The sequence below is a fragment of the Balearica regulorum genome, chromosome W, assembly GCF_011004875.1.
Source record: "Balearica regulorum gibbericeps isolate bBalReg1 chromosome W, bBalReg1.pri, whole genome shotgun sequence".
Taxonomy (NCBI): domain Eukaryota; kingdom Metazoa; phylum Chordata; class Aves; order Gruiformes; family Gruidae; genus Balearica; species Balearica regulorum.
In genome coordinates this window covers 4,605,926-4,750,104 of record NC_046219.1, presented here as the reverse complement: position 1 = coordinate 4,750,104, position 144,179 = coordinate 4,605,926, and the positions used below count along the sequence as shown (strand labels likewise).

General features: G+C 45.5%; 1 protein-coding gene across 1 annotated transcript; it reads right to left on the bottom strand.

Moving 5' to 3' along the window:
• Nucleotides 1–45,948: 45,948 nt before the first annotated feature.
• On the bottom strand, nt 45,949–123,280 carry LOC142599210 (CDC42 small effector protein 2-like). Its single transcript, XM_075739144.1, has 7 exons — nt 122,552–123,280; nt 108,387–108,489; nt 107,986–108,061; nt 84,547–84,864; nt 67,943–68,044; nt 47,699–47,816; nt 45,949–47,258 (listed from the first exon to the last, which is right to left on the bottom strand). The coding sequence occupies exons 4-6, from the start codon at nt 84,598–84,600 to the stop codon at nt 47,718–47,720; spliced, it is 255 nt and encodes an 84-aa protein (XP_075595259.1). The 5' UTR covers nt 84,601–84,864; nt 107,986–108,061; nt 108,387–108,489; nt 122,552–123,280; the 3' UTR covers nt 45,949–47,258; nt 47,699–47,717.
• Nucleotides 123,281–144,179: the final 20,899 nt, after the last annotated feature.

Below are 144,179 nucleotides of genomic sequence, written 5' to 3'. Positions count from 1 at the left end.
CTTGTAAAAAGTCCCTCTCCAGCTTTATTATAGGTCCCCTTCAGGTACCAGAAGGCTGCTATAAGGTCTCCCAAGAGCCTTCTCTTCTCCAGGCTGAACAACCCCAACTCTCTCAGCCTGTCTTCATAGGAGAGGTGCTCCAGCCCTCTGATCATCTTTGTGGACCTCCTTGGCCAGATTTAATTCTATCAGGGCTTTCGCTTTCCTATCCTGATCCCTGGCTGCTCGGACAATTTCTCTGTATTTCTCCCAGGCTACCTGCCCTTGCCTCCACCCTCTGTAGGCTTCCTTTTTTTGTTTGACTTTGCCCAGGAGCTCCTTGTTCATCCATGGGGGCCTCTTGGTGTTTTTGCTTGTCTTCCTCTTTGTTGGGATGCATCGCTGCTGAGCTTGGAGGAGGTGACCCTTGAATATTAGCCAGCTGTCTTGGGCCCCTCTTCCCTCCAGGGCTTTGTCCCATGGTATTCTACCAAGCAGATCCCTGAAGAGGCCAAAGTCTGCTCTCCTGAAGTCCAGGGTAGTGAGCTTGCTGTGCGCCTGCCTCGCTGCCCTGAGGATCTTGAACTCCGTCATTTCGTGGTCACTGCAGCCAAGGCTGCCCTTGAGCTTCACATTCCCCACCAGCCCCTCCTTGTTGGTGAGAACAAGGTCCAGCATGGCACCTCTCCTCGTGGGCTCCTCTATCACTTGGAGAAAGAAGTTATCATCAACGCATTCCAGGAGGAACCTCCTGGATTGCTTGTGCCCTGCTGTGTTGTACCTACAACAGATATTGGGGAGTTTGAGGTCCCCCATGAGGACCAGGGCAGCACCCCCTCCCCATCTCCCCTGCCTGTCCTTCCTAAAGAGCCTGTATCCTTCCATTCTAACACTCCAGTCATAGGAGCCATCCCACCACGGCTCCGTGATGCCAATAAGATCATAGCCCTGCAGGCATGCGCACGTCTCCAACTCCTCTTGTTTATTCCCCATGCTATGTGTGTTTGCATAGAGGCATTTAAGTTGTGCCCCTGATGAAGCTGACTGACTGGCTGGAGTGGCTGGAATTCCTTTGTGCTGCACTTCAGGTGCTCTCCTGCTGACCTGTGATCCCTGTCCAGGCTCTGGGCTTCTATTGCCGGCACTGGCATCAAACTGGTAGGAGTAGGATGGACTGAGGTTCCCCTTTCCTGGCAACTTCAGTTTAAAGCCCTCTTCACCAGTTTGGCAAGCATATGACCAAAGATGCTTTACCCCTTCTCTGACAGGTAGACCCCATCAGCCTCCAGTAGACCAGATTTCTCAAAGCGAGTCCCATGGTCTAAGTAGTAAAACCCCTGGCTGTGAAACCAGTCCTGTAACCATTTTTTTTATTTTTTTCTACCTACTCCCCCCAGCAGCACGGGGGGATGGGGAATGGGGGTTGTGGTCAGTTTATCACACATTGTTTCTGCCACTCCTTCCTCCTCAGGGGGAGGACTCCTCACACTCTTCCCCTGCTCCAGCGTGGGGTCCCTCCCACGGGAGACAGTCCTCTATGAACTTCTCCAATGTGACTCCTTCCCACTGGCTGCAGTTCTTCACGAACTGCTCCAACATAAGTCCCTTCCATGGAGTGCAGCCCTTCAGGAAAAGACTGCTCCACCGTGGATCCCCTATGGGGTCACAGGTCCTGCCAACAAAGCTGCTCCAATGCAGGCTTCCCACCAGGTCACAGCCTCCTTCAGGCACATCCACCTGCTCCAGTGTGGGGTCCTCCATAGGCTACAGGGTGGATATCTGCTCCACCATTAACCTCCATGGGCTGCAGAGGGACAGCCTGCCTCACCATGGTCTTCTCCATGGGCTGCAGGGGAATCTCTGCTCCGGCTCCTGGAACACCTCCTCCCCCTCCTTATTCACTGACCTTGGTGTCTGCAGAGTTGTTCCTCTCACATATTCTCATTCCTCTCTCTGGCTGCAATTGCTCTTGGTGGTTTTTTTCCCCCTTCTTAAATATGTTATCACAGAGGCACTACCATTGTCGCTGATTGGCTCGGCCTTGGCCATTGGTGGGTTCGCCTTGGAGCTGGCTGGCATTGGCTCTGTCAGACATAGGGGAAGCTTCTAGCAGCTTCTCACAGAAGCCACCCCTGTAGCTCCCCTGCTACCAGAACCTTGCCACGCAAACTTAGTACAGACTATATCACTGGTGCCCACGTGAAACAACAGCAGCAGATAATAGTCAGTGGACTGTATGAGGCTTGGTAGTCTCTCAGTGACATCCCTGATACGAGTCCCTGGTAAGCAGCACACTTCTCTAGAGAGTGCGCCAGGTCAGCAGATGGGTGCCTCTGTACCTCTCGGAAGAGAGTGGCCTACTACTACTCTCACCGGTTGCCTTTTCTTAGTTGCACTGGTTGTTATATGGGGAGCAGATTGGGCTGCCTTACTCAGCTCCAGTGTCTCTCATGATGTGGCGGGTCTTTCCTCTTCAGTCTGCAGAGCGGTGAAGTGGTTCTGCAAGGGCACCTCAGGCTTCGGGGGAAGCAGCTCAGCCACCTGCTGCAGGAGGTCCTCCACCTGGGCACACTTTTTGCAGGCAGGTCTGCCACCTATCCCTGCCCTGGGGAGAAAGGTCTAGGCACTTCCTGCAGTCTGAGTTCTGCACTGCAGCCTTTCCCTTCGGCAGCTCTGTCTGGGTAAAGGAATTTGCCACCACTGGGGTAGATGGTGCAGATCCCCCAGCTGGAGCTGCAGCCTTTTCTCTCAGACAATTACCCACCATTCTGCCTTGAGGGTCAGGTAGGATGGGTGCCCTTGACCTTTGCAGATGATCACAGAACAGTGCCCGGTTGCTGGGTTATGTGTACTTCAAGTCTCCCACTCGGCCAGTGTAACGCCCCTCCTTCGAAGAGGCACTGTGCTTGCACTCCCTCCCATACAAACTGTCACACAAACTGATGCTCCTTGTTCTGTTCGCAGCACTCCTGGTTGCTAGTGCTCTTTGGGCTGCCTTTTGTAGGTGTGAGGTTGGCCGCCGTTGCTCTGGCAATGCCGCCTCACCGTCTCCCACAAAGGCTGCTGGCTCCTGACCGGTGTCTCTGCTCCCCTGGCATTTCCCTGCCTCAGGAAAAATCCCCTGTGCACTAAGATGTGCCGCTCTGCTGTGGATCGGGCCAGCTCTGGAGCAGCTCCCCTCAGCTAATGACTGACTGAAGTCTGTCAGGAACAGGTTGTTCCTGTGTGAGTCCCCCATGGGGCCACAGGTCCTGCCAGAAAACCTGCTCTGACATAGGATCCTCTCCACAGGGCCGTAGTTCCTGCCAGGAGCCTGCTCCAGCGCGGGCTCTCCACAGGTCACAGCTTCGTTCAGAGCACATCCACCTGCTCTGGCATAGGGTCCTCCATGGGCTGCAGGGGGACAGCTTGCCTCACCATGGTCTTCTCCACCGGCTGCAGGGGAATCTCTGCTCTGGCACCTGGAGCACCTCTTCCCCCTCCTTCTTCACTGACCTTGGTGTCTGCATAGTGGTTTCTCTCACATCTTCTCACTCCTCTCTCTCACAGCTGCTGTTGCGCAGCGGTTTTTACCCTTTCTTAAATATGCTATCATAGACTCACTACCAACACTGCTGATTGGCCAGTGGTGAGTCCATCTTGGAGCTAGCTGGAACTTGCTATAAAGTACACAGAAGCACCTTCTAGCATCTTCTCACAGAAGCCACCCCTGCAGCCCTTCCTACTATAAAAACCTTGCCACGTAAACCAAATACAGGGAGAAAATACGACGAAAAGCTCGTGGGTCGAGATAAGGACAGGGAGATTACTTACCAGTTACTGTCATGGGTGAAACAGACTCGACATGGAGAAATTAATTTATTGCCAATTAATTGTAACAGAGCAGGATAGTTAGAAAAAAAACACCAAAACCAAAACCACCTTCCCCCAACCTCCACTTCTTCACAGGCTCAATTTCACTGTTCTACATCCTCTCCCTGAGCAGCACAGAGTGATGGGGAATTGGGGGTTGCGGTCAGTTCATCACACTTTGTCTCTGTCGCTACTTCCTCCTCACACTCTTGCCCTGTTCCAGCATGGGGTCCCTCCCACGGAATACAGTCCTTCACAAACTTCTCCATCATGGGTCCCTCCCACGGGCTGCAGTTCCTCAAGAACTGCTCCAGCATAGGTCCTTTCCACAAGGTACAGTCCAGAAACAGACTACTCCAGCATGGGTCCTCCATGGGACCTAGTTCCCACCAAAAAACCTTCTGCATGGGGTCTCCATGGGCTGCAGCTTCCTTCAGGGCACATCCACCTGCTCTGGTGTGGGGTCCTCTATGGCCTGCAGGGTGGATATCTGCTCCACTGTGGTCCTCCATGGGCTGCAGAGGGACAACCTGCCTTACCATGGTCTTCTCCACAGGCTGCTGGGGAAACTGCTCCAGCTCCTGGAGCACCTTCTCCCCCTCCTTCTTCACTGACCTTGGTGTCTGCAGGGCTGTTTCTCTCACATATTTTCACTCCTCTCTCCCACAGTTGCTGCACAGCTATTTTTACCCTTTCTTAGATATGTTATCACAGAGGCACCACCAGCTTCACTGATTGTCTCAGCTTTGGCCAGCAGCGGTTCTGTCTTGGAGCTGGCTAGGACTGGCTCTGTCCGATATGAGGGCAGCTTCTGGTGTCTTCTCACAGAGGCCAACCCTGCAGCTCCTCCTGCTACCAAAACCTTGCCATGTAAACCCAGTACACCATCAAAAAAAGAAATGGAATTTGTGTATGTATGTGCGTGCGATTGTTGGTTTCACTTGGAAACCAAGTGTGGTGAAAGTGTTAGGTCAGTTTTAGTCCTTTAAAGACTGAGTTCCCATGCTGAAAAGATTGAGGCTGAATTCTTACATATTGTTTCCTTCTTTTACATATTTATATTCTAATTGAATGAGCTGAAAAGCTCATTCTTTTCATTCATTCATAGAGGGATAACATTTACTTCGTGAAGCACCTGGGGGTAAGGTTTTGAGGTGGTTTAGCCCCAGCCGCTCGCTCACCCCTCCCCCGGCGGGATGGGGAGGAGAACGGAAAAACAACGGCAAAGCCTGGAGGGTTGGGATAAGGGCAGTTTACTGGGACAGCAAGGGAGAGGGAGAACAATCAACAACAGTGCTGATAACAGATAGTAACAATGGTGATAACAGAGAACGATTTTACCGATCCGATGACCGACCGACCGGACGCTCGACCCGTCCCGGAGCCACGCCGACACGCCGAACCCGCCCCTCCCCGCCTGGCCCCCTTTTATGGGGAGCATGATGTCACATGGTATGGAATAGCCCCCGGCCAGCTTGGCTCACCTGTCCTGGCTCCTTGGGAAATTAACTCTATCCTTGCCAGAACCAGGACATTATCCACCCCTTATTCCATACCATCTACGTCATGCCCAGATTATTTTACAGAACTCATTGCCTTACTCTATGGGCTATTGCTCTAAAATGTCTGTCGAGTTCATTTAGTCCAGGGTTCTGGGTTCCATCTGCCATTACAGTCTCTCAGAGCAGGAGCAATGGTGCGTGCAGCTGGATTGTTGCACGCTGCATCCGGAGTCTTCACAGCCGGTGTATCTGGTATGGTCCATGCTCACAGTCTGGATGCCAAAGATGTGATTTTTCGATGAAGTTTCTGGGCACCAGTTGAAGGCAGTTCTAGTTCCATCATCGTGGCACTTTGCTCAGTTTCAAAGTCCATCCTTCATTAGTTTTGGGTGATTCTTATGGTCATACCATTGATACAGTATATCGCTATTAATATCATGCAATTTAATTTATTGGCTATTCTCACCCAAAAACAAATCCCCTTGGGGTACACACCGGACTTCCCCATCTTTTCTCATCACCCACCAAGTGCACCCTGGTCCCTGAGCAAAAGCAATCCCGCAGATGGGCTTGCCTTTGCTTGAAGCAGGGATAACCCAAACTGTTTTACCCAACATATTTTTCATGTGCACTACAGGAACTTTATCTCCTTCTACTGGGCGTGGGAATTTTGACTGTGCAGGGCCAGCTCGATTGGCAGATCCCCTAGTGTTAACTAACCAGGTGGCCTTTGCTAAATGCGTATCCCAGTGTTTGAGAGTCCCACCACCCATTGCCCTCAGGGTGGTTTTTAGCAGCCCATTACACCTTTCAACTTTCCCAGAGGCTGGCGCATGATAGGGGATGTGATACACCCACTCAATACCATGCTCTTTGGCCCAGGTATCTATGAGGTTGTTCCGAAAATGAGTCCCGTTGTCTGACTCAATTCTCTCTGGGGTGCCATGTCGCCACAGGACTTGCTTTTCAAGACCCAGAATAGTGTTCCGGGCAGTGGCATGGGGCACAGGATATGTTTCTAGCCACCCAGTGGTTGCTTCCACCATTGTGAGGACATAACGCTTGCCTTGGCGGGTTTGTGGGAGCGTGATGTAGTCGATTTGCCATGCTTCCCCATATTTATATTTCAGCCATCGGCCTCCATACCACAGAGGCTTTACCCGCTTGGCTTGCTTGATTGCAGCGCATGTTTCACATTGATGGATGACCTGTGAGATGGCGTCCATGCTCAAGTCCACCCCTCGATCACGGGCCCATCTATATGTCGCATCTCTTCCTTGATGACCTGAAGTGTCATGGGCCCACCGAGCTAGAAATAATTCACCCTTACGCTGCCAGTCCAAATCCACCTGAGCCACTTCAATCTTGGCAGCCTGATCTACCTGCTGGTTGTTCTGATGTTCCTCAGTGGCCCGACTCTTGGGTACATGGGCATCTACATGACGTACCTTTACAATCAGCTTCTCTAGCCGGGCAGCAATATCTTGCCACAGTGGGGCAGCCCAGATGGGTTTGCCTCTGAGCTGCCAGTTGCTCCGCTTCCACTGCTGTAACCACCCCCACAGGGCATTGGCCACCATCCATGAGTCAGTGTAGAGGTACAGCGTTGGCCACTTTTCTCTTTCAGCAATGTCTAGAGCCAGCTGGATGGCTTTCACCTCTGCAAACTGGCTCGATTCACCTTCTCCTTCAGCAGCTTCTGCAACTCGCCGTGTAGGACTCCATACAGCGGCCTTCCACCTTCGATGCTTTCCCACAATGCGACAGGACCCATCAGTGAAGAGGGCATATGGTTTCTCATCTTCTGGTAGTTTATTATACGGTGGGGCTTCTTCAGCACGTGTCACCTCCTCCTCTGGCGACATTCCGAAATCTTTCCCTTCTGGCCAGTCTGTGATCACTTCCAGAATCCCTGGACGATTGGGGCTTCCTATTCTAGCCCGTTGTGTGATCAGCGCAACCCACTTACTCCACGTAGCATCGGTTGCATGATGTGTAGAAGGAGCCCTCTCTTTGAACATCCAACCCAGCACTGGGAGTCGGGGTGCCAAGAGGAGCTGTGCTTCAGTGCCAATCACCTCTGAAGCAGCTCGAACCCCTTCGTAGGCTGCCAATATCTCCTTTTCTGTTGGAGTGTAGCGGGCCTCGGATCCTCTATATCCCCGGCTCCAAAACCCCAGAGGTCGACCTCGAGTCTCCCCTGGTGCTTTCTGCCAGAGACTCCAGGTAGGGCCATTCTCCCCGGCTGCGGTGTACAGCACATTTTTTACATCTGGTCCTGCCCGGACTGGCCCAAGAGCTACAGCATGAACTATTTCTTGTTTAATCTGTTCGAAAGCTTGTCGTTGCTCAGGGCCCCATTTGAAATCATTCTTCTTCCGGGTTACATGGTAGAGAGGGCTTACTATCAAACTGTAATTCGGAATGTGCATTCGCCAGAAACCCACAACACCTAAGAAGGCCTGTGTCTCCTTTTTGTTGGTTGGTGGGGACATGGCTGCTATTTTGTTGATAATATCCATAGGGATTTGACGCCGCCCATCATGCCACCTTATGCCTAAAAATTGGATTTCCTGCGCAGGCCCCTTCACCTTACTTCGTTTTATGGCAAAGCCAGCCTGCAGCAGGATTTGGATTATTTTCTTCCCTTTCTCAGAAACTTCCTCTGCTGAGTTGCCCCATACAATGATGTCATCAATGTATTGCAGGTGCTCTGGGGCTTCACCCTTTTCCAGTGCAGTCTGGACCAGTCCATGGCAAATTGTGGGGCTGTGTTTCCACCCCTGGGGCAGTCGATTCCAGGTGTACTGGACGCCCCTCCAAGTGAAGGCAAACTGCGGCCTGCACTCTGCTGCCAAAGGGATCGAGAAAAATGCATTAGCTATATCAATTGTGGCATACCATTTGGCTGCCTTTGACTCCAGTTCATATTGAAGTTCCAGCATATCCGGCACGGCAGCACTCATGGGCGGTGTGACTTCATTCAGGCCACGATAGTCTACCGTCAGCCTCCACTCGCCATTGGACTTCCGCACTGGCCATATGGGACTGTTAAAGGGTGAGTGGGTTCTGCTGATCACTCCCTGACCCTCCAGTTGATGAATTAGTTTGTGGATGGGAACCAGGGAGTCTCTGTTGGTGCGGTCTTGCCGCCGGTGCACAGTTGTAGTAGCAATCGGCACCTGTTGCTCTTCAACCTTCAGCAACCCTACAACAGAAGGGTCCTCCGAGAGACCAGGCAAACTAGACAATGGTTCAATTTCCTCTGCTTCTAAGGCAGCTATTCCAAAAGCCCACCTGTAACCTTTTGGGTCTTTGAAATACCCTTTCCGGAGGTAGTCTATGCCCAGGATGCATGGAGCCTCTGGCCCAGTCACAATGGGGTGCTTTTGCCACTCATTCCCAGTTAGACTTACTTCAGCCTCCAACAGAGTCAACTGTTGGGATCCCCCCGTCACACCAGAAATAGATATCGGTTCCACCCCTTCATAGTTCGATGGCATTAGGGTACACTGTGCACCCGTGTCCACTAGGGCCTTGTACTCTTGTGGGTTCGATGTGCCAGGCCATCGGATCCACACAGTCCAATAAACCCTATTGTCCCTTTCCTCCACCTGGCTGGAGGCAGGGCCCCTCTAGTCCTGCTCGTCATAGTCACTACTCACGTCTTGCAAAAAGGACTTAGAGGTCCCTTCAAGAAGATCAGAAGTGCGATCTGGCCTTTCACTTGGTCTGGGGGGCTGCCCGGTGGAAACTGGAGCAGCATTCTTTCTGGAAGAGTCCCTTCTTACAGCTGTCTTGCCTTGTAGCTCATGTACGCGTGCCCGCAGGGTTGAGGTGGGCTTCCCATCCCATTTCCTCATGTCTTCTCCGTGGTCACGCAGGAAAAAACCACAGGATACCTCGTGGTGTGTATGCTCTATATCCCCTCTCTGGAGCAGAAAAACGCTTACTCCTAACAGCTGAAATGCAGGTCTGTACAGGTGGGGAGTAAGATATATCCTCTTTGAGTTGCCGGACATCCTGAGACAGTTTCTCCACAGCCGAGACTAGGGAGGAGGAAAGGCTCTCTTCATACTGCCGGAGCCGGCCAGCCACTTCGTCCACCATGGGTGCCTCTTCACTTTTCCAGTCGATTACTGCCAGTGAGTTGGCATACGAAGATGGTGCACTTCGCACAAATTTTCGCCACATGGGTCGGGTACAGTGGACTTCATCAGGGTCTGTGGGCAACTGTGCATTGTCCGGATCATAATAAACCATCTCCCGCACAGCTAATTCCCTCAGATATTGAATACCTCTCTCCATAGTGGTCCACTTGCCTGGCCGACATACGACATCTTCACTGAAAGGATACCTTTCCCTCACACTTGACAGGAGGCGCCTCCAGAGGCTAAGGGCCTGTGCCTTCTTCCCAATTGCTTTGTCAATGCCCCCTTCCCTAGACAAGGATCCTAGCTGCTTGGCCTCCCTGCCCTCCAGTTCCAGGCTACTGGCCCCATTATCCCAGCAGCAGAGCAGCCAGGTAATAATATGCTCCCCTGGAAGGCGGCTGAAATCTTTCCGCATATCTCGCAGCTCACTCAGGGACAGGGATCGAGTAATCACTTCTGGTTCTGGCTCTTCTTCTTGTTCTCGTGATGGCCCTGGTTCATCATCATCTTTCACTAAGCGAACTGATTTCCTTGTGTATTTCTTTTTGTGTATAGGGGCAACTGATACTGGTGTGGGTTGATCTTTTGGCTCGACTACAGTGCCTGTTGCGGGGGTTTGGGTAGCTGCAGTGCCTGTCGCAGGGGCCTGGGCAGCTGCAGTGCCTGTCGCAGGGGCCTGGGCAGCTGCAGTGCCTGTCGCAGGGGCCTGGGCAGCTGCAGTGCCTGTGGGTCCGCTCTCTCCCTCTGGATGGTGCTGTCTACTATCCAGCAGTGTTTGATAGATTGTGGCCAGGGCCCAGCACAGCGCAGTAAGTTGTGTCTCCTTAGAATCCCCACAGCATTTTCCTTTCAAATATTCTACCATTTTATCAGGGTCTTGCAATTGTTCAGGAGTGAAGCTCCAAACCATTGGGGGTGAAAAGGTCTCTAGATACCCACCCATACTCTCCCACATGCCATGCCAGCCCTGACCATTCAGCCTTGGGGAAGATCCCTGGGTGGTACTCTTGAAAAGATTTTTGCTAACCCTGAACAGGAGTGGGAAAGCATTCAGGAGACCTAGCAATAGGAATGTAATGGCCTGAACATTCCAAGGGTATTCAAAATACTCAAAAATTGTTGTAACCAACCAAAAGGGAAAAGAGGAGGTGAAAGAGTGGGAGAAGGTATCCCCCCCTGTCTTCCCCATAGATTGGGTCCAATTATTAATCAATTCTGAAAGATACTGACCGAGGTACGGGCCTGACCTAAATGCTACATACACATACCAGCTCAGACCCATGACTGTCAATGATATCTTATCATAAGTCATTATCACACAATATAACAACATGAGAACACGAACCCCTCTTCCAGAGGTGATAAACAGCACCGCAGGGATTGCATAGAGTAAACATGGGTTTACAAAACAAAGCCATGTGAGCAAACAGAACATCATTATGACCAGTGACTGTTTCAATAACATCATAAATGCTTTTAACAACTTTGTTTTAACACACTTGGGTCAGACTTGCCGTTATCACAACCCCTCGAGCCCCACGTTGGGCGCCAAAAAGGACTGAGGTGGTTTAGCCCCAGCCGCTCGCTCACCCCTCCCCCGGCGGGATGGGGAGGAGAACGGAAAAACAACGGCAAAGCCTGGAGGGTTGGGATAAGGGCAGTTTACTGGGACAGCAAGGGAGAGGGAGAACAATCAACAACAGTGCTGATAACAGATAGTAACAATGGTGATAACAGAGAACGATTTTACCGATCCGACGACCGACCGACCGGACGCTCGACCCGTCCCGGAGCCACGCCGACACCCCGAACCCGCCCCTCCCCGCCTGGCCCCCTTTTATGGGGAGCATGATGTCACATGGTATGGAATAGCCCCCGGCCAGCTTGGCTCACCTGTCCTGGCTCCTTGGGAAATTAACTCTATCCTTGCCAGAACCAGGACAGGTTTGTACTTAACATATTAGTAGAAGAGGATTATTGTGAATATACTGATCTTTTTTTTCCTCTGAAAGGGAAGTTACCTTTCTATTATTTTGCAACAAGGGTATCCTTTGAATGTTTAGTAGTAAATACATGCTGATACAGTCCATTTTCCTAACGAGTGTTTTACTTTTGTATATCGTTTGACTTAATATCCTTTTGTCTCTTTGTATAAAGTTCATATTAATTGGCTTACTGTTTAGGTAACATGACTAACTTTTGGTTTCCAGTTTGTAATTTGATTACTTAAGGCTTTCTTGAGTTCTGGTTTGAGAGAATGATTGCAGTTCTCTAAGTGCAACACAGTTGCCACTACTTTTTAATACTGTAGGATAAGATTGAATGTCAATCACATTCACAGAATCACAGAATGTTTGAGGTTGGAAGGGACCTCTAGAGGTCATCTGGTCCAAACCTCCTGCTCAGGCAGGGCCACCTAGAGCCAGTTGCCCAAGACTATGTTCAGATGGCTTTTGAATATCTCCAAGGATGGAAACTTCACAACCTCCCTGGGCAACTCTCACAGGTGAATTATTAAGAGAAGTCATAGTTATGGGATTAACTAAAAGGGTTTTATTAATGATCAAACTATGATCAAATGGTAATTAATTGATGATTGAATGAAAATAAAATGGCAATCAAATGGTGATTAAGCAATAATTGAATGTTAGTTAAATAGTGATTTAACAATGATTTGACAATGATTTGACAATGATTTAAATGATGATTTAAATGATAATTTAGACAGTGATTAAACAATGATTTAGACAGCGGTCAAACACTCTACTACTTACTACACTTCTAATAATTAAGCTATAGTTGGATATATAAAAATGTCGCTAGTATACAATATACTTTTAGGCCTAATGAAAAATGTTGCTTATCTCATTATAGATATATATAGCGTAAAGTGATTGACTCATAGTCAACCCCCACACTTTGGTGTATGTGCAGGTGTGCAGCTGTAGCAGTTTTAGTTTTGTCTAGTCCCAGCTCGGGCTGGTACTGTTAGCTCCTGATAAGACACGGCCTAGATTCCTTAATTCCTGAGAAGATGCGGCCTAGCACAGTTCTCACGGTTTGCACAGCAAGGCTGATTTCAGTCAGGCCTACTTGTCAGTGATGCCTGAACCGATGTACTGTTCACTCAGTCAGAGTGGGTGAATCCGTCACAGCAACCTGTTCCAGTGCTCAGTCACCCTCGCAGTAAACGTGTTTCCTGATGTTCAGATGGAACCTCCTGTGTTTCAGTTTGTGCCCATTGCCTCTTCTCCTGTCGCTGGGCACCACTGAAAGAGTTGTCCTCTCTGAACCCTCCCTTCAGGTATTTATATACGTTGATGAGATCCACCCTGAGCCTTCTCTTGAGGCTAAATAGTCCCAGCTCTCTCAGCCTTTCCTCATAGGAGAGATTTTTCCACTCCCCTAATCATCTTTATGGCCCTTTGTTGGCCTGTCTCCAGTATGTCCATCTCTCTCCTGTACTGGGGAGCCCAGAACTAGACATAGGCCTCACTGGTGCTGAGTAGAGGGGAATGATCACATCCCTCAACCTGATGGCAATACTTTGCCAAACGCAGCTCAGGATACCATTAGCTTTGTTTGCCACAAGGGCACATTGGTGGCTCATGTTCAACTTGGTGTCCACCAGGACCCCCAGGTCTTTTCCTGCAAAGCTACTTTCCAGTCGGTTATAGGCAACAGTGTAAAAGGCCTTACTGAAGTCCAGATAGACAATATCTGTTGCTCTCCTCTCATCTACCACGACATTCATTTTACTGTAGAAGTTTATCAATGTGGTCAAGTGTGACTTCCCCTTTGGGGAAGCCATGCTGACTACTTCTGATCAATTTCTCGTCCTTCATTTGCCTGGAAATGATTTCCAGGATTAGCTGCTCCAACACCTTCCCAGAGATCAAGGTGAGGCTGACTGGCAAGTACTTCCCTTCTTGCTCCTTGAAGATGGTGGTGACATTTCATTTCCTCCATTCTTCAGGCATTTCTCTCAGTCGTCATGATCGATAAAAGATTATCGAGAGTGGCCTCACAATGACAGTTGCCAGCTCCCTCAGAACTTGTGGGCGCACAAGGACTTATGTATGTCCAGTTTCCTTAAGTATTCTCTGGGAGAAGAGGCCAGCAGGGAGAGACCTTATCGCTGTCTACAACTACCTAAAAGGAGATTGTAGTGAGGTGGGTGTTGGTCTCTTCCCCCAAGTAACAAGTGATAGGATGACAGGAAATGGCCTCAGGTTGCACCAGGGGAGGTTTAGATTGGGTATTACGAAAAATTTCTTCACTAAAAGGGTTATCAAACAGTGGAACAGGCTGCCCAGGGAAGTGGTTGAGTCGCCGTCCCTGGAGGTATTTAAAAGACGCATAGATGTGGTGCTCAGGGACATAGTTTAGTGGTTGGACTTGGCAGTGCTAGGTTAACAGTTGGACTTGATGATCTTAAAGGTCTTTTCCAACCAAAACGATTCTATGATTCTAACACCCATCTTGCTACAATCTCCTTTCAGGTTGTTGTAGAGAGCGATAAGGTCTCCTCTCAGCCTCCTCTTCTCCAGGTTAAATAACCCCAGTTCCCTCAGCCGCTCCTCATAAGACTTGCTCTCCAGACCCTTCACCAGCTTTGTTGCCCTTCTTTGGACATGCTCCAGCACCTCAATGTCTGTCTTGTAGTGAGGAGCCCAAACCTGAACACAGTACTCGAGGTGTGGCCTCACCAATGCCGAGTACAAGGGGACAATCACTTGCCTAGTCCTGCTGGCCACGCTATTCCTGATACAAGCCAGGAAGCTAATTGGCCTTCTTGGCCACCTGGGCACACTGCTAGCCCATATTCAGCTGGCTATAGATCAACAACCCCAGATTCTTTTCCACTGGGCAGCTTTCCAGCCACTCTTCCCCAAGCCTGTAGCGTTGCATGGGGTTGTTATGACCCAAGTGCAGGACCCAGCACTTGGCCTTGTTGAATCTCATACAGTTGGCCTTGGCCCAGCCTGTCCAGATCCCTCTGTAGAGCCTTCCTACGCTCAAGTAGATCAACAGTCTCACCCAACTTGGTGTCATTTGCAAATTTACTGAGGGTGCACTCGATCCCCTCATCCAGATCATTGATAAAGATATTAAACAGATCTGGCCCCGATACTGAGCCCTGGTGTAGTGGTTTGGCCCCATCCGGCAGCTGAGCACCATGCAGCCGCTCGTTCAACCCTCTCCCAGCGGGATGGAGAGGAGAATGGGAAGACAAAGGTAAACCTTGTGGGTTGGTATAAGGACAGTTTACTAGGACAGCAAAGGGAGAGGGAAATAACAGCAGCAGTATTTATAACACAATATTCACAACGGGTGATAACACCAGGCAATTTACCGACCCGGATCTCAGCCCACACTCAGAACGTCCCGGAGCCACACCAAGCCACCCCTCCCCGACTAGCCCCCTTTTATGGTGATCATGAAGTCACATGGTATGGAATACCCCTTGGCCAGCTTGGCTCACCTGTCCTGGTTCCTTGTGAAAATGAACTCTATCGTAGCCGAAACCAGGACATTATCCACCCCTTATTCTACACCATCTACGTCATGCCCAGATCCCACACTTCCCAATTAATCAGTACCACTTTCCCTGTCTTTTTTTTTTATATATATATATATGCATACACTGATATCATTTCCGTAGTCTATGGGCCGTCCCTCTAAAATGTCCGTTGAGTTCATTTAGTACATGACTTGGGATCTATCTATCATAACAGTTTCTCAGGGCAGGAGCAATGGTGTGTGCTGTTGGATTGTTGCATGCTGCATCCAGAGCTTGTGGCTGGTGTATCTGGCGTGGTCCATGCTGGCAGTCTGTGGGTTGAAGATATCGGTTTTCAAGGAAGTTGCTGGGTGCCAGTTGCTGAAGTCAGTTCTAGTTCTGTCATCGCAGCACATTGCTCAGTTTTTGCAAAGTTCATACTTCATTAATTTGGGTGATTCTTACTGTAATACCGTTGGTACAGCATATAGCAATTGCGGCCAATGATAAGATACAATGACAGGGTTATTTAGCAATTAACATCATACAATTTAATTTAATGGCGATTCTCACCCAAAATCAAATCCCCTTGAGGTACCCATCGGACTTCCTCATCCTTCTGCATTACCCACCAAGTGCACCCAGGTGCCTAAGCAAAAGCTATCCCAGAGAAGGGTTTGCCTTTGCCTGAAGCAGGGATAACCCAAACTGTTTTTCCCAACATATATTTCATGCACACTACAGGAACTTTATCCCCTTCTACAGTGTGTGGAAGTTTTGATTCGGCAGGGCCAGCTCAATTCGTAGATGCCCTAGTTAACTAACCAGGTGGCCTTTGCTAAACGTGTAACCCAATGTTTGAGGGTCCCACCACCCATTGCTCTCAGGGTAGTCTTTAGCAGTCCATTGTACCTTTCGATTTTCCCAGAGGCTGGTGCATGACAGGGGATGTGATACACCCACTCAATGCCGTGCTCTTTGGCCCAGGTGCCTATGAGGTTGTTCCAAAAATGAGTCCCGTTGTCTGACTCAGTTCTTTCTGGGGTGCCATGTCACCGCAGGACTTGCTTTTCAAGGCCCAGGATAGTGTTCCGGGTGGAGGCATGGGGCACAGTATGTGTTTCCAGCCATCCGGTGGTTGCTTCCACCATTATAAGTACATAGCGCTTGCCTTGCAGGTTTGTGGGAATGTGATGTAATCAATCTGCCAGGCCTCCCCATATTTATATTTCAGTCATTGTCCTCCATACCAGAGAGACTTTAACTGCTTGGCTTGCTTGATTGCAGAATATATTTCACATTCATGGATGACCTGTGAGATAGCGTCCATGGTTAAGTCCACCCATCGATCACGAGCCCATCTATACGTTGCATCTCTTCCTTGATGGCCTGAGGTGTCATGGGCCCAGCGAGCTATAAATAATTCACCCTTATGTTGTCAATGCAAGTCCACCTGAACCATTTCAATCTTAGCAGCCTGATCCACCTGCTGCTTGTTTTGATGTTCCTCAGTGGCCCACCTCTTGGCTATGTGGGCATCTACGTGACGTACTTTCACAACCAGCTCCTCTAGCCGGGCAGCAATATCTTGCCACAATGGGGCAGCCCAGATGGGTTTCCCTCTGCGCTGCCAGTTGCTCTGCTTCCATTGCTGTAACCATCCCCACAGGGCATTGGCCACCATCCATGGAGTCAGTATAGAGGTACAGCGTTGGCCACTTTTCTCGTTCAGCAGTGTCTAAAGCCAGCTGGATGGCTTTCACCTCTGCAAACTGGCTCCATTCACCTTGTCCTTCAGCAGCTTCTGCGGCTCGTCATGTAGGACTCCATACAGCGGCCTTCCACCTCTGATGCTTTCCCACAATGCGACAGGACCCATCAGTGAACAGGGCATACTGCTTCTCATCTTCTGGCAGTTTATTATACAGTGGGGATTCTTCAGCGCACATCGCCTCCTACTCTAGCGACATTCCAAAATCTTTGCCTTCTGGCCAGTCCATAATCACTTCCAAGATTCCTGGGTGATTGGGGTTGCCTATTCAAGCCCACTGTGTGGTCGGTGCGACCCACTTACTCCACGCAGCATCAATTGCATGATGTGTAGAGGGGGCCCTCCCTTCTGAACACCCAACCCAGCACTGGCAGTCAGGGTGCCAGGAGGAGCTGTGCTTCAGTGCCAATCACCTCTGAAGCAGCTCGAACCCCTTCGTAGGCTGCCAATATCTCTTTTTCAGGTGGAGTGTAGCGGGCCTCGGATCCTCTGTATCCCCGACTCCAAAACCCCAGGGGTCGACCTCGAGTCTCCCCTGGTGCTTTCTGCCAGAGACTCCAGGTAGGGCCATTCTCCCCGGCTGCGGTGTACAGCACATTTTTCCCATCTGGTCCTGCCCGGACTGGCCCAAGGGCTACTGCATGAACGATTTCTTGTTTAATTTGTTGAAAGGCTCAGGGCTCCATTTGAAATCATTCTTCTTCCAGGTCACTTGATAGAGATGGCTTACAATCAGATTGTAATTTGAGATATGCATTCTCCAGAAACCCACAACGCTTAAGAAAGCTTATGTTTCCTTTTTGTTGGTCGGTGGAGACATAGCTGATATTTTGTTCATCACATCCATTGGGATCTGACGACGCCCATCTTGCCATTTTATTCCTAAAACTCAATCTCCTGTGCAGGTCCCTTGACCTTACTTTGGTTTACGGTGAAAGCAGCTTTCAGAAGGATTTGGATTATTTTCTTCCCTTTCTCAGAAACTTCCTCTGCTGAGTTGCCCCATACAATGATGTCATCAATGTATTGCAGGTGCTCTGGGGCTTCACCCTTTTCCAGTGCACTCTGGATCAGTCCATGGCAAATGGTGGGGCTGTGTTTCCACCCCTGGGGCAGTCGGTTCCAGGTGTACTGGACGCCCCTCCAAGTGAAAGCAAACTGTGGCCTGCACTCTGACGCCAAAGGGATCGAGAAAAATGCATTAGCTATATCAATTGTGGCATACCACTTGGCTGCCTTTGACTCCAGTTCATATTGAAGTTCCAGCATGTCCGGCATAGCAGCACTCATTGGCGACATGACTTCATTCAGGCCACGATAGTCTACTGTCAGCCTCCACTCTCCATTGGATGTCCGTGCTGGCCATATGGGACTGTTAAAGGGTGAGCGAGTTCTGCTGATTACTCTCTGACTCTCCAGTTGATGAATCGGCTAATGGATGGGAATCAGGGAGTCTCGGTTGGTGCGGTATTGCCGCCGGTGCACAGTTGTGGTAGCAATTGGCACCTGTTGTTCTTCGTCCCTCAGCAACCTCACAACAGACAGATCCTCCGAGAGTCCGGGCAAAGTAGACAATGGTTCAACTTCCTCCGTTTCCTCCTACCGTTAGAGCGGTGAGGTGCTGGAACAGGTTGCCCAGTTCCCTTACTAAGCAAACTAATTTTTTTGTGTATTTCTTCTTCTGTATAGAGGTGACTGATACCGGCATGGGTTTGTCTTTTGGTTCAGCTGCAGTGCCTGCCACCGGTATTGGAGTGGCCGTGGTGCCTGCTGCCAGGGATTGAGTAGCCACAGTGCCTGCTGCCGGGACTGGAGCGGCTGCAGTGCCTGCCATCAGCGTTGGAGTGACCGCGGTGCTTGTTGCAGGGGTTGGAATAGTTGCAGTGCCTGTCGTTTTGTCATTAGATCCAGAGACCTTTTCCTCCCTTTGTGGGTATTGAATAGTGTTGAACAGAGCTCAGTAGGCATGGGCCAGACCCCAGCACATTGCAGTGATTTGTATCTCTCTGAAATTGCCAGAGCGACAGCATACTTCTTCCAAACATTCTACTAGCTTTTCAGGATTCTGCATTTGCTCAGGGGTGAATTTCCAAAGTAGACAATGGTTCAATTTCCTCCGTCTCCAAGGCAGCTATGCCAGAAGCCCACTGGTACCCTTGTGGGTCCTTGAAATACCCTCTCCAGAGACAGTCTATGCCAAGGATGCACGGAGCCTCTGGCCCAGTCACAATGGGGTGCTTTTGCCACTCATTCCCAGTTAGGCTCACTTCAGCATCCAGTAGAGTCAACTGTTGGGATCCCCCTGTCACTCCAGAAATACAGATGGGTTCTGTCCCTTTATAGTTTGATGGCATTAGGATACGGTGTGCATCGATGTCCACTAGAGCCTTGTACTCTTGTGGATCTGATGTGCCAGGCCATCGAATCCACACAGTCCAGTAACAGTCCAAAACACCAGGGGTGTCCACCACTGTAGGCATTTGTCCATGCTACCCCACGCGCCCTGCCACTCATAATTATCCAGCCTCGGGGCAGATCTCTGGGTGATATTTTTAAATAGTTTAACCCTGAACAAGACCTGAAACATTCAAGAGACCTGATAATAGAAGCATGCTGGTCTGAACATCCCAAGGGTATTCAAAATTCTCAAGATCTGTTCTAACTAGCCTGAAGGAGAAAGGGAAGATGAAGGTGTTCCCCTTTGTGCCCCCCCTAGATTGCTTCTCCGCAGAAAAAAAGGTAGAGAGTGTGATTCCTAATAATTCCCTGGAGATAGCACCCGAGGTACAGAAGAGACAGCAATGCTGAATACACAAATCAAAATATTTTCACGGCCGATAATGTTATCTTATCATAAGCGAGTAGAACACCGTGCAGCAAAAGGAACATCCTCATCCCGCTCCCAGAAAAGATAAACAACAGCACCGTAGTACCATAATAAGGACTTACATAACACAACCATGTGAAAAAATAATACAACATTGTGTCCAGGAACTATTAAACTAATATAATGTACGCTTGCAACTAATTTAACATGCTCTGGTCAGATCTGTTGTTATCTCAACACTTTGAGCCCCACATTGGGTGACAAAAAGGACTGTCATGGTTTTAACCTAGCCGGCAGCTGAGCACCATGCAGCTGCTCGATCACTCCCCCCCATCCCTGGGATGGGGGAGAGAATCGGAAGAGTGAAAGGGAGAAAACTCATGGGTTGAGATAAAAACAGTTTAATAGGGCAAACACAAAAAGGAAAATAATAATAATAATAATACATATAAAACAAGTGATGAACAGCATCATTTCTCACCAACCGAAGTCGATGCCGCGCAAGACCTCCAGCTGCCATACAAGGCCTCCAGCTGCCGTGCAAGGCCCCCAGCTGACACGCCTCTCAGCCCACCCCCCAGTTATAAATGGAACATGACGTTGTATGGTATGGAATATCTCTTTGGTCAGTTTGGGTCAGCTGCCCTGACCGTGTCCCCTCCCAGTTTCTTGGGTGCCCCCCGCCTTCGCGTTGGCAGGGCAATATGAGAAGCTGAAAGGTCCTTGCCTACTTGGCAACAACTAAAAACATTAGTGTGTTATCAACATTATTCTCATCCTAAATCCAAAGCACAGCACTACACCAGCTGCCAGAAAGAAAATTAACTCTGTCCCTGCCGAAACCAGGACAGTACTATAGTCATATATGTTTAGCATGTACTCCTTTTAGCTCATTACCATATTTAGAGGTGTCAACTTTAATATTCATTTCACAGATAATGAAGCAAAAGATCTCACTCCAGGCACCGTGGCCTTCAAGATTCTGTGTAGAAATAGTCTATCTGTTTATTCCGCATTCTCTAGCCAAAACAGGGCCATCTTGCTGCTGTAAGATTCCCTCCTGCTGCTGCTCCTCATACCAACCTTGCGGATCTCCATCCACAATGTTTGTATAAGAGATAAGCAGACACCAGTGTTTTTAACCTCTTATGTGCAATTCTCACAGTGAGAATCAGAAAAGGCCTTGACTCTGTATAAGCACTGCTTAGCAGTAACTAAAACATCCCTGTGTTATCAACATTGTTTTCAGCACAAATCCAAAACATAGCCCCATACTAGCTACTGTGAAGAAAATAAACTCTACCCCAGCCAAAAGCAGCACAAATATCTTGGTGCTTGTTAGCAAACAAAGAGCAGTTGAAACTTGGTTGCTAAGAGACATTATTTCTCATTTTTGACAGTCATGATTTTCTTTGATTGCTGCTTCTATTGTTGTTCATTACATAAGCTAAATGTTTTCATATAACACTGTTAAAACATGCCTTGGAATCCAATTGTTCTGTGTGATACCACTGGGTCTGTTTAAAGAGCTTTCTGTAACAATCACACACTCTTGGAAGAGCAGTGGTGTGGAATTTTATATGAACATTGTTTGTAATGCCTTGTGAGACATGAGTTGAAGGTGCAATTGGAGCCCAAAGTTAGCAATTCTGATATTTTCCCATATGCCGCAGTAGGAAAATATTTGGGCAATTCTTTCTCTGATATCAAACCTTCTTAGCAGCATCAGATACCTTTTGAAAAAGTGAATACTGTCTTTTGAGGAACCAGTTTTAGTTATCTGAAAAGGGGCTTACTTTTAAGGTTGGGGTACTCAATAATCTTTGTAAACTAAGCCGCACAGAAAAGTCTTTATTTCACCCCAAACCATTAATCTAAGTGCATTAAAATGTAGCCACCTTCGCGAAGGGTATTCTTTGGCAACTAGAAAAAGTCAAAGCTTTTTGCTAATGCAAGAAGCCATATATATATTTTTTTTCTCACAATAATTCTATTTGATCAGATTATGTAGTTTGCAGGTTCTGTTCCAAATTATTTGTTGGTCAATTAAAGGGATGAGAAACTCCACCCGTACTGGTGGACTATTATTTGACCAGTTAAATAGGCAACTTCTGATTTAGGACAAAACTCTGGTCTGTGGAAACTACTTAAAAGATTGAAAGGGGGAAATATTAGTAAGACATTACAATTAAATAAAATGGGGGTGGGGGTGGGGGTGTGTGTATATTTCTGCTTCTTGCAGAAAAGATTAAGATGGAAGGGCATGAAATAAGGACTTTCACTGTGAACCAGAAGAATCATATTTTTGATTCTCCTAGAGATACATAATTTTCTTTGCAGCTATCTATGCCATACACCTTTTCTCTGGCTTGCTGTGAGACCTTCCAGGCATTAACTTCTTCATGGTGGCTGAGTACTGCTTACATCTCTAAGAGCAAAGAATTCACAAATGGAGGACAACAATTTACATAGCATCATAGAATCATAGAACGGTTTGGGTTGGAAGGGACCTCAAAGGTCATCTAGTTCCAACCCCCCTGCTGCGGGCAGGGACACCCTCCACTAGACCACGTTGCCCAAAGCCTCATCCAACCTGGCCTTGAACACTTCCAGGGATGGGGCCTCCACAACCTCTCCGGGCAACCTGTTCCAGTGCCTCACCACCCTCACAGTAAAGAATTTCTTCCTAACATCTCATCTAAATCGACCCTCCTTCAGCTTGAACCCATTACCCCTTGTCCTGTCACTACACTCCCTGATAAACAGTCCCTCTCCAGCTTTCCTGTAGGCCCCCTTCAGGTACTGGAAGGCCGCAATTAGATCTCCCCAGAGCCTTCTTTTCTCCGGGCTGAACAATCCCAACTCTCTCAGCCTGTCCTCATAGGAGAGGTGCTCCAGCCCTCTGATCAGCTTCGTGACCCTCCTCTGGACTCTCTCCAACAGCTCCATGTCTCTCCTGTACTGGGGCCCCCAGAGCTGGACGCAGGACTCCAGGTGGGGTCTCACCAGAGCGGAGTAGAGGGGCAGGATCACCTCCCCTCGACCAGCTGGTCACGCCTCTTTTGATGCAGCCCAGGACACGGTTGGCTTTCTGGGCTGCAAGCGCACACTGCTGGCTCATGTTGAGCTTCTCATCAATCAACACCCCCAAGGCCTTCTCCTCAGGGCTGCTTTCAAACCATTCCTCGCCCAGCCTATAGTCGTGCTTGGGATTGCCCCGACCCACGTGCAGGACCTTGCACTTGGCCTTGCTGAACTTCATGTGGTTCGCACGGGCCCACCTCTCCAGCCTGTCAAGGTCCCTCTGGATGGCATCCCTTCCCTCCAGCGTGTCGACCACACCACACAGCTTGGTGTCGTCGGCAAACTTGCTGAGGGTGCACTCGATCCCACTGTCCATGTTGCCGAGAAAGATGTTGAACAGTGCCGGTCCCAGTACCGACCCCTGAGGAAGGCCAATCGTCACTGGTCTCCGCTTGCACATTGAGCCGTTGACCACAACTCTTTGGCTGCGACCATCCAGCCAATTCCTTATCCACCGCGTGGTCCATCCATCGAATCCATGTCTCTCCAGTTTAGAGACAAGGATGTCGTGCGGGACAGTGTCAAATGCCTTGCACAAGTCCAGGCAGATGACGTCGGTTGCCCTTCCCTTATCCACCAACGCTGTAACCCCATCATAGAAGGCCACCAAGTTTGTCAGGCACGATTTGCCCTTAGGGAAGCTGTGTTGGCTGCCACCAATCTCCTCCTTGTTTTCCATGTGCCTGAGCTTAGTCTCCAGGAGGATCTGCTCCATAATCTTGCCAGGCACGGAGGTGAGACTGACCGGCCTGTAGTTCCCTGGGTCTTCCTTTTTTCCCTTCTTAAAAATGGGGGTTATGTTCCCCCTCTTCCAGTCAGCGGGAACTTCGCCGGACTGCCAGGACTTCTCAAATATGATGGAGAGTGGCCCGGCCACTTCGTCCGCCATTTCCCTCAGGACCCGCGGATGCATCTCATCAGGTCCCATGGACTTGTGCATCTTCAGGTTCCTTAGATATTCTCAAACCCAATCTTCTCCTACAGTGGGTGGTTCTGCATTCTCCCAGTCCCTGCCTTTGCCTTCTGTGACCTGGGCAGTGTGGCTCAAGGATTTGCCAGTGAAGACTGAGGCAAAGAAGTCATTGAGTACCTCAGCCTTCTCCATATGCTGGGTAACCAGGTCGCCCGTTTCATTCCGGAGGGGACCCACATTTTCCCTCGTCCTCCTCTTATCACTGACATACCTATAGAAGCTTTTCTTGTTGTCCTTGACGTCCCTGGCCAGACTAATTTCTATCAGGGCTTTGGCTTTCCTAACCTGATCCCTAACATGCAGAGACACAGACCAGACAAAACATGGAGACAATGAAAAGAATAAAATTAGTCTCACTAATTGATGGGCTATCAAGAAACTACAGGCACCACTTCCAGGAAGACCAACCTGGACTTTACAACTGATAAGATTGTAAACTAGGGAAGATCTGGAGTCAGACTGAGGGTGTAGGTGCCCCTTGGCTGTGGTGTCAGCAACTGGAGCAAGTGGGAGTCTCAGTGCCAGCTACTGGAGAGGATGAGGGTGTCAGCTGCCAGTCACTGGGGTTGGAACCTTGTGTCCTGAAAATCAGCTATTGGGAGGGACTGGCATGAGTGAGGTGAGTGAGGGCCCGAGCTGAGGCAGCTGGAGCAGGACTGCGGGTCACAGCCTGCATGCCTGGTGCTGGTTGCTGGAGGGGGGTGTGCACCAAGTGTCTGTATCTTCCCCAAAGCAGGTGTGCATGTGTATTCACTAGCAAACTTCAAGTTGGACTAGCCAGCAAGTAGGAGGCCTTGGATCAGGGCAGGGATATCAAACAGGTGGAGGGTCTGTGCTGGTATCTGGGGGACTTGCAAGTGTGGAGTTCCTATGGGACAAGTGTGTGAGTGCATTCATGTTTGCTAGTAAGCATCAAGCTGGACTAACCAGCAAGTAGGGGACCTGTGAAGGGTACCAGATGGACAGAGGTGGCCATGTTGATACTCAGGGGTTCCACAAATATGCGTGTGTTTGTTAATCTAGACAGTGTCATGTGTGTGCTTTCACTAGTGACCTTCTATCTCTACTAGGTGAAAAGGAGGAAGAGGACTTGGCTGTCTATACTTATGTTTTATGCAAGTCCTATATGTAGGTGCTGTTGAAGGCAGCACCTTGTCTGTGGCGGTCTGTGTAACTGGCCATGTCTGTGTCCTGTATGTGTCTGTGCATGTCCATGCATGTCTGTGTGTGTCTGGGATACATGCTCAGCTTTGCTACTGGTTGAACCTACAAACAGGAAAGTAGCAGCCGCATCCCTCAGTCTGGGCAGAGACCGTGGGTCGCTGAGTGCACCATCCTGGGTTCCAGCAGCCAGACAGGAGGAAGTCCTGGGCCTAAAGCTGCAGGAGGTGATGGCCGCTCTTAACATCCCTTAACAATACCTACTGAAATCATAGAAAAAGTAGTGTGTGGTCATATTAATAGATTGTATTGTAACACATAACCACAGGGAAACCTTTTTTATAGCATTTTTGTTCAGCATTTCAGTGGTTTACTTGCAATCTTAATGTTCTAGTAATATTACAAAACATGCAGCTATATAATGAAAGATGTACTTTTTGACACTGAAGAAACAATCACTTCCAGAAACTTTGCAAACTTCAGTAGCTAAACTGACCTTCAAGTTAGCTTCTTCTAAGCATTTAATGATCAGCTAGTGTAAGGGTCGCACTTTAGAATATATAGGTTTTAAACTTTATAAGCTTTGCTTTCAAAATACATCTCCAAATTCAACGTAGAATTTAGTGGAAGCTGTCAAGTTTTAGCATTTATCATGTTAGCTTGAAAGAAATATTAATACCCTTCCAACTCTGAGTATAGTACAAGTCCAAATTTAAGTCTTCCTGTTGAGCCCCTGACTAGTTTCAGCTCAATGCTATTGACTGAATCAAATGCTCTCTAAAGAAATTTCTCATGAACATAGGCATGGGAGAAATTTGTAAATGAAACTGAAAAACAAGACTATTAAAGCTGGTCTGGACTTCATCATGAAAATTTCTCAGCTTTTTCTAGAAATGATAGAAAAGGAAAAATGAACACCCCTATCAGAAGTCCTGGGGAGCAGGAAAGGAAGACATCAATGCCTCAGGCATGAAAAACACATGAGAAAATGGCATAGCAGAAAATGCAAAAATAATGTTTGCCATAATCTTCAAATGCCTGAGCACAATAGGGAGATAATGAATGAAATTCTATGGCCCGAGTTATATGAAAGGTCAGAATAGATGAGCTATGATCCCTTTGAGCATTAAAAGTCTACCATCATTAATTTTTTTTGCAGCAGTTGAGAATACTTTGAGGCATTAAGAATACACAGGCTAATCCTCGGTTCGGGTGGCAGAGTAATAAGGTTAGAGCTTGCACGGGGCCACTGAGGGCTATAGCCTTCAGTATCCAAGCCAGGTTGCAGAGCAAATCAATAGGAGCAAACCACAAGAGCCCTGGATTCCTCTGTGGAATTGACATCTTAATCTATGGATGCACTAATGCACTTCTGAAGGGTTTTTAGGCTGTGGATGACTGATGTGCAAGGACATAGAGGCAAGGGATGTGGAGGCAATGAGCCTTCTCTCTTCTTTCTCTGGCAAGAGATACAATAGAAGCATTGCTCCTCTTCAAAACCCGGCAGATTAAATCTACCTTGATGCAGTGAGTCTTCACATTGCCATTCAGAGCTAGTGTATACCTCACACACCCCAGGCTTGTGGTTTTCATTGGCTTGAAGCCTCTAATGAGACTCATGAGAACATGAGTCAAACTATTTGGCACACTACTGTTTTAAACTTTTTTTAAAACAAGTGTGACAATAAAATTAGCTGGTGGACATATTGTGAAGCTTTGATTATAGTTTCTATAAAGTATAATACTTTTCCATTTTAAGTTGTAGTTATCACTATTAGCAGTTTATACAACATGATAAAATAAATTAATGGGCAAAACATTTAGTACTGCTAAAGGAAAATATAATCTAATAGAAGAAATATACATTGTTCTCTTAATAATCTTTTAACAATTTTTAAATGGAATCATAGAATCATTTTGGTTGGAAAAGATCTTTAAGATCATCAGGTCCAACTGTTAACCTAGCACTGCCAAGTCCAACCACTAAACCATGTCCCTAAGCACCACATCTACGCATCTTTTAAATACCTCCAGGGATGGTGACTCAAACACTTCCCTGGGCAGCCTGTTCCAATGTTTGACCACCCTCTCAGTGAAGAATTTTTTCCTAATATCCATTCTAAAACTCCCCTGGCACAACTTGAGACCTTTTCCTCTTGTCCTATCGCTTGTTGCTTGGGAGAAGAGACCAACACCCACCTTGCTACAACCTCCTTTCAGGTAGTTGTAGAGAGCGATAAGGTCTCCCCTCAGCCTCCTCTTCTCCAGGCTAAACAACCCCAGTTCCCTCAGCCGCTCCTCATAAGACTTGTGCTCTAGACCCTTCACCAGCTTCGTTGCTCTTCTTTGGACATGCTCCAGCACCTCAATGTCCTTCTTGTACTGAGTGGCCCAAAACCGAACACAGTACTCAAGGTGCAGCCTCACCAGTGCTGAGTACAGGGGCACAATCCCTTCCCTAGTCCTGCTGGCCACACTATTCCTGATACAAGCCAGGGTGCTCTTGGCCTTCTTGGCCACCTGGGCACACTGCTGGCTCATGTTCAGCCAGCTGCTGACCAATACCCCCAGGTCCTTTTCTGCTGGGCAGCTTTCCAGCCACTCTTCCCCAAGCCTGCAGCGTTGCATGGGGTTGTTGTGACCCAAGTGCAGGACCTGGCACTTGGCCTTGTTGAACCTCATACAGATGGCCTCGGCCCATCGATCCAGCCTGTCCAGATCCCTTTGTAGAGGTTTTCTACCCTCAAGCAGATCAACATTCCCACCCAACTTGGAGTCATCTGCAAATTTACTGAGGGTGCACTCGAACCCCTCATCCAGATCATTGACAAAGATATTAAAGAGAACTGGCCCCAATACTGAGCCCTGGGGAACACCGCTTTTAACCGGTCACCAACTGGGTTTAACTCCATTCACCACAACTCTTTGGGCTCGGCTGTCCAGCCGGGTTTTTTACCCAGTGAAGAGTACGCTCATCCAAGCCATGAGCACCCAGTTTCTCCAGGAGAATGCTGCGTGAAACAGTGTCAAAGGCTTTACTAAAGTCCAGGTAGACAACATCCACAGCCAAAGCATGGAATCGCTTTTCAAACAGGACGCCTGATTTTAAATGATTTTTCCATAGTAACCAAATTCGGAATCATACCATAGTATTACAGGGAAAGAAATATTCACAGGCAGGGAAAAAGACAGAAGATGTTTTTCTCCTCCCTGGGAATCTACATTGTTGTGGTTTAGCCCCAGTCAGCAGCTGAGCACCATGCTGCCACTCGCTCACCCCTCCCCCGGCAGGATGGGGAGGAGAATGGGAAAAACAAAGGCAAAGCCTCCTGGGTTGGACAAGGACAGTTTACTGGGAACAGCAAGGGAGAGGGAAACAATCAACAACAGTACTGATAACAGATATTCACAGTGGGTGATAACAGAAAGCAATTTACCTATCCGAAGACCGACCGGATGCTCAGCCCACACTCAGACCGTCCTGGAGCCACGCCGAACTCGACCCTCCCTGACTAGCCCCCTTTTATGGTGAGCATGACATCACATGGTATGGAATAGCCCCCTGGCCAGCTTGGCTCACCTGTCCTGGCTCCTTATGAAAATTATCTTAGCCAGAACCAGGACATACGTGTACCAGACATTCTCTCATAAGTAGTCAAGGTCACTATTAGAAATCCTGCTATAAACCTCTCACTTAGAAAAGTACCCCATATAGCATCCATTTTTCTAAGTACATCAACGAATCTATTTTAGGAGACTCTTCCCCCAAACTTGTCCCTATACAAAATACATTTGTTACAGACTTAGTAAGCCAAGCTTAGTTTCTCACAAAATATTTCTCATTTCTTAGTCAACAAGTAATGATATTCTTAATTCTTGAGTATATGAATGTACCCTAACCCAAGTTCTTTTTATTGGAAGTGAGAAAATGAAAATATTTTAAAATGTCTTCTTTGAATTACTTTGGCCTGAATAACAGCTGCTAACACTTTGCCATTAAAATGATGGATTCAGGTATTATGATAATGAGTTTTATATATATATATATAAAAAAAAAAAAGCAAAAGAAAAAAATACCGCTAGCCTTTTCCTGAGAAAAGTGAAAGCACCTACCTCTCATATTAGGACATAAAGAGTTACCACCTGTGCAGTATGCACATCACATGACAAATATGAATATTCTAATAAGTGCTCCCAGTCAAAAATCTGCAGGAGATTCAGTGAATTAAATTTCTTCACATAAAACAGTATCAAACAATTCTAAATAGCAAACTAGGAAGAATCTAATTTGCAAACAAATTGTGAATAAAGTCAGAGTCTAAACACACCAAATAAACTATCTTGAAAATCATCTGCTTGGGTGCGTATTTTAAACCTTGACTACATTATCCATGGTTACATTTAGACATTCAACATTCAGTGTTTAATGGCAACTTTATATAAAGGGATCTTATTTAGAAAACATTTTTACTTACACGCTCACTAAAATGGAATAAGAAATTCAGGTTTCCTTCACCTTGATTGTAATCTCACCCTGTTTACTTCTTCCTTTTCCTGTTTACTAGTGCATTGAGAGATGGCTGAAGTGAGATGTTCCCACCCCATGTACACATTTTGCAAGCTTGAACTCTGAGCCCATTCTAAAAACATTTTTCTAACTACTGCAAAGAACTCTTAGCTATCTAGCTTCTTTAAAAAATCTTGAAGAAAAGAGAAAGCTTCAGGGCATTCTTTGGCAAAGTTTATAAACACCAGTAAAGCTGTGATTATGCTTAGGCAAGATTTTTGCCCTGTTTAGAATTACCATGGGCTCAATATTTTTGGTTTTACAATTACTATTGTTATTATTCAAGTACTTCAACAGTAGTTAACATATAGTTTTACTTCTTTTGCTAGGAATATTAGGGTTTATATTTTTGGAGACAAACTGCACCTGCATCTATCTCCATCTCTTGCTTGCACACAGATATTTTTCCAACAGTTATATTCTGAATTAAGATTATTAACTCTGTTGTTCACATTTTATTAGAGAAATTTGAGAAAGTTGAGATTTATCAGCTCTAGTCAATGTTTTGTTATGAGAGACAGCCTTCCAGGATATAGTTATAGCTCTGTCGTGGTTTTGCCCCAGCCAGCAGCTGAGCACCACGCAGCCACTTGTTCACTCCTCCCCTCACAAGGGGATGGGAAGGAGAATGGAAAAAACCAAACTCGTGGGTTGAGATAAAGGCAGTTTAATAGGATACCAAAGGAAGATAATAATAACAACAACAACACTAACTACAACAACAACAATAATAATCCAAGTGATGCACAAATGCAATTGATCACAACATGCAAAAGGAAAATAAAACAATCCAACACCCAATTTCTTTCCAAGCAGAGAATCTGCCTTCCAGCTAGCCTCTCCAGTTATATACAGAGCGTGATGTTATATAGTAGGGAATATCCCTTTGGCCAGCCTGGGTCAGCTGTCCTGGCTGTGCTCTCCCAGCTTCTTGTGCACCTGGAAGAGCATGAGAAGCTGAAAAGTCCTTGACTTAGTGTAGACACAGCAACTACATAGCAACAAATAAAAAACATCATTGTGTTATGAATATTATTCTCATACTAAATCCAAAACACAGCATTATATGGGCTACTAGAAAGAAAATTAACTCTATCTCAGCTGAAACCAGTACAAGATCCATAAAAGAACATAGCTGGCAAGAAGATTGTTGGCTATTTCAATCACCAATAAGCATTTCAAGTTCTTAAGAAACAAGGTAGAAATAAAGACAGGGAAATCACTCACCAATTACTATTGCAATCAAAACAGATTTGACTTGGGGAATTTAATTTAAAACATTTAATTACTGATTCAGGCATTGGGAAACAAAGATGACAAACATTTAAACACTTACAGAAAACACCTCTCTCCCTCCACTTTCCCAGCCTTAACTTCACTCCAGACACATCCTCCCTCTTTGTTATTGCCACAGGTTACACTTCAGTGTAACAGGTCCCTTCAGTGAGATAATGAGCAGTACTGGGGTTTGGGGTTAGTGCATAGTGGATTCTCTCTGCGGCTCCATTTCTCACTCTTCCCTGCTGCTTCTCCTTCCTTCTTACTCATTTCCTATACTCCAATGTGGGCTTATCTATGGGCCTCAGTCACTTCGGGGGTGTGCCTGCTCTGCCACGGAGCACCTCCCATTCCTCTGACCTTGTAGTACCCTTGTTCCCTCCATTGTTCCCTTGCTCCCTCTGTTGTTGTCTTATTCCCTTATCTCTGTTGTCCCTCCATTGTTCCCTCTGTTGTTGTCTTATTCATACCTTCTTGGCATTTTCTGCCCCTTCTTAAATAGGTTTTCACAGAGGCACCAGGCTCAGCTTTGGCCTGTGGTGGGGCCATTACGGAGCTGGCTGGAACCAGCTGTAACCAGGAAAATGCAGTCTCTGTTTCTGACCTGACCTCCTCCCACAGAGGCCACGCCTGCATCCTCCGACACCCCCCATAGAGGAAGAAGAAAAAGAGGAAGAACACCAATAGAAACAATGTATTTGTCAAAAAATATATTTTAGGTTTGAAATGTTTAGACTTTTTTCTTTACTGTGTGTATTGGGTCTGGCTGAGATAGATAGAGTTAATTTTCCCCATAGCAGCCCTCATAGTGCTTTGCTTTATATTGGTAGCTAGAAAGGTGTTGATAACACACCAATATTTTGGCTACTGCTGAGCAGTGCTCCCACAGCATCAAGGCTGTCTCTCCAACATTCACCCCATTGGGAGTGGGAAAGATCTAGAGAGGGGACATAGCCAGGACAGCTGACCCAAACTGACCAAAGGGATATTCCATACCATATGACAGCTGATCAGCAATAAAAGCTAAGATAAAGGAGGAGGAAGTGGGGGCCATTCGTTATTTATGACATTTCTCTTCTGGAGCAACTGCTACGCGTACTGAAGCCCTGCTTCCCAGGAAGTGGCCGGATATTGCTTGCTGATGGGAAGTAGACCATAAATCAGGTTTTCCTTTGCTTCTGCACAGCCTTTGCTTTATTAAACTGCCTTTATCTTGACCCACAAGTTTTTTTTTCCATCTTATTTTTCTCCTCTCCCTGTCCTGCTGAGGAGGGGAGTGATAGAGCGGCCTGGTGAGCACCTGGCATCCAGCCAAGGTCAACCCACCACAGCGTGATAATCATTTTTATACATCACAGCACTAGACCAGCTACTAGAAAGAAAATTAGCTCTGTTTCAGCCAAAACAAGGACACTTCACTAAGGACAAATCCTGCCTGAACAAATTTGGTGGCCTTCTATGATGGGGTGTGGTGGGTTGACCCTGGCTGAGGGCCAGGTGCCCACCAGAGCCGCTCTATCACTCCCCTCTTTCATTAGACAGGGGAGAAAAAGTACAATGGAAAAAAAAAACTTACGGGTCGAGATAAGGACAGGGAGAGATCATTCTCTAATTATCATCATGAGCAAAACAGACCGAACTTAGAGAGGGAATTCATCTTATTTATTACTAAGCAAAACAGAGTAGAGGAATGAGAAATAAAACCAAATCTTAAAAACACCTCCCCCCACCCCTCCCATCTTCCCGGGCTCAACTTCACTCCCGGCTTCAACCTCCGCCCCCCTCAGCGGCACAGGGGGACGGGGAGTGGGGGTTACGGTCAGTTCATCACGCGGTGTTTCTGCCGCTTCTTCATCCTCAGGGGGAGGACTCATTGTTCCCCCGCTCCAGCGTGGGGTCCCTCTCACGGGAGGCAGTCCTTCACGGCCTTCTCCAACGTGAGTCTCCTCCACGGGGTGCAGACCTTCAGGAGCAAACTGCTCCAGCGTGGGTCCCCCACGGGGTCACAAGTCCTGTCAGCAAACCTGCTCTGGCGTGGGCTCCTCTCTCCACGGATCCACAGGTCCTGCCAGGAGCTTGCTCCAGCGCGGGCTTCCCACGGGGCCACAGCCTCCTTCAGGTGCCTCCACCTGCTCCGGCGTGGGGTCCTCCACGGGCTGCAGGTGGAATCGCTACACCCCCTCATCCTCCCTCCATGGGCTGCAGGGGGACAGCCTGCTTCACCATGGTCTTCACCACGGGCTGCAGGGGAATCTTGCTCCGGCGCCTGGAGCACCTCCTCCCCCTCCTTCTTCACTGACCTTGGTGTCTGCAGATGTTCTTACATCTTCTCACTCCTCTCTCCGGCTGCAAAAGCACTCTCTAACTGTTTTTCTCTTTCTTAAATATGTTATCACAGAGGCGCTGATTGGCTTGGCCTTGGCCAGCGGCGGGTCCGTCTTGGAGCCGGCTGGCATTGGCTCTGTCAGACACAGGGGAAGCTTCTAGCAGCTTCTCACAGAAGCCACCCCTGTAGCCCCCCCGCTGCCAAAACCTTGCCACACAAAACCAACACATGGGGTTACAGCATTGGTGGATAAGGGAAGAGCAATGACATCATCTACCTGGACTTGTGCAAGGCATTTGACACTGTCTCACATGACATCCTTGTCTCTAAATTGGAGAGACATGAATTTGATGGATGGACCACTCATCAGATGATAAGGAATTGACTAGATGTGAGATTGAGTACATCCTCAGCAAGTTTGCCGACGACACCAAGCTGTGTGGTGTGGTCAACACGCTGGAGGGAAGGGATGCCATCCAGAAGGACCTTGACAGGCTGGACAGATGGGCCTGTGCAAACATGAAGTTCAACAAGGCCAAGTGCAAGGTCCTGAACGTGGGTCAAGGCAATCCCAAGCACAGCTACAGGTTCGGCGGAGAATGGATTGGGAGCAGCCCTGAGGAGAAGGACTTGGGGGTGTTGGTTGATGAAAAGCTCAACACGAGCCAGCAATGTCTGCTTGCAGCCCAGAAAGCCAACCCTATCCTGGGCTGCATTCAAAACACTGTGACCAGCATGTCAAGGGAGGAGATTCTGCCCCTCTACTCCACTCTCATGAGACCCCACCCAGAGTACTGCATCCAGCTCTGGGGTCCCCAGTACAAGAAAGACATGGACCTGTTGGAGGGATTCCAGAGGAGGGCCACGAAGCTGATCAGAGGACTGGAGCACCTCTCCTATGAGGACAGGCTGATAGAGTTGGGGTTGTTCAGCCTGGAGAAGAGGAGGCTCCAGAGAGACCTTATAGCAGCCTTCCAGTACCTGAAGGGGGCCTATAGGAAAGCTGGAGAGGGACTGTTTATCAGGGAGTGTAGTGATAGGACAAGGGGTAATGGTCTTAAGCTGAAGGAGGGTAGATTTATGTTAGATATAAGGAAAAAATTCTTCACTGTGAGGGTGATGAGGCACTGGAACAGGTTGCTGTATTGGGTTTGCATGGTAAGGTTTTGGTAGTGATATCTTGCATCAAATTTAAAAGTTAATCACAGTTCCATAGGTAAGAATGTTGCAGATCGTTTTTCATAGTTAAGGATGTTACAGATAGCTTTGTAGTTAGTTGCTAGGTACTATTAAGGATGGCTATTGTACAGTCTTACTCCTATGTTAGTTAATTAATACATTGTTTGGATAAATATTAAGATGTGATTGTCAAGAGGTAGATGCATAACTGATAAATCGTTAGTTTGATCAGCAGACCCTGAAGAACCATTTGGAAGTGCCAGAAATATTGAGAAACTAAGGGAAAGGTAATTTGGGCCAGGGTCTCCGTGACCACTGACCCAGGAGCCCCCTACCCAAATTATACCACCTACTCAAAAGATAGAGGCGGAGAAAGGAACCGAGCATGCGTTCTAGTTTGCGTACTAGGCGAAGAAATCTGAACCAATCACTGTAACTGGGAGTGTGCTAATTTGTAACTTTTGTGTATAAATATGACAAGAGAACCGGCATTAGGGGTGCTTGATTTGTGGAAATCCACTGAGCACCCAGGCCTGAATAAAAAGCAGTCTCTCTCCTGTGTGTGTGAGAATTGACTTATTGCACACCAGGCAATGAATCCGCTTTTCAGACAACTGTTTTTGGCGACTCAGTTGGGACTGCCGTGACGCCTTGCCTGGATTGACTTGCCAGCTGCCAGTGGGGAGACACTGCTCTCCGGACTCTAGCGCGCACCGACCTTTTGATCGGTAACTCCGCGAGTATTCTCCCCAGCTGGAGCGGGTAAGCGATACAATGGTGCAATGCTTGCTATAAGAGATATTGCTCGATGGGTTGTTATCTGCATGCATAAGGGGTCATATACGCTTGGACAGTGATGACTGGAGTATATGAAATCTTGGTTTAAGGGGTTTATGTATGTGTGCATACATAAGGGGTCATATACATCTGGTTTAAAACGTACTGGTTGTTGTAAGGGAAATAATCATATACGTTTGGACAGTGACGACTGGAGTGTATGGCATCATAGTTTAGAACGTTCTTTTTGGGAAAGAAAAATATGGGCGCCCAACAGTCTGGAATAACTCCTTGTTCCCCACTAGGCTGTATTTTAAAACATTGGGGCAAATTTGGAGGGGATCCCCTAACAAAAAAGAAACTTATAGAATATTGTACTCAATGGTGGCCAAAGTATAAATTGGATGAGGAAAAGTGGCCAGAAAAAGGATCCTTAAATTATAATACAATTTTGTAATTGATGTTATTTTGTAGAAGATTGGATAAATAGGATGTAATACTGTATGTTGATTTATTTTTCTCATTAAGAAATGATCATGAAACAAGAAAGCAATGTAATTTGTTAATTTCTGATTCAAATGTGATGATGATGATGAAACATGCGAAGTAACTACCAAGGTGTTGTTCTGCTTGTAGTATTGGGAAAAGGTGCCTGAAGCTGGGAGAGGAGGAGGAAGATATTCAGATGTTGGTAGCTCCGGATAGAGAGAGTGTTGATGATGGAGAGGGAGGCAGTGAAAGAGATAGTGAAGCTTTTAGCCCAATAGCAGGGAGAACTCAGGTGCAACAACATCCCGTAGTTCAGGACCACCTTCGCCAAGCAGTGGGTCCAGATGGGTTACCAATATATGTAAAAGTACCATTTACAACGTCGGATTTAATGAATTGGAAAGAATATGCAGGGTCATATCGAGATAACGCTGATAAGATGTATCAGTCTTTTCGAATGATTATTGAAAATCACAGTCCAGACTGGCAAGATGTTCAAGTGTTGTTGAATAACTTATTTACTCCAGAAGAAAAAAGAATGGTTATAGAAAAGGCAAGGGAGGAGAATGAAAGGCAGAATGCTAAGGAAGGCCCTGATCGGTTTATGCCAACCTGGGAGCCAGATTGGAACCCGAATTCAGGTACAGGAAGATTAATGATTAAGCAATACCAACAGCTAATTCTGTATGGAATAAAAAAAAAAAAAAAGCAGGTCGAAGGAGGTGATCCTGACCCTCTACTCCGCTCTGGTGAGACCCCACCTGGAGTACTGCATCCAGCTCTGGGGGCCCCAGTACAGGAGAGACATGGAGCTGTTGGAGCAAGTCCAGAGGAGGGCCACGAAGCTGATCAGAGGGCTGGAGCACCTCTCCTATGAGGTGCTGGGATTGTTCAGCCTGGAGAAAAGAAGGCTCCGGGGAGATCTAATTGCAGCAGTACCTGAAGGGGGCCTACAGGAAAGATGGGGAGGGACTGTTTATCAGGGAGTGTAGTGACAGGACAAGGGGTAATGGGTTCAAGCTGAAGGAGGGTCGATTTAGATGAGATGTTAGGAAGAAATTCTTTACTGTGAGGGTGGTGAGGCACTGGAACAGGTTGCCCAGAGAGGTTGTGGAGGCCCCATCCCTGGAAGTGTTCAAGGCCAGGTTGGATGAGGCTTTGGGCAACCTGGTCTAGTAGAGGGTGTCCCTGCCCATGGCAGGGGGGTTGGAACTAGATGACCTTTGAGGTCCCTTCCAACCCAAACCATTCTATGATTCTATGATTCTATGAAAAAATGGAATAGCTAAACCAAAGAATCTCGCTAAATTGTACCAGGTGGTACAAGGTAAAATGGAAGATCCATCCACTTTTTATGAATATCTGTGTGAGGTGACCCAAAAATGGACAGATTTAGACCCTGAGGATGATGTTGATCAAATGACTTTTGCCACTTTGTAGGACAATCGACACCTGATATAAGAAGGAAATTACAAAAGGTAGATGGAATGTCTGGGACGACAATATCCCAGTTGATTGAAATTGCATATAAGGTGTATAATAATAGGGAAGAAGTAGAAAAGAGGGGAAAAAAAAAGAAGGTGAAAGAAAGAAGGCAAAAGGCAGTGATATTGGCAGCTGCTTTTATGCAAGCTCAGGCCTCCTCTCGAGACAGAGGTTTCCAAAAGGGACGAGGATGAGGAAGAGGTCGAGGAATAGGAAGGGACTTGAGAACTAGACTCCCATTAGGAAGAGATCAACGTGCCCATTGTAGAGAGAGGGGACAGTGGAAAAATGAGTGTCCAAATGGGCAATTAAATTGGACTCCTGTCCCAGCCACAGCCCCAAGACCTGAGGAACTAGTTGGAGGTTGTCAAGGAGGACTTGGATTGATGGGGACCGGGGGTTGAGAAAGTGAAATCCCCAGATGAACCCCTGGTTGATGTTAAGCTGGGGAACAATATAGTTAAATTTTTAGTCGACATGGGGACAACCTGTTCTGTATTAAATAGCTGTAAGGGACCTATGAGTAAATATTCCATGGCTGTAGTTGGTGCAATGGGAAAATGAGAGGTTAGACCTTTCTTTCAACCGATTAAATGCAAAATTGGCAATAAAATGTTAGTACATGAATTCTTGTATATGCCAGAATGCCCTATGCCTCTAATGGGAAGGGATTTGTTAAACAAACTAGGGGCCCAAATAACCTTCAATAAAAACAAAATCAGACTTCATATTCCACAAAATAACGCTTGGGAAGCACAAATATATGTGTTACAGGAATTAATGAAGGCAAGGGAAACCAGACTAAAAGAAATACCAGACAACTCTATTTCTGAATTAGAGGATACTGTGATCCCTTTTGTATGGGCCACCGAGCAACCTGGAAAAGCTAAATCAACTGAACCCGTAAAAGTAGAGTTAAAGCCAGGAGCTAAACCGGTAAGACAAAAACAGTATCCTATGAAATTGGAAGCCCATGTTGGACTGGAACCTGTTATTAACAATTTCCTCAAATATGGACTATTACGGGAGTGCCAGTCAAAATATAATACCCCAATTCTACCTGTTAAGAAGCCACATTCACAGGAATACAGATTGGTACAAGATTTGAGAGCTATCAATCAAATAGTAGTGGATGTCCATCCGGTAGTGCCTAACCCCTATACTTTGTTAACTACCATAATTGACTCCAATGTTTATTTGACAGTATTAGACTTGAAGGATGCTTTCTTCTGCATTCCCTTAGAACAACAAAGCCAGAAGTTGTTTGCCTTTGAATGGGAAAGTCCCACGACCGGACAGAAAATGCAGTTATGCTGGACAGTGCTTCCCCAAGGATTCAAGAATAGCCCCACGATTTTTGGTAATGTACTTGTGAAGGAACTGGAACAGTGGCAAAATAAGGAAGCTAATGTTACCTTGTTACAGTATGTAGACAATATCCTACTGGGGGCAGACATGGCTGAAGAACGTAAAAAGCAACCATAAGTCTACTGAACTTTTTGGGGCTAGCAGGATATAGAGTGTCAAGGAAAAAGGCACAAATCATTCAAACAACTGTGACTTATCTGGGATTTGAGATATCCCAAGGGGAAAGGAAATTAGGAATCGAAAGAAAAGAAGCAATATGTCAAATTGTACCTCCCAAATCAAAGAGAGAACTTAGAGCATTTTTAGGAATGGCTGGATGGTGTCGCCTGTGGATGCCTAATTTTGGATTGATGGCCAAACCCCTGTATGAAGCTGTTAAGGGGCCAAGAGAGCTATTAGAATGGACTCCAGACTGCCAAAAAGGATTCAACGCAATAAAAATCACTCTCATGAGTGCCCTGGCTCTAGGCCTTCCAAATCTGACAAAGCCTTTTGAACTATATGTGCATGAAAGGGAACATCAGGCATTGCAGATACTTGTACAGAATCTGGGAAATTGGAAAAGATTGGTGGCTTACTTTTCAAAACAACTGGACGAAGTAAGTTCCAGGTGGCCAGGATGCCTGAGGGCAGTGGCCGCTGCTGTATTATTGATACGGGAGGCACAAAAATTGACTTTGGGACAGAAAATTACTGTTTATGTGCCACATGCTGTTGCAGCAGTGTTAGAACAGAAAGGACATCATTGGCTATCCCTGAGCAGAATGGTACAATACCAAGCAATACTGCTTGAACAGGAAGACATCATAATGAAGGTGTCTAGTGCCTTAAATCCAACCTCTCTGTTACCCCTACATGAAGGAGAAAAATTAGCACACGATTGTCTACAAACTATTGAACAGGTATATTCCAGCTGTGCAGACCTGAAAGATGTCCCCTTATGAGATCATGATTGCGAACTGTTCACTGACGGGAGCAGTTTTGTCATCAAGGGGGAGTGGAAAGCTGGATATGCTGCTGTTACTTTGGAAAAAAGAGATAGAGGCACAACCACTGCCAGTGAATACTTCTGCCCAGAAGACCAAATTAATTGCATTAACCCGAGCCTTAGAGATGTCAGAAGGAAAGCAAGTCATTATTTATACCGATTCAAAATATCCCTTTGGAGTAATGCATGCACATGGCGCAATCTGGAAGGAGAGAAGATTATTATCATCACAAGGAAATCCTATAAAATACAGCAAGGAGATCTTGAGATCTGAGAACAGTTCCCAGTCAGGGTCCTATAAGGGGATATCTTTCAGGATATTTTTTTTTTCCACATGACTAGTTTTATATTACAGACTTCTGCCAGTTAAACATTGCTCGGGCATAAGAAATTACTGTCACTGGCCAACATAGACAGGTCAGCAGAAGCTCCTCACGTAGACACCATTACATTGATCTGGCTTGTTTCTGCCAGAGATAAGGAATGGAGAAAAAAAAAGATTTTACATTTATCATTACCAAGTATAGTTTTGCCAGTGTAGCTATGTCCATGCTATTACCATTTTCTTGGCAATGTTTCACTTATTACTGTACAGGACTCCTAGTGTACACAGAACATTTTATTAAGCACCAGAAGAATTTTCATTAAGTATCATCTATCCCTTTCAGTAAAGCCTGATGCTTTTGATATTTTAAAGTATACCTTCCTTTGGTTTTTGTGAAGATCTGTTAACTCCTTTGGGCATACACAAAATATCTGAAGAAAAAAAAAAAATTCCAAGTAACATCTTGCTTCTAGCCAAAATTTGAAATAACTTGCCAAAACTAACCTAATTTTTAATAGAAAAAAAAGTGACAGCACTAATGTATTTAATGCCCCAGATTTTATTCTTCAGAGTACAGCTTAAACAAATATCTCTTAATGCATACTAAGCAATAACATCAGTTAATCATTGTCTGCAGTCATATAATTAAAAACAAACTAATTCTAGTACATTTATGACAACAAACTTGTTTTACTTCAGTAAAACAAAACCTGCTTTGACAATGTCTCCAGATTTCCCTCTGCTGGGATAACGGCAGCATTCTACGATTACTCACCAGAAATAAACCACCACAATCTGTTTGGAATAGTTTTGTAGTGAACACTGTTTTTAAGTTTATAAATGTAGGAAGATGGTACAACTTTCCTAGTGCATGTGCAGAGAACTGCAAATAATCAGACTGATATTATGCTTTTGTCTCTGATGATGACTTAGGTCATTTTAGACTTCCAAGATGTATCAGGCTGTTTAGGGCCTAAGAGAAGATGCAGCAGAGGAGGTGCAGAGAGATACATCTCCATGCTGCTATCTCTTTGGGAATTTTAGCTTTATGTTTTTAGACAGGTGTAACATTAGCTGCTGCACCAAAACCTCTCTGTTGTGATCACAGCAAACAGTCTTCTCTGTTTCCTTGGATAATTACTTGCTCTGAAGGCCCCTTATTCATTCATGGTCATGACATCAGAATTGGCATCTGCAACTCTGGCTTTCATTCCAGTAATTCACTACTGGTATAAGAAGGTAACATTATACATCAAAGAACTACTTGAACTAAAAAAAAAGTTTGACAGGCTAGGTCCTGTTCTGCTTATTGCAACTAAAGAGAGCAGGGTAAAAAAGCATGGCATATGCCTTTGTGATATACATATGCTTGCTCTGTTGGAAAACAGAGTAGTTATTGTCGAATTCAGCCCAGTGAGTTTTCCAGACTCTTTTTGCTCAACATGATCTTGAAGTTTGACATGTTTGTTAGAGGATATATCTCTATGTGGGGGAAGGAGTAGCTAAAAGTTTAATAAAACCAACTTGACAGCTCCTATTTAGAAAAACTGTACATATCCTTTGTGCCTCCACAATAGAATGAAATAGCTATGGCACTGGACATGAGTTGAAAAGTTGTTATGCTAAATATTAAATTAGATGCTATTGTGGAAATTGCACATAAGAGGTTAAAAACACTAGTGTCCACTTCTCTCTTATACAAACATTGTGGATGGAGCTCCACAAAGTTGGTATGAGAAGCAGCCAAAGGAGGGAGTCTTACAGCAGCAAGACGGCCCTGTTTTGGCTAGAGAATGTGGAATAAACAGATAGACGGTTTCTACGCAGAATCTTGAAGGCCATGGTGCCTGGAGTGAGACCTTTTGCTTCATTATCTGTGAAATTAATATTAAATTTGAAACCCCTAAATATGCTAATGAGCTAAAAGGAGTACATGCTAAACATATATGACCATAGTACTCGACTCTCCACCCGAATTATGTTAAATGTCACCCCTGGGAGGGGACAGCTAAGGTTGGGGTATAAAGGATATTGAGGAAGTTACCCCTGTGGGGGGAGAGAAGAAATTGAAGACCTTGAAGAGGCAGTCGACGGGCTGTGCGCCTTCTCCTCCACCCAAGATAGGGATGCCTTCTTGGTAAGCAATTGCAATTTCAACTTTTTGGTGAGACTACCTGGGATAGCATTTTGCTAGCATTATAATTATAATCATGTATTAGCGCTATTGCAGTAAGCGCATTTATCAACGGCAATTCCAAACTGTTTCAGTGAAAGTCCTTAGTGGGGCTCTGACAGGCAAACCTTGACTCTGATATGTGGCTATATATATAACCCTTTAGACATAACCCATTGACCAAGTCTGGGAGTAAGACTGGACCTAGCCGCACCTAGGCTCCTCTCTGAGAAGGAGTTCAGAAAGCAAAGGGGTCCTTTCTGAACCTCGTGACTCAATGGGAGGGCCTCCCTCAGCCACACATCAGACTCTTTACATGACAGCTATAAATACTTTTTACATGAACTAACATTTTGTGCCCTCTTTGTATTCTCTTTCAGATAATCTTTTTTTCCCTTGTCTTGCCTTTTCTATCGAAAAAACAGCCAGCCAGCCAACTATATTCTTATTTCAAATAAGTTGTCAATTTTGGCTCTATCTTGCACTGCTGCCGTGCAGAACATTCTTCTACAGATCTACATCCCCTTGCAAACTTTGGTCCTGCTCTGCTGAATGCAGACTGCATTTGCACTACTTGGAGATTATTTCCATATTCATGCATACGAATAGTACTATATTTGCACCACTAGATATCAATTTGATTGAGATATCACATTAGATAACACTTTGTCCTGGTGTGGTGGGTTGACCCTGACTGGGGGCCAGGTGCCCACCAGAGCCGCTCTATCACTCCCCCTCATTCACTAGACAGGGGAGAAAAGGTACAACGAAAAAAACTTATGGGTTGAGATAAGGACAGGGAGAGATCATTCACTAATTATCATCACGAGCAAAACAGACTGAACTTAGAGAGGGAATTCATCTAATTTATTACTAAGCAAAACAGAGTAGAGGAGTGAGAAATAAAACCAAATCTTAAAACACCTCCCCCCACCCCTCCCATCTTCCCGGGCTCAACTTCACTCCTGGCTTCAACCAGTACTTACAATACACAAAACAGATGATACACAATGCAATTTCTCACCTGACAACGGTACAGTCAGACCACACAGACTGTCCTGGAGCAACGCCGCCCCTCCCCGACTAGCCCCCTTTCATGCTGAGCATGGTCATATGGCATGGAATACTCCTTTGACTAGTTTGGGTCACCTGTCCTGGCTGTGTCCCCTCTCACCTTCTTGTGAAAATTAACTCTATCCTAGCCAAAACCAGGACATTATTCACCCCTTATTCTATACCATCTACGCCATGCCCAGATCCTACAATTCCCAATTAATCACCACCACCTTCCCTGTCTTTGACATATATATATACACACACATACATACACACATACACAGATATCATTCCCTCAGTCTATGGGCCATCCCTCTAAAATGTCTGTTGAGTTCATTTAATCCATGACTTTGGGTTCCATCTGTCAGAACAGTCTCTCAGGGCAGGAGAGATGGTGTGAGCTGTTGGATTGCTGCATGCTGCATCCGAAGCTCATGGCTGGTGTATCTGGCAAAGCCCATGCTTGCGGTCTGCAGGTTAAAGATGTCAATTTCAAGGAAGCTGCTGGGCACCGGTTGCTGAAGTCAGTTCTAGTTTCAAAATCACTGCACATTGCTCAGTTTCATGAGTATTCATCCTTCAGTAATTTTGGTGATTCTTACTGTAATACCGTTGGTACAGCATACAGCAATTGCAGCAATGATGACATACAATGGCAGGGTTATTTAGCAATTAACATCATACAATGTAATTTATTGGCTATTCTCACCCAAAATCAAATCCCCTTGAGGTACACATCAGACTTCCCCATCCTTCCACATCACCCACCAAGTGCACCCGGATCCCTGAGCAAAAGCAATCCCATGGATGGGTTTGCCTTTGCCTGAAGCAGGAGTAACCCAGACTGTCTTCCCCAACATATTCATGTGCACTACGGGGACTGTATTCCCTTCTACAGTATGTGGAAGTTTTGATTTAGCAGGGCCAGCTTGATTGGCAGATCCCCTAGTGTTGACTAACCAGGTGGCCTTTGCTAAACGTGTAACCCAATGTTTGAAGGTCCCATCACCCAGTGCTCTCAGTACGGTCTTTAGCAGTCCATTATATTGTTCAACTTTCCCAGAGGCTGGTGCATGATAGGGGATGATACACCCACTCAATGCCATGCTCTTTGGCCCAGGTGCTACGAGATTGTTTTGGAAATGAGTCCCATTGTCTGACTCAATTCTTTCTGGGGTGCCATGTTGCCACAGGACTTGCTTTTCAAGGCCCAGGATAGTGTTCTGGGCAGTGGCATGGGGCACAGGATATGTTTCCAGCCACCCAGTGGTTGCTTCCACCATTGTAAGTACATAGCGCTTGCCTTGGCGGGTTTGTAGGAGTGTGATGTAATCAATCTGCCAGGCCTCTCCATATTTATATTTCAGCCATTCTCCTCCCTACCAGAGAGGCTTTACCAGCTTGGCTTGCTTGATTGCAGCACATATTTCACATTCATGGATGATATCGTCCATGGTTAAGTCCACCCCCCTCGATCATCTATATGTTGCATCTCTTCCTTATTGACATAAGGTGTAATGGGCCCAGTAAGCTATAAATAATTCAGCCTTATTTTGCCAGTCCAAATCCACCTAAGCCAGAACAACAAACAAGAACAGCAGCAACAAATTAACTCTTCATCATAATAATAATGAATTAACCTTTGAGCCGCTCACTGCCCTGGTGCCGGAGGGGACCTGGAGGAGTCCCCAATCAAATTGATCGGTGCGTGCTAGAGTCCTGTCCAATCCTTTCTCCGCCACCGGGGTAGGTGAGATGATCCAGGCAAGGCCTTATGACTGTCCCATCTGGGTCGCCAAAATGGTGTCCCAGAATCTGTGTTCTTTAGCCACTGTGCAAAGAGCCAATTGACACACAGATTCGAGATATTTGTTTTCTAGTCTGCAGAGTAGGGTGCCGGGCATCTAACACCAGCTAGCACACCGAGTACATCAAGCATGCCTTTTTTATAATAAGATGTAGCTGACTGGTGTTCCTAAACTTTCTTATCCACCTTTCACCTGCCCTCATCATACATATGCATTTTACTTCATGTTTCAAACATTTGGGGAGGTCCCCTAATTAGCATGTTCACTATTCACAAAGGGGTGTACATTTTAGTATTAAAATCAATACAGGTGAGTTGAGGATACACTATTTCTTGATACTATTCCAAGGCTAGATATATTTTATATACACTTACAATAGGGAAAGAATACTTAGAAGGGTCCTACTGTTCTAAATCCTTAGTCCACTGAGAAATCCTATCCTGGTTACTATGGTTTCAGAATATACTGTTAAGGATACTTGAGGTGGCATATACTTTGCACAGTCTTAATCCTTATTTTTCCTACATCACTTGCAGAGGCCCCTGGTAAACATATTATATCAGTGAAACAAAACTGCTGATAAAATTAAGGTTTAATCCCTTTGGCAACAAAAGGGTCAAGTGGTATGAAAAACTGAAGCCTGAAAATACTTTCTTCTCACACTAACAGGTTACTCTTCACAGAATTTTCACCACAAATTTGTCTATATTCTACCATTCCGTAGGCTGCAAGTTTTTTTCTCATGAAAATGTAACTAATGAAAAAGGATAGGCTACCAATTGAATCAAAGTCAATACTTTCCTTTTAATATCTACAAGCTAGCACTGAACTGACTTAAAGAATGAACACGATGTACAGAAAAGTATGTCTTATAAAAATATGTCAATTTTTTTCTGGCTATTGATCTGAAGACATTTTGAGGAATGCAAGATAGTTTTGGCAAGTAAATTTAAGCTGCAGTTACTGATGACAAAGTTCAAATAATTTTGTAATCATAGTATATTTAAGACTCATTGATCAAGTAGCACTGCATTGCTATGTGTTTATGCACCCCAGACAACTGAACGTCTAATCTTGTGTCATCAAGAATCAGTACCTTTATCAGTGAAGACAATCCAACCTAACTGGAACTATTCAACCAGATAATTGACACCTATCACTGGAATACAACTTAGGGAAGGCCAACTACCTCCATAGCCCTTGTATTCTGCATGCTCTTTGTGAACTGAGGAGAAGAGTAAGTAGGTTCATAAACATTTAAATCAGTTGGATAACTATTGCAATATTAAATCAGGGAAAGCAGAGGAGGATAATAAAGACTCATTTATGAAGCAATCTTTATTTATAAACACATGTGTGTTTATGCATTAAAATGGAAACTATTAGGCTTATTTGTTAGGATGATTTTTTCCGCATAAAAATTTAACTCAGATTTCAAACCATCAACTTGTTTCAAACCACCAACAAACAAGGAGAAAAAAAGAAAAGGACAATTTACAGAGATAATTCAAAAACAGTGCAATATCAAAATACAGTTTTCACAACATGTGAAAGAGAAACATGCTTTGGAACCTGAGCAAAAGGCTTTTTGCTGACTTTTTACAAAGTCACCCTGTGTGTTGTTTTCACTGGCATCTGTTCTGCCAGATTAGTATGTTGCTCTTAGCAACTTCCATGGCCCCTAAATATTTAGTACACAGAAACTGCCAACTACTTAGAGAGGGCAACTAAAATTTTCAGCTAATATTGCAGGCTGTCTGACGTACTGCTACTTGAAATGACCATACAGCCTAAAATTAAGAAAAATTGTAAAAAGAAAGCAGCAGCCAAACATGACTCTCTTATTTTTTAAATAGACTAAAGCACTTCCACAATATTTAGATATTACATGGGTTTACAGGCTTGAGGTCAGCTCTACCAAAATAAATATACTGAACATTTATAACAAATGCCTTATGAATGCAAGTTTTCTCTTTATTATTTCAAGATCAGATGGATAAAGCTTAAAATAAAGCCCTAACTCTGAAGCAGATAGATAAGATACAAGTCCTTTTTCAGAAACAGGCATGACACATGCCACAGCTAAATTTTTTACCAACAGTATCATTAGTCTGCAGTAAGCCATTTAATTTTTTTCTGGCACCAAACAGGCCACCATACAAATCAACTCCACAAAGCATGTGGTCATCTATTCTGCTGATTTTGTATGAAATAATAATTTGTGCTTGCAGGGCCCAGGCCTTTCAAAAATGGATATGAACAATGAGATATTAAAAATATTAATGGAAACTTACTAATTTCTAAATTACTTGATTGGAGAAAACATTTAAAGAATAAAGAGTAACAGAATGTTGTGCATTAGGTATTGATGATGGAAGCTAAGGTTGGTGCTTTAATTTGCTTTAACAAACAGCTAAAACCGAGCCTAAACAACTCTGCGTCCATGGTACTGGTAGGAGGCCGATGTGTGCATGTCACTGAAAGGCGTGGTAGAACCAATCTCATAAATGGCATCATCAGAGCAGAACAGTAACTTTTCACTGGAGTAATCACAAAGTGTGAACAATAAACCATCACTTCTCTCATCATGAACACAAAGCAGTCACCAAGGCAAAAGAGGAAAGAAGCTAAACCTGTAACACAGAAAAAACACATTAAACTGAGTTTTGAACATTTTGATAGTGATGATTTTCCTATCATAACATATTTAACACCATACATTTTGCTTAATTACATGGAACTGTTGCAAAAATGGTATCCTAATTATATCACAAAATTCTTCTGAAATTTGGTATACAGCTAAGTTCACTTGCAAAGATTTGCCTACAATAATATCTTGGACATAAAACAGGCTTAAGGACAGATTTGTGGTCAGGACCGAATTATTAATGTCTTGTTCATTACATAATAAAAATCAACATGTTCACACGATATTGAATGTTCTACCCAGAAATGCATTTAAAAATCGTGCATCATAAGGACGCAGCTGTTTATAGGCAGCTAATTTGATATGTGGCAGGATGTTCTTCCTCACAACTCTACCAGTGCCTAAAAAGCAGACAGCAATACTTACTGGAAAGGTTTTCCCAAGGTTATCCTGCTTGAGTGTCTACAAGCTGCATCTGAACATTTGCAGATATGCCACCTCCATAGCCTCCCTTGGACTGCATTTGGTTCTGAATTGAGCTCACCTGGAGACAGAAGGGAAAGGAGGTCAGAGAAAACAAGGCAGGTAGGCAGAAGTAAACTATGGCATCTTCTTGCCTTTGGTTTTATTTTTTGTTTTGTTTTTCAAGTGCTGTCTCACCATTAAAGCTACATTACTTTTGCATCAGGACATATGCAGAGTAGCCTTTCTGGAATTTTCACTTCTGCAGGCAGCTCAGCAGGAGAGATGGAAGAACTCATGCTGATGCAGTTTTCCTCTATCCCAAAGAAAACTGGCTGACTGAGGCTTTCATTGAGCTGCTTGATTGATCAAAAAAATTAATCAAATAAATCCAACTCCACTCTATCTGACAAGCTGTAATTTAGCTTGTTATATGGAAAACATTCTTTGTCAAGTATAATAAACCAGTGAAGTTAATACCATTACATTGAAAACGCAATAGTCAATTTATAAAATATCTGCATAGTAACTGAACTGTATGGCTAATTTCAGAACATTTAAAATAGGGCTTTCTAAACAAAAAGGAGCCCTTTTTGTTTAAGAGCATGAACTTACTTTTCCTTGATTGATACTATTGCTTTAATCAGTGTGGCATTTATTTTTTAAACCATACTCAATCTATCAACTTCTCTGATTTTTTTTTATTTGAAGGCATTTTTTAATCTGATGCAAACAAATACATAAAAAAACACCCTCCACACACACCCCCTATGGCTTTCATTGTCTTTATCAATAAAAAGTAAGAAAATCTATAGTTCTTTTGTGCTTGTGCTGCATGAGTCAAAATAATCATCTCCTAGTGCCTGCAGGAAGACCACTCCAATCTTAAAGGTTTGGCCTTTTTCTCTTTACACCTCAGAGTGTACATAACAAGTACACAATGAACACAAAGTACTTAAAGCTACAGCTTCTGATATTGCACTTGCAGTAAGAAGCCTATGTCTGCAGGGCATCGCTTGCAATTATTTCAGGTATGCTCCTTCATAGAGACCTCAAAACACCACTAGAAAGCTCTGTTAAAACAGTGTTGGAGAAATATCTTCATGGAGCTTGCATGATATTTTCCCTGTCTGCAAAGACAAAAAAAAATAAAACTAGTGTCTTCTAAACAGATATCCACAGCAAATCACATACAAACAATGAATCAGAAAAAAATCTTGCACATTGTTTTTCAAACCAATGTGAAATCAGCCTGGTTTAGGACCATTGTCTTTGATGGTACAGTATATTGCAGTGCTGTGCAAGAAATCTCTGAGCTTTTTTATATCCTTAAACATAGAGGGGCAGAATCACCTCCCTCGAACTGCTGGCCATGCTTTTTTTGATGCAGCCCAGGATATGATTGCATTTCCGGGCTGCGAGCACACATTACCAGGTCATGTTGAGCTTATTGTCCAGCAACACCCCCAAGTCCTTCTCCTCAGGGCTGCTCTCAATCCATTCTCCACCCAGCCTGTATTTGTGCTCTGCTCTGGTGAGACCCCACCTAGAGTACTGCATCCAGCTCTGGGGTCCACAGTACAAGAAAGACATGGACCTGTTGGAGCAAGGCCAGAGGAGGGCCACGAAGATGATCAGAGGACTGGAGCACCTCTCCTATGAGGACAGGCTGAGAGAGTTGGGGTTGTTCAGCCTGGAGAAGAGAGGAGAGGAGAGGAGAGGAGAGGAGAGGAGAGGAGAGGAGAGGAGAGGAGAGGAGAAGAGAAGGCTCCAGGGAGACCAAATTGCGGCCTTCCAATACCTAAAGGGGGCTTCTAAGAAAGCTGGAGAGGGACTGTTTACAAGGGCATGTAGTGACAGGATAAGGGGTAATGGGTTCAAGCTGAAGGAGGGTAGATTTAGATTAGATATTAGGAAGAAATTCTTTACTGTTAGAATGGTGAGGCACTGGAACAGGTTGCCCAGAGAAGTTGTGGATGCCCCATCCCTGGAAGTGTTTAAGGCCAGGTTGGATGGGGCTTTGGGCAACGTGGTCTAGTGGAGGGTGTCCCTGCCCATGGCAGGGGGGTTGGTCTAGATGATCCTTAACGTTCCTTCCAACCCAAACAATTCTATGATTCTATATTAAACAGTATAGTTCCCAATACAGACCCCTGAGGGACACCACTCATCACTGATCTCCATCCAGACATTGAGCTGTTGACCACTACCCTCTGGATGTGACCATCCAACCAATTCCTCATCCACTGAACAGTCCACCCATCAAATCCATATCTCACCAATTTAGAGAGAAGGATGTTGTGGGGGACCATGTCAAAGGCCTTACAGAAGTCCAGATAGATGACATCATTAGCTCGTCCCTTGTCCGCTGATGTAGTCACTCCATCATAGAAGGCCACTAGTTTGGTCAGGCAAGACTTGCCCTTGGTGAAGCCATGCTGGCTGTCTCGAATCCCCTCCCTGTCCTCCACGTGCCCTAACATAGCTTCTAGGAGGATCTGTTCCATGATCTTCCCAGGCACAGAGGTGAGGTTGACAGGTCGGTAGTTCCCAGAGTCCACCTTTCTACCCTTTTTTAAAAGGGGTGCAATGTTTCCCTTTTTCCAGTCACTGGGGACTTCACCTGACTGCCATGACTTTTCCAGTATCATGGAGAGTGGCTTAGCAACTACAACAACCAATTCTTTCAGGACCTGGGGAATCTTAGAGTTGTGATAAATGGCGCAGAGTCTAGTTGGAGGCCTGTATCTAGTGGTGTGTCCCAAGGGTCAGTGCTTGGTCCGGTCCTATTCGACATATTCATCAATGACCTGGACGAGGGGACAGAGTGTACCCTCAGCAACTTTGCTGATGATACTAAGCTGGGAGGAGTGGCCGACACACCGGAAGGCTGCACTGCCATTCAGTGAGACCTAGACAGGCTAGAGAACTAGGCAAAGAGGAACCATATGAAATTCAATAAGGTCAAGTGTAGGGTCCTGCACCTAGAGAAGAACGATCCTATGCACCAATACAGTTTAGGGGTTGACCTGTTGGGAAGCAGTGCTGCGAAGAAGGACCTGGGAGTCCTGGTGGACAACAAGTTAAGCATGAGCCAGCAATGCGCCCTTGTGGCCAAGATGGCCAATGGTATCCTGGGGGGCATTAAGAAGAGTGTGGCCAGCAGATTGAGGGAGGTTATCCTCCCCCTCTACTTTGCCCTGGTGAGGCCCCATCTGGAGTACTGTGTCCAGGTCTGGGCTCCCCACTTCAAGAAAGACAGGGAACTACTGGAGGGAGTCCAGTGGAGGGCTACAAAGATGATTAGGGGACTGGAGCATCTCTCTCATGAGGAAAGGCTGAGAGATCTGCATCTGTTTAGCCTGGAGAAGAGAAGACTGAGAGGGGATCTGATCAATACTTATCAATATCTAAAGGGCGGATGTCTAGAGGAAGGGGCCAGACTCATTTCAATGGTGCCCAGTGACAGGACAAGGGGCAACGGGCAGAGACTGGAACACAGGAAGTTCCATCTGAATATGAGGAAAAACTTCTTTACTCTGAGGGTGACCGAGCACTGGGACAGGTTGCCCAGAGAGGTTGTGGAGTCTCCTTCTCTGGAGATATTCAAAACCTGCCTGGATGCCATCCTGTGCAACCTGCTCTAGGTGATCCTGCTCTAGCAGGGGGGTTGGACTAGATGATCTCTAGAGGTCCCTTCCAACCCCTACCAATCTGTGAATCTGTGAATCTGTGACTCTGGGATGCATCTCATCAGGTCCCATAGACTTATGTATGTTTGGGTTCCTCAGGTGGTCACGAATTGGATCTTCTCTTGCAGTGGGAGGGACTTTGCTCCCCCAGTTCCTGTCTTGAGGTCCATCCACTCGAGAGGTGTTGGAAGAGAGATTGCCAGTGAAGCCTGAGGCAAAAAAGTTGTTGAGTACCTCAGCCTTCTCACCTTCTCCTTGTCTGTTGTTACCAGTTTGCCAGTCGTGTTCATCGGGGAGGGGGGGCGGTATGCTTTCTTTGACCTTCCTTTTCTGGCTGACATACCTGTAGAAGCCCTTCTTATTATTTTTTGCATCCCTTGCCAAGTTCATCTCCAGCCGCACCTTGGCCTTCCTGATCCCATCCCTACACAACCGGGAAGCGTCCCTATACTCTTCCCAGGATATCTCTACCTGCTTCCACTCCCTGTGCATTTCCTTCTTGCCCTTTAGCTTGACCAGCAGTTCTTGATTCATCCATGCTAGTCTCTTGCCTTCCTTTCTTGATTTCTTACACCTGGGGATTGAGAGCTCTCGTGCTATATGGAAAGCATCCTTAAAGATCTGCCAGCTCTGTTCTGCTCCCTTGTCCCTGAGGGCAGTTTCCTAAAATTCAGGGTCTTGACTTGACCCATATTCCTCAGGACTGTGAACTCCATCAGTGGATGATCACTGCAGCCCAGGTTGCCTCCAGTCTTGGCGTCACCCATTAGCTCACTTGCATGGGTGACCAACAGCTCCAGTATCACATCCCCTCTGGTAGGGTTGTCTATTACCTGGCTTCAGAAGTTATCCTCAGTGCACTCCAGGAGTCTTTTGGATTGCCTGCAGCTTGCCATGCTACTTTTCCAGCTGATGTCAGGGTGGTTGAAGTCCCCCAGCAGGACGAGAGCCTGTGAGCACGATGCCTCCTGTAGCTGGAGTAAGGAGGCTTCGTCAATAGGCTCCCCTTGATCGGGTGGCCTGTAGTAAACACCAAACACAAGTTGCCTTTGTTGCCTCGGTCTCTAATTCTTACCCATAAGATTTCAACCTGCTCGTGGATATTCTTCAAAGACAACTCTTCACAATCTATCCATTTCTTGACATAGAGGGCAACCCCTCCACCCCTCCTTCCTTGCCTGTCCCTTCTGAAAAGCCTGTAGTCATTGATAGCCACACTACAGTCATGGGATTAGTCCTACCACGTTTCAGTGATGGCAACTAGATTGTAGCTTTCTAGCAGCACAGTGGCTTCCAACTCCTCCTGTTTTTTGCCCATGCTGTGTGTGTTGGTGTAGAGGCACTTCAGCTGGACTGTTGGCCATGTCACTTTCTTAGAGGAACACACCTTAATTCCTTTGATTTATTTCCCTGGTGTTTTCCTGTTGGCTTCCTATTACCTCAGGAACCCCTGGCTCATCTCTGTCAATGATGAGCCCCACTAGCTCGTGAGCAAAGACCCTCTTTCCCCTTTGAGAAAGGTGAATCCCATCTGACATCAGGAGGCCTGGTGCCGTGTTGGCCATCCCATTATCAAAAAACCTGAAATTGTGGTGGTGACACCAGCCGTAGAGCAGAGCCATGTATTAATAGACTAGGTCCATCTGTTTCTTCCAATGTCACTGCCCACAACTGGAAGGAGAGAGGAAAAAATAACCTGTGCTCCAGAACTGTCCCAAGGCCCTGAAGTCTCTTTTTATTGCGCTCGGACTACACATTGTGGCTTCATTGCCACCCACATGGAAGAACAATAATGGATATGTCTGAGGGCCATACCAGCCTAGTAAGTTTCCTAGTGATGTCCTTAACCCGTGCCCCAGGGAGGCAGCAGACTTCCCTAAGAGGAGGGTCTGTCTGGCATATTGGACTCTCTGTTCCCCTCAGAAGGGAGTCACCTACAACTATAACCCATCTTTTCTTCCTCGTGGAGGTGGCTGTGATACAGAGGGTAGGCCTTTCTGACTTTGGCAACACTTCTGGTGTACATGGACCATCATTCACATCATCCGTTGTCTGGCCTTCCACATCCAGATCTGATACCTGTTGTACAGAGGCACTTGGGAAGATGAGGTGGGCAATGAGGAGTTTTGCCTGTCGCCCCATATGCATTTTGTGTTAGCAAGTAAAGACGTATCAGTCTAAAATATGGAGGCTGTTGCAACTAAAATAAACTCCATCAAATGTAAGCTAGACTGCATTAGTAGTTCAGTGGCCATCTTCTATATGAAAATTTATGTAGGATACATACAATGTAAAAAACACTGATGAAAAAGCAGGTCTAATAGAATTGTGGGCTGGCAAAGTGGCACTCTGAAGCACTCTCCTTTTTAGGCAGTCTAAACTACAAGAACAAATGCTTTTTCTTTTCTTCAAATATACCATTGCCTTCCCTATGATGATACATAATAACAAAGGTTCTTTTCTGTGTTACATCTAATTTAGATAGGATAAGTATTCAAGAATTTTGGAAGGAATCACATTAATGAAAAATCATACAATCTGTTGTGTTGCATATGTAGCTAATTAATTTCTTCCCTCCCCTTTAAAACCAGGAAATAAGATGATCCTTGAGAGAGTAAACAAGAGAAAACTAAGTAAACAAGAGAAAAACTAAGAAAAAAACAGAATACATGAAATCAAAGGATAAATTGAGGATTGTGAAGCAGAAAAAGTGAGAGACTTCACTATGGAATTGTGTTGGGTTTGCATGGCAAGTTTTTGGTAGCGGGGGTGGGGGGGGCCACAGGGGTGGCTTCTGTGAGAAGCTGCTAGAAGCTTCCCCTGTGTCTGATAGAGCCAATGCCAGCCGGCTCCAAGACGGACCCGCCGCTGGCCAAGGCCAAGCCAATCAGCGCCTCTTTGATAACATATTTAAGAAGGGAAAAAAACAGTTAGGGAGAGCTTTTTCAGCCAGAGAGAGGAGTGAGAAGATGTAAGAAACTCTGCAGACACCAAGGTCAGTGCAGAAGGAGGGGGAGGAGGTGCTCCAGGCGCCAGAGCAGAGATCCCCCTGCAGCCCATGGTGAAGACCATGGTGAAGAAGGCTGTCCCCCTGCAGCCCATGGAGGGAGGATGAGGGGGTGTAGAGATTCCACCTGCAGCCCGTGGAGGACCCCACACTGGAGCAGGCGGAGACACATGAAGGAGGCTGTGGCCCTGTGAGAAGCCTGTGCTGGAGCAAGCTCCTGGCAGGACCTGTGGAGAGAGAGGAGCCCATGCCGGAGCAGGTTTGCTGGCAGGACTTGTGACCCCGTGGGGGGCACCACGCTGGAGCAGTCTGCTCCTGAAGGTCTGCACCCCGTGGGAGAGAGTCACGTGGTTGACGTTTGTGAAGGACTGTCTCCCATGAGAGGGACTCCATGCTGGAGCAGGGGAACAATGAGAGGAGTCCTCCCCCTGAGGAGGAAGAAGCAGCAGAGACAAGGTGTGATGAACTGACCGTAACCCCCATTCCCCGTCCCCCTGTGCCGCTGAGGGGGGCGGAGGTTGAAGCCGGGAGTGAATTTAAGCCCGGGAAGATGGGAGGGGTGGGGGGAGGTGTTTTAAGATTTGATTTTATTTCTCATTCCTCTACTCTGTTTTGCTTAGTAATAAATAAGATGAATTCCCTCTCTAAGTTCAGTCTGTTTTGCTCGTGATGATAATTAGTGAGTGATCTCTCCCTGTCCTTATCTCGACCCACAAGCTTTTCGTTATACTTTTTCTCCCCTGTCTAGTGAAGGAGGGGAGTGATAGAGCAGCTCTGGTGGGCACCTGGCCCCCAGCCAGGGTCAACCCACCACAGGAATAGAAAGATAAAATAGAAAGAAGGTGATGGGAAGAAGGGAACAGTGCATAGAGGGTTCCTACTGTATAATTTTACCTTTGACAAAATAGCAAGGTTCTCTACAGAGAAGGCAAACAAAACCAAAATATTTCAGTAGTCAGAAAACTACTGTACTCAGAAGCATGAGGATATATAATAAAGAACAATGCTGATGAAAAAGGTGCAGAGCAGATACTGAATTTATTCCGAAATTTATACGGGAAAAAGCTAATAAAATTGCAGGAGGTCTTCCTAAGGTATTCAGAAGAGAGAAGGCAGAAGGAAGTTCACGAAGTAGTATAACATTCATTCTATAAAGGAAGTTAAGCAGCAGAAAAACACATGAAAAGACTGTGATCTTGGAATTTAGACTGCAAGAATTAACAGAGAGACTGGATGAAATATTACCACAGTGAGTCACCAAGGAAGAGGCAGGAAAATAGGCAAATGTGAAAAAAAGTAAAGATTTGTGCTTCTTAAAAGAGAGAGAAAAGGATCGTTTTTTGCATACTGTCTCTTCTTGTCTGGGATCAGAAAAATCACTCTGGTCACTGATGCAGCATATTATCCAAAAGAAAAAAAGAGAAAGCGATACAGCCAGTTATGAGTGTTAAAATGAAAGAAAAAGTCCATGTAGAGAGACAATAATGATTATCTACTATCTAGAGATGAGTTGGGTATTATGCAAAGCAAAGGTGAGAGCAAGTAGGGTTAAAAGTCTGAGGTGAGAGAGTAAAGCTTCAGGCAACCACCACAAGCCTCCCATGAGGCTGCTCAGCTGTGCGAATGAGAAAGGTTCTCATGGGAAGGGCAGCAAACATCTAAAAAGCAAAAAGCCATGCATTTTTAAAATTTTAAGAACACCACTCACTCATTTAATTAATTCAATTTACATATAGTTTTAAATGTTAATGTGATATATTGCATTAAATAGAGAATTAACATTAATTTAATTTTATCAAGCTGAAACTGTCCTTGTCTATTTAACTTCCTTACAGATGTTTTAGTGCAAATTATTTCCAATCCATAATGTTACTTCAGGGAAAACCTGGTACTTTGTTTGCCATGTCAGATTTCCCAGCTTTGCCTTTCCCCAATGACTACTGACTTATGAAAGTTTTTTCCTGATCACAATAAGCTGCAAAAAAATCAAAAAAGTTTCTAGGAAGCTACAAATGACCTCACTTGCCTACATTAAAACTGAGGGGTTTTTTCTTTACAGCTTCTGTATTCCAATACCCCTGACAGAACTCTGTCTTCCCCTTTGCTAAAATCTGCCATGGATAAACATTTTTTTCCTTTAAAGGGGATTATTAAGGTTAAGAAATATTTTTCATCATTATCTATATGCCACTCTTTACTGACCTTAAAAATATATTGACATTTCACAGAAAATATGAAGCAGTACAAAATAAATCTATTCTCATAAAGTCACTTTTAATATCTATCTTAGTGTATTGGGGATATGTGGCAAGGTTTTGGTAGCTAGGGGGGCTGCAGGGGTGGCCTCTGTGAGAAGAGGCCACCCCTGCAGGGTGGGGGGCTGCCTTGTGCCAGATACAGCCAGTTCCAGCAGGCTCCACAACAGCCCCACTGCAGGTCAAAACATGAGCAAAAGTTGGTGACATCTCTGTGAAAACATATTTAAGAAAGGGCAAAACTGCTGAGAGAGGAGGAGGAAGAGGGAACAAAAAGTGAGAAACAACAGAGGGAACACCAAAGTCAGAGAAGGAGGAGGTGCTCCAGGCACGGGAGCAGATACTCCCTGCAGCCTGTGAAGGACCCACACCGAACAGATGGATATGCCTGAAGAACTGTAGCCCATGGATACCCCATGCCAGAACAGAGCTTTAAACTAGACTCAGCAGGGGAAGAGGATGGAGTTTGGAGCAACAGAGAAGAGCCAGGGGCTGCTGATGCATTAGGAAACAACAGGGAAACACCTGAGAAATGCCACAAAGGAAATGGGGCTTGATTCTCCAAAAACATGACACAGTTGACAGCCTAACTGAAGTGCCACTATACCAATACACACAGCACAGGTAACAAACAGGAGGAGTTGGAAGCCACTGTGCAGCTGGAAAGCTATGATCTAATCACTATCACTGAAACTTGGTGGGATGACTCACACGACTGGAGTGCTGCAGTCGATGGCTATAAACTGTTCAGAAGAGACAGGCAAGGAAGGAGGGGTGGTGGGTTTGCCCTCTGCATAAAAGAATGGATTGAATGCACAGAGCTGCCTTTGAAAGACAGCAATGAACAGGTTGAGAGCTTATGGGTGAAAATTAGGGGCCAAGCCAACAACGGAAACCTCATGGTTGGTGTCTACTATAGGCTGCCAGAACAAGGGGAGGATGTTGATGAAGCATTCTTACTTCAACTACCCGAATCATCACACTTGCAGGCTCTGATCCTGCTGGGGGACTTCAACCATGCTGACATCTGCTGGAAAAGCAGTGCAGCAAGCTGTACGCAGTACAGGAGACTCTTGGAGTGTGTTGAGGATAACTTTTTAATCCAGATGATAGACAGCCTCAACAGAGAAGCATTACTGGACCTGTTGCTCACCAACACAGATGAGCTAATTGGAGAAGTCAAGATTGGTGACAGCCTGGGTGGGCTGCAGTGATCATGCCCTGGTGGAATTTGCAATCTCAAGGGATATGGGCCAGGCAAAGAGTAAAGTCAAGACCCTGAATTTTAGGATAAAATAAACAACTTTCAGGTGTTTAAAGAACTAGTGGATGGCCCCCCCTGCCCCGGGAAACTGCCCTCGGGATAAAGGAACAGAAGGGAGCTGGCAGCTCTTTAAGGATGTTTTTCTTAGAGCACAAGAGCTCTCGATTCCCATGTGTAAGAAATCCAGGCAAGGAAGGCAGGAGACCAGCATGGCTGAGTAAGGAAGGACCTTCTGGTCGAGCTGAAGCGCAAGAAGGAAACGCATAGGCAGTGGAAGCAGGGACACGCCTCCTGGGAAGAATATAGGGATGCTGCCCGGGTGTGTAGGGATGGGATCAGGAAAGCTAAGGCACGGCTGGAGCCGAATTTGGGAAGGGATGTGAAGAATCATAAGAAGGGCTTCTACAGGTGTGTTGGTCAGAAGAGGAAGACTAAAAAAAACCGTACACCACCCCCACCCCCCCTCCGATAAATAAGAGAGGAGATCTAGTGACAACCGACAGGGAGAAGGCTGAGGTACTCAACGATTTTTTTCCTCCATTTTTCACTGGCAATCGCTGTTCCCACATCTCAAGTCCCTGAACCTCAAGATGGGGACTGGGGGAACAAAGTCCCTTCCATTGTAGGAAACGATATGGTTCAAGACCACCTGAGGAACCTGAACATACACAAGTCCATGGGACCCAGGGTCCTGAGGGAACTGGCAGATGTAGTTGCTAAGCCACTCTCCATCATATTTGAAAAGTCATGGCAGTCAAGAGAAGTCCCCAGCGACTGGAGAAAAGGGAATATCACATCCATTTATAAAAAGGCGAACCCTGGGAACAACCAACCAGGCAGCCTCACCTCTGTGCCTGGTATAATCATGGAGCAGATCCTCCTGGAAGACATGTCAAAGCATGTGGAAGGCAGGGAGTTGATTTGAGTTAGACAACATGGCTTCACCAAGGGCAAATCATGCCTGACTAATCTAGTGGCCTTCTACGATGGGGTGACTGCATCAGTGGACAAGGGAAGAGCAACCGATGCCCTCTACCTAGAGTTCTGTAAGGCCTTTGACATGGTCCCCCACAACATTCTTGCCTCTAAATTGCAGAGAAATGGATTTGATGGATGGACTATTAAATGCATAAGGAAGTGGCTGGTTGGCCACATCCAAAAAGTTACAGTCAACAACTCGCTGTCCAAATGGAAATCAGTAACGAGTGGTGTCCCTCAGGGGTCCATATTGGGACTGGTACTGTTTAATAACTTCATTAATGACATAGTGTCCTCAGCAAGTTTGTGGATGACACCAAGCTGGGTGGTGCAGTTGACACACCTGAGGGACGGGATGCCATCCAGAGGGACCTTGACAGGCTGGAGAAGTGGGCCCATGTGAACCTCATGAAGTTCCACAAGGCCAAGTGCAAGGTCCTGCACTTGGGTTGGGGCAATCGCCAATATCAGTACAGACTGGGTGATGAATGGATTGAGAGCAGTCCTGCAGAGAAGGACTTCACCTCTACTCTGCTCTTGTGAGATCCCACCTGGAGCACTGCATCCAGCTCTGGGGTCCCCAATAAAAGAAAGAGATGGACCTGTTAGAGCGTGTCCAGAGGAGGGCCATGAAAATGATCACAGGGCTGGAACACCTATGACGAAAGGCTGAGAGAGTTGGGGTTCTTCAGCCTGGAGAAGAGAAGGCTCCAGGGAGACCTTATTGTGGCCTTTCAATACTTAAAGGGGGCTTGTAAGAAAGATGGAGAGAGAGAGACTTTACCAAAGCCTGTAGTGACAGAACAAGGAGCAACGGTTTTAAATTGAAAGAGGATAGATTTAGATTGGACAGAGGGGAAAAAAAAATTATAAGAATGGTGAGACACTGGAACAGGTTGCCCAGAGAGGTTGTGGAGGTCCCATCCCTGGAAGTGTTCAAGGCCAGGTTGGATGGGGCTTTGAGCAACCTGGTTGAGTTGGAAGGTGTCCCTGCCCATGGCAGGGGGTTGGTCTAGATTATCTTTGAAGGTCCCTTCTAACCCAAACCGTTCTATGATTATGTGAAAAGGAAGGAGCAGTAGAGAGAAATCACTATGTACTGACCGTAAACACCCCCCACACATACACAGAGCTTGTCAGGGCAGGTAAAGGAGGAATGAAGTTGAGCCTGGGTAAGCGGGGAGAAAACTTGTTTTAATATTTGTCTTTTTATTTCTCACTATCTAAACTGATTTTAATTGGCAATAAATTAAATTAATTTTCCCCATGTTTAGTGGTTTTCCCATGACAGTAATTGGTAAGTGATGTCCCATCTTTACATCGACCCATGAGCTTTCTCATCCTATTTTCTCCCCCCGTCCCACTGAGGAGGGGGAGAGAGTGAGTGGCTAGGTGGGAGTTTGGCTGTTGACAAAGGCTAACCCACCACTCTTAGCCTCTGTTTTTCTCTTTCAAAGATATAAAAATAGTTATAGTTCCTATTATCTACAGGAAGCCACAAAACCCCACTTGTGATGTCAGTGTTGCTTGCTCTGGAAATAATTAACATTGCAAATAGTGAGAACCTCAGTAAGTACACACAATAAGAATATTTGTGGGAACCATAAACTAAGGAAAGTTACAGAGTTTTATATAAAACAGCATTCAGCATTTGAAAAAAAGAACTTAAGTAATCAAAATTAAATGATACTTTAAAAGGAGTTTTTCTGAAATAGTCTAGTATATTTTAAAATATACCTTTATTTTAGTTCATAAGTTATCAAAATAAATTTAAGGAGTACTCTACATATACGTGACGTGGTTTAGCCCCAGCCAGTAGCTAAGTGCCACGCGCCGCTCGCTCACCCCTCCCCCAGCGGGATGTGGAGGAGAACGGAAAAACAACGGCAAAGCCTCGAGGGTTGGGATAAGGGCAGTTTACTGGGACAGCAAGGGAGAGGGAAAACAATCAACAACAGTGCTGATAACAGATAGTAACAATGGGTGATAACAGAGAACGATTTACCGATCCGACCACCGACCGATCGGACACTCGACCCGTCCCGGAGCCATGCCGCACGCCGAACCTGCCCCTGCCCGACTAGCCCCCTTTTATGGTGAGCATGATGTCACATGGTATGGAATAGCCCCTGGCCAGCTTGGCTCACCTGTCCTGGCTCCTTGGGAAATTAACTCTATCCTTGCCAGAACCAGGACATTATCCACCCCTTATTCCATACCACCTACGTCATGCCCAGATTATTTTACAGAACTCATTGCCTTACTCTATGGGCTATCGCTCTAAAATGTCTGTCGAGTTCATTTAGTCCATGGTCTTGGGTTCCATCTGCCATTACAGTCTCTCAGAGCAGGAGCAATGGTGCGTGCTGCTGGATTGTTGCACGCTGCATCCGGAGTCTTCACAGCCGGTGTATCTGGTATGGTCCATGCTCACAGTCTGGATGCCAAAGATGTGATTTTTCAATAAAGTTTCTGGGCAACAGTTGAAATCAGTTCTAGTTCCATCATCGTGGCACTTTGTTCAGTTTCAAAGTCCATCCTTCATTAGTTTTGGGTGATTCTTATGGTCATACCATTGATACAGTATATCGCTATTAACATCATGCAATTTAATTTATTGGCTATTTTCACCCAAAATCAAATCCCCTTGGGGTACACACCGGACTTCCCCATCTTTTCTCATCACCCACCAAGTGCACCCTGGTCCCTGAGCAAAAGCAATCCCGCAGATGGGCTTGCCTTTGCCTGAAGCAGGGATAACCCAAACTGTTTTACCCAACATATTTTTCATGCGCACTACAGGAACTTTATCCCCTTCTACTGGGCATGGAAATTTTGATTGGGCAGGGCCAGCTCGATTGGCAGATCCCCTAGTGTTAACTAACCAGGTGGCCTTTGCTAAATGTGTATCCCAGTGTTTGAGGTTCCCACCACCCATTGCTCTCAGGGTAGTCTTTAGCAGCCCATTGCACCTTTCAACTTTCCCAGAGGCTGGTGTGTGGTAGGGGATGTGATACACCCACTCAATACCATGCTCTTTGGCCCAGGTGTCTATGAGGTTGTCCTGAAAATGAGTCCCGTTGTCTGACTCAATTCTCTCTGGGGTGCCATGTCACCACAGGACTTGCTTTTCAAGACCCAGAATAGTGTTCCGGGCAGTGGCATGGGGCACAGGATATGTTTCCAGCCACCCAGTGGTTGCTTCCACCATTGTAAGAACGTAACGCTTGCCTTGGCGGGTTTGTGGGAGCGTGATGTAGTCGATGTGCCATGCTTCCCCATATTTATATTTCAGCCATCGTCCTCCATACCACAGAGGCTTTACCTGCTTGGCTTGCTTGACTGCAGCACATGTTTCACATTGATGGATGATCTGTGAGATGGCGTCCATGCTCAAGTCCACCCCTCGATCAAGGGCCCATCTATGTCGCATCTCTTCCTTGATGGCCTGAGGTGTCATGGGCCCACCGAGCTAGAAATAATTCACCCTTACGCTGCCAGTCCAAATCCACCTGAGCCACTTCAATCTTGGCAGCCCGATCCACCTGCTGGTTGTTCTGATGTTCCTCAGTGGCCCGACTCTTGGGTACATGGGCATCTACATGACGTACCTTTACAACCAGCTTCTCTAGCCGGGCAGCAATATCTTGCCACAATGGGGCAGCCCAGATGGGTTTGCCTCTATGCTGCCAGTTGCTCCGCTTCCATTGCTGTAACCACCCCCACAGGGCATTGGCCACCATCCATGAATCAGTGTAGAGGTACAGCGTTGGCCACTTTTCTCTTTCAGCAATATCTAAAGCCAGCTGGATGGCTTTCACCTCTGCAAACTGGCTCGATTCACCTTCTCCAGCAGCTTCTGCAACTCACCGTGTAGGATTCCATACAGTAGCCTTCCACCTCCGATGTTTTCCCACGATGCGACAGGACCCATCAGTGAAGAGGGCATATCGCTTCTCATCTTCTGTTAGTTTATTATACGGTGGGGCTTCTTCAACACCTGTCACCTCCTCCTCTGGCAACATTCCAAAATCTTTCCCTTCTGGCCAGTCTGTGATCCCTTCCAGAATTCCTGGACAACTGCGGTTTCCTATTCTAGCCCGCTGTGTGATCAGTGCAACCCACTTACTCCATGTAGCATCGGTTGCATGGTGTGTAGAAGGGGCCCTCTCTTTGAACATCCAACCCAGCACTGGCAGTCGGGGTGCCAAGAGGAGCTGTGCTTCAGTGCCAATCACCTCTCAAGCAGCTCGAACCCCTTCATATGCTGCCAATATCTCCTTTTCCGTTGGAGTGTAGCGGGCCTCGGATCCTCTGTATCCCCGACTCCAAAACCCCAGGGGTCGACCTTGAGTCTCCCCTGGTGCTTTCTGCCAGAGACTCCAGGTAGGGCCATTCTCCCCGGTTGCGGTGTACAGCACATATTCTTTACATCTGGTCCTGCCCGGACTGGCCCAAGTGCTACAGCATGAACTATTTCTTGTTAAATTTGTTCAAAAGCTTGTCGTTGCTCAGGGCCCCATTTGAAATCATTCTTCTTCCGGGTTACATGGTAGAGAGGGCTTACTATCAGACTGTAATTCGGAATGTGCATTCGCCAGAAACCCACAACACCTAAGAAGGCCTGTGTCTCCTTTTTGTTGGTTGGTGGGGACATGGCTGCTATTTTGTTGATAATATCCATAGGGATTTGACGCCGCCCATCATGCCACCTTATGCCTAAAAATTGGATTTCCTGTGCAGGTCCCTTCACCTTACTTCATTTTATGGCAAAGCCAGCCTGCAGCAGGATTTGGATTATTTTCTTCCCTTTCTCAGAAACTTCCTCTGCTGAGTTGCCCCATACAATGATGTTATCAATCTATTGCAGGTGCTCTGGGGCTTCACCCTTTTCCAGTGCAGTCTGGATCAGTCCATGGCAGATGGTGGGGCTGTGTTTCCACCTCTGGGGCAGTCAGTTCCAGGTGTACAGGATGCCCCTCCAAGTGAAGGCAAACTGTGGCCTGCACTCTGCTGCCAAAGGGATCGAGAAAAAGGCATTAGCGATATCAATTGTGGCATACCATTTGGCTGCCTTTGACTCCAGTTCATATTGAAGTTCCAGCATGTCTGACACAGCAGCATTCATTGGCGGTGTGACTTCATTCAGGCCACGATAGTCTACCGTCAGCCTCCACTCGCCATTGGACTTCCGCACTGGCCATATGGGACTGTTAAAGGGTGAGTGGGTTCTGCTGATCACTCCCTGACCCTCCAGTTGACGAATTAGCTTGTGGATGGGAACCAGGGAGTCTCTGTTGGTGCGATATTGCCGCCAGTGCACAGTTGTAGTAGCAATCGGCACCTGTTCCTCTTCAACCTTCAGCAACCCTACAACAGAAGGGTCCTCCGAGAGACTGGGCAGACTAGACAATGGTTCAGTTTCCTCTGCTTCCAAGGCAGCTATTCCAAAAGCCCACCTGTAACCTTTTGGGTCTTTGAAATACCCTTTCCGGAGGTAGTCTATGCCTAGGATGCATGGAGCCTCCGGCCCAGTCACAATGGGGTGCTTTTGCCACTCATTCCCAGTTAGACTTACTTCAGCCTCCAACAGAGTCAACTGTTGGGATCCCCCTGTCACACCAGAAATAGAGATGGGTTCCACTCCTTCATAGCTGGATGGCATTAGGGTACACTGTGCACCAGTGTCCACTAGGGCCTTGTACTCTTGTGGGTTCGATGTGCCAGGCCATCGGATCCACACCATCCAATACACCCTATTGTCCCTTTCCTCCACCTGGCTGGAGGCAGGGCCCCTCTAATCCTGCTCATCTTTTTCACTACTCACCTCTTGCAAAAAGGACTTAGAAGTCCCTTCAAGAGGATCAGAAGTGCGATCTGGCCTTTCACTTGGTCTGGGGGGCTGCCCGGTGGAAACTGGAGCAGCATTCTTTCTGGAAGAGTCCCTTTGTACAGCTGTCTTGCCTTGTAGCTCATGTACGTGTGCCCGCAGGATTGAGGTGGGCTTCCCATCCCATTTCCTCATGTCTTCTCCGTGGTCACGCAGGAAAAACCACAGGATACCTCGTGGTGTGTACGCTCTATATCCCCTCTCTGGAGCAGAAAAACGCTTACTCCTAACAGCTGAAATGTGGGTCTGTACAGGTGGGGAGTAAGATATATCCTCTTTGAGTTGCCGGATGTCGTGAGACAGTTTCTCCACAGCCGAGACTAGGGAGGAAGAAAGGCTCTCTTCATATTGCCGGAGTCGGCCAGCCACTTCGTCCACTGTGGGTGCCTCTTCACTCTTCCAGTCGATTACTGCCAGTGAGTTGGCATACGATGATGGTGCACTTCACACAAATTTTCGCCACATGGGTCGGGTACAGTGGACTTCATCGGGGTCTGTGGGCAACTGCGCATTGTCCGGATCATAATAAACCATCTCCCGCACAGCTAATTCCCTCCGATATTGAATACCTCTCTCCATGGGGGTCCACTTGCCTGGCCGACATACGACATCTTCGCTGAAAGGATACCTTTCCCTCACACTTGACAGGAGTCGCCTCCAGAGGCTAAGGGCCTGTGCCTTCTTCCCAATTGCTTTGTCAATGCCCCCTTCCCTAGACAGGGATCCCAGCTGCTTGGCCTCCCTGCCCTCCAGTTCCAGGCTACTGGCCCCGTTATCCCAGCAGCGGAGCAGCCAGGTAATAATATGCTCCCCTGGAAGGCGGCTGAAATCTTTCCGCATATCTCGCAGCTCACTCAGGGACAGGGATCGAGTAATCACTTCTGGTTCTGGCTCTTCTTCTTGTTCTCGTGATGGCCCCGGTTCATCATCATCTTTCACTAAGCGAACCGATTTCCTTGGGTATTTCTTTTTGTGTATAGGGGCAACTGATACTGGTGTGGGTTGATCTTTTGGCTCGACTACAGTGCCTGCTGCAGGGGCTTGGGTAGCTGCAGTGCCTGTTGCGGGGGCCTGGGCAGCTGCAGTGCCTGTTGCGGGTCCACTCTCTCCCTCTGGATGGTGCTGTGTACTATCAAGCAGTGTTTGATAGATTGTGGCCAGGGCCCAGCACAGCGCAGTCAGTTGTGTCTCCTTAGAATCCCCACAGCATTTTCCTTTCAAATATTCTACCATTTTATCAGGGTCTTGCAATTGTTCAGGAGTGAAGCTCCAAACCATTGGGGGTGAAAAGGTCTCTAGATACCTGCCCATACTCTCCCACATGCCATGCCAGCCCTGACCATTCAGCCTTGGGGAAGATCCCTGGGTGGTACTCTTGAAAAGATTTTTGCTAACCCTGAACAGGACTTGGAAAGCATTCAGGAGACCTAGCAATAGGAATGTAATGGCCTGAACATTCCAAGGGTATTCAAAATACTCAAAAATTGTTGTAACCAACCAAAAGGGAAAAGGGGAGGTGAAAGAGTGGGAGAAGGTATCCCCCCCCATCTTCCCCATAGATTGGGTCCAATTATTAATCAATTCTGAAAGATATTGAGCAAGGTACGGGCCTGACCGAAATGCTACATACACATACCAGCTCAGACCCATGACTGTCAATGATATCTTATCATAAGTCATTATCACACAATACAACAACATGAGAACAGGAACCCCTCTCCCAGAGGTGATAAACAGCACCACAGGGATTGCATAGAGTAAACACGGGTTTACAAACCAGAGCCATGTGACCAAACAGAACATCATTGTGACCAGTGACTGTTTCAATAACATTATAAATGCTTATAACAACTTTGTTTTAACACACTTGGGTCAGACTTGTCGTTATCACAACCCTCGAGCCCCACGTTGGGCGCCAAAAAGGACTGATGTGGTTTAGCCCCAGCCAGTAGCTAAGTGCCACGCGCCGCTCGCTCACCCCTCCCCCGGCGGGATGTGGAGGAGAACGGAAAAACAACAGCAAAGCCTCGAGGGTTGGGATAAGGGCAGTTTACTGGGACAGCAAGCGAGAGGGAAACAATCAACAACAGTGCTGATAACAGATATTCACAATGGGTGATAACAGAGAACGATTTACCGATCCGACCACCGACCGACCGGACGCTCGACCGGACGCTCGACCCGTCCCGGAGCCACGCCGACATGCCCAACCCGCCCCTGCCCGACTAGCCCCCTTTTATGGTGAGCATGATGTCACATGGTATGGAATAGCCCCTGGCCAGCTTGGCTCACCTGTCCTGGCTCCTTGGGAAATTAACTCTGTCCTTGCCAGAACCAGGACAATACGTTGTACAATTTATTAAAAAATGTACTTTGTATTGTCAATAAACATAGGAATTTTTAATGTGATATCTTGAACGCAAGTGGTTAAGGCTTGGAATTAAGACACTAGCAGGTTGGTTTTCAGCATTACAGAAACTCAGCTGAGAACCACTCATTCAACTAATTGCTTCAGTCACAATAGTCATTGTCATGGTTTAACCCCAGCCAGTTAACTAAGCATCATGCAGCTGCTTGCTCACCCCTCCCCCCCCAAGAGGATGGGGAGGAGAATGGAAAAAAAACTCGTGGGTTGAGATAAAGACAGTTTAATAGGATAACAAAGGAAGAGAGTAACAACAATAACAATAATACAAGTGATGAACAAATGCAATTGCTCACCGCATGTGAAAGGAAAATAAACCAATCCAATGCCCAGTCTGTTTCCGAGCAGCGATTCTGCCTCCCAGCTACCTTCCCCGGTTATATACAGAGCATGACATTATATGGTAGGGAATATCCCTTTGGTCAGTCTGGGTCAGCTGTCCTGGCTATGCTCTCCCAGCTTCTTGTGCACCTGGCAGGGCGTGGGAAGCTGAAAAGTCCTTGACTTACTGTAGACACTACAACTACCTAGCAACAACTAAAACCATCAGTGTGTTATCAACATTATTCTCATACTAAATCCAAAACACAGCACTATACTGGCTACTAGAAAGAAAATTAACTCTCAGCCAAAGCCAGGACAATCATGGTTCCATATTGTATCAAAGATGAAATATTCTTCATCCACTCATGCTTACCGAGTTCATTCCACTGAATAGGTCTCCTGATCCTACATGAGCCGTATGAACAAAGTTTGTTGGCTCCCCAATCATGCTTCGGTCAATCCGCCGTCGTCTTTTCTGAAAGGTAGGTAAAGAAACCATCTGATTGAGATTAATTTAAGAAAACAATATTTGACATACATCTAGAAGTTAACTGTCCATAGATTATTCCATACACCATAGGATAATTTCATAGGAGTCAAAAGGCAGAGTCCAATGTGCTTTGTTTTTAATTGGTGGATCTATAGCAGATTGTTAGAACAGCACTGATATCACTCCTAACATTTAAACCAACCATAAAATAAACTTACTACATTTCCCTGTAACAATATCTGTAACAATCCACATGGTGACTTCTGTCTATATATGTATTTAAACATGATAGGTCAAATTTGAGGTTTAATAATTCAAAACAAGAATTAAGGGCAAAAGAGCATTAGTAGAATGTAATAAACAGCTAACTTACAGAGTTTGTGTTGCCTTCCCATAGGAACCCATGCCCATTTTTCTAGTAACACACTTCACTGCTGTTTTGGTTTAACCCAGCAGGCAGCTAAAACACACATACAGCCATTCGCTCACTCTCCCCGCCACAGTGGGATGGGGGAGAGAATCAAAAAAAGTTAAAACTCATGGTTTGAGATAAAGACTGTTTAATAGGACAGAAAAGGAAGAGAATAATAATAATAATGATGATAAAAGAATACACAAAACAAGTGATGAACAGCACAATTGCTCACCACCCACTGACCAATGGCCAGCTAGTTCCTGGGCCGTGGCACCCCCTGGCCAAGTCCCCCCAGCTTATATACTGAGCATGATATCAGATAGTATGCAATATCCCTTTGGCCACTGTGGTCAGCTCTCTTGCCTGTGTCCCCTCCCAGCTTCTTGGGCGCCCCCCACCTCCTCATTGGCAGGCCAGTGTGAGAAGCTGAGAAGTCCTTGACTGCTTAGCAATAACTAAAAACATCAGGGTGTTATCAACATTATTCTCATACTAAATCCAAAACACAGCACTATACCAGCTGCTAGGAAGAAAATTAACTCTATCCCAGCCAAAAGCAGGACAGTATCCACCCCTTATTCCATACCATCTACGTCATGCCCAGGTCCCACACCTTCCAATACATTTCAATTAATCACCACCACTTTTCCTGTCTTTTGATATATACACATAAATATCATTCCCTTAGTCCATGGGCTATCCCTACAAAATGTTCACTGAGTTCATTTCGTCCATGACCTTGGGCTACATCTGTTATAACAGTCCCTCAGGGCAGGAGAGATGGTATGTGACGTTGGACTGTTGTATGCCGAAGCCAGCTCTGGATCCATCATCGCTGCATTTTTCTTGGTTTCATTAAAGATAACTCTTCATTAATCTGGATGGCTCTTACCGTATGTGTTGGTTTTGCGTGGCAAGGTTTTGGTAGCGGGGGGGCTACAGGGGTGGCTTCTGTGAGAAGCTGCTAGAAGCTTCCCCTGTGTCTGATAGAGCCAATGCCAGCCGGCTCCAAGACGGACCCGCCGCTGGCCAAGGCCAAGCCAATCAGCGCCTCTGTGGTAACATATTTAAGAAAGAGAAAAAAAACAGTTAGAGAGCGCTTTTGCAGCCAGAGAGAGGAGTGAGAAGATGTAAGAAACTCTGCAGACACCAAGGTCAGTGAAGAAGGAGGGGGAGGAGGTGCTCCAGGTGCCGGAGCAAGATTCCCCTGCAGCCTGTGGTGAAGACCATGGTGAGGCAGGCTGTCCCTCTGCAGCCCATGGAGGGAGGATGAGGGGGAGCAGAGATTCCACCTGCAGCCCGTGGAGGACCCCACACTGGAGCAGGCGGAGACACATGAAGGAGGCTGTGGCCCCATGGGAAGCCCGTGCTGGAGCAAGCTCCTGGCAGGACCTGTGGACCCGTGGAGAGAGGAGCCCACGCCAGAGCAGGTTTGCTGACAGGACTTGTGACCCCGTGGGGGACCCACGCTGGAGCAGTCTGTTCCTGAAGGTCTGCACCCCATGGGAGAGACTCACGTTGGAGAAGGTCGTGAAGAACTGTCTCCCGTGAGAGGGACCCCACGCTGGAGCAGGGGAACGATGAGAGGAGTCCTCCCCCTGAGGATGAAGAAGCAGCAGAAACACCGTGTGATGAACTGACCGTAACCCCCATTCCCCGTCCCCCTGTGCCGCTGAGGGGGTGTGGAGGTTGAAGCCTGGAGTGAAGTTGAGCCCGGGAAGATGGGAGGGGTGGGGGGAGGTGTTTTAAGATTTGGTTTTATTTCTCATTCCTCTACTCTGTTTTGCTTAGTAATAAATAAGATGAATTCCCTCTCTAAGTTCAGTCTGTTTTGCTCGTGATGATAATTAGAGAATGATCTCTCCCTGTCCTTATCTCGACCCGTAAGTTTTTTTTTGTTGTTGTTGTACCTTTTCTCCCCTGTCTAATGAAAAAGGGGAGTGACAGAGCAGCTCTGGTGGGCACCTGGCCCCCAGTCAGGGTCAACCCACCACACCGTAATACCACTGATATGGCATATAGCCACCATAGAAGTCACGATATACGGTATTATATAGTAATTAATATCATACAATTTAATTCAATGGCTATTCTCACCCAAAATACAAATTCCTCTTGAGCTACATTGGACTTCCCCATCACCCACCAAGTGCACCCAGGACCTTGAGCAAAAGAAATCCTGTGGAGGGGTTTGCCTTTGCCTGAGGCAGGAGTAACCCAGACTGGCTTCCCTAACATATTCTTCACATGCACTACAGGAACTTTATCTCCTTATACAGTACCTAAAAGGTTTGATTGGGCAGGGCCAGCTTGATTGGTAGACCTCCTAGTGTTAAGTAACCAAGTGGCCTTTGCTAAACGTGTAACCCAATGTTTGAAGGTCCCATCACCCATTGCTCTCAGGGTAGTCTTTAGCAGTCCATTGTATCATTGAACTTTCCCAGAGGCTGGTGCATGACAGGGGATGATACACCCACTCAATGCCATGCTCTTTGGCCCAGGTGCTACGAGATTGTTTTGGAAAGGAGTCCCATTGTCTGACTCAATTCTTTCTGGGGTGCCATGTTGTCACAGGACTTGTTTTTCAAGGCCCAGGATAGTGTTCTGGGCAGTGGCATGGGGCAAGGATATGTTTCCAGCCATCTGGTGGTTGCTTCCACCATTGTAAGTACATAGCGCTTGCCTTGGTGGGTTTGTGGGAGCATGATATAGTCGATTTGCCATGCTTCCCCATATTTCAGCCATTCTCCTCCCTACCAGAGAGGCTTTACCCGCTTGGCTTGCTTGATTGCAGCACATGTTTCACATTCATGAATAACCTGTGAGATAGCATCCATGGTTAAGTCCACCCTCCCTCGATCACAAGCCCATCTATACGTTGCATCTCTTCCTTGATGGCCTGAGATGTCATAGGCCCACCAAGCTGTGAATAATTCACCTTTACGTTGCCAGTCCAGATCTACCTGAGCCCCTTCGATCTTAGCAGCCTGATCCACCTGATGCTTGTTCTGATGTTCCTCAGTGGCCCGACTCTTAGGTACGTGGACATCTACATGGTATACTTTTGCAACTAGGTTCTCTAGCTGGGCAGCAATATCTTGCCACAATGGGGCAGCCCAGATGGGTTTGCCTCTGCGCTGCCAGTTGCTCTGCTTCCATTGCTGTAACCATCCCCACAGGGCATTGGCCACCATCCATGGAGTCAGTACAGAGATAGAACATCGGCCACTTTTCTCGTTCAGCAGTGTCTAAAGTCAGCTGGATGGCTTTCACCTCTGCAAACTGACTTGATTCACCTTGTCCTTCAGCAGCTTCTGTGACTCATTGTATAGGACTCCATACAGAAGCCTTCCACCTCTGATGCTTTCCTACAATGCGACAGGACCCATCAGTGAACAGGGCATATTGCTCATCTTCTGGCAGTTTATTATACGGTGGGGCTTCCTCAGCGTGTGTCACCTCCTCCTCTGGCAATATTTAAAAATCTTTGCCTTCTGGCCATTCCGTGATCACTTCTAAGATTCCTGGGCGGCTGGGGTTTCCTATTCGAGCCTGCTGTATCCGCGACTCCAAAATCCCAGGGGTCGACCTCAAGTCTCCCCTGGTGCTTTCTGCCAGAGACTCCAGGTAGGGCCATTCTCCCCGGCTGCTGTGTAGAGCATATTTTTTACATCTGGTCCTGCCCAGACTGGCCCAAGGGCTACAGCATGAACTATTTCCTGTTAAATTTGTTCAAAGGCTTGTCATTGCTCCAATTGAAATTGTCCTTCTTCTGAGTTACATGATAGAGCAGGCTTACAATCAGACTGTACTTTGTAATATGTGTTCTCCAGAAACCCTGTGATGGGTTGACCCTGGCTGGGGGCCAGGTGCCCACCAGAGCCACTCTATCACTCCCCTCTTCAGCAAGGCAGGGAGGGGAGAAAGGAAGATGGAGAAAAACAACCCCAAACTCGTGGGTCGAGATAAAGGCAGTTTAATGTAGCTAAAGCAAAAAGCCGCGCGCGGAAGCAAAGCAAAAAGCAAAGATTGTTCTCTACTTCCCATCAGCAGGCGATGTCCGGCCACTTCCTGGGAAGTAGGGCTTCAGTAAGCGTGCCCCTTACTCCGGAAGACAAACATTGTAAAAAAAAAAAAAACAACGAATGCCCCCGCCCTGTTCCTCCCCCTATTCTCAGTTTCTTATTGCTGAGCATGATGTCATATGGTATGGAATATCCCTTTGGTCAGTTTGGGTCAGCTGTCCTGGCTGTGTCCCCTCCCAAGATCTTGCCCACCCCCAGCCTGCTGCTGGGGAAAAAGAAATGTTGGAAAGACAGCCTTGAGGTGTGCTGGCACTGCTCAGTAGTAGCCAAAACACTGGTGTGTTATCAACACCTTGCTAGCTACCAATACACAGCACAGCACCATGAGGGCTGCTGTGGGGAGAATTAACTCCATCTCAGCCAGACCCAATACAAACCCACAACACCTAAGAAAGCTTCTGTTTCCTTTTTGCTAGGTGGTGGAGAAATAGCTGTTATTTTGTTGATCACATCCACGTGAGCTTATATACACAGGATGATTAGTTGATGGCTATGGTTAAATCACCACACTGGATCTCCTGTGCAGGTCCCTTGACTTTACTTGGTTTTATGGCAAAACCGTCTTTCAGAATGTTTGGAACTATTCTTCCCTTTCTCAAAAAATTTTGCTGTGTTGCCCCATATGATGATGTCATCAATGTAGTCTACTGTCAGTCTCCGCTCTCCATTAGACTTTTGCAATGGCCATATGGGACTGTTAAAGGGTGAGCAAGTTCTGCTGATCACTCCCTGACCCTCCAGTTGATGAATCAGCTTATGGATGCGAATCAGGGAGTCTCAGTTGGTGCGATATTGCCGCCGGTGCATGGTTCTGGTAGCGATCGGCACCTGTTGTTCTTTGACTCTCAGCAACCCCACAACAGATGGGTCCTCTGAGAGACTGGGCAAGGTAGATAGCTGTTTAATTTCCTCTGTCTCCAAGGCAGCTATACCAAAAGCCCGTCAGTATCCTTTTGGGTCCTTGAAATACCCTCTCCGGAGGTAGTCTATGCCCAGGATGCACGGAGCCTCTGGGCCAGTCACAATGGGGTGCTTTTGCCACTCATTCCCAGTTAGACTCACTTCAGCCTCCAGCAGAATCAACTGTTGGGATCCCCCCGTCACACCAGAAATAGAGATGGGTTCCACTCCTTCATAGCTTGATGGCATTAGGGTACGCTGTGCACCGGTGTCCACTAGAGCCTTATACTCTTATGGGTCTGATGTGCCAGGCCATCGGATCCACACAGTCCAATAAACCCTATTGTCCCTTTCCTCCACCTGGCTGGAGGCAGGGCCCCTCTAATCCTGCTCATCTTTTTCACTACTCACTTCTCCTACTTTTTTACTTCTCCTGCTCATTGTATTCACTACTTTCACTCCTGGAAACAGGAGTGGCATTTTTCCTGGAAGAATCCCCTTTTGCGACTGTTTTGCCTTGCAATTCACTTACCCGTGCCCGTAGGGTTGAGGTAGGTTTTCCATCCCACTTCCCCATGTCCTGTCCGTGATCATGCAGGTAAAACCACAGGGTGTCTCGTGGTGTGTTCCCTCTATCTCCTCTCTCTTGAGCAGAGGAATGCTTACTTCTTATAGCAGAGATACTGGTCTGTACAGGTAGGGAGTAGGACAAATTCTCAAGTTGCTGGAGCTTCTGGGACAGTTTCTCCACAGCCGAGATGAGGGAGGAAGAGAGACTTCCTACATATTGCTGGAGTCGGCCAGTCACTTCATCCACTGTTGGCGCCTCTTTGTCTTCCCAGTCCATCAATGCCAATTAGTTGGCGTACAACGATGGTGTGCTCCATACAAACTTATGCCACATGGGTTGGGTACATTGGAATTCATCAGGATCTGTGGGCAACTGCACATTGTCTGGGTCATAATAAACCATCTCCCGCATGGCTAATTCCTTCAGGTCCTGGATACCTCCCTCCATGGTGGTTCACTTGCCTGGGTGACATACAACATCTTCACTGAAGGGATACCTTTCCCTCACACTTGACAGGAGTCATCTCCAGAGGCTGAGGGCCTGTGCCTTCTTCCCAATTGCCTTGTCAATGTCCCCTTCCCTACACAGGGATCCCAGCTGCTTGGCCTCCCTGCCCTCCAGTTCCAGGCTACCGGTCCCATTATCCCAGCATCAGAGCAGCCAGGTAATGATGTGCTCCCCTGGAAGGCGGCTGAAATCTTTTCTCATATCTCTCAGCTCACTCAGGGACAGGGATCGGGTGATTACCTCTGGTTCTGTCTCTTCCTCCTCTTCTCATGATGGTCTTGGTTAATCGTCATCCCTTACTAAGCTAAGCGAACTGATTTCCTTGTGTATTTCTTCTTCTGTATAGGGGCAACTGATACCAGCACGGGTTCATTTTTTGGTTCAGCTGCAGTGCTTATTGTCAGGGATTGATTAGCCACAGTGTCTGTCACCAGGGTTTGAGTAGCTACAGTGCCTGTTGGTCTGTTTTGCCTCTCTTCCCCCGATGGTGCAGCCTAGTATTGAGCAGTGTTTGGTAGATAGTGGCCAGGGCCCAGCACAGTGCGGCAAGTTGTGCCTCTTTAGAATAGCCACAGCATTTTTCTTTCAAATATTCTACCACTTTATCAGGGTTCTGTATGTAGAAAATATAGAAGCTTAGCTATAAGAAAACTTATGTTAACTAGAAAGCTGCTTAAGGCCTAGAACTGTTTCAAAGCCTATAATCGTGGGAAAGGGGTTTCTAATCAAGGTAATAGGTAATGAAGCTAACTGACAATGGCAAGGTACAATGCTGCTATGTTCCATGTACAGTCCCTACCCGACTGGAGAATAGGCCCGGGAATATTAATCTTATGAAGTAAGTTGTTATGGACAGGTGCATCCACAACAAGGATACTGCGCATGCCTACAAGAAGAGGGTTATCCAGCGGACACAGGTGTGCGACCACCGATGACCACCAGAGACCCCTTGAGGACCACCGACTCAAATCACTGAGCATGCCTGACGGGGAGGAGAATATGTAAATGAATTCCAAAAAAATATTATCATAGGACTGCCTTTTCTGAGAAAAATGATGAATATGTATGTTTTGATTCTATATAACCTGTGTGTTTGTAATCACCTGTATGCACGTTTGGTGGAGCTGTTTCCCCCGTGCATCCAGCGCTACAATAAAGCAAACCTAGGGCAGCTCATGTCTGGTAGATATCTTTAACACTGTAGCTGTTCAGGAATGAAGTTCCAAGCCATTGGAGGTGAGAAGTTCTCTAGATACCTGCCCATGTTCTCCCATAAGCCATGCCACCCATGACTATCCAGCCTCGGGGAAGATCTCTGGGAGGTATTCTTTTTTTATAACCCTAAACAGGACTTGAAACACATTCAGGAGTATCCCTCCCTGTATTCCCCATAGATTTGGTGCAAATATGAATAAATTCAGAGAGATGTTGTCCAAGTTACAGGCATGAGAGCAATGCCACATACAAATAGCAGATTAACCTCATGACCAGTAATGTTATCATAAGTCAACATTACCCAGTAAAGGAAAAGAGAATCCTAATCTCTCTCCCAGAGGTGATAAACAGTGACACAGAAAATACATACAGCAAGTAAAGATTTACATAACACAACCATATGAACAAACAAAACACCATTGTGACCAGCAACTGTTTAACTAATATAATAAATGCACATAACAACTTTGTTTTAACACGCTCTGGTCAGATCTGTTGTTATCTCAACCCTTTGTGCCCCACGTTGGGTGCCAAAAAGGACTTTCACAGTTTAGCCCCAGCTGGCAGCTAAGCACAACGTGGCCACTTACTCACCCCTCCCCCCCGGCAGGATGGGGAGAAGAATTATAAGAAAAAGGTAAACCTCGTGGGTTGGGATAAGGGCAGTTTACTGGGACAGCAAAGGAAGAGGAAAATAACAACAACAGTACTTAGAATATACAAAATGAGTGATAACACAATGCAATTTACTGACCCGATGACTGGACACTCAGTCTGTCCCGGAGACTCTGCTTCTCCCCAGCTAGCCCCCTTTATACGCTGAGCATAATGTTATATGGTATGGAATACCCCTTTGGCTAGTTTGGGTCACCTGTCCTTGCTGTGTCCCCTCCCAGCTTCCTGTGAAAATTAACTCTATCCTAGCTGAAAACCAGGACGATGGCTGAAATATGAATATGGAGAGGCCTGGCAGATTGATTACATCACACTCCCACAAACCTGCCAAGGCAAGTGCTATGTACTTACAATGGTGAAAGCAACCACTGGGTGGCTGGAAACATATCCCTTGCCCCATGCCACTGCCCAGAACACTCTCCTGGGCCTTGAAAAGCAAATCCTATGGCAACATTTCACCCCAGAAAGAATTGAGTCAGACAACGGGACTCATTTTCGGAACAACCTCATAGACACCTGGGCCAAAGAGCATGGCATTGAGTGGGTGTATCATTCCCTATCATGCACCAGCCTCCGGGAAAACTGAACAATACAATGGACTGTTAAAGACTACCCTGAGAGCAATGGGCGGTGGGACCCTCAAACATTGGGATGCACATTTAGCAAAGGCTACCTGGCTAGTCAACACTGGGGGATATGTCAATCAAGCTGGCCCTGTCCAATCAAAACTTCCACGTACTGTAGAAGGAGATAAAGTTCCTGTAGTGCATATGAAGAATTTCTTAGGGAAGACGGTCTGGGTTATCCCTGCTTCAGGCAAAGGCAAACACATTCATGGGATTGCTTTTGCTCAAGGACGTGGGTGCACTTGGTGGGTGATGTGGAAGGATGGGGAAGTCCGATGTGTACCTCAATGGGATTTGATTTTGGGTGAGAATAGCCAAGGATTTAAATGGTATTATGTTAATTGCTGCATAAAATTGCATGTCATCACTACTATGATTGCTATATACCATAACAACAGCATTACAGTAAGAATCACATGGATTAATGAGGACTGAACCTTGATGAAAACGAAGAAGGTGCAGAGGTGATGAAACCAGAACTAGCTTCAGCAATGAGCACCCAGCAACTTCCTCCAGATTGACATCTTCAACCCACAGACTGTGAGCATAGACTGCGCCAGATGATACACCAGCCATGAGCTCCGGATGCAGCATGCAACAATCCAACATCACATACCATCTCTCCTGCCCTGAGAGACTGTTATGACAAATGGAGCCCAAAGTCATGGACTAAATGAACTCAATGGACATTTTAGAGGGATGGTCCATAGACTAAGGAATGATATCTGTGTGTACATATCAAAAGACAGGAAAAGTGGTGGTGATTAATTGGAATGTATTGGAAGGTATGAGACCTGGGCATGACGTAGATGGTATGGAATAAGGGGTGGATACTGTCCTGCTTTCAGCTGGGATAGAGTTAATTTTCTTCCTAGCAGCTGGTATAGTGCTGTGTTTTGGATTTAGTATGAGAACAATATTGATTTTTTTAGTTGTTGCTAAGCAACATGGGAGTCAGGGAGCCTCGGTTTGAGCGGTATTGCTGCCAGTGCACCGTTGTGGTAGCAATTGGCATCTGTTGTTCTTTGGCCCTCAGCAACACCACAATAGAAGGGTCCTCTGAGAGACCAGGCAAGGTAGACAGTTGTTTAATTTCCTCTGACTCCACAATGGCTATTCCAAAAGCCCATCGGTACCCTAATGGAGTCTAATGGAGAGTGGAGACTGACAGGAGACTATCGTGGCCTGAATGAAGTCACGCCACTGCTGAGTGCTGCTGTGCTGGACATGCTAGAACTTCAATATGAACTGGAGTCAAAGGCAGCCAAGTGGTATGCCACAATTGATATAGCTAATGCCTTTTTCTCGATCCCTTTGGCAGCAGAGTGCAGGCCACAGTTTGCCTTCACTTGGAGGGGCGTCCAGTACACCTGGAATCGACTGCCCCAGGGGTGGAAACACAGCCCCACCATTTGCCATGGACTGATCCAGACTGCCCTGGAAAAGGGTGAAGCCCCAGAGCACCTGCAATACATTGATGACATCATTGTGTGGGACAACACAGCAGAAGAAGTTTCTGAGAAAGGGAAGAAAATAGTCCAAAAAAGAAAGACAGTTTTGCCATAAAACAGAGTAAGGTCAAGGGACCTGCACAGGAGATCCTTATTTTAGGAATAAAATAGCAAGATGGACACTGTCAGATCCCAATGGATGGTGACAAATGCCCTGTGGGGATGGTTACAGCAATGGAAGCGGAGCAACTGGCAACACAGAGGCAAACCCATCTGGGCTGCCCCACTGTGGCAAGATATTGCTGCCCAGCTAGAGAACCTAGTTGCAAATGTATGCCATGTAGATGTCCACGTACCTAAGAGTTGGGCCACTGAGGAACATCAGAACAAGCATCAGGTGGATCAGGCTGCTAAGATCGAAGGGGCTCAGGTAGATCTGGACTGGCAACGTAAAGGTGAATTATTCACAGCTTGGTGGGCCTATGACATCTCAGGCCATCAAGGAAGAGATGCAACATATAGATGGGCTTGTGATCGAGGGAGGGTGGACTTAACCATGGATGCTATCTCACAGGTTATCCATGAATGTGAAACATTCACTGCGATCAAGCAAGCCAAGTGGTTAAAGCCTCTATGGACTTGGTGGTGTTGGTGGATGAGAAGCTCAACATGACCCAGCAATGTGCACTCACAGCCCAGAAATGCAATTGTATCCTGGGCTGTATCAAAAGCGTGACCAGCAGGTCGAGGGAGATGATTTTGCCCCTCTACTCCGCTCTTGTGAGACCCCACCTGGAGTACTGTATACAGCTCTGGAGTCCTCAGCACAGGAAAGACATGGACCTGTTGGAGCAAGTCCAGAGGAGGGCCACAAAAATAATCAGATGGCTGGAACACCTCGCCTATGAGGAAAGGCTGAGAGAGTTGGGGTTGTTCAGCCTGGAGAAAAGAAGGCTCTGGGGAGACCTTATTGTAGTCTTTCAATTCTTAAAGGGAGAGTATAAAAGATGGCCGCAAACTTTTTAGTAGGGACTGTTTCGATAGCACAAGGGTGATGGTTTTAAACTAAAAGAGGGTAGATTTAGACTAGATACAAGGAAGAAATTTTTTACAGTGAAGGTGGTGAAACACTGGAACAGGTTGCCCAGATAGGTGGTAGATACCTCATCCCTGGAAACATTCAAGGTCAGATTGGTCAGGGCTTTGAGCAACCTGATCTATTTGAAGATGTCCCTGCTCATTGCAGGGGGGGTTGGAGTATATGACCTTTAATAGTCCCTTCAAACTCAAACTATTCTATGATTCCATGACCAAATTATTTACTAAATTCCAATGAGCTGATGAAAAGGGCTTAATAGCAGAAAACACACTGTGCCAATATGGGAAAAAGATCTTGCTTGAATTCACTGAATGCAGACTGAGTTTGTAGACCTAGCAACTGGCAGTTTTACTTATTTTAAAAGGCTTTTCCTTGTAAAATGTGATCATTTCATATACATTTTATAGAGCAACAAAATACTATATGGTAAAAGAGATTTTAAGGTTGTATTTCACAGTAAACTTCAAAGGGAAGGTTTTATATGTCTGATTACATAAAAAATTACAAGGACACCAAAACCAAACAAAATCTTCACATTCCTTTTATAATTCTTTCTTTTTCACTGAGAAATAATATGAGCTGACCGATTCTAGAACATAAGTCTACTGTTTTTTGCTGGGATGGAGTTAATTTTCTTCATAGTAGCTTGTATGGTGCTATGCTTTGCATTTGTGCTGGAAACAGTGTTGATAACACACCAGTGTTTTAGCTATTGCCGAACAGCGCTTACACAGAGTTAAGGCCTTTCTGTTTCTCATGCTGCCCCACCAGTGAGTAGGCTGGGGGCACACAAGATTTTGGGAGGGGGGACAGCTGGGACAGCTGACCCCAGCTGACCAAAGGGTTATTCCATACCATATGACATCATGCTCAGCAACAAAAGCTGGAGGAAAGGAGGAAGGAGGGGCGTTCACAGTTATGGCATTTGTCTTCCCAAGTAACCGTTACGTGTGACGGAGCCCTGCTTTCCTGGCAATGGCTAACCATCTGCCTGCTGATGGGAAGCAGTGAATGAATTCCTTGTTTTGTTTTGCCTGCATGTGCAGTTGTTGCTTTACCTATTAAACTGCCTTTATCTCAATCCACAAATTTTCGCATTTTTACCCTTCCAGTTCTCTTCTCCATCCCACTGTGGGGGGAGTGATCAACCGTGTGGTGCTTAGCTACCTACAGGGGTTAACCCACAACAATAAGATATTATGTAATTTAAGATATCCTAAGTACTTGATCACTTTTCCTATTATTTAAAATAATATGGTTCAGACAGTGGGAACAGAAGGGCTTACATCAAACAGAGTAAATAGAAATACATATTTTAACCAGTGTAAAGTTCAGAGAGAATGTGCAAGAGAAAGAGCGAGAGAAAGATCTAAATACTGCAGAAGATCATTTTGGTGAAATGAAGCATGATACGAACAGCATAGAAGGAGACCAATTTTACTGTCTTCAAAGGATAATCAAGAGGCCCTTGTACTTGTAAAACATTACTGCAGATTTTACACTGCAGTAATTTCACATAAGTATTTCACTTCAGAAATTCCTCTTGTATTTTAATACATCTCAAGTCTAATCAGCTTTTCCGTATCTAAACTACTTACTTGATGTCAATTTTTAAAAGATAGTTTTCATATATAATTAACATAATCTAACTTAAAATCTAGCTAGAATAAGTGTTTGCCAAAACATTTAAGCTGCACTACATTCAGTAAAAAGTCACAGTGCTTATACACATGCCCCATGAAGACCTACTTATCATTGTCCAAGAGCTCTGTATTTTACAGTATTCTGCAATGCCTTTCCTCAGAGGATGTCAAAGCAGTTAACAGCATCCTGGGCAAGTAAAATATTCCAGAAGTCAATCATTTTTTGCAACAATGAAGCAGATTCTTTCCTTCACCAAAAAAAAAAATTCAAACCAAAAAAATCAACACCCTCCCCAAAACCTCACATATAAAACACCAACAACCCACTATCCAAAACACATACTTCACAAATTAGAGAAACCAGGGACTACAATTTTTACCTATTTGCTATTTAGAAAACACCTAAGTGTTGCAGCCTGCAGTAAACCTTCAGGTATTCTGCTTGAACCACTAGATCAATTAACATCTTAATCTTCTGTCTCTCTGAGTTTTCCTTCTCTCTCACTATCTTTTGTGCCTTTACTCGCTGTTTCCCTCTCTTGCTCTATCTCCCTAACGCTCCCACTCTCTCGCTGTCTCTCTGCCTCTGTCTCCACCTCTGAATTTTGTCTCACTCTCTGTCTCTTTCTCTCTCTCCCCGTCTGTCTGTCTCTCAGTCATTCAATCTCTTAGTTTCTCTCTAGTTTTTGCTCAATCTGTGGCACTCACTCTCTCCCTCCATATCTATCTTTCTCTGGCTCACTCATGCCATCACACTGTCTCTCTCGTTCTCACTATCTTGCTCACTGGCACTCACTCACTCTCAACTGTCTCGCACTCACTCAGTGTGTCGCCTGCCATCTTGTACCCTCTCCCATCATCTTGAGCTTGTTCTCACGCGTGCTACTGACATCTTGCGCTCATTTTCTCACCTGCTTGCACTTGCTTGCAGTCACTCTCATGCTTGTGACTGTGTCCCTCTCTTGCTGCCTCGCTCTTGCTCCATCTAGTGGTCACTATCTTACTGTCTCTTCATCTCGTGCTCACTCAAGCGTGCGTTCTCGTCTCACTTTTTTCACCAATCGTGCTTGCTCTAGCTCACTCCCACAGTCTCACACTTGCTCACTGTCTCTTACTTGTGCTCGCCTCCTCTTGCATGCTGTCTCACACTGTCTCATGCTTGCTCACTGTCTCACCCTCTCTCAGTCTTGCACTACCCATCTCACTCAATCTCACTGACTCACACTCATTCTCTCAATGTCTCGCACTCATTCTGTCTCACAACTGTTGTCTCACTTGTTCTTGCTGTCTCACGTTCCCTCTTTTCCTCTTTTGCTCATGCTCTTTTCCTCCCTTTCTTGCCTGCTGCCTCCTGGTCTCTCACTCTAGCTGCCTCACTCTCATTCTCAATAGTCTCTCCCCCCTCCCTTGCTCTCCAGTATGTGCTTGTCTCCTCTTTCTCTCGTTCCAGCTTGTCTTCTCACATTCGTCTCCTCTCTCTCTCACTTGTGCTCGTATCCTCGTGCTCTCCTTTGTGCTCAACTTGTTCCTCTCCATTGTGCATTTGTCTTCTCTCTCTCATCTCCTCCCTCTCTTGATTGTGCTCATCCCCTCTCTGTTGCTAGTCTCCTCATACTCTTGCTCATACTCGTATCCTCGCGTTCATCTCCTCAAGTCTCATGCTCACATTCATCTCCTGGCGCTCATCACCTAGTGCTTGCCACCCCACACTCACTGTCCTGCACTCACCTCCTCATGCTCACCTCCTCCCCCCAGTCCATCTCCTCCTCACGCTCACCTCCTTGCCCCCTTGCCCCTTACTCTCACTTGGCTCCTTGTCCTTGCTTGGCTTGCCCCTGTTGCTCCCCCCCTCTCCCCGGCTCGCTCCCTTGCCCACCTTCTTGCCTACTTGGCTCCTCGCCCACCTCCTTGTTCCCACTCACTTCCTCGTCCACTTGCCCCCGCTTAACCCCTTGCTCCCTCGCTCGCCTCCTCATCTCCTGCCTCTTTGCACCCCTCTGCCCCCTTGTGATTGCTCATCTCCTAATCCCCATTTGCCCCCTCGCCTCCTCAGCCCCCTCTCTCGCCCACCCTCTCCCCCTCCCTCGCTCTTGCTTGCCCTTGCCCTCCCATTCACTCATGCTTTCTCGCCCTCTTGCCTACCCTCACCCTACCGTTCACTCGCCTCCTCTCGCTCACCCTCATGCCCTCCCTCTCCCTCACTCTCTCGCTTGCCCTTGCCCTCCTGCTCACTTGTGCCCTCTCACCCTCCCTCTCTCCCCTCCTCACCTGCTCTCCCCATCCCCCGCTCACTCACTTGCTTGCCTACCCACCCCCCTCACTATCGCTTTCTTGTCCCTGCTCGCTCACCTTCTTGCTCCCACCCTCCCTATTGCATCCTCGCTCTCACTTGCTCCCTCCCTCGCTCTCAGTCTCACACGATGGCACCCTCTCTCCCTCTCCCACCGCATACTCGCTCTCCCACTCTCGCTCTTGTTTGCTCTTGATTTCTCACCCATGCTCCCCTGCTTGCACACTTGCTTGCTCTCCTGCCCACACTCACTCTCCTGCTCTCACTTCCACTTCCACTCGCTCTCCAGCTCTCGCTCGCTCACCCACCCTCACATGCACCCGTGCTCTCTCCCATGCTCCCTCTCCCCCTTGTTTGCACTTGAACTCACCCTTACTCACTCCCTCGATGTCCCTCCCTCTCTCACTCCATTGTGCTCCCTCCCACTCCTGCTCCCTCACTCTCGCCTGCTCTCCCTGGCTTGCACTTGTTCCCTCCCACCCTCACCCACCTGCCTCCTTGCTCTATCACTCTCCCTCTTGCCCACCCTCTCTCTGGCTTCATTTAAAGGAATGTTAAGAAAGGCAGAGGAGGAATGGATTTTACTCTATATTTAACAGCAATATGTCCTTCCTTTACCATTGTCCAGCCACACAGGAAAATAAGCCTTAAACAGTATCAGACGTCATGACATTTCCAGATTTCCACCTGTCTCTTGGCAGATCTTAGAGCAACAGTTTAGGTCCTCCTCACTCTCACCCTCCCCTTTCTCCCTCTCTACAGTTCAAACATATAAAGGCTATTTTCAAAGACTTCAGACAGATTTAAGATTAAGGATAGGAAAATGTCTCTATGACAGTCTAGATCAGATTCTTTTCCTTCACAGCTAAACCAAGATGGTAGTTAATTCCTTAATTCTCACTGGGCTTAGTCCAACAACACTAATTTAAGAAGCTAAAACAAAAAAAAAAAAAGAAAACATGAACAATATATTGAATTATACACAAAACAGTTCCAATACGCATACTTACAGGCTGAGGCTGTTCTGCAATACAGCAGTTGAAACACAACCAGAACTCACTCATTGTTTACAGTCTGAAGTGCAAACACAGATGAAAAGCAGGATTCAAACTCTACAAAAGTGTCCCCAGGTAGCAAGTTCTTTAAATAGATTTATTTATAATGGTTCCAGTGTGAAAAGTTTCTCTGTTGAGTTTTTCTCCAAAGAAAAGTCAGTCCCAGGATAAACAGGTTGAAGATAATTTATTTTGGAGTCTTCTTTCAGAAGACTGGTCCCAGCACCACACAAGTGTTACATATGCTTCTTTGATCCCTAGCGTTATGTGAACCTGAAAAGAAAGAAGTATATTACGTCAGAAAGACAGAAGATACAGAATCTAATACTCACAGACAGCCACCCATGCCAGTGATTTCTTGATAATATCTTGAACTACAGAGTGAAGACACACTAGCAAACAAGTCACATGCTTATTTCTTTTTAAGACCCATCTCTTAAAAGCGCAGGAGCAGGAAATTCCAAAGTGTCAGAAGTCAAGCAAGCAGGGCAGAAGGCCGGCTTGGCTAAGCAGGGATCATCTTCTAGAACTTAGTTGGAAAAGGAAAGCGTATGGACATTGGAAGCAAGGACAGGCAATGTGGGAGGACTACAGAGATGCTGTTTGACACTGTAGGGAGAAAATTCGTGTGGTCAAAACTCAATTAGAGTTCAAACTGGACAGCACTGTGAAGGACAACAAAAAGGGCTTTTTAAAATATGTTAACAGCAAAAGGAGGATCAGAGATAACATTGGTCCGTTACTTGATGAGGTCAGTCACCTCACAAATAGGGACGTAGACAAAGCAGAGATGTTTAATGCCTTCTTTGCCTCTGTCTTTAACACCAGCGATGGGCCCTGGGACTTCCGGAGCCCTGTGTTGAAACAGCATGACTGGGGGAAAGATAAACTCCCAGCCGACTCTGAACTTGCTCAAGACTTGCTGCTCCAGCTGGATGCACATAAGTCTATGGGGCCCGATGGGATTCATCCCAGGGTACCGAAAGAGCTGGCTGATGTTATTGCAGGACCCCTCTCCATTATTTTTCAACAGTCTTGGGAGTCTGGAGAGGTCCCAGTCGACTGGAAGCCTGCAAATGCTGTCCCAATTTTCAAGAAGGGTAAAAAGGAAGACCCTGGTAATTACAGGCCTGTCAGTCCCACTTCAGTGCCTGGTAAAATTATGGAGAAGATTATTCTGGGAGTTACTGAAAAACACTTGAGAGACAACAGAGTCATTTGTCATAGCCAGCATGGGTTCATGAGAGGAAAGTCCTGCTTAACTAACTTAATTTCCTTTTATGACATAGTCACCCTTCTAGTTGACCAAGGGAAGTCAGTAGATGTAGGGTTTTTTTTATTTTAGCAAAGTTTTTGATACTGTCTCTCACAGTATCGTTCTAGACAAGATGTATAGCACACAGCTAGACAAAGTCCGTAACACTGTGGTGGGTTGACCCTGGCTAGGGGCCAGGTGCCCACCAGAGCCGCTCTATCACTCCCCTCATTCACCAGACAGGGGAGAAAAGGTATAACGAAAAGCTTATGGGTCGAGATAAGGACAGGGAGAGATCATTCACTAATTGTCGTCACGAGCAAAACAGACTGAACTTAGAGAGGGAATTCATCTTATTTATTACTAAGCAAAACAGAGTAGAGGAATGAGAAATAAAATCAAATCTTAAAACACCTCCCCCCACCCCTCCCATCTTCCCGGGCTCAACTTCACTACCGGCTTCAACCTCCGCCCCCCTCAGCGGCACAGGGGGACGGGGAATGGGGGTTACAGTCAGTTCATCACACGATGTTTCTGCCACTTCTTCATCCTCAGGGGGAGGACTCCTCTCATTGTTCCCCTGCTCCAGCATGGAGTCCCTCTCACAGGAGACAGTCCTTCACGACCTTCTCCAACGTGGGTCTCTCCCACGGCCTACAGTCCTTCACGAACTGCTCCAGCGTGGGTCTCTCCCACAGGGTGCAGACCTTCAGGAGCAAACTGCTCCAGCGTGGGTCCCCCACGGGGTCACAAGTCCTGCCAGCAAACCTGCTCTGGCATGGGCTCCTCTCTCCACGGGTCCACAGGTCCTGCCAGGAGCTTCCTCCAGCACGGGCTTCCCACGGGGCCACAGCCTCCTTCAGGTGCCTCCACCTGCTCCAATGTGGGGTCCTCCACGGGCTCCAGGTGGAATCTCTACACCCCCTCATCCTTCCTCCATGGACTGCAGGGGGACAGCCTGCTTCACCATGGTCTTCACCACGGGCTGCAGGGGGATCTCTGCTCTGGCGCCTGGAGCACCTCCTCCCCCTCCTTCTGCACTGACCTTGGTGTCTGCAGAGTTTCTTACATCTTCTCACTCCTCTCTCTGGCTGCAAAAGCTCTCTCTAACTGTTTTTTTTTCTCTTTCTTAAACATGTTATCACAGAGGCGCTGATTGGCTTGGCCTTGGCCAGCGGCGGGTCCGTCTTGGAGCTGGCTGGCATTGGCTCTATCAGACACAGGGGAAGCTTCTAGCAGCTTCTCACAGAAGCCACCCCTGTGGCCCCCCCGCTACCAAAACCTTGCCACGCAAACCTAACACAATTGGGTGAACAATTGGCTGATGAGTCAGGCTCAAAGAATTCTAGTAAATGGGGTTACATCAGGCTGGCGGCCAGTCACCAGTGGAGTACCCCTGGGCTTGATTTTAGGGCCAGTGCTCTTTAATGTTTTTATAAATTATCTGGACACAGGAATCAAATGTACATTAAGTAAGTTTGCCAATGATACTAAACTAGGAGGAGCTGTGGACTCCCTCAAGGGTAGAGAGGCCTTACAGGGAGATCTGGATAGGCTAGAGAGCTGGGCAATCACCAACCATATGAAATTCAACAAGAGAAAGTGCCAGATTCTCCACCTGAGATGGGGTAATCCTGGTTATATGTACAAATTGGGGGACAAAAGACTGGAGAGCAGCCCCGTGGAAAAGGATCTGGGGGTTTGGGTTGATGGCAAGTTGACTATGAGTCAGTAGTGTGCCCTGACAGCCAAAAGGGGCAACCATGTCCTGGGGTGCATCAAGCACAGCATAGCTAGTCAGTCAAGGGAGGTGATTGTCCCACTCTACGCTGCACTGGTGCGGCCCCATCTCAAGTACTGTGTGCAGTTCTGGGCACCTCAATATAAGAAGGACATCAAACTATTAGAGCGTGTCCAGAGGAGGGTGACCAAGATGGTGAAAGGCCTCGAGGGCAAGACTTATGAGGAGCCTCGGCTGAGGTCACTTGGCTTGTTCATCTTGGAGAAGAGAAGGCTGAGGGGTGACCTCATCGCAGTCTACAACTTCCTCAAGAGGGGCAATGGAGGGGAGGTGCTGATCTCCTCTCTCTGGTGACCAGTGATAGGACACGAGGAAATGGAATGAAGCTGCGTCAGGGGAAGTTCAGACTGGACATTAGGAAAAGGTTCTTCACCGAGAGGATGGTAGATCACTGGAACAGGCTCCCCAGGGAAGTGATCACAGCACCAAGCCTGTCAGAGTTCAAGGAGCGTCTGGACGATGCTCTTAGTCATATGGTTTAGTTTTAGGTAGTCTTGTGAGGAGCAGGGAGTTGGACTCTATGATCCTTATGGGTCCCTTCCAACTCAAGATATTCTATGATTCTACAGTTACTAGTGAAAATGGCATATACCAGAAATTCAAGTGAGGCTGAAATTCTCTAACTTCTGTTAGGTGAACCAGCATCAAGAACTGGCATCCAATTTTCCAGCAGCCATCTATGTTTGATCTATTCCTATCTTTCACTGTCTTAATGGAAAATGACAACTAACCATACACTCCTTTAACTTCTAAAGGAATTCTGCTTATTGACACTTCATATTGCTCAATGGAAAAATTGTCTATTCACAGAGCAAGGTAGCAAGGTTTAAATACTATTTGACCGCAATCTTGTAGCACAGTTGCCAAGCAAAGATATGCTTTTCTAAATCTAGAGAAAAAAAACATCTCCATATTGAAAGCTGGAGAGGGACTTTTTACAAGGGAGTGTAGTGATAGGACAAGGGTAATGGGTTTAAGCTGAAGGAGGATAGATTTAGATTACATATTAGGAAAATATTCTTCTCTATGAGAGTGGTGAGGCATTGGAACAGGTTGCCCAGAGAAGTTGTGGATGCCCTATCCCTGGAAGCGTTCAAGGCCAGGTTGGATGGGGCTTTGAGCAACCTGGTCTAGTGGAGGGTGTCCCTGCCCATGGCAAGAGGTTTTGCCTAGATGATCTTTGAAGGTCCCTTTCAACCCAAACCATTCTATGATTCTATGATTCTGAAAACTTCACACCTTAACTAGAACCAGAGATTTTCCAGAAATCTTTGTTGGAAGTACTCTGATAGGTATTCTTTGAAATAATATTGACATTTTGGTAAAGTTGAAGGGAGGGGTTCAAACTAGTTACTGAAGCTGCTCTGAAAGCCATATTTATCTCACCAGGCCAGATGCACTTGCAGAAACCCTCTTCCTCCCTTCCCCCTAGCAGGGCAGGCACTTCTAGGAACTTTGGCAATGTTTTTAATGCACCAATTCTCTTTTGTGCTCTCAGATCCCAAGAAACCCAATTTGCAAGTAACTCTGACAGACAAAGCACAACATAGGCTGAATAAGGCTGAAAACATTTTTTCACTTCCTCATAACTTTCCCATAGCTCATCCCAAATGCTTCATGTTTAGTTTCAAGTTAAGAATAAAAACATTGAAGAAACTTCTTCAAAGTTTAAGTTATGTTTTTTGTGCATTTTTAAACACTAAAAGCATAGGTCTTGATTCTGTACAGTAACCCATTTTATTCATGTCCTTTCCTTTATGATAAGGTTTTGAACATTATAATTAAAGTTACTTATAATTAGAGATTTTCTTATAAGGGTTTTATTTTGTGATCATTGGTCAATTTGGAGTAATTTTTTTTCCTCCCTACTTATATTGAAATAGTTTTCATTATTTCCTTAAGTAAATTGAGAATTGACTGTAATTCAAATTAAGGTCAAAACAAATTCGTAGCCATGAATGACCATCATATTAAGAGAATGTGTTGCTTCTGAATGAAGTTTCAAAGAATACTGTAAATGGTGCAAGAGTATATCCTTTTATACACAAGGAAAGAACAACACTTTACCAAATAAAAAAATACACATATCCCTACCAGATTTTTTAAAATTATTTTAAAACAAATATTTTGAGGGGAAAAAGGAGAACTCCATAAAATACATAAAAAACAGCCAAGCAAACATAGTTAGCTTAAAATAAAAGCACATGGTGCATAAAAGACAGATTTCCAACACCGAAATGCAACTTCAATGGAGATACCAGTATTATTGACCTAGTTAAGATACAAACTGTTGTGAACATAGGCAGTTTCACAGTGTTCCAGAAACATTATTACAACAAAGTATGTATTCTCAAAACAGAACAGTTACTACTGTTCTGAAATCTGAATATACAGGAAGTTAATCTGTCTCTTCAGAAATGACTTGCTTATCACACCAAGAAACACCAAATTTTATCCCCTGTGTACCTATGAAAATTTCAAGGCATTTATTGCTAAAAATGCCTGTTTGGAAAATGCCCTGTGAGTCAGACCTCAATCTTGACTAAGTCATTAGAGCTTTATTGCCAATATAACCATTGTAAACCTGAAATGATTTGGCTTTGCTATGAAGTGACCCATGTATACAGTGACATATGGCTTACCTACATTTATAGGTAAGTGAGGAGAAAAAGCCTAGAAGAGAGGCATCAATTTTAGATGCTATGAGTTATTTTTCCAGCTAGTTTTAAGACAAATTGTACATATCTGAAAATGCAAAACAGGCTCATTTCAGCTCCTCAAAATGAAAGCTGCTGACAAAGTCATAAGCAACTTGCAATGCTTATCTATTAAATATGAAAGAAGCTTTATACATCTCAATTCTTAGTAAGTGACTTGCTATAGGGAAGTATACAGGCCACATGACAAGTGTACTCTGACCCCAAATAATTTGAACCCGACAATGAACTTCTAGTTAATATTAACTACAGCTATTCAAAATTCTATTCACATATAAGACAGAAAATATCTATATAGCATGTAGTTAGAAATTACACTTCCAAACATTCTCTTAAAAACAGGGTGCATCACAGCTAGGATATGATTTTCAAGATGCAAACTCTGTCTGCCAACAGTTTAAAGAACTTTCATAAATAAAATATATACATAATCTCGTGTCACTAGCTATTCAATCTTATCCAAAAGTATGTGAAATGTTTTTAAAGATGTTTTGTTAGCAATGTAAACAGTGAATTGTGTTGCTCTTGTAATTTCTGAGAAATCATCTTTGCACATAACACCATTTCTTAAAACTTCAAAAATGCTCCAGTGGAATGAATTGTGATAAATATTTCTCAAACTAAAGACTCTTCTGTTCTGAACAGGAAATATTTTTTACATATGCATACTATTATTATACTATATTAAATATATTTATCTCACGTATAACATTCTACTGTATGAATATACATACACACATCGCATACATTGAATAAAATTTAGAATAGAATAGTTCAGTTAGAAGGGACCTATAATGATCATCTAGTCCAACTGCCTGACCACTTCAGGGCTGACCAAAAGTTAAAGCATGTTATTGAGGGCATTGTCCAAATACCTCTTAAACACTGACAGGCATGGGGCATTGACCACCTCTCTAGGAAGCCTGTTGCAGTGTTTGACCACCCTCTCAGTAAAGAAATGCTTCCTAATGCAAGAGATGAGCACCTCCCTCTCCATTTCCTCTCCTCAGGAAGCTGTAGAGAGCAATGAGGTCATCCCTCAGGTATCTGTTTCTCCAAACTAGACAAACCCAAAGTCCTTAGCCCCTCCTCATAGGACATGCCTTCCAGCCCTCTCACCAGCTTTGTTGCCCTCCTCTGGATGCATTTGAGTACCTTAAAGTCCTTAAATTGTGGGGTCCAGAACTGCACACAGTATTCAAAGTGAGGCCGCACCAATGCTGAATACAGCTGAATCCCATCAGGTCCCATGGACTTGTGAACATTCAGCTGATACAGCTGGTCCCTTACAATTTCAGTGTCCATACTGGACTCAGGGGACTGGGCAGCCCAAGGTCTATCAGCATTATTAAAGACTGAGGCAAAAAAAGCATTGAACGCCTCTGCTTTTTCTTCAACCCTATTAGTCAGATGACCATCTTCAACAAGTATTGGTTCAATGTTTTCTTTAGACCTCCTCTTGCTATTAATGTACTTAAAAAAGCCCTTCTTCTTGTCTGACACAACACTGGCCAGTTTCAACTCTAATTGAGCTTTGGCCTTTTGTGTCTTCTCCCTGCATATACAAACTAGAGCTCTGTAATCTTCCTGCAAAGCCTCACCATGTTTCCAGAGACCATACAATTTCTTTTTCCTCTTGAGCTCCACGAGGAGTTCCCTGTTCAGCCAAGCTGGTCTTCTGCCACGGCTTGCTTGACTTTTGACACAGTGGAATTGCCTGCTCTTGTGCTTCTAAAAGTTGATTCTTAAAGACTGACCAGCACTTGTGGACTCCTAAGCCCTCAAAAGCAGATTCCCAGGGTAGTCCAATAAGTAGTCTTTCTTGTAGTGCAGGGCCTGGTTTTATCCCCTTCCCCCTTCAAATCTAGTTTAAAGCTCTTTCGATGAGCCCTGCTAACTCCTGTGCAAAAATCCTTTTCTCCCTTTCAGACATGTGTACCCCATCTGTCACCAGCAGGCCTGGTGTCGTGTAAACCAACCTGTGATCAAAAAATGCAAAATCCTGCCAGTGACACCAGGCTCGGACCAGGGCACAATGGTATCTTTCCTAGTTGGCTCACTGAGTACTTGTGACAAGAAGTTATCTCCTACAAACTTCAAGAATTTCCAAGACCTGCTCGTCACAGAAGCATGATATTCCCAGTTGATGTCTGGGAAGTTGAAATCTACCATAAGGTCAAGGGCTACCAATTCAGAGATTTCTCAACTCATTGGTGCTTACATCCTGGCTGGACGATCAGTAGTAGACACCCACTAGGACATCTCCTTTGTTTTCCATCCCCCTAATCCTCACCCAGAGGCACTCAACCACATCATCACTAACTGTAAGGGCTGTACAATCAAACCTCTCCCTTGCGTATAGTGCGACACCTCCACCTCACCTGCCCTGCCTATCCCTCCTGAACAGCCTGTAGCTCTCCATCCCAGCACTCCAATAGTGGGACTCATTCCACCAAGTCTCACTAATACCAATGATATCACAGCTCTGGGAAACGACCAACGCTTCCAGTTAATCCTGTTTGTTTCTCATACTGCATGTGTTGGTGTATAAGCATTTTAGATACGCTCCTTAGCCCTCTGTGCTCCCAGGAGCAGTGTAAATGTTCCCACTAGCATTGCACCTTCAGGCGATGCCATGCCAACCCTTGGCTTACCTACTGCAATCCTGTTGGCATCCCCTTCCCCCATCAATTCTAGTTCTCTCAATCAGTCCCACCAGCTTACACCCAAAGATGCGTTTTCCCCATTGGGATTTATTTATTAAAATTATTCATTAAAAATAATTTGGTATTTTCAAACTCCATAAAGACAAAACCAATTCTTTCAAGTGTATAGGAGATGGCAAAGAGAGGACCAAAACATCGTACCTAGCTTCTTTCAGTTTGTTACTTGGGACACAGTCAGACAAACTATTCTGGATATACCTGGATTCAATGGGTAGTCTCTTGCCTGTTCATTCCCAGCCCTTCTTCTGCCTCAAGTTACTCACCTTCTCAGTCGTGTCCATTTCACTGTCCATTTGACAAGTTTCTGAGAAATAGAAGTATTTTAAGACTTGGGCTATTTCACAGCACCAGACAAGCAGGTAAATTGGTAAGATCTGGAGCACCTTCTCTGCCAAATAAGTGGGAAAACTGGTGGGAGGAGCCACCAGGCACCCAGCTTGCTGCAGGCAGACTAGCCTGCCCTGTGGGGCAAGCCTTGGAGCAGGAACTCCGCTCTGTCTCCCTCCCCAAACTCAGCTTCTTGGCCCCTGGGTAAGGCCTCACTTATGATGTCATGCATATCTACAATTAGCTTCAAGAACTACTCAGTTTAGTAGAGATAAGTGACAGCTTTTTTTAAAAAAAAAGATGGATACTTAGATTACTTAGTAAAAAACTGATTCACCTACAGCACATTTTACTCATTTATTCTGATTGCAAAATTGCTTCAACCAGTTGGCTTTCATGTACCCATGCATCTGCTGCTAATTCTCTTCCCTAAAACCACTGCTTTTTATTTGCTCTTAAGTATATTTTGCACTAGAAACACCCTTCCTATTCTCTTCCTAATACATACTAAATTTGTCACATAATAAAAATTATGTTAATTAAGAGGCAGAACTACTACATGTAGCTATTCACGTCAGCTATTCAATGTGACCTACTTGAAAATTAATCAGAACTGTATTTTTTCCTTCTATAAAACATAAGCTTAGGGGGGGAAAAATAAATCAAAAGACACTACGAGTCACATGAAAGGAAACTAACTTTCAAGCTCCATTCTCAATTCACCCAGTGCATCTAACAGCAAAGATGGTACAGACTGCCACTGACATTTCTCACCATGTTGCAGTTCTCAACGCTACATCTGCTACACTGAGAATTACTTTGCTTAACATCATACAACAACTCTGCAGCATAAAAAATAAGCCATTCTAAGGAGAAGAGCGCACACAGTTGTAAATCTGCTCTATGTTTCAGTGTGGGGCAATAAAGAGGATTTGAATAGCATGACATTTTTGTTCAATTTACCTTCACAGTCATTGGTTTAATTGTTAATCTCGCTGGTGGTAGAATTTTTTTCTTGTACGCTAAAACTTAACTCATAGCAAAGCTTCTCAGTTTGAAGCAGTCTAAGAAACAATACCTTCTACCTCACTACCAGGTGTTCAGAAACAGATGTTGCCAATGCATTATCAACCACAGGCCTTGCACTATGTGGAGTCTGAACTAGGGTCTTATTTCATTAAACACGAAAATTAACAAGTTCTCTGGCTCTTCTTATCAGGCTTCTTTCATAGGACTAACTGCTGACTCATATTAAGCCTGCTGTCAATCAGCACCCCCGGATCCCTTTCTGCAGGGCTGCTCTCCAGACACTCCTCTCCCAATCTATACTTGTGTCTGGCATTACTCCATCCCAGGTGCAGAATCCGGCATTTGTTCTTGTTAAATTTCATGCCACTGATGATTGCCCAATGCTCCAATCTATCTAGATCCCTCTGCAAGGCCTCTTGTCCCTCAGGAGAGTCAACAGCACCTCCCAGTTTGGTATCATCAGCAAACTTACTAATGGTGCTTTCAACTCCTGCATCCAGATCATTGTTAAAAATATTGAACAGAACTGACCCTAGAATTGAGCCCTGAGGAACATCGCTGGTGACTGGCTGCCAATCAGATGTAGCCCCATTCACTACAACTGTTTGAGGCCTGCCATTCAGCCAGTTCTTCACCCAGCGCACTGTGTACCTGCTCATTTCACAGTTGGACAACTTGTCCAGAAGGATGCTGTGAGGCATGCAAGAAAAGATAAGCATGCAAGACAATCTAGCAACAGATGTTCCAGTAGATATTTCAGGGCTGCATAGATACTGAGCCCACATGTAACACAAAATTATTTGTTCAATTTTATACTTCAAAATACAGTATGGGTGAAAAGTAGTCAGGAACAGTAGCAATAGCTCCTTACTGCTTCATTAGCTGCAAGAAGATATAAAAGTTTTGTTAAGGACAAGATCTCAAATATTTTCATTATTGAGAATTCACGACCAGTCTCAAAGTAGGATTAAAAACTGTCGTGGTTTTGCCCCAGCTGGCAGCTGAGCACCACGCAGCCGCTCACTCTCCCCCGGTGGGATGAGGAAGAGAATAGGAAGGGTAAAAGTGAGAAAACTCATGGGTTGAGATAAAGACAGTTTAATAAGTCAAGCAAAAGCCGCGCGCACAAGCAAAGCAAAACAATGAATTCATTCACCACTTCCCATGGGCAGGCAGGTGTTTAGCCATCTCCAGGAAAGCAGGGCTCCATCACACGTAACGGTTACTTGGGAAGACAAACGCCATCACTCCGAATGCTGCCCCCCCTCCTTCCTCTTCCCACAGCTTTATATGCTGAGCATGACATCATATGGTATGGAATATCCCTTTGGTCAGTTTGGCTCAGCTGTCCTGGCTGTGTCCCCTCCCAACTTCTTGTGCATCCCCAGCCATCCTGCTGGCAGGGTGGTGTGAGAAGCAGAAAAGGCCTTGACTCTGTGTAAGCACTGCTCAGCAATAAAAAAACCATCTCTATATAACAAAAACATCTCTATATTATCAACACTTGGAGGTTATAGCCTCCTTATCTTCCAGCTTGAACCAGCTCTGGGGTCTTCTTTTACTTAACTAGGAAAGGCTTCAGCCAAAAGTACAATATATCTAGGTGACAGTTCGTTGCTTGTGGCCTACGGTTTTGGCAAATTTAGTCACTTATGCTAAGTTAGTTATCCCAACACTTATGCTAAGTTTGACAATTAATATTTCCCAACAACAATGTTGTTTTATTTGTTCTCAGAGTTGTTACGTAACACCTTACTTGCTGTAAATACTCGTTATCAGTGTTTATGTGTGGTTTGTCACCTCTGGCCATTGGATTAAGGTTATCACTCCGCTGTTCAATGTATTACTGGCTTATGGTATGATAAAATCATTGATAGTCCGACCACATTGGTATTTGTATTCAGCAATGACTGAATCTGCATTCAGCAGCAGTGGAATGACAGCGATGGTTTCATCTCCGTACTTTGGGAGCCATCTCACACACACAGGAGAGAGATTGCTTTTTATTCAGGCCTGGGTGCTCAGTGGATTTCCACAAATCAAGCACCCCTAATGCCGGTTCTCTTGTCATATTTATACACAAAAGTTACAAATTAGTACACTCCCAGTCACAGTGATTGGTTCAGATTTCTTCGCCTAGCATGCAAACTAGAACGCATGCTCAGTTCTTTTCTCCGCCTTTATCTTTTGAGTAGGTGGTGTAATTCGGGTAGGGGGCTCATGGGTGGGTGGTCACGGAGACCCTGGCCCAAATTACCTTTCCCTTAGTTTCTCAATATTTCTGGCACTTCCAAATGGTTCTTCAGGGTCTGTTGATCAGACTAATGATTTCTTCTACCTCTTGACAATCACGTCTTAATTGATACATTGTTTGGGTGAATATTAACTAACATAATGGTAGGACTGTACAATAGCCATCCTTAGCAGTACCTAGCAACTATTTGCAAAATTATCTGTGACATTCTTAACTATGGAACTATATATTATCTGTGACATACTTAACTATGGTAATTGGTGAATGATCTCTCCCTGTCCTTGTCTGGACCCACTAGCCTTTTGTTATATTTTCTCTCCCTTGTCCAGCTGAGGAGGGGGAGTGATAGAGCAGCTTTGGTGGGCACCTGGCCTCCAGCCAGGGTCAGCCCAGCACAATATCTAATCTAAGTCTACCCTCTTTTAGTTTTAAGCCATTATCCCTTGTCCTATCACTACACTCCCTCATAAACAGTCCCTCACCATCTTTCCTGTAGGCCCCCTTCAGGTACTGGAAGGCTGCAATAAGGTCTCCCCGGAGCCTTCTCTTCTCCAGGCTGAACAATCCCAACTCTCTCAGCCTGTCCTCATAGGAGAGGTGCTCCAGCCCTCTGATCAGCTTCATGGCCCTCCTCTGGACTCTCTCCAACAGGTCCATGTCCTTCTTATGTTGGGGGACCCAGAGCTGGATGCAGTACTCCAGGTGGGGTCTCACCAGAGCAGAGTAGAGGGGCAGAATCACCTCCCTTGACCTGCTGGTCACACCTCTTTTGATGCAGTAAACTGCACTGTGTATCACGCATTTTGTATATTCTGTTATAAGCACTGTTGTTGTTTTCTTCTTCCTTTGCTGTCCCAGTGAACTGTTTTTATCCCAACCCATGAATTTTACCTTTTTTCTTCCAATTCTCCTCCCTATCCCACCGTGGGGGGAGGGGTGAGCGAGCAGCCTCATAGTGCTTAGTTGCCAGCTGGGGCTAAATCACGAGAGACTGTTAAAGGGTGAGCAGGTTCTGCTGATCACTCCTTGGCTCTCCAGCTGACAAATCAGCTTATGGATGGGAATCAAGGAGTTTCAGTTGGTGCGGTCTTGCTGCTGGTGCACTGTTGCGGTAGCGATCAGCACCTGTTGTTTTTCGACCTTCAGCAATCCCACAACAGAAGGGTCCTCCAAGACACTGGGCAAGGTAGACAGCTGTTTAATTTCCTCCAACTCCAAGGCAGCTATTCCAAAAGCCCACTGGTACCCTTGAAATACCCTGAGGTAGTCTACGCCAATGATGCACAGAGCCTCTGGGCCAGTCAGAATGGGGTGCCTTTATACAGTCCAGTAAACCCGATTGTCCCTTTCCTCTACCTGGCTGGAGGCAGGGCCCTCTAGTCCTTGTCACAGTATTCATTACCGACAAATGGGTTCATGTGGTGCACGTGAGTTCGAAACTCATCCTTGTTTTTCACTTCTTGTAAATATGAATCAGAAGCTCCTTCCATAAGGTCAGAAGTCAGATCAGTCCTCCTACACTGTCTGGGGAACCTGCCCACTGGAGACTGAAGCAGCAATTTTCCTGGAAGAACCCCCATTTGAAATTTTTTTTCCTTGTAATACACAGACCTGTGCCTCTAGGGTTGAGGTAGGTTTTCCATCCCACTTCCTCATGTCCTCTCCATGGTCACACAGGTAAAACCACAGGGTGCCTTGTGGAGTGTACTGTCTATATCCTCTCTGCTGAGCAGAGGAACGCTTACTCCTAACTTATTAAGCTGAGATACTAGTCCATAGAACAGGGGAAATGGACATATCCTCTTTGAGTTGTCAGACTTGCGGGGACAGTTTCTCGAACACGTTTTTGGATTTTTCGGACAGTCTTTACACAGCTGAGACACAGGTCCGTAGAGAGGAGGAGAGATTTTCTTCATATTGCCAGAGTGGTCCAGCTACTTCATTCACCCTTGGTGCCTCTTTGTCTTTCCAGGCAAGTAGTGCCAATGATTTGGCATACACTGGTGGTGCACTCTGTACAAACCTCCACCACATGGGTCGCGTACACTAGACTTCATCTGGATCTGTGGGTAACTGCACATTGTCCGAGTCATAATAAACCATCTCCCGCATGGCTAATTCCCTCAGGTACTGGATACCTCTCTCCATGGTGCTCTACTTGCCTGGGTGACATATAACATCTTCACTGAAGGGATACCTTTCCCTCACGCCTGACAAGTGTCGCCTCCAGAGGCTGAGGGCTTGTGTCCCTTTTCCAATCGCCTTGTTAATGACCCCTTTCCCTGGACATGGATCCCAGCTGCTAGGCTTCCCTACTCTCTAATTCCAGGCTACTGGCCCCGCTATCCCAGCATCGGAGCAGCCAGGTGACAAGCTGCTCGCCTAATTGACAACTGAATTCTTTTCGCATATCTCGCAGCTCACTCAGGGATAGGAACTGGGCAGTTATCTCTGGTTCTGTCTATTCTTCCTGTTCTTGTGATGGCCCTGTTTTGTCATCCTTTACTAAACAGGTTGTCTTTTGTGTCCATTTCTTCTTCTGTATAGGAGTGAGTGATACCAATATGGGTTGGTTCTCTGGTTCAGCTGCAGTGCTTATTGTCGGGGTTGGAGTAGCCGCAGTGCTTGTCACGGGGGTTGATCTCTCAGTGGTATTCTTAAATAGTTGTTTAATCCTAAACAAGACCTGAACCACATTCAGGAGACCTAGCAATAAAAGCATGCTGATCTGAACATCCCAAGAGCTATTGTAATTCTCAAGAGCTATTGTAGTTAACCTGGAGAAGAAGAGGAAGTTGAAGGAAGGTGTCTCCCCCATATATTGGTTCTCCAAGGAGAAAAAGTAAAAAGTGTAATTATTAATAGTTTTGACAGATGGCTCCCAAAGTACGGAGATGAAGCTGTTGCTGTCGCTCCGCTGCCACCGAATACAGATTCAGCCACCGAGTATACAAATATAAAGCTAGTCTGACTATCAATGATTTTATCATACCATAAGCCAGTAATACATTGAACAGCGGAGTGATAACCTTAATCCAACAGCCAGAGGTGACAAACCACACATAAACACTGATAAGCAGTATATATGGCAATTAAGGTGTTACATAATACAACTCTGAGAACAAATAAACCAACATTGTGACCAGCGGAACAGTGACAATTAAACTAATATAATAAATGTTTATAAAAATTTTTGTTTTAACACACTCTGGTCAGATCTGTTATCTCATCCCTTTGTGCCTCCCATTGGGCGCCAACAAAGACTGTCACGGTTTAACCCCAGCTGGTAACTAAGCACTACACTGCTGCTCAGTCACCTCTCCCCCCACATGGGGATGGGGAGGAGCATGGAAAAAACCCTCCTCAGTTGAGATAAAGACAGTTTAATAGTATAACAAAGGAAGATAATAATAATAATAACAACAAACAACAACAACACTATCTCAGCTGAAACCAGGACACAAAACAATTATGAATTAATTTTGATTCGATAAGAAATGCAGTGCTATCAGACATAGTTATTCCTGTGTTAACTGCTATTTGTAAAGAAGGCAAATCTGCTTAGAGTATATCTGACAAGTAAACTTTTACGTGTATGATCGCTATGTGTGGTATATTATTATTTTACATAAATAAAACTCTTTAAAACCTCTATTAGGTACAATAAAAGGTTGCACAATGTTTTTTTATTGAAGAGCTGCTGAGGATGCTGCAGAGATGTTATAAACACAGAAGGCAATGTTGACATGGGGAAATATTAAACTAATGAAAGTACATAAAACTCAGTAGGTATCCCACACTAACTCCCCATGATACTAGAATTTCACTTTCCTAGTGGACAAGTAGTATTTGTGGATACTACAGGCATTGTGCATTATGTTCACACCATAGTTTATTGCATTCACGTAGCTGACTTCACAAATAATATCAATCAGTAACCATGGCCCGAGACAAAGAGTTATGACAATATTAGTGATAGGAATACATCAAGATCAGAAAGCAAAGTGGTGATTCTTTTGCTGGTTTGATAATGGTTCTCCAATAAATATTTTGTCCATGTCTTTAAAATGTTATTGAATCACTTATTTTTTTTAATGTACAGTAAAGACTCAGGGGTCAGTATGCATTCCTCAGGGATCGGTATCGGGACCGGCACTGTTCAACATCTTTGTAGGCAACAAGGACAGTGGGATCGAGTGCACCCTCAGCAAGTTTGCCGACGACACCAAGCTGGGTGGTGTGGTCGACAAGCTGGAGGGAAGGGATGCCATCCAGAGGGACCTTGACAGGCTGAAGAGGTGGGCCCGTGCAAACCTCATGAAGTTCAACAAGGCCAAGTGCAAGGTCCTGCACATGGGTCGGGGCAATCCCAAGCAAAACTATAGGCTGGGCAGGGAATGGATTGAGAGCAGCCCTGAGGAGAAGGCCTTGGGGGTATCGATTGATGAGAAGCTCAACATGAGCCGGCAGTGTGCGCTTGCAGCCCAGAAAGCCAACCGTGTCCTGGGCTGCATCAAAAGAGGCGTGACCAGCAGGTCGAGGGAGGTGATTCTGCCCCTCTACTCCGCTCTGGTGAGACCCCACCTGGAGTCCTGCGTCCAGCTCTGGGTCCCCCAACATAAGGACATGGACCTGTTGGAGGGAGTCCAGAGGAGGGCCATGAAGCTGATCAGAGGGCTGGAGCACCTCTCCTATGAGGACAGGCTGAGAGAGTTGGGATTGTTCAGCCTGGAGAAGAGAAGGCTCCGGGGAGATCTAATTGCGGCCTTCCAGTACCTGAAGGGGGCCTACAGGAAAGATGGTGAGGGACTGTTTATGAGGGAGTGTAGTGATAGGACAAGGGATAATGGCTTAAAACTAAAAGAGGGTAGACTTAGATTAGATATTGTGCTGGGCTGACCCTGGCTGGAGGCCAGGTGCCCACCAAAGCTGCTCTATCACTCCCCCTCCTCAGCTGGACAAGGGAGAGAAAATATAACAAAAGGCTAGTGGGTCCAGACAAGGACAGGGAGAGATCATTCACCAATTACCATAGTTAAGTATGTCACAGATAATATATAGTTCCATAGTTAAGAATGTCACAGATAATTTTGCAAATAGTTGCTAGGTACTGCTAAGGATGGCTATTGTACAGTCCTACCATTATGTTAGTTAATATTCACCCAAACAATGTATCAATTAAGACGTGATTGTCAAGAGGTAGAAGAAATCATTAGTCTGATCAACAGACCCTGAAGAACCATTTGGAAGTGCCAGAAATATTGAGAAACTAGGGGAAAGGTAATTTGGGCCAGGGTCTCCGTGACCACCCACCCATGAGCCCCCTACCCGAATTACACCACCTACTCAAAAGATAAAGGCGGAGAAAAGAACTGAGCATGCGTTCTAGTTTGCATGCTAGGCGAAGAAATCTGAACCAATCACTGTGACTGGGAGTGTACTAATTTGTAACTTTTGTGTATAAATATGACAAGAGAACCGGCATTAGGGGTGCTTGATTTGTGGGAAATCCACTGAGCACCCAGGCCTGAATAAAAAGCAATATCTCTCCTGTGTGTGTGAGAATTGGCTTATCGCACACCGGGCAACGAATCTGCTTTTCAGACAACACCATCATGGACAAAACAGATTCAACTCAGGAAAATTAATCTAATTTATTACCAATCAACTCAGAGCAGGACAATGAGAAATAAAACCAAATCTTAAAAACACTTTCCCTCCACTCCTCCCTTCTTCCCAGGCTCAACTTTACTCCCGCATTCTCTACCCACTCCCCTGCAGCAGTGCAGGGGGACGGGGAATGGGGGTTGCAGTCAGTTCATCACATGTTGTTTCTGCTGCTTCTTCCTCCTCAGGGGGAGGACTCCTCACACTCTTCCCCTGCTCCAGCATGGGTCCCTTCCACAGGGTGCAGTCCTTCAGGAACAGACTGCTCCAGTGTGGGTCACCCACAGGGTCAGAAGTCCTGCCAGCAAACCTGCTCCAGCATGGCCTCCTCCTTTTACAGATCCACAGGTCCTGCCAGGAGCCTGCTCCAGCATAGGCTTCTCACAGCATCACAGCCTCCTTCAGGCATCCACCTGTTCCAGTGTGGGGTCCTCCACAGGCTGCAGGTGGATATTTGCTCCACCATTAACCTCCATGGGCTGCAGAGGGACAGCCTGCCTCACCATGGTCTTCTCCATGGACTGCAGGGGAATCTCTGCTCTGGTGCCTGGAGCACCTCCTCCCCCTCCTTCTTCATTGACTTTGGTGTCTGCAGAGCTGTTCTTCTCACATCTTCTCACTCCTCTCTCTGGCTGCAATTGTTCTTTGTGTGGTTTTTTCCCCTTCTTAAATATGTTATCACAGAGGCACTACCACTGTCGCTGATTGGCTCGGCTGTGGCCAGCAGCAGGTCCGTTTTGGAGCTGGCTGGTAGTGGCTCTATTGGCCATAGGGGAGGCTTCTAGCAGCTTCTCACAGAAGCCACCCCTGTAGCCCCCCACTACCAAAACCTTGCCATGCAAACCAAATACAACCAGTTAACATTCCTCAGTATAAGCTACCTGCTCATGCTATAAAACCTGTGACAGAATTAGTCAAACAATTAGAATCATAGAATAGCCCAGGTGAGAAGGGACTTCGAAACATCATCTGGTCCAACCTTTTGTGGGAAAGGGAGTCTAGATGAGATTATCTAGCACCCTGTCCAATTGCATCTTGAAAACCTCCAGCGATGGGGATTCCACCACATCCCCAGGGAGGTTGTTCCAATGATTGATTCATTCTCACTGTAAAAAAATGTCTTGTATTGAGATGAAACTTCTACCAGTGCATCCTTTATCCATTGCCCCTTGTCTTCTCCATGTGCCTCCTTGTGAAGAGAGACCCTCTGTCCTCTTTATAGCCACTCTTTAAGTACTGAAATACTCTTCTCCAGGGAGAGGAGACCTAACTCCTTCAGTCTTTCCTCATAGGGCAGGTTCTCCAACCCTTTGATAATCTTCGTGGCCCTCCTTGGGACCCTCTCCAGTCTGTCTGTGTCTTTTTTTAATTGTGGGAATTAGAACTGGACACAGTACTCCAGGTGCAGCCTGACAAGCACTAAGAGAGAATTAGAGAAAGGGGGCATTTTAGAAAAAAACCCCACATATTCACCATATTACAGCCCTATATGGCCTGTTAAAAAAAACAGACAGGACATGGCATATGACTATTGACTATAGGGCTTTGAATAAAGTAACTGGCCCTTTAACAGCTGCAGTTCCTAGCATAGTAGATATAGTACATACAATAAATTAATGTGTTTTTCCATGGATGGGAGTGTTAGATATAAAAGATATGTTCTTTATGATGCCAATACAAGAGCAAGACAAACCAAAGTTTGATTTTACAAGGTTTTAAACATAGCCCCACAATTGCTCATGCCATGTTAGCTAAAGAACTAGAATCAATCATCCTCCCACCTGAGGTAACAATTTTAGAATATATAGATGATATTCTAATCAGAGGACCAGAATAGGAAATGGTTTGCCAAAGTGTGAACACTATTGTCCGGCATTTACAAGAACTAAATCTTAGCATTCCCAACTCAAAATGGCAAGGACCAAGTCAAGAGGTTACATTTTTAGGTTCCTGATGGATAGGAGGATAGAAAACTGTATCAGAATCTACATTAGAAGAGATACAAAGCATTCTGGCACCTTCTGATAAAAAAGAATTGCAAACTTTATTAGGAACTTTTGGGTTTTGAAGGTCACATATTCCTGGATTCAGTATCTAGTGAGACCTCTATGATTTGCTGAAGAAAAAAGCAGACTCAAGAAAGGGAAATCAAGCTATGTGTGCCTATTCCTTTTTTAAAAGCAATTTTAGCTGGTAAGCCATTACCCTTAGGGTAGCACAGAAAACTACTGTGCAGCCATGGGCTTTGTCTATACATGACTGAGTGACAAGTGATGGGATGAATACAGAAAACAAATTATCAGAGAGTATAGAGTGAATTGCGATGCCTATTGAATACTCCCATTTGCCCTCCTCCCTGATAACTGATGCCTCAACCTGGGACAGCAAGACAAGAAGAGTTTGGTACACAGATGGGAGTGCCAAGCAAATGGGGAAACTATAGAGAGGTAAAGCTGCAGCTATAATGGTAGAGACCAGAAAAGCTTTCATAGATGAAATCGATGGCTTGGCCCAACTAGCAGAGCTCAGAGCTTTGGAAATGGCCCTGAAGCAAGGAGTCACTTGTGTCTATACGGACTCATATGTTTTGTGGGCCGGTGCCACTCAGTGGCTAGAGCATAGGGTGAAAAACAATTGGCAAGTAAATGGTAGAGACACATGAGGGAAAATACATTGGAAAAAGATTTATCATATAGGTCAATCTAAGAACATATCCATAGGGCATGTATCTGCCCACCAAAAACATAAAAACCCTGAGGCAAAGTGGAATCAGATGGCTTATCATTTGGCTAGAAAAAATGTATTACAAAATTCTGCCTCAGAATGGTTAGGTAAGTGGTTACAGGAATGGCTAGGACACACTGGGAGTTATGATTTGTTTCAACAGGCTGCAAGGAGAGGATGGCCTGTGACAAAAGGTCTGGCAAAACAAAATGTAGACTCATTACATTTTTGTCAAACAATGGTATAGTACATGTCAAAAGGACAACAGTTTGTCAATATCAGGGAAGGTAAACTACTCTGGGAAACCTGGCAAGTAGATTGTATTGATTCTTTAAAGCAAACACCTGAAGGCTGGAAACAGGAGTACAAATAGTTAGTGGTATAGGGAACATATAACTCCACCTAGGCTGCAATTGGTCTAACAACCATTGCTGGTTTAAACCAATTTTTTGCCACTTTTCCCTTGCCCAGAGAAATAAAAATTGATAATGGATCACATTTTAAAAATAAAGAAGTGCAAACTTGGTGTGCTTCAAATTGAGTACAATGGACTTTCCACCTACCATATCAACCTCAAAGTAATGGGACAGTAGAAAGGTAGAATGGACTACTAAAACAACAACTACACAAGAGTAAATCTATTAATGCTTCTAAGTGAGGATCCCATTTGTGAGAAGTTGTAAGTCAGCTAAATAAGCAACAAATCCCCATGGGAAGGCTCATAGATAAGTGATTCGTGTCAATGGCTGCACAAATTCCTGTTAAAACAGAGATGAAACCCTAAGTCCTGGAAATGAGGTGGTTGTTAAACACCCAACTCAGGGATGGATCTGGGTGACTCTGTTGTTATAGAAAAGGAGTATGGCATGCTGTAGACAGTAAGGGGAGCAAGTTAACCATAACTGAGGCTTGGATTATGTCCAAGACCTAGGTGTCTTCTCTTACAGGAAAATGCAGTGTTACCTTATTACCGTAGGAACAGCAATAAGGGGAACATACACCCTAAACCTGTATCTAACAGGATCTGCCTTTTCATGTGGCCCATGGAACAATTCAGGTGTTGAACATCAATCTGTCCTGGTTTCGGCTGGGATAGAGTCAATTTTCTTCCTAGCAGCTGGTATAGTGCTGTGTTTTGGATTTAGGATGAGAATAATGTTGATAACACACTGATGTTTTTAGTTGTTGTCAAGCAATGTTGACACCAAGTCAAGGACTTAACAGCTTCTCATACTGCTCCGCCAGCGAGGAGGCTGGTGGTGCACAAGAAGCTGCGAGGGGACATGGCCAAGACAGCTGACCCAAACTGGCCAAAGGGATATTCCATATCATATGACATCATGCTCTGTATATAACTTGGAGGAAGCTGGCTGGGGGCTGGGACCGCAGCTTGGGAATGAGCTGGGCATTGGTGGTCTGCGGTTGGTGAGCAATTGTGCTGTGCATCACTTGTTTTGTATATTCTTTTATCATTATTATTATTCTCCTCCTTTTCTGTCCTATTAAACTGTCTTTATCTCAATCCCTGAGTTTTACCTTTTTTTTCCAATTGTCTCCTCCATCCCACTGTGGGGGGGAATGTGCAAACCGCTGTGTGGTTGTTTTAGCTGCCTGCCAGGTTAAACCTTGACACAGTCACAAACCATCTTTGAAACCACAGTTATAGGAGGAATACCATCTGTATTAGCATGAGATCAAGAACAGGTAATAATGTTACACTAACTCTAAGACCTAAAGTTAATCTGAATTTAACTATATGTGATAACACTGGATGGGAAACCGCAAATGGTTTTAACAATAAAATGAAATGGGTACTATAGACATGTAAGGAAACTAATCATATCTTAGTGACTCATAAGAATTACACTCTAACTGTAAACAATGAGAACACCATAATAATATATGGCAATTTTTCCATAAACACCATTGTGTTGTTTATAGTGACCCTCTCTATGATTGATGGATACAAAATCATAGACCAATAGGACATAGAGCTAAAAGATATATCATCCAAACTTTGTTGGGTGGAATTGGTACAGGAACAGGAATATTTAATTCATTTGCTAATTGAAATCCTAGCAAATAAATTGTCATTATTGGGAGAAACTGAAGCTGGTGTAACCAGAATGACTGCAAGCTGGCTATCAACAGCTTTACAAACTTCAGTACAAGATTGGCAAGGTACTTGGCACCTCTGGCAACACACTAATGTGTTGCTGTGATCCCAATTACTAATTCCCAAAGAAATATCACAAGACATCAACAAGTGTGGTACAAATCAGAGGCATATTATCTCCAAGCAATCTCTCATACACCAAGTTACTGTCCTGGTTTTGGCAGAGATAGAGTTAATTTTCTTCCTTGCAGCTAGTATAGTGCTGTGTTTTGGATATAGGATGAGAATAATGTTGATAACACACTAATGTTTTTAGTTGTTGCCAAGCAGTCAAGGACTTTTCAGCTTCTCATACTGCCCTGCCAATTAGAAGGCGGGGTTCGCCCAAGAAGCTGGGAGGGGACACAGCCAGGACAGCTAACCCAAACTGACCAAAGGGATATTCCATACCATATGACGCCATGTTCCATATATAACTGGGGGGTGAGCCAGGAGGCGGGTCAGCTTGGAGTCTTGCGAAGCATCAACTTTGGGTGGTAAGAAATTGTGCTGTTCATCACTTGTTTTGTATATTATTATCCTTTTCTGTCCTATTACACTGTCTTTATCTCAACCCATGAGTTTGTTGGGTTTTTTTCATTTTCAATTCTCTCCCCCATCACACTGGGGGGGAGCAAGCGAACAGTTGTGTGGTTGTTTTAGCTGCCTGCCAGGTTAAACCACAACAGTTATCTACTTGCAAACAGGTAAGGAAGAGAAACAAAACTAAAACACACACATCAAAATACTGGTTGCTTCTCTCCACCTCTTCAATCTTCTGTCCTAAAGGCAGGCAGCCAAAAACCTAAGGAAGCCTGAAAAATAAACAATGCTGTGAGCATGGTATTTCTCATGCCAAAACAATCATTAGACATACAGTACTTCTGTTGATAAACTTAAAAGGTCCTGAATAACACAGATATATGAAATGCGATACTTATGTTTCCTCAATATGAAAAGAATGCTGCTGCCACACCAAACAAGATTCTCTATAAATATAAGCATGAAGACTCAAGTGTTTCTCACATCACTCAAAACCATTTGTTTACTTGAAACAGAGAAATGCAAGTTTCTTTTTCAAGATCAGCTACAGAAGTTTTCCAGACAGCCATCACAATGAGTAATCTTTTTGTTACTTACACAATGAAGCTATAAGGAAAATGGCAGCAGCAACCATTGCAGCTCTTTACATCAGGAAGTATCCTCAGGTTCATCCAAGACTTTTGTAAACTACACTGATGAACTGCAGAACAAGCCACAGACAACACAGTGAAATGAATTACAAGGTATAGATCATGATGGATTTAACATCAGATGCTTCCCAGTTTAAGCTTGGCAAATTGCTTTGCCAATATCACCTAAGGTGTTCTCCATGGCCTAGTGTCTTATTCTATTCTTTTGACAGGTAAACTCAGTAGAGTTATTTGTTTTGGCAAGTACTTGATTCCCTAGACCACAAGATAAATATATATTAGCTATTCAGAAGGATCATCCTAGTACATATTTCACTTTAAAACATAAGCATGGTCTGGAACATATTTCACTTTAACATACAAGCATAGTCTCATTTAAACACAGTGGGGGTCTCATTTAAACACAGCGAGACTTTGTCATTTGCAGGGATCACAGTGATTTGGAGATCCTAAGCAATAAGCAGCACAACAGCCTCATCTCCTCTTAGAAACAGTTTCCTGTGGCAAATGACTAAGAAACAGACAAAAGTTTTAGAAAGATAAAGATAGTTCAAACTAGCATTCTGATTTTCTAAAAGACATAAAACTGCACATTTTTTAACTTTGAGAGAAGATGCACTGTTTCCTCAGGTCCTATGGGCACTTTTACCCCTTTCCCCAGTTACCTTGAGCTCCTAGAATTTTGCAGTCACATTTAAAGAGATTGTAATTGCTTTCAAGTATATAGATTTAACAAATGTCTGCATGCTGACCTTTACAATTTTCTGGTGAGCCTTTCTGCACACTACAGAACTGCTGGGAAATTCCATAATTACTGAAAATTTAGGCTGTAAAATTCAGTGAAATCCTCTCTGCTAAAAAAAAAAAAAAGTCTGTGCTACCTTAACATTTCTCTTATTTCTGTTTTTTGTAAATAATTTAATAACATCATAATATTTCATTTGTATAATCCTTTCCAATTAAAGGTCTGGAGATGAGTCACAAAGGTTTTGCTAGAGGGTATAATCAAGGCTCCCTGCAGAACCGGCTTAAATCAACTCAAATGAAAAGTGAGCAGCAACTACTTTGACTAAATTGTCAAACAGTTGTAATGTGACAATTCAGTTTACTATGCAATGTTTTCCTATTTTAAATGAGGAGATAATCTCCTAATGCCACAAAACTGCTTGTTTCCAAATATACACAGGATTTCTTTGTCAGCTGATTCAAGGAGGGGGGAATGACACACACAGAGAAAAAAAACACCACACAAAAAAAACCTAACACGCAAACAAATTCCTCTGCCCGGGATATCAATTTTTACCTAAAAGTTGTGCTGGTTTTGGCTGCGATAGAGTTAATTTTCTTCATAGCAGCTAGTACGGGGCTATGTTTTGGATTCGTGCTCAAAACAATGTTGATAATATAGACATGTTTTCATTATTGTTGAGCAGAACTTCCACAGAGTCAAACCCTTTTCTGCTTCTCACACCGCCCCATGAGTGAGTAGTCTAGGGGTGCACAATAAGTTGGGAGGAGACACAGCCAGGACAGTTGACCCCAGCTGACCAAAGGGATATTCCATACCATATGACATCATGCTCAGCATATAAAGCTGGGGGAAGAAGAAGGAAGAGGGGGATGTTCGGAGTTATGGCATTTGTCTTCCCAAGTAACTGTTATGCATGATGGAGTCCTGCTTTCCTGGAAGTGGCTGAACCTGCCTGCCAATGGGAAGTAGTGAATGAATTCCTTGCTTTGCTTTGCTTGCATGTGTGGCTTTTGATTTACTTATTAAACCATCTTTATCTCAACACATGTGTTTTCTCACTTTCACTCTTCCGATTCTCTCCCCCATCCCGCCAGGGAGGAGTGAGTGAGCAGCTGTGTAGTACTTAGTTGCTGGCTGGGGTTAAACCACAACAAAGTTAAGATTAAGGTGTAAGAAGCATGCATTTAGATCAGTGTCATAGTTGCTCTTTAACATGTTTTTTCATCAGGGTTGTTCTTTCCCAATTAAAAGAAAGTGCTGTTAAAGGGGATTTCAAGCTCTTTAAATTCATAACTTTGCTTTCACTAGCAACTTTTGCAAAGAGTGCAAGATACAGTTATTAAATCTAATATTTAAGTTCAGACTCAAATCTCAACCCAGCCCAAAAGAATTCTCTTTTTTTTTCCTACCCATTACAAAAATACTACCTGACAATTATGTAATTTGAAACTCAAGGTGTCAGACTTCCCTGTGCACTTTAATAGCAAGTCAACAAATACACCTTGTGAGGGAACACATTCTTCTCAACCTCTACCTTCAGTCCTCTTTCATTGCAGTCTTAATACAGAGCAAGCTGAGGTAAAAAGAGAAAAAAAACCCAAACAATAAATTAATAACTGATCCCATCTACAATCAAGCTCCAGTAAATCTTGCTCAAACAATATAAGATGTTAAGATTTCTCCTAAGAAAGCAGAAGTGATGGCTCATGTCAGGTTCAGCGTGAAGGCCAGATATTGCTGCTGTCCTTTCACATACAATAAGCAGTTACTTCCCCAAAGCCCTCTTTGTCTGCTACTCAGTCACAGATCATGTTATCTAAGGTATTCATTTTTTGGTCTCTCTCAAACAAACATCCCTTCTCTTCCAAACATGCAGTGAGAACTGTTGTTGATGAATCACTTTCCACAGCAGTCACATCAGCAGTGTTACCCTCGACTCATTCAGTACTTCCCATGCAAATAGATCAGATTGCCACACCTTACACATGAAACATTTATGGTTAATTTCTCTAGAAAACATCTGTTACAATAAGTATAACCCCTTTATAAGCAGCAATATAAATCTTTCAGTCCTGTGAATTTTTACAAGAAATTAGTTTCTCAAACCACTGTTTCTGAAATGCACTGAAATGTGCATCCATACCACAAAAATCAGTTCTGACTGAATTCCTGAATATTATTAAACTGGTGACAATGAATTATGTACTGTATCAAACAGCACTATGAATGCTTCAGCAAATACACTCTCAAGTGAAGACTCTGTAAAGTTGCAAAAAAAATTAAGGATTTTTACTGTTTTTTATAAGAACATACTTACAGTGTTATGTTCAATACTAGAAATTAGGATACAGTTAAATGTAATGACAATAAAGACCTTGCCAAGTCTTAAGCCATTGATTTACCTATTTAAAAAAAATATTTTAAAAATTAGGATTTCAGTTCAAGTGTTACAATTCCAAAAATAAACCTAGAAACAAACCCAGGTGCATAGGTTCTTCTATACTTCCTTTAAGTTCTAAGTACCATGCTACCAGTTTCATTTGCTCATCTCCAAATGTGGAGATTCTCTCTTTTGGAAAGCTGCCCTAATTCTTTTCCTCAAGGCCTTGTTGCTAGGGTTACAGCTGCATGGCCAACTTCTGTTGAAACAAGTCTTTGGAGAGGGGCATAAATGGTTTCATTATCTTTTTCTCAGAGTGCACATAGTGAGAATAGAGCATTCCCACACACACCCACTAGAAAGTACTTGAACAATCCCAGTCACTCAATCACGACTATTTACATATGAACGGTTGCACAAGGAATCCTGTGGCCTTACAAAATTGCATGCAATTACCATAGGTCATTCCGAGTCAAAGAAGGTGTCCGTCTATGATCCAGTCTCTTGTGGCATTTAGAGTTAGGAGCCTTATGACAGAAGCTTCTCAAAACATAAGTGCCAAGTACCCAACTTCCCTCAAAGCCTGTCAGATTTCTGAGAAGCAGGCTATGCAACATAAGGGTATGTGGAAGAAGAGTGTCTGCTCCTTTAAGGGTATCTGGTCAAGAACCTTTACAATGCAAAAAGGGATAATAAGAAAAGGGGGAAGCCATAAACAAGAACATACAGAAACACAAACATGATTGACAAACGGTAAGGGGAGGCAGTGCCGAGAACCAAACCTAGTCAGTCACACTAATCAATAAGGGTATGTGGGAATGTTTATTTCAGTAAATTATCTAATCGAAAACCTTGTCAAACTAAGATACTAAGAAAAAGGGGGAATCCAGAAACAAAATATACAGAATACACAAACCTAACAGGAAGCATAACAAAGACAAGAAACAAACCTCATGAATCATGCTAATTGATGGGCTATCAAGAAACTGCATCCAAACCAAGACTTTGCAACTGATAAGGATGCAAATCTGAGGGTCCAGGATGTTGGGAGGAAGTGGATGGAACTATGCAAATTGATGAGGAAATGTGCAGGGGAAGGGAGATTAGGGAGGAACAAAGGAGGAATAGAAAGAAATGAGTATAAAAGGGACCTGTATATTTAAAATAAGGCTGGTCAATATGCTTGTCTGGCTGAGTCTTGTGCCCGATCACCACAGCCTGTCCTATCTTCTCATATCTTATTAAATCCTTTCTTTACTATCTCTCTGCATAATCTCACTCTATCCCATGCGTTTGTGTGCTGCAAGGACTAGGTGTCAGCTACTGGGGGGACCGCCGCAAGTGGATATGGGGCCAGCAACTGGAGTCAGACTGAGGGTGTAGGAGCCCTAGGCCTGTGATATCAGTTACTGGAGCAAGTGAGAGTCCTAGTATCAGTAGTTGGATGCAAGCACTAAACAATTCACATCAAGGACTATTTCTCTCCTGGGAAAGGGGATGTCAGCATTGAAGTAGTCTCTGGCCATTCTTCTTCAGCATTCTAATTGCAGATGACACTTTGTCCTGAGCATTACACACCACATGGGCTTGAGGCATTTTTTGTGGACATGTGATTATTCATGGTAGTAGAAGCCAGAATTACTCTTAGGCTTCCCAAACTTTTGTGGCTTGATTACAAAATGGCAGACTTTTTTTTCTTTCCTTCATAAAAATCAAACGTAAGACACAAAAATATGATTGCAAAGAACGCCAGGGGAAAAAAGAGCAGGAAACATGTACATGTTTTTTTCAGGATGTCATGTTTCACACTGTACATAAACTTAGCCAATTTAAGAGAAAGATTGTGGCATATGACCTTACATTCAGAAAGAAAAAGCATTATAGGACAGAACTTTCCCACCTATTAGAGATACTTATAAGTATCATTACAAAGTACATTCTACATCTACTTAGAAGTCTAAATATAAAACCTCAAAAATTGAAGATCTCTCAGAGGGTATATTCAATATTTCAGACTAACTGAATATGATGCAGATGTAGCTCTAGTTACGCTCCCTAGCATCACTTCTTTGTGAGCCTCATTTTCATTCACTTTCCCATTACACAGCAGGAGAACAAACCAGTTAAAGTGTCTAATTTAGACAATCAACCAATTTCCCTGAAGCACTCTCCTATCCTACTTTTTGGATAATACACTCTTCATATAGACAGACAGGTATAAAGAAAGATGGTTTCCATTATTGTAATTTTCTTATTGATGAACTTCCTTTTCTAGCTTTCTTCTACTTTATGGCTTCTGCCGGCACAAAGGCTCAGTGGCTTTGTTTCTCATGTTGCACTTTACTGTGAAAAATGATGGCAAATGTGACACTGTGGCATTGATATTGTTCAGTCTGGATCAGCTGTGTTCTACTTCAAAATGCAAACAAAATATTCAAGCTGAATGAGTTAGTCGTACAACCCAGCTGCACCCCAGTGATTTGTTTGACCCAGGTTTAACAATGAAGTGAAAGACAGCCTAATATAAACATATTTGGTACAAGAGGTAGCAGTAATGAAAAATTAATAAGTATTTGTACAAATAGGCATCCGAAATGGAGTAACAGAAGAGCACAGTTTTGCATTTGTGTTACTCCAAAGAGTTATTCTACAAGATTATTGTAATAACCAGAACTCGAGAGTTGCAGGTAGAAAAATAGTTGCTTAAGTAAAAAAAAACCCACACCCACATACCAGAAGTCATTCATTAGAGATGTTAACAATCAACGTGTTATGTTAATTTTTTTTTCCTTTGGCCTTAAATTATGCAGAGCACATTCAATTTTAATTAAATAAGTGAACTAACTACTCTTTTACCCTTGCTCCAACTTCCTGAATTATTACATTGAAAATTAAATAGTCATACTTAAGTTACACAAACATGGTGTATAAAATCTGAACACTTCCTTACTTTCAGGAAGCTAAAACCATGAAAATCTTGCAGAGAAAAGACAGTCCATGAAACAAATATGAAAACCATACAGTACAAAACCAAGGTAATAGAAAAGACATTTCAGATTTTAAAGATACCACCATAGAGAAGCCAGGGTATCCAGAAACAAACATAACCACAAATGCAGTCTGCTAACATTTTAGGCTAGCGCTTCTGGCAGCAAGACTGTATTGTAGAAGTGTTGCAGAAGCTTTCAGTTCCAGAAATGAATGGAATAAGGGTTTCCTCAATAAACTCAACTTGTTTGTTACTATAAAAGCATTTCTCTCCCAAAATTCACTACCATTTTTACACTATCTCCAGAAAAGAGAAAAGAAAGTTTTTTTCCACCTACCTCCCCACCACCACCCAATACTCTATACCTTTAGTACATGAAGCAATATGTAGTGATACTAGAATAGAAAAGTGTACTGTTTTTGGATGGGTATCCCAGTTTAAACCCAGCTGGTAACTAAGCACCATGCAGCTGCTTGCTCGCTCCTCTCCCTCTCCCAAAGGGAATGAAGAGGTAAATGGGAAAATACTCTGTATTGGGTCTGGCTGAGATGGAGTTAATTCTCCCCACAGCAGCCCTCATGGTGCTGTGCTGTGTATTGGTAGCTAGCAAGGTGTTGATAACACACCAGTGTTTTGGCTACTACTGAGCAGTGCCAGCACACCTCAAGGCTGTCTTTCCAACATTTCTTTTTCCCCAGCAGCAGGCTGGGGGTGGGCAAGATCTTGGGAGGGGACACAGCCAGGACAGCTGACCCAAACGGACCAAAGGGATATTCCATACCATATGACATCATGCTCAGCAATAAGAAACTGAGAATAGGGGGAGGAACAGGGCGGGGGCATTCATTGTTTGTTTTTTTTTTTTTTTTTTTTTTTTTACAATGTTTGTCTTCCAGAGTAAGGGGCACGCATACTGAAGCCCTACTTCCCAGGAAGTGGCCGGACATCGCCTGCTGATGGGAAGTAGAGAACAATCTTTGCTTTTTGCTTTGCTTCCGCGCGCGGCTTTTTGCTTTAGCTACATTAAACTGCCTTTATCTCGACCCACGAGTTTGGGGTTGTTTTTCTCCATCTTCCTTTCTCCCCTCCCTGCCTTGCTGAAGAGGGGAGTGATAGAGTGGCTCTGGTGGGCACCTGGCCCCCAGCCAGGGTCAACCCACCACACACTCATAGGTTGAGATAAATATAGTTTAATAGGATAACAAAAGAAGAAAAAAAATAGTAGTAATAATTTTTTAAAATAATATAAGAGTGATGTACAAATGCAATTGCTCACCACATGCAGAAGGGAAAAAACAACCACCTGATGTCCAGTCTATTTCAGAACAGCAAATCTGCCTCCCAGCTAGCTTCCCCAGTTATATACAGAGCATGACATTACATGGTAGGGAATATCCCTTTGGTCAGTCTGGGTCAGCTGTCCTGGCTATGCTCTCCCAGCTTCTTGTGCACCTGGCAGGGTGTGAGAAACTGAGAAGTCCTTGACTTAGTGTAGATGCTACAACTATCTAGCAACAACTAAAACCTGTTATCAACATTATTCTCATACTAAACACAAAACACTGCACTATACCAGCTACTAGACAGAAAATTAACACTCTCAGCCAAAACCAGGACACTGGAATAGAGTTAATTTTCTTCATAGTAGCATATGGTGATACATTTTGGATTTTTGACCAAAATAGTGTTGATAACACACCCATGTTTTAGCCATTGCTGAACAGTGCTTATACAGCATCAAGGCCTTCTTTCTCATGCTGCCCAACCAGCAAGTAGCTAGAGGTACAGAAGCCAGGAGGGGACACAGCCAGGATAGCTGACCCTAACTGACCAAAGGGATATTCAATACTATATGACATTGTGCTCAACAATAAAAAGCTAGGGGGAAGGAGGAAAGGGGGAAAAGTTCAGAGTTATGGCATTTGTCTTCCCAAGTAACCATTACGTGTAATGAAGCCCTGCTTTCTTGGAAATGGCTAACCATCTGCCTGCCAATGGGAAGTAGTGAATTAATTCCTTTAATTTGCTTTGTGCATGCAGCTTTTGCTTTACCTATTAAACTGTCTTTATCTCAACCCATGAGTTTTCACGCTTTTGCTCCTCCTATTGTCTCCCCCATCCCATTGTGGGCAGAGTGAGCAAGCAGCTGTGTGGTGCTTAGCTGCCTACCGGGGTTAAGCTAGAACAAAAAGTTACAAAAAAATAAAATAATGCATTGTTATCTTTTTTTTTCAGATTGTTCCAAGTCTGCTGTCAGCAGTTGGGAAGAACATGTTTCAATATTTCATAAGATGAGATGAGGAATTAGTAACTGTGGTGAAGAACCACAAGCCTTAAATACCTTCTTCCTTCACATGACAAAGCACATCCACCCACCACGTGGTCAACATCATATGACAAGAAACAGCTATACTTTGGCTACCTGAAGAGGGAAGTGCAGCCACACAATTGCAAGAGGGCAGAGGAGGGAAAAGTTGCAGCGTTCTCCATGAAGAGGCAGCAGGGAATGGCCCAGATGCACAGTCCTGCACCACTGTCTCCCAGACTGTCAGTTTCAACCTCCAAATATTTAAGTAAAGTAAGATATCAGGACCTCCCTTTAATACTAGTTTAAAAAAAAGAATACAGTAAGAAGATTGAAAGGCTGAGAGAGTTAGGGTTGTTCTGGCTAGAGAAGAGAAGGCACCAGGAAGACCTTATTGCAGCCTTCCAGTACCTGAAGGGGGCTTATAAGAAAGATGGGGACAGAGTTTTTACCAGGGCCTGTAGTGACAAGACAAGGGGTAACAGCTTTAAACTGAAAGAGGGTAGATTCAGACTAGAAATAAGGAAGAGGATTTTTGGTTTTGGTTTTTTTTGGTGGTGGTGGGGATTTTTGGTGGTGGCATGTTTTGGTTTTTTTTATGACAAGGGTGGTAAGACACTGGAACAGGTTGCCCAGAGAAGTTGTGGATGCACCCTCACTGGAAGTGTTCAAGGTCAGGTTGAATGGGGCTTTGAATCATTCTACAGTTCTATGACAGCAACCCCTATTCCCCCTGTACTGCTGAGGGGCAAGCAGGGAGGAATTAAATTAGTCAGGAGTGAAGTTGAGCCTAGGGAAGGGAGGGGAGGAATGTGGTGGGTTGACCCTGGCTGGATGCCAGGTGCCCAAAGCCACTCTATAAATCCTTCTCCTCAGTTGGACAAAAAAAAAAATAACAAAAGGCTCATGGGTTAAGATAAGGACAGGGAGAGATCACTCACCAGTCACAGGCAAAACAGACTCAACTTAGAAAAAAATAATCTAATTTGTTACCAAACAAATCAGAGTAGAGCAATGAGAAATAAAACCAAATCTTAAAAACACCTTCCCACCCACCTCTCCCTTCTTCCCAGGCTCAACTTTACTCCCAGTTTTCTCTATCTCCTCCCCCTGAGCAGCATAGGGGGAAGGGGAACATGGGTTGTGTCAGTTCATCACACATCATTATCTCTACTGCTCCTTCCTCCTCAGGGGGAGGACTCCTCACATTCTTCCCCTGTTCCAGCATGGGGTCCCTCTCATGAACTCCTCCATGAACTTCTCCAACACGAATCCTTCCCATGGGCTACAGTTCTTCATGAACTGCTCCAACACAGGTCTCTTCCACAGGGTACAGTCCTTCAGAAACAGACTGCTCCAACATGGGTCCCCCATGGGGTCACAAATCCTGCCAGTAAACCTGCTCCAGCATGGCCTCCTCTCTTCACAGGTCCTGCCAGGAGCTTGCTCCAGCATGGGCTTCCCACAGCATCACAGCCTCCTTTGGGTGCATCCACCTGCTCCAGTGTGGATATCTGCTCCACCATCAATCTCCATGGGCTGCAGAGGGACAGCCTGCCTCACCATGGTCTTCTCCATGGGCTGCAGGGGAAATCTCTGCTCTGGCACCTGGAACACCTCCTCCCCCTCCTTCTTCACTGACCTTGGTGTCTGCAGAGTTGTTCCTCTCACATTCTCACTCCTCTCTCTGGCTGCAAAATGCTGCTGTTTGGTTTTGTTGGGTCCATCCATCTCTCCCCCCTTAAATATGTTATCAGAGAGGTGCTACCAGTGGCACTGATTGGCTCAGTCTTGGCCAGTGGTGGGTCCATCTTGGAGCCAGCTGGTGTTGGCTCTATCAGACATAGGGGGAGGCTTCTAGCAGCTTCTCAGAAGCCACCCCTGCAGCCCCCCTGCTACCAAAACCTTGCCACACAAATCAGATACAAGGAAGAAAGGTGTCATTTTCTTTTTCTCCTCTGGATTGGCAATCAAATTAATTTTCCCCAAGTCAAGTCTATTTTGCCTGTAATTGGTAAGTGATCTCCCTGTCTTTGTCTTGACCCAGGAGCTTTTTCATCCTATTTTCTCCCCCATCCTGTTGAGGAAGGGGAATATGTAAGCATCTGGCTGAGCCTCTGGCAGCTAGCCAAGGATAACCCACCACAACCCCATACACCCCACTTTTGGGGGTGGGATGGTGTATGTGTCAAAAGGTGTTGTATATAAACATCACAGCTCCTTAGAGAGATGTAAATCAGTCAATTATGCTTCTTCCTGGGGAGGAGAAAAAAAAAAAAAAAAAGACATGTTTAACATTTCTTGTTTACTGCAACACCTCTATATGACCTGATCTGATTTCTTGTCACTACTCTGAGTAACGAATTAATCAGTGCAGTGAATGCTCTGATACCTAGGGAAAAAAGAGCCACAAAAAATGCAGGAAGTCACTCAGAACACACTGAATTTCTTGCCTTCTAGTTTCTAAAGCAACTTAACTGGTTTTGGACAGAAGTAACCATGAAAGGATGTTCAAAACATTTCTCTTTTCCCTATTGCAAAAAGCCACCTTCTCCACAAACTTTGCTCAGATTGATACAGTACAAACCACCATGAGCTGATATGCTCACAAGGTCACAATTACTAGCATGCTTCAAAGTAAACTATCATGTAACAAAGCGAAATAAATTAAGTTCTCACTAAACTATTAGTGAAACATCCTTTAAATCAAAGGTAGTGTACAATACAGCTGCAACATTTCTGGACTACAAACTACACTTTCAGTGTTCATGCAGCTGATGTACAAATGAATTAAAATGTTACAGACCATACATAAATCAGAAATATTGAAGTAGTGTATCTTTGGTATAGTTAGATAAACTTCACCAGAAAGTTTCTTGAATACAGCATAATTGATTCTTTGTTTGGAAAGGACACCACTCTTTGAAAGCAGAAAGCACACAGAAAAAAAATAGCCCACTAGCAAAAAAAAAATTTAGTTATCCAGGCAAATATAGCCATATTGTAGTTTCTTACCCAAGCTAATAGGGGAAACTAAATTTGAGAGCACAATGTAAATATTCACACACAGTTAAATTTATGCCCATGTGCGGTGGGTTGACCTTGGTTGTCTGCAAGGTACCCACCAAGCTGTTCTCTCACTCCCCCTCCTCAGCAGGACAGGGGAAAAAATACAATGAAAAAGCTCATGGGTCAAGATAAGGACAGGGAGAACACTCAAAATTACCATCATGGACAAAACAGATTTGACTTGGGGAAGATACAATTAATTGGCAATAAATTAATTGAAAGAGTAGGATAGTGAAAAATAAAACCAGAAGACACCTTCCCTCCACTCTTCACTTCTTCAATACCAACTCTTCTACCTCCTCCCCTTCCCAAGCAGCACAAGGGGAAATGAGGAATGGGGGTTAGTCAGTTCATAACACTGTCTCTGATGCTCCTTCCTCTTCACATTCTTCCCCTGCTCCAACATGGTGTCCCACCCACAGAAGACTCTCCTCCACAAACCTCTCCAACGTGAGCCCTTCCCACAGGCTGCAGTTTTTCACTAACTGCTCCAGTATGGATCCTTTCCACAGGGTGCAGTCCTTCAGGAATAGACTGCTCTAGCATGGGTCCCCCACAGGGTCACAAGTCCTACCAGGAAGCCTGCTCCTGCACAGGCTCCTCTCTATGGGCTGCAGTTTCTGCCAGAAGCCTGCTCCAGTGTAGGCTCTCCACAGGCTGCAGCTTCCTTCAGGGCACATCCAACTGCTCTAGCCTGGGGTCCTCCACAGGCTGCAGGGGGACAGCCTGCATCATCAGTCTTCTCAATAGGCTGCAGGGGAATCTCTGCTCTGGCACCTGGAGTACCTCCTCCCCCTCCTTCACTGGTGTCTGCAGGGCTGTTTCTCTCACTCCTCTCCTCCCACAGCTGCTGTGCAGCTTGTTGGTTTTTTTTTTAACCCTTTCTTAAATATATCATCACAGAAGCACTACCTAAGTTGCTCATTGACTCAACTTTGGCCAGTGGTGGGTCTGTTTTGGAGCTGGCTTAAACTGTCTGTCTGACATGGGGGCAACTCCTGATGTCTTCTTACAGAAGCCACCCCTGCCCTCCCCCCACTACCAAAACTTTGCCATGTACCCAATACAACATACTAGAACTTATACACAGTAAAGGACCTCAGTGCTTATTTGAATTGCTATTTAATTCATTAATAGTCATAGGCATTTGCAAGATCACTTTCTGTAATTTCATCTTCAATATTCCCTTTCTCCCCCCAAAAACCTACACTAATCATTACAACAGAAATTCACTTATTTTGTCTTTCAAAATTGTATCTATGTTTTGACAAAGTAAAAAATGCAGCTTTCAGAAACAGATCCACACCTCCACTGAACTAATATTAATCAGATTAATCTTTTAACTGTAATACTGTTACCTTATATTTACAGGAGTTCCTTACACACTGATTCAAGTTTAAAAAACCAAAACAACTCTGTCGTTGAGCATTAAATAAGATCCTTCACACACACAAAAAAAGAAATAAAACTAAAGCAACCCCCCCAACTTTACAACCATATTTACTTTTAGATTTTTTTTTTAAAGCAGTTATCACAGTACAGGAAGGCTATTTGGAATGGGTGTGAGAAAGGTCTGTTTAGGGTTTTGTTTAAATTGCTTCTAAAAAGTTTCTCATTTTTACAAAAAAAAGTAAAAAGATAACTCCATTCATCCAAGTTCAAAAACAAGATCAGAAGACTTATGATCTATTTCACATCTGACTTCAGAGTTAGAAGTCCCTGAAACTGATGGGCCTATGAAAGATTTATAATTTTGATCAAAGCATGAGGTTATATATACTATGTAACAGACTAAAAATTAAATGCTTAATCCAAAAGACAAGCCCCACATTTCAAACCACCATGTTAAAATAAGAGTTTAGCTCTTTGGATACAAAATTAGTTTATCATTGTTACATCCCCAATGGCCTTTAGACACTTGGTTTTAATGGGTAGCTTCAAGAAATTTTTCTTCAGAGTGACATTCTGCATTTTGCACCACTGTACAATAAGCTATACTATTATTTTAAAATACGGGGGGGGGAGATTGGGGGTGTCGCGGTAACAGACACTCGTGCCTCTTGCTCGGGAGAGAGGCACTGCAGTATCCCCAGCAGGCCACCACGCCCTGTGTTGAGCACAGGCTGAGCTCAGAGTCCCTGCACAGTCTTGACCTGCCACAGGTCTGCCACCGAGCAACCTGTTCCAAGCACCACTTTGCCCTCCCATCTACTCCCCCGGAAGAGCAAAAAAAAAAAAAAAAAAAAAAGACACACACACAACACCCAAACCACCCACTAACACCCTAAACCACCGCCGGCAGGCCGGAGACTCCACGGGGAGAGGTTGCTAGGGCTGCCCCCTTGCTCCGCTCCGGTCCGCGGGCGGAGAACTAGCAGAAACCCGGGCCCCTCGCCCAGGGGAAGGGTGCGACCGGTTCCGGTGCCCGAGGCGCAGCCCGATTTGCCGCCAGCCGCAGGTACCTGCTCCACGGCCCCCTGCCCAATCCGGCCTCAGCGGCACCCTTGATGGCGAACAGGCCGGTGAAGCTGCTCCTCGGGCTCACTGGGGAAGGAGGGGATGGTAAAACCGCCGACCGACCTGGCAGGGGAACCCAAATCCCTATCCCCATCACTCACCGCTGACCACAGTGGCGGTCTCTCCCTTGTCCACCTCTCCCTGACACCTTCTTCGCCCTCCTTTCGGGAGTCCCGTGCTCCCTCCGCACGGCACTGGGGAGGGGTGGAGGAGGCTGGAGACGAAATCAGTGGAGGAGGCTAGTGATGGCCGAGCGGTCACACGCAACGGGCAGGAGCGGCACTAGCCTCTCTTCGCCCTCCCGGCCGATTCCCCTGCTGCAGCTGAGCGCCGAACACTGCCTGCTGCCGCCGGCGAAGCGCCTTCCCTCCGCGGCGAGCCTGGCCGGGAGTGTCTGGGGCGGGGAGGAGGTAAAAATGGCGACCTCAGTAGCGCTAGCACAGCGATGAGAACGAATCCACTAGGCCGGCTCGCTCCACGCTACCTCCTAGGCTCAGCACAATGAGGAAGACAGGGAACAAAAGAAACCGAGCAGCAACTAAAGCAGTTGATCTAACCTGTCAGCCCTTATATACAACCCGCTCCGCCGCCGCACTTTCAAATTGCCGCCGAACATGGCTGCAGCGTCAGGGTCTAGTGATACAGCTGGTGCCGCGGCGCCCCCTAGGCGCTACAGGAGCCCCACTGGAGGGCGGCCACAGGGTCTGTGGGCCTCACAGCCCAGCATAGCCTGACGCGGCTTGGGGAATATCGTTGTTTCTGCAGTCCCTCGCTGCCAGCCCGGGGCGACGGGGTGGGGCAGCCAGTGGGAGCAGGCCTGGCAGGTCCTTTCTAGCTGTGTTCAGTTATATGGGGTACGTTCCTCCTACATGGCTCTCATCACCATGGGCCCTGGTTCAACAAGGCACTCCTAGAGCTCCCTCACATCTGCCTCATCCTGTTATACAAGTGTTTTCCAAAATCATTTTAACAGGGCATTTGAACCACCTGGGAAATCAGACTTTAACTAGTGCCATGGGACTATCCTGGGGACAAACTCTCCCTGTCCACTAGAGAGCTTTTCATGTCCAGCCAGGAGGAGAATCCTTCTCCCTGAGTAGGATTCCTCTCTTCTCCTTTCAGGTCCATAAAGTTAGGGAGCTGCATGAAGCCAGCATTCCAGGTTCCTCCTGAAGTCAACGGAGAGAAGAATCTGGAGGAAGGAGAGGAGGGAGTCAGCTTACCTTTGCTTTGTTAGGAAATATCACATCCCAGGATAGTTAACATAAAAATCAATTAATTCTGTTCTGGCATTCATAAGGCCTTGAGAGACATGTGAAACATGTTCATGAGAACTGATACAATCCATGTCAGACCTTCAAGAAAAGAAAATGTAAACCATGACCAAATGCTCTGGCTTGTGACCTCAGGCTATTTACAGCAGCAAACTCTCTCTGTAAGTTGATGAACTTTCCCATCTTACTTATTCCCCTTGTAGGATTAGGACTTCAGTCGATGGCAGCAATATAAGCCTGACTTTGCAGAATTATTAGGGCTCCTGTTGAGTGTTCCACACCCATAGCTCTTACTGATTCAAAATAGGTATTGCACCACTGTCTCTTGAACAGACCTCACTCCATTAGATTGGACCATATATTGTCCTTAAAAAAGAAGAAAAAAGGTTTCACTTTGACACTAAAAGTGGCAGGCATGACTCAAACATGAAACTTGACCAATGTGCAAGATCAGATCTTCCCCACTGAGTGGCAAGGAACTGGTAGCAGCTATACCCAGAGACACCTCAGTTCTGTTGTGTTCCAGTTCTCCAAATTAAGAAAAGCTGCCATCCTCCTCCATCTCACCTGTATACTAGTTGTCCTTATTTTACAGATCATGCGTGGTTCAGCTGCATGGGTAAAAATGGAAAATGTTGCAGTGTTAAAGAGTTTCCACTAAAAAAAATGAAGGACTTGGGGGGCGGGGTCCAAAGTGGCAATGCTCATGCCATCGCATCCAACTGGGGAATAAGCCAGGCTAACCAGAGCAGCAACAAATGTTCCTTAGCTGCCTCCCAAGATGAGAACCAGAAAGCCAACCACCTCAAGGGTGTGTATGGCTATGGTGGACCCTCTTGCACCCCTCCAGGGAAACCTGCATGCTTGATTACCTCTCTGAAATGCCTGTACACCAACGCACGCAGCATGGGGAATAAACAGGAAGAACTAAAGGTCTGTGTGTGGTTGCAGGACCGTGATCTCATTGCAGTTACAGAGACATGGTGGGATAGCTTCCATGACTAGAATGCTGTCATAGATGGTTATGTACTTTTTAGGAAAGACAGGCCAGCAAGGCAAGGTGGTGGAGTTTCTCTTTATGTGAGAGAGCAACTGGAATGTATTGAGCTCTGCCTAGGGATGGATGAAGAACAAGTCAAGAGCTTATGGGTAAGGGTTAAGGGGCAGGCTAATATGGGTGACACTGTTGTGGGTGTTTACTACAGGCCACCTGATCAGGAAGAGGAAGTGGATGAGGCCTTCTACAGACAGCTGGAAGTAGCCTCATGATCACAGGCCCTGGTCCTCATGGGGGACCTCAACCACCCTGATATTTGCTGGAAAGGCAACATGGCCAGGCATGCACAGTCCAGGAGGTTCCTGCAGAGCACTGATGGTAACGTTTTGACACAGGTGGTGGAGGAGCCCATGAGGAGAGGGGTGCTGCTGGACCTTGTAGTACCAAACAAAGAAGGATTGGTTGGGGATGTGAAGGTTGGGGGCAGCCTTGGCTGCAGTGACCATGAGATGGTGGAATTCAGGATCCTGCATGGAAGGAGCAGGGCAGTAAGTAGGATTACAACCCTGGACTTCAGGAGAGCTAACCTTGGGCTCTTCAAAGACCTGCTTGGGAGAATCCCATGGGTTAGGGCTCTAGAAAGTAGGGGGATCCAAGAGAGCTGGTCGATATTCAAGCACCACTTCTTCCGAGGTCAAGATCGGTGCAGCCCGAAGAGTAGGAAATCAAGCAAAGGAGGCAGGAGACCTGCATGGATGAGCAAGGAGCTCCTGGAAAAACTCAAAGGGAAGGAGGAAGTTTACAGAATGTGGAAAAAGGGACTGGCCACTTGGGAGGAATATAGGAATGTAATCAGAGAATGCAGGGATACAACAAGGAAGGCTAAGGCCAACTTGGAATTAAAACTGGCAGAGGAAGTCAAGGACAACAAGAAGGGCTTTTTCAAGTACATCAGCAGCAAAAGGAAGACTAGGGAAAATGTGGGCCCACTGCTGAATGAGGTGGGTGCCCTGGTGACGGAGGATACAGAGAAGGGGAAGTTACTGAATGCTGCCTTTGCTTCAGTCTTTACTGCTAAGGCTGGCCCTCAGGAATTCCAGACCCTGGAGGTAGGAAAGAAAGTCTTGCAAAAGGAAGACCTTCTCTTGGTTGAGAAGGATCCGGTTAGATTTAGGCGAACTTGACATCCACAAATCCATGGGCCCTGATGGGATGCACCCGCGAGTGCTCAGGGAGCTGGAAGATGTTATTGCTATGTCACTCTCCATCATCTTTGAAAGGTGGGATGGGGAGGAGAATCGGAAAACAAAGGTAAAACTCGTGGGTTTGGATAAGGACAGTTTACTAGGATGGCAAAGGAAGAGGAAAACAACAACAGCAATACTAATAAAAGAATATACAAAGCAAATTATACACAATGCAATTTGCTCACCCCCAGAGCCGGATGCCTGATGTCATATGATATGGAATACCCCTTTGGCTAGTTTGGGTCACCTGTCCTGGCTGTGTCCCCTCCCAGCTTCTTGTGAAATTTAACTCTATCCCAGCCGAAACCAATTAATCACCACCACTCTTCCTGTGTTTGAGATACATATATATATATATACACACACACACATGCAGATATCATTCCCTTAGTCTGTGGACCATCCCTCTAAAATGTCAGCGACGGTGGTAGTGCTTCTGTGATAACATATTTAAGAAGGGAAAAAAAAGTTGCGGAACAACAGCAGCCGGAGAGAGGAGTAAGAATATGTGAGAGAAACTACTATACAGACACCAAGGTCAGTGAAGAAAGAGGGGGAGGAGGTGCTCCAGGCACTGGAGCAGAGATTCTCCTGCAGCCCATGGAGAAGACCATGGTGAGGCAGGCTGTCCCTCTGCAGCCCATGGAGGTTAACAGTGGAGCAGATATCCACCTGCAGCCCATGGAGGACCCCATGCTGGAGCAGGTGGATGCACCTGAAGGAGGCTGTGACCCTGTGGGAAGCTCACGCTGGAGCAAGCTCCTGGCAGGACCTGTGACCCCATGGAGAGAGGAGCCCACGCCAGAGCAGGTCTTCTGGCAGGACTTGTGACCTGGTAGGTGTCGTGGTTTTACCCCAGCCGGCAGCTGAGCACCACGCAGCCGCTCGTTCACTCCCCCCCTATTGGGATGGGGAAGAGAATTGGAAGAGTGAAAGTGAGAAAACTCGTGGGTTGAGATAAAGACAGTTTAATAGGTAAAGCAAAAGCCGCACGCACAAGCAAAGCAAAGCAGGGAATTCATTCACCACTTCCCATGGGCAGGCAGGTGTTCAGCCATCTCCAGGAAAGCAGGGCTCCGTCACGCGTAACGGTTACTTGGGAAGACAAGCGCCATTGCTCCGAACGCCGCTGCTCCCCCCTCTCTTCCCCCAAGCTCCTTATAAACTGATCATGACGTCATATGGTATGGAATATCCCTTTGGTCAGTGTGGGTCACCTGTCCTGTCTGTGTCTCCTCCCAGCTTCTTGTCAACCCCCAGCCATCCCGCTGGCAGGGCAGTGCAAGAAGCAGAAAAGGCCTTGGCCCCGTGTAAACACTGCTCAACAATAAGTCCATAGAACAAAAACATCTCTATATTATCAATGCTGTCTCCAGCACAAATCCAAAACGTATCCCCACACTAGCTACTATGAAGAAAATCAATCCTCTCAGCTGAAACCAGGACAGTAGGAGACCCACACTGGAGCAGTCTGTTCCTGAAGGACTGCGCCCCATGGGAGAGACCCACGCTGGAGCAGTTTGTGAAGAACTGTAGCCCATGGAAGGACTCACATTGGAGAAGTTCATGGAGGACTGTCTCCCATGGGAGGGACCCCATGCTGGAGCAGGGGAAGAATGTGAGGAGGAAGGAGCGGCAGGGACAACTCTGATGAACTGACTGCAACCCCCATTCCTTGTCCCCCTGAGCCGCTCAGGGGGAGGAGGCAGAAAAATCAGGAGTGAAGTTGAGCCCAGGAAGAAGGGAGGGGTGGGAGGAACGTGGTTTTAGATTTGGTTTTCATTTCTCATTACCCTACTCTGACTTTTGATTGGTAATAAATTAAATTAATTTCCCCGAGTCGAGTCTGTTTTGCCTGTGATGGTAATTGTTCTCCCTGTCCTTATCTCGACCCATGAGCCTTTCATCATATTTTCTCTCCCTTGTCCAGCTGAGGAGGGGGAGTGATAGAGCGGCTTTGATGAGCACCTGGCATCCAGCCAATGTCAAGCCCACCACACACAGATTGCCCAGAGAGGTTGTGGAACCTCCATCCTTGGAGATAGTCAAAAGCTGTCTGGACATGGTACTGGGCAACTGGCTCTAGGTGGCCCTGCTTGAGCAGGGGGGTTGGACAAGGTGACCTTCACAGGTCCCTTTCAACCTCAACCATTCTGTGATGCTGTGATATGGTCATTAATGTTACAGCAAACAAATTAAGAGATGAACTAGGGATCTTTGAATTAGATTTAAGATCTATCAGACATCAATTAAATGCTCTGTCACAATGTTTACAAGTGTTCAAGTATTGATGAAGAACAGCCCCATCTTGAAAAATGCAAACATCAGAGAGTTAGCTGAACTATAGATGTCAGAGAGAATTGAGGACTGATTTATTACCTGTGTTACTAAGAGAAGAAAAAAATGCAGACAACCAGTAATGGTAACTTGAATATTAGTCCAATGTCCTTGTTTTGAGTATCAGAAGATCTTCTCAGGATGATTCTGATTAATGATTTTCCTACGTGAGATCTTCTTCATAGAAATGACCTTCATATTTTTGCTAACCTGCCCCTATAACAGCCCCTACGTATATAGGTCTTAAAACTGGGGAATTTTATCTTCATTGACTTTATCTTCTGTGCATATAAATAAGATGCAACCCCTACTAAGGATATGATTCTTTGTTCTTAATGTTTGGATATAGCTTTTATGGATTAACATGGTAATTTCTTCCTTTGTAACAGGCTACCTTTTTTCCCAAACAGGCCTTCTTTCTGTGCTCCTGGAGATGGATTTTGAAACTGAAGGTTGCATCCAGCTTTTAAAAAGTTGCCTCCCCACCCCCAGTTCTGCTAGAAATACTAGGCAAAGGGGCAAGAAGGGCTTACCACAAAAAAACCAGCATATGAGGAGAGGTGGAACAGCAGCCTCACTAGAGGAAGAAATGGAAATGCCAAACAGCTTGCATCGGCATTCAGGGAACTGACTGTCTGCTTCACTAAAATGGGTCTATGAGCATTTATCTCATGGTGAGAAAAGGGGGATCAACTTTCCCCTTAGCCTCCTTTTTCAATTATACAGTACTGCAAGTCCCGCATCCCTGCATTTATTTACTTACATATTTAGTTTGCTTTTCCTTCATTGTTTTGCACCAGGAGGTGCTGGTCCAGTATGATCCCAGTAAGAAAGGCACTCGGACTCTGCAAGCTGTCATTCACAATTCTATTAGAGCTAACACTATAAGAAGACAATAGCATAGATAATCTTACATCCCTTTAGGTGCCGGGAACCCCAAATGATGTAGCATTGAACAGGACTCTGACCCATGTGCAGCACACCGTGCAGACCCCATCTGTAGAAGAGAGGGAGTGTGTGTGTGTGTCCTTTCAGTCATTCAAGCTATTATAGGATTCTCTAGCAAGAAAACAACTCCATTCATCATTTCTACTGTCAAAACAAAAATACATTCTCCTGAGAAGTCCTTGCTGCACTGTTATAAAGGCAAGGCCACACAGGTGGCTTGATCACCAGTACCAAGTGGGAGCTGCCTACAGGCTCCTCTGTTACAAAGAGCTGGCTGAGTTTATCCTGTAGCCAAAGGATTTGTGAAACACAACACAGGTCTGAAGGCCATGCTGTATGTGCAGCACAGCACAGGCCTGGGCCTACTCAGGTTACCTGTTATGTGCATCACTAACTCCTCGATGTACAATGGTCTTCCAGTCAGGATCACTACACTCACTAAAAATGTTTTCTTCCTGACTAAGTTTTGGCTTCTGTTTTTTTTATTGCCCCTGAAAGGGGTAAATAAATTGGAGGCCAATAAATGTGAAAGATTCTTCTGTTCTGCTGGAAAAGTCAGCTCTGAGCTGTGAAACACTGACATTCCTTATGTACTGTATTGATTGCGAGCTAGAGCAAAAGTACATAGTCCAATCAGGGCTATCAGGCAATTTGGGGTAGGGTTCATCCCCTATAACTTAGGTATCTAAAAGAGAGACATCCTAGTCCAGTCATTTTAGGCTTGCTTATCATCAATACAGAAAAACGGACACCTTCAGAAGATGATTAATCTCATCCTAAAATAAGAACTCAAGATGATTCAGAGGAATTACCCGCTGGTTTTAGAGACAGACTGTGGTGACTATAAACACAGACAATAACAACAGAGGATTGTCTTAACAAAGAAGGTAGGAGAAGGGAAAAAATTTAAGGGACTTTTCTGGGGTGAGAAGAACAGGGCAACGTATCATGTGAGCATTCAGCCAGATAATCAACTGGCACAATTTAGATCAATCCTTAAACTTGAAGTTATGGAGCAAAATAGAAGTTAAAGCCAGTTTTTCTCCTTTTCAGCTACAGTCAAATGTAAATTGACTGAGGATCTAACCCAAGACTTCTATTCAGCAACTGTGCTGAGTCTAATCCTGATTCATGAGCCCAGATTATCCATTTTCCTATCTGTAGAGAATGATTTCTACACAAGGGACCTGGATTAGTACTTCAGTACTGACAGAGGCACACAGACTCACAGGTTTCTAATTAATTGATACTGGGATTCTAGCAGAGGCATCAGAGATTTGTTCATGGAATCTGTCAAATGTCCTGACAAATCCCTCCTAATGAAAGCTCAGAATAAGACATGCCTGCCTTAGTCAGGAGTCTAGAGCACATTTAAAGGGCTAATGTCAGTGAGACTAGTATTTTCTCAAGGTATCCCATATAAGCAAAACACAGAGCATGCAAGAAAACCATTGGGAAATGCTAGCACTTTCCTCTCTCACCACAGAACAGAGGAGAAAAAGATCAGTAGGCACAGTATGTTTCTTGACCCCTGCAAAAAAGCACCAACCACAGCTTCAAACAAAGCAGCAAAGTCCTAACTCTCTTTACCAGCTGTGTCCCCAGTTTGAGGCTACTCAGAAAACTCTATGTGAGAAACAAAGAGAAGGATCAGAAGACATGGCAGATAAAATGGCTCTGGACTCTCAGATTATGAGATTAAACCTCAGATCTGGTGAAACACTGATAAAAGCCATGTCAAGGGTATCTTGTAGAGTTGTTCTGCAACTCTCTCTTGCAACTCTCTCTTGCAACTTTTTCTATGGATAACATGTTCTATAATCTCCCAAATATCTCCCAACATATGACATCAAACAGAATGTACAGTCCTAATTTCTTAGAACAATACTCTATTTCCAGAGTGAAACATGCAGACTGTACTACTGACACTACCATAATCAGACTACAGAGGTACCTGCAACAGATAAGTAGACAGAGTAACCTGTTCAAATTTTAGTCTCCAAATAGGAGATCCGATAGGACTCTGCATTCTGCCGTTGCACTGTCTTTCTGATTTTTGAAGTCTTATGCACAACTATAAAAACATATTTGGTGTTTTGAAGCCCTTACCTTCACATGAGTACTTCTATTACAGATTCATAGATTCACAGATTGGTAGGGGTTGGAAGGGACCTCTAGAGATCATCTAGTCCAACCCCCCTGCTAGAGCAGGATCACCTAGAGCAGGTTGCACAGGATGGCGTCCAGGCGGGTTTTGAATATCTCCAGAGAAGGAGGCTCCACAACCTCTCTGGGCAGCCTGTCCCAGTGCTCGGTCACCCTCAGAGTAAAGAAGTTTTTCCTCATATTCAGATGGAACTTCCTGTGTTCCACTTTGTGCTCGTTGCCCCTTGTCCTGTCACTGGGCACCATTGAGAAGAGTCTGGCCCCTTCCTCTAGACATCTGCCCTTTAGATATTTATAAGCACTGATAAGATCCCCTCTCAGTCTTCTCTTCTCCAGGCTAAACAGATGCAGATCTCTCAGCCTTTCCTCATGAGAGAGATGCTCCAGTCCCCTAATCATCTTCGTAGCCCTCCACTGGACTCTCTCCAGTAGTTCCCTGTCTTTCTTGAACTGGGGAGCCCAGACCTGGACACAGTACTCCAGATGGGGCCTCACCAGGGCAGAGTAGAGGGGGAGGATAACCTCCCTCGACCTGCTGGCCACATTCTTCTTAATGCCCCCAAGATACCATTGGCCATCTTGGCCACAAGGGCGCATTGCTGGCTCATGCTTAACTTGCTGTCCACCAGGACTCCCAGGTCCTTCTTCACAGTGCTGCTTCCCAACAGGTCAACCCAACTTGTACTGGTGCATGGGGTTATTCCTCCCTAGGTGCAGGACCCTACACTTGCCCTTATTGAACTTCATATGGTTCCTCTCCACCCAGCTCTCTAGCCTGTCCAGATCTTGCTGGATGGCAGTGCAGCCTTCCGGTGTGTCGGCCACTCCTCCCAGCTTAGTATCATCAGCGAATTTGCTGAGGGTACACTCTGTCCCCTCGTCCAGGTCATTGATGAATATGTTGAATAGGACTGGACCAAGCGCTGACCCTTGGGGCACACCACTAGATACCAGCCTCCAACTAGACTCTGGGCCCCTTATCACAACCCTCTGGGCTCTGCCATTCAACCAGTTTTCAATCCACCTCACTGTCCACTCATCCTACCCACAGTTCCTAAGCTTTCTAATGAAGATGTTATGAGAGACAGTGTCAAAAGCCTTGCTGAAGTCAAGGTAGACAACACCCACTGCTCTCCCTTCATCCACCCAGCTGGTCATGTCATCATAGAAGGCTATCAGATTGGTCGGGCATGATTTCCCCTTGGTGAATCCATGTTGACCACTCCCGATAAACACCTTGTCCTCCACATGCTTACTGATAACCCCCAGAAGTCAATGACTTGTTTGCCTCAGTCTTCATTGGCAAATGCTTGAGCCACACTGCCCAGGTCACAGAAGGCAGGGACTGGGAGAATGCAGACCTGCCCACTGTAGGAGAAGATCAGGTTCAAGACCATCTAAGGAACCTGAAGGTGCATAAGTCCATGGGACCTGATGAGTTGCATCCACGGGTCCTGAGGGAACTGGTGGATGAAGTTACTAAGCCACTCTCCATCATATTTGAGAAGTCCTGGCAGTCTGGCGAAGTTCCCACTGACTGGAAGAGGGGGAACATAACCCCCATTTTTACAAAGGGAAAAAAGGAAGACACAGGGAACTACAGGCCGGTCGTCTCACCTCCGTGCCTGGCAAGATTACAGAGCAGACCCTCCTGGAGACTATGCTCAGGCACATGGAAAACAAGGAGGAGATTGGTGACAGCCACCATGGCTTCCCTAAGGGCAAATCATGCCTAACAAATTTGGTGGCCTTCTATGATGGGGTTACAGCATTGGTGGATAAGGGAAGGACAACCGACGTCATCTACCTGGAGTTGTGCAAGGCATTTGACACTGTCCCGCATGACATCCTTGTCTCTAAACTGGAGAGACATGGATTCGATGGATGGACCACACGGTGGATAAGGAATTGGCTGGATGGTCGCAGCCAAAGAGTTGTGGTCAACAGCTCAATGTCCAAGTGGAGAACAGTGACGAGTGGTGTTCCTCCGGGGTCGGTACTGGGACCGGCACTGTTCAACATCTTTGTCGGTGACATGGACAGTGGGATCGAGTGCACCTCAGCAAGTTTTCTGACAACACCAAGCTGTGTGGTGTGGTCGGCACGCTGGAGGGAAGGGATGCCATCCAGAGGGACCTTGACAGGCTGGAGAGGTGGGCCCGTGCGAACCACATGAAGTTCAACAAGGCCAAGTGCAAGGTCCTGCACGTGAGTCAGGGCAATCCCAAGCACGACTACAGGCTGGGCGAGGAATGGATTGAGAGCAGCCCTGAGGAGAAGGATTTGGGGGTATTGATTGATGAGAAGCTCAACATGAGCCAGCAGCATGTGCTAGCAGCCCAGAAAGCCAACCGTGTTCTGGGCTGCATCAAAAGAGGTGTGACCAGCAGGTCGAGGGAGGTGATTCTGCCCCTCTACTCCACTCTGGTGTGACCCCACCTGGAATACTGCATCCAGCTCTGGGGGCCCCAGTACAGGAGAGACATGGAGCTGTTGGAGAGAGTCCAGAGGAGGGCCACCAAGATGATCAGAGGTCTGGAGCACCTCTCCTATGAGGACAGGCTGAGTGAGTTGGGGTTGTTCAGCCTGGAGAAAAGAAGGCTCCGGGGAGATCTAATTGCGGCCTTACAACCTGAAGGGGGCCTACAGGAAAGATGGGGAGGAGCTGTTTATGAGGGAGTGTAGTGATAGGACAAGGGGTAATGGGTTCAAGCTGAAGGAGGGTCGATTTAGATTAGATGTTAGGAAGAAATTCTTTTCTGTGAGGGTGGTGAGGCACTGGAACAGGTTGCCCAGAGTGGGTGCGGCGGCCCCATCCCTGGAAGTGTTTAAGACCAGGTTGGATGAGGCTTTGGGCAACGTGGTCTAGTGGAGGGTGTCCCTGCCCATGGCAGGGGGGGTTGGACCTAGATGATCTTTGAGGTCCCTTCCAATCCAAACCATTCTATGAATCTATGATTCTATGATTCTGTGACTGTCTCCTGTGAGAGGGACCCCATGCTGGAGCAGGGGAAAAGCGTGAGGAGTCCTCCCCCTGAGGAGGAAGGAGCAGCAGAGACAAGGTGTGATGAACTGACTGCAGCCCCCATTTCCCTGTCCCCTGTGCTGCTGAGGAGGGAGTAGGTAGAAACCAGGAGTGAAGTTAAGCGTGGGAAGAAGGGAGGGGTGGGGGGAGGTGTTTTAAGGTTTGGTTTTATTTCTCATTGCTCTACTCTGTTTTCTTGGTAATAAATTAGATGAATTTTTCAGTCTGTTTTGCCCGTGACGATAATTAGTGAGTGATCTCTCCCTGTCCTTATCTCCACCCACAAGCCTTTCATTATAACTTTTCTCCCCTGTCCATTTGAGGAGGGGGAGTGATAGCGCAGCTCTGGTGGGCTCCAGGCCTCCAGCCAGGGTCAACTCACCACATCTTGTAAGAAAATTATATAATAGCTCGAAGGACCAAAAAAGAGGAACCTCTCTCCACTGATGGGATCTGCACAGCGTGCTATGGGAAAATCCATCCAGGGTCTGTCCAGCACTGCATGAAAGCAGGGTTCCAAGCATCTGAAGGGATGTAAGAGTTAATAAGATGGAATAAAAAGAGGAATATAGATAGTGAGTAAACCAGCTATTTTATCAAGCCATTTATTGTCAGGTTTTTCTTATTGAGATCCAGAAAGAACATTGCACCTTTTCTCTCTCACCTCACCTGACCTCACCACCATTACCCCCCCTCCCAGTGCAGAACATCACCATTTGTTTGGTTTTTTTTCTTAGCCCCTAGCTCCAAAGCCTGGGGTTTAATGTTCACAGAATTTCCATAAATGACTGTGGTGGGTTGACCCTGGCTGCAGGCCAGGTGCCCACCAAAGCTGCTCTATCACTCCCCCTCCTCAACTGGACAGGGGAGAGAAAATATAACAAAAGGCTCATGGGTCGAGATAAGGACAGGGAGAGTTTGTTCTCCCAATTAACGTCACAGGCAAAACAGACACAACTTAGAAAAAAAAAATCATCTACTTTGTTACCAAGCAAAAAAGAGTAATGAGAAATAAAATCAAATCGTAAAACACCTCTCCCCACCCCTCCCTTCTTCCCAGGCTCAACTTTATTCCCAAATTCTCTACCTACTCCTCCTCCAGTGGCACAGGGGGATGGGGAGTGGCAGTTGTGGTCAGTTCATCATATGTTGTCTCTGCCGCTCCTGCTGATGACTCCTTGGTTCTCCAGCTGATGAATCAGCTCATGGATGGGAGCCAGGGAGTCTCGCTTTGTGCGATATTGCCGCCGGTGCACTGTCTTGGTAGCAATTGGCACCTGTTGTTCTTCAACTCACACCAATCCCACAACGAAGGGGTCTTCCGAGAGACCAGACAGGGTAGATAGCTGTTTGATCTTCTCTGTATTCACAGTGGCTACACCAAAAGCCCATCGGTACCCCTTTGGGTGCTTCAAGTACCCTCTCCTGAGGTAATCTATGCCAAGGATACAAGGGGCCTCTGGGCCGGTCACAATGGGGTGCTTCTCCCACTTGTCCCCTGTTAAGCTCACCTCAGCCTCCAATACAGACAATTCTTCGCATCCCCCTGTCACTCCAGAGATCCAGGTGGGTTCTGTGCCCCTATACCCTGATGCTACCAGCGTACACTGTGCACCAGTGTCTACCCAAGACTTGTACTTCTGTGGGTCTGACGTGACAGGCCATCGCATCCACACAGTCCAGTATACCTGGTCATCCCTTTCCTCCTCCTGGCCAAAGGCAGGGACCCTCTATTCCTGTTCCTGGTCAGAGTATTCACTGTCCGACCCTCGCAGTGCCAGACCAGAAGTCCCCTCACCAGGATCAAGGGAAGTGATTTTAGTATGCTGTGTTGGGTTTGCGTGGCAAGATTTTGGTAGCGGGGGGGGTCTACAGGGGTGGCTTCTGCGAGAAGCTGCTAGAAGCTTCCCCTGTGTCTGATAGAGCCAATGCCAGCCAGCTCCAAGACGGACCTGCCGCTGGCCAAGGCTGAGCCAATCAGCGCCTCTGTGATAACATATTTAAGAAGGGAAAAAAACGAGTTAGAGCTTTTGCAGCCAGAGAGAAGATGTGAGAAACTCTGCAGACACCAAGGTCAGTGCAGAAGGAGGGGGAAGAGATGCTCCAGGCACCGGAGCAGAGATCCCCCTGCAGCCCGTGGTGAAGACCATGGTGAAGCAGACTGTCCCCCTGCAGCCCATGGAGGAAGGATGAGGGGGTGTAGAGATTCCACCTGTAGCCCGTGGAGGACCCCACGCCGGAGCAGGTGGAGGCACCTGAAGGAGACTGTGGCCCTGTGGAGAGAGGAGCCCACGCCGGAGCAGGTTTGCTGGCAGGACTTGTGACCCCATGGGGCACCCACGCTGGAGCAGTCTGCTCCTGAAGGTCTGCACCCCATGGGAGAGACTCACGTTGGAGAAGTTTGTGAAGGACTGTCTCCCGTGAGAGGGACTCCATGTTGGAGCAGGGGAACGATGAGAGGAGTCCTCCCCCTGAGGATGAAGAAGCGGCAGAAACAACGTGTGATCAACTGACCGTAACCCCCATTCCCCATCCCCCTGTGCCGCTGAGGGGGTGTGGAGGTTGAAGCCGGGAGTGAAGTTGAGCCCGTGAAGATGGGAGGGGTGGGGGGAGGTGTTTTAAGATTTGATTTTATTTCTCATTCCTCTACTCTGTTTTGCTTAGTAATAAATTAGATGAATTCCCTCTCTAAGTTCAGTCTGTTTTGCCCGTGACGACAATTAGTGAGTGATCTCTCCCTGTCCTTATCTCGACCCATAAGCTTTTCGTTATGCTTTTTCTCCCCTGCCTAGTGAACGAGGGGAGTGATAGAGTGGCTCTGGTGGGCACCTGGCCCCCAGCCAGGGTCAACCCACCACATATGCTGACAGCCTTCTTGGGTGACCCCATCTTAACAGCTGTCTTCCCTCTCAGTTTGCATATACGGGCTTCCAGCTTAAAGGTGGGTTCACCATCCCACTTCCTCATGTCCTCCCCTTGGTCACGCAGGAAGAACCAGATTCGCCATGCAGCGCCTGGGGCTCCCTTTCCCTCTGACTGGGGCAGGACAGGACTGACTCTGTGGGGTGCTGTGACTGGTGCCCCCTACTCCCAACCCCTGATAATGTAGTTAGCATAACTAATGCCATTTTACAAGGCAAGCAGCCATTCTCTGTGACTGAGCGAGTGACATATTAGTTCCCTTTCCCTCATTATCATACCCTGAAGGTCCTGTGAACCAAATCATAGAATCCTCTTCATCACTCTCCTCTCCTCCATAGCCCCATCTTCAAGGTTATTGTCTTTTGTTTAGTTCTTTGAATATTCGTGGGCTGGTGCAAAACTTTTCTGAACACAGCATATAGTTTCTATGATGATGATATACTTTTGTCTATCCTGTTCCTGACCATTAAAGCCCAGATAAAGCCTAGATACTACGTGATGAATTAATCAGAATAATCCTGTGTTTACTGGAAGCTATTGTTATTGATAGTTGATGTGAGAGTGGCTGTAACTCCTGTGTTTTGAATATTGTCACAGATTAAATTTAATTTGTCAGTTTTGAGAGTTTTAAAAATTTGTCAACTTCTGAAAATGTCTAAACAGTTATTTATCTCTCTTGATATGGCCTCCATCACAGTAGGAACAGAATGCATAATGTAAATTGTTCCCCAATATTCATGTGGCATATTTACTTAACTACAGAAAGGTGAATGATATACTGTATAAATAGTATCTGATTCTGTGAGTAGCCTCATTAAGAGTCATGTTTGGCGAATTAATATGTGCAACTGAAAACCCTGGAGTCTGACACAAAGATTATTGCTATGAATTTATTTAGGAACATAGTAAGATTGTAACAATTTATATGGTCTGCTGCAGACATGCCTGCACAGTACTTAGTCTTTAAAAGCCACAGCACTGTATTTTAAGTTGCAGATGCATTTACTTTTAATGATCACTTAAGCCCTTTCTCCCTGTCCTTGCATTCCCTTCTAACAGGAAAATAGCGCTAATGCATATTGAATTTTTATTTCATAGTTTATACATTATGTTACATCATGTAATGACTTAAACTAGCAAAAAGGATTACAAGACATTTTATAAATACAATAATAATTATAAAATAATTATTGCGCCATAACATTTTTGGCATCATATAGATTTGTCAATGAATCGCACTTCCTTCTTTTTAAAAAAAACACAACACAAAACTTTGAGGAATCTGTGGCCCCATCTATCAGCTTCATCCTTCATTTTATTTTTGCTTTTATCACTGTCTGGATTCATAGAAAATGTAGGAAATAATGGTTCACATTAAAAAAAATAGCAGAGAAGTCATCCTGATACTATCTCTGTGTCTTTTATACTAAAATGATTTATTATTTGTATGACTCTTTCAAATTTAGAAAATTACCAGAACTGATCTACTATTTGGGTATCATTATAACTGCATTTCAAAAAGGCATGACACATAATGGACTTCCTTTGCAAGTAGGCTGTGCACAGAAGAAAACCCACATTTCAGGCATACTTGTATAATAAATATTTATGGTAAAATATCTGCAGAAAGAAAATATCAATATTTGGAAAGCTTTGTGAAAATGCTTATGCATGTGTTTCATAATATGTTTTCAAACAAATATCCAACCAAAGAAGAGAAATAATACCATACTATTTCTGTGATAAATCTTAATGAAATCATTCTCAAACATTTAGAAAACTTGGATCAAAAACTCATAGCAAGTGACTAGTGATTAATTCAGTAGATGATAGGCGACTTCGTAAAAAATTTTGTGACATTCAGCTGACAAGATATTTGGCACATAACACTTCCTTCATGGAAATTTCCTGAGTAGTGACAGGCACTCTTCCATGGTAATAGCTATAACTTCTCCTACCTGTACTGTTAAATTTCTACAATTTCCTTTTTCATACTTTTTCTCCCTTATTTCCTACCACAACTCTTTTTTTCTACTCTATCCTTTATCCTCAGTCATGTCCCACAGGCATTTTCATGCTTTCTCCACCTTCACGTCTATGTGGCATATTATCATAGAATCATAGAATGGTTTGGGTTGGAAGGGACCTCAAAGATCATCTAGTTCCAACTCCCCTGCCATGGGCAGGGACACCCTCCACTAGAACAGGTTGCCCAAAGCCCCATCCAACCCGGCCTTGAACACTTCCAGGGATGGGGCCTCCACAACCTCTCTGGGCAACCTGTTCCAGTGCCTCATCACTCCCACAGTAAAGAATTTCTTCCTTATATCTAATCTAAATTTGCCCTCTTTTAGTTTAAACCCATTACCTCTCGTCCTATCGATACATGCCATTGTAAAAAATTCCTCTGCAGCTTTCCTGTAGGCCCCCTTCAGGTAGTGGAAGGCTGCAATAAGGTCTCCCCAGAGCCTTCTCTTCTCCAGGCTGAACAACCCCAACTCTCTCAGCCTGTCCTCATAGGAGAGGTGCTCCAGCCCTCTGATCAGCTTTGTGGCCCTCCTCTGGACTTGCTCCAACACCTCCATGTCTTTCTTGTACTGGGGCCCCCAGAGCTGGATGCAGTACTCCAGGTGGGGTCTCGCGAGAGCGGAGTAGAAGGGCAGAATCACCTCCCTCGACCTGCTGGTCACACCTCTTTTGATGCAGCCCAGGACATGGTTGGCTTTCTGGGCTGCAAGCGCACACTGCCGGCTCATGTTGAGCTTCTCATCAATCAATACCTGTGGAGAACAACGCTTTAGTGAATAAAGACGGCATGGGAAATGTGCGATTTCCACCTGTGCGCTAAAGCAGCGAAAACCAGCGGTTCAAAGAAAAGATATGCACAAAACTGGCCTTGCATTCTTCAGTAGCTCATAAATAACATGTGACTGGCCGAATCCAGGAGATAAGGAGCTGAGAACAGACAGCCAGGCCCCCGCCAGGTGCAAGAGAAAAACAGAATAACAGATCTTGCGGGGAACACGAATCGGGTGATGATTGGGGAATAAAAGAGCCTCCCCTTTTAACAAGGAATACTACATAATCAGAAAATTCTGTAATAAAGTTGATTCTGTACTTGCACCCTACGTAGTCCGTGCCTATCATACACCACAAATGGCGCCCGAATCGGGACTTGAAAAATAGAAGAAGGACTTGGAAAAGAGAAGAAGGAAAAGCAGTGTGGAAACAGGGACACAGAGACCTTGGCAGAGTATGCATTCCTTGATTGTGGAAGGTCCTGACAACAAACAAGCGGTTTTAAAACCATATGTTTTAACTGTGTCATGTACTTTATGGGGTCGCGATCTCTTGCAACAATGGAAGATGACAATAACGACACATTTTTAACACGGGCCACTGACGTTCAGCCGCAACTCAAACTGACTTGGTTAACAGATAAGCCAGTATGGGTAGATCAGTGGCCTTTGAAAGGTGAGCGGCTAGAAAGGGCTCATGAATTGGTGCAAGAGCAGCTACGATTAGGCCATATTGTTCCCTCCACGAGCCCTTGGAATACTCCTATATTTGTTATTCCAAAAAAATCTGGCAAATGGAGATCGTTGCAGGACCTCCGAGCTATTAATGCAGTGATGGCACCTATGGGGGCCTTGCAACTAGGAACTCCTAATCCCACTATGATTCTGGACAATTGGCATTTGAAGGTTATTGATTTAAAAGATTGCTTTTTTACCATTCATTTACATCCTGAAGATTGTGCTCGTTTTGCCTTTTCGGTTCCTGTGATTAATAATGATAGACCCATGCAACGGTTTCATTGGGTGGTTTTACCGCAAGGAATGAAAAATAGCCTGACTATATGTCAAATTGTTGTTAGTGAGGCCTTGTCAAATATTCGCAAAACATATGATGCAATCATGTTATATCATTACATGGACGATATTTTGTTGGCTGTGGAAACTGAATCATCTCTTTCCCGAGTTTTCGACAGTTTAGTAGCTGAGCTTCAGTGATACGGTCTCCAAATTGCGATGGAAAAGGTACAGTCACTCCCTCCATGGAGGTATCTCGGCTGGAAACTTCTTGATTCGCATGTATATCCACAGTCTGTACGACTTGCTACTACAGTGAGTACTCTAAATGACTTACAGAAGTTGTTGGGGACAATTAACTGGCTTCGACCACTGTTGGGAATAATGACACACGAACTGTCCCCCCTTGTTTTCGTTGCTGAAGGGGAATCCTGAACTAACTTCTCCTAGACAATTGACAGAAGCAGCCCAGTCGGCGCTGCAGACAGTGATAGATAAAATTAATTTTATGTTTGCTCATCGAATTTCTCTGCAATTGCCAGTTCGATTGTTTATCATTTATCATTCCTTTCAACCATATGCTCTCCTAGGTCAGTGGGACGAGAAGGTGCAGAAGGAAGAGCATGCTTTACGCATTTTGGAGTGGTTATTTTTGCCACATTCTTTTGCAAAAGCATTGACCACTGCCCTAGAAATGATTGCTAGACTTCTTTCGCAGGGTCGTTTGAAATGTCAACAATTGACAGGACAAGATCCTACCTTCCTTCATCTACCATTAACCAAAGAAGAATTTCGTGTTGTATTGTGTAACAGTTTGGCTTTTCAGGCTGCACTGGCTGATTATACTAATGTTGTTTTGTATTCTTTGCCACGCCATCGTTTATTAGGTTCTCTGCACTGTTTACCTCTTCAACCACGGTCTTTGTTGAGTTCTGTTCCTCTACAAAATGCTCGTACTGTGTTTATCGATGGTTCTGGCAAAACAGGTAAGGCTGCAGTTGTATGGCGTCACGCAAACTGCGAGGAGTGGGCCTCAGATGTTTCTCACTTATCTGGATCGACGCAGATTGTAGAGTTAGCTGCAGCGGTCCGTGCCTTTGAGTTATTTTCTAAGGAACCTCTTAATATCGTTGCAGATTCTGCATATGTTACAGGTATTGTTCAGCGCTTAGAATCCGCTTTTATACGAGAGGTAGACAACAAACAGTTGTTTGATTTATTGTTAAAGCTAGCCCAACTTTTAAAAATCAGACAGCATTCTTATTTCATTGTCCATATTCGCTCTCACACTATCTTACCAGGACCCCTTGCCGAAGGTAATACAATAGCAGACCAATTTACAATGGCTGCAGTTTTTCCTCGACGTTTTGACCAGGCAAAATTAGCTCATGAATTTTTCCACCAAAATGCACACTCATTACGAGAGCACTTCTCTTTAACTACCGCACAAGCTCAAGATATAATTTGAGCATGCTCGGATTGTCAGCGCCTGTCCCCTTTGCCAGTTTTGCCAGGGACTAATCCCAGAGGTTTCAATGCTAATGATTTGTGGCAATCAGACGTCACACATATTTCTTCTTTTGGACGCCTTAAGTACGTTCATGTTTCTATTGACACCTTCTCTGGTTTTCTGGTAGCCACTGCCCATTCCGGAGAACGTGCCAGAGACGTTGTGAAGCATTTTTTAAGATGTTTTGCGACCATGGGGGTCCCACGGAAAGTTAAAACAGACAATGGCCCAGCTTATGTTTCTCGACGTTTTCTGTTATTCTTACAGGACTGGGGAGTTGAACATATTACTGGAATTCCACGTTCCCCTACTGGTCAAGCAATAATAGAACGTGCCCACCGTTCTTTGAAATCTATTATTGATAAACAAAAAAGGGGGAATCCAGTAGGGACAACACCACAGGAAATACTAGACAAAGCTACTTATGTTCTAAATTTTCTTAATCTATCTGGATCTAAGCAATATAGTTCCGCAGTAGATAGACCTTTTAGAACTGAGGAATCCTCTACCGTGAAGCCTCAGGTGTTTTATAAAAATTTGGAATCTGGTCAATGGGAAGGACCGGTCCCCTTGCTTACCTGGGGACGGGGATATGCTTGTGTTTCTCTTCCCTCAGGTCCCTATTGGATCCCTGCAAGGTATGTAAAGCCAGCGCAAGTGAAAACGCATACTGAAGATGAACAGGACGATAAGAAACACCAAGATGATGTTGCATCTGGGATTGATCAACCTCACAATTAAGATATGGTGGCTTATAGAATTGCAGATGTATTATAATGATAGTTTTAACACATGAGATTTATCTTTTTTCCCGGCTCATTCAAATATTTGGCAGATGGGTCTTTCTTCTTTTAAGTGACAATTATGTCAAGTACTAATGACGGAGAACGCAACTAAGGCTAATGTAACGCTTTTGTCTGAAGCAGAAATCGTGGTCTGCACAACCCATCCTTATTTTTTACTCTAACCTCCAATGCTACTATTCTATCATGTAATGGATGTGTTGGTTTTGCGTGGCAAGGTTTTGGTAGCAGGGGGGCTACAGGGGTGGCTTCTGTGAGAAGCTGCTAGAAGCTTCCCCTGTGTCTGATAGAGCCAATGCCAGCCGGCTCCAAGACGGACCCGCCGCTGGCCAAGGCCAAGCCAATCAGCGCCTCTGTGGTAACATATTTAAGAAAGAGAAAAAACAGTTAGAGAGAGCTTTTGCAGCCAGAGAGAGGAGTGAGAAGATGTAAGAACATCTGCAGACACCAAGGTCAGTGCAGAAGGAGGGGGAGGAGGTGCTCCAGGCGCCGGAGCAAGATTCCCCTGCAGCCCGTGGTGAAGACCATGGTGAAGCAGGCTGTCCCCCTGCAGCCCATGGAGGGAGGATGAGGGGGTGTAGCAATTCCACCTGGAGCCCGTGGAGGACCCCACATTGGAGCAGGTGGAGGCACCTGAAGGAGGCTGTGGCCCCGTGGGAAGCCCGTGCTGGAGCAAGCTCCTGGCAGG

Bases quoted from the DNA above. Each gene is read 5' to 3' on its own strand.
- LOC142599210 (XM_075739144.1), bottom strand. From the start codon at position 84,600: ATGAGTGAGTTCTGGTTGTGTTTCAACTGCTGTATTGCAGAACAGCCT. The intron at 68,045-84,546 runs GTAAGTATGCGT...CCTACCTTTCAG, and splicing joins TTGCAGAACAGCCTCAGCCT to AAAAGACGACGGCGGATTGA. The intron at 47,817-67,942 runs GTAAGCATGAGT...TTCTGTCTCCAG, and splicing joins TATTCAGTGGAATGAACTCG to GTGAGCTCAATTCAGAACCA.